Genomic DNA, 140,955 nt, shown 5'->3' with positions numbered 1-140,955 from the left:
TCTTGGTTCTTTCTTATATTTTTCCAGCCTTTAATAGAGTTATTTGACCCTATTAATCAGCTTTTAAATCCATTTCAATTATGGAAAAATGTTACTGATCGATTGACCATTCGAAACCCACAAATCGTGAAGCATAAGAGCAATTAAGGGTAACTAGTTTGTTATTTCGACATAGTTGTTGGGTAAAGTTTATGAATTGATTAGATGAAGGAATTTAATCATTAATTAGCTACTAATTTTCTAGTACATTATTGAATTAGGTGCTGACCCAAACGCCCAAAATTATCCGTAAAGGCGAAGAACGATTGTACGTACGGTTCGCATCGATATAGTGTAAGGAATCTAACTAGTTTCGATTCATAAAATAGTTATAATTGCAACGATTGGTTTAAACTCATAAGTGGGTGTTTGGGGGCTGGTTTAATGGTAAATTTATTGAATTTATACTGATTTTTGGTTTAGGTTTGTTTAACCAATTATTAAGGAAAATTGAAAGATTAGCTAGTGTGTTGCAAGCAAGCAAAAAAGATGGTATGGGTCCTAAACTCAAAATTGTTTGAAAATGTTATATATCATGTTACATTTGATAAATTAGCTTTCTTATTGGATTGACTTAATATCAAAATTATTAATTTTGTGAGTGGCCGAACCAAGTATGTTTCGAAACTTAAAAGACAGACATGTTTGCAAAATTGCAAGTTTGATAGTATGAATGTTTGATTGAGTTTGTAATTACGTATTTGAGTTATGAGATATGAGAATGTTTGACTAAATGATACAATGTGTTGAGATATTAAGCTTATGTATGATTTAAATGCATGAGATATTTGTTATATTGTGTACTGAAAAGGGTGTTATATATGCACAACGAAAATCCGCAAAGTACGTGAAATTGAACGATATTGATTAATACCAACACAATGGTAATTTGAAAGATTGGAACACTGTTTCCATTTACTGAAAGTATGTTATTATTGAGGACATGCTGAACATGTCAAATGAATTTGAAAAGTATTGAGATATGATTATGTATGAGATTGTGTGACATATTGCATATGCATTGGGTTGGCGTTTTATGGTTGACGGAGGAGTTTCATGGAGTACCAGTGGCACATTAAGTTCCCATTATTCGTAATCAGTGCACTGTACTTGGAGTACCGAGGGGAATGGCGATTTATCACATTTTCACTAGCAGCTTGTCTGTATTTTCATTGGCAGAACTTTTTGCATATTGTTATTGGTGGTTATAACCACAACGGTCTTAAACCCGTAATGTTTTGGAGTTTGGATGACGGGTTTTGAGAAACTCGTGGTGTGTAGCGGATGGTATGGGTAGGAACCTTTTTGCATTGCATCATGTGCATTACTGGAAACACAAAAATTTATGTGTTTTTACATACCCTTTTTAACTTAAAATCATGCTATTTCGGTTAAATTGTTGTCGAAAAATAATTAAATATTATAAAATAATTAGATTGTGTTAAAAAAATGAACATGATGAAATTTAATTAATTTTATAGTTAATTTTGATTAATGTTGACTATTTTCGACAGATTCGCACAAAGGGCAAAAATTGGCTCGGCAAACAATGCTTGAAGAATAAAACCGAGAAGCAATTTGAAGCATTGAGACAAATTTATCAGCCTAAAATGGTCCAAAAATGTGTGTTAATTTATAATATAATTAATTTTAATTTATTCCCAATTTAATTATGGCTAAATAAATTATTATTATTATTAATTAATTATGGAAAAAAATGGTCCAGTTGAACCGCTTTGGTTGAACCGAATCTAGTGAATCGAACCACCCACCAATTGGGCTGCCCAGAACCGTCCATATGCTAACCCAAATCAACATTTTAGCTGACTAAATAAGCTTGCAAAGAAGCCCTTGAAGAACTTTCAACCTTGCATTCAAACTTCTCCAAAAAATGTGGCTTTATGGATTTGCCCCTAGCTATTTTTAGCAAAGTTGAATCTCTCAACTTTGCCATGTGTGTGGCCAGCCAAGGGGGGTCTATTTGGCTGATGGAATTTTCTATTTTTAGCAGCCACAATCAGCTATAAAAGCCACCCTTTCTGATCATCCAACTCATCCCTCACACTCTCATTCACTCTTCTCCTCTCTCACTTTCTCTAAACTTTTCCTTCCCATTTTCTCTTTTGTTCAAGTGCCAATTTCTTCTCTTGGGAAAGAGGTCCTCATCAGCCATTGTTGAGTAGAAATTAAAGTGTTCATAAGCCACCTTGATAGCCGAGGACAATGGAGAACGAAGAACGGAGAAATCAATCAAGCCACAAAGAAACACCAGATTTGCTTCTTGTTCCCTATCTCTTTAAATTTCGTTGTTGTTTTGACAAACATGTTTATGAATATTTATGCTATTGAAATGGTTATTTTAATCAATCTAGCTTGAATTTAATCCGTGTTGGGTTGATTATATTTTGCCTGCTTAAATTATTGAAATTGTGTTTATGCTGTTATAGGCCTCGGTAAGATGCTTGATTAAGTAAAATCATGCCTAAGTTATTCTTGCAATATTAATTGTTAGATAACTAATGAATTAATTATTAAATCGTATTGAAATTGTAATTAGTCGACACAATACTTAATCAGTGGTTGTTATTCTTCTAAGGTAGCTGAAGTTAATTTAGCATTGTATTTGGTGATACATATGCCTTGCATAACTTGCAAGATTATTGTGATTAAACTGTTTCAAGGTAGAAATACTCTGTTACCTCACTTGATCTTTTGTATGCTTGTGAAGATTGATTAATCGCTTGGATTGACATTGAAAAGTGTTCAAGAGATTGATTAATTTAATAAGTATGTATGAGCAGTAGTTAGCAAATTACCGAGTTACCGTGAATTTTTTCGTAGCAGTATAAACATAATTTTACTAATTCTAAGTTAAAGGAATGTAATTAATCCAACACCATTATATCATCTTGATTAAACCTTATTTGAAATCGTGCATTAGAACCTTTTTATTTTTAAATTTTTTTACTTAGTTTTTAACCCTTAGTTTTTAATCATCTTTAAACCAAAATATTTTTCATCACCAAAGTGTTTTAGCATTAATTTCATAAATATTCTTTTTTACAGTTTCTGTGGGTACGATAACTCGACATTTACTTGTCACTTTTTTACTTGTTGCGATTGTGTAAACTTGTACATTTTCGTCGTTCCAATTACATATTCGAATGTTATTGATTTATGCTACGCATTGTATTTTGTTGTATTGAATGGTATCAAAATTAATGATTGTTACTTGAACGAATGATGACCTATGCTCATACACCATTTGACATTAATTTGATAATGGCTATGTAATGTCATGAAATTTCTATGATGGTTCTGTTATCTTTTGTTAATGTTAATATGTTTCACTGTATGTAATGTTTTTGTCGGTTTAAATAATTATTTGACTCACACTGAGTTTTTCATAAGCTCACCCCCAATAGTGTTTAACTTTTCAGTTAAATCTCAAAATTAGGACCAGACTCAGCATTTGGAGAGTCAACTTGGACCTCAAATTATTATTTAATTAAGTATTATTAAGTCTTTATTGGTTTTGGCTTGTAATTTTTAATTATTTCTGGTCTATGGCTTGATAACTTTTCTTTTGGGGATTTTTGCATGCATGAGTTACTCAAGCATAATAACCGGGTAATGCATGCTATCGGGCTTAAGTAAAATTCGATACTGTTCCCTAGTTTCCACTACATTGCAAAGGAACCATTTTTGAAAAACAAATCGATAAGGAAACTAAGTTTCCAAATGACTTGAAAAATGTTTTTTTTTGCTGTATTAGTTTAACATTGAGTTTTTTTTAAGAAGAGCAACAAGTAGACTTTTTTTTCTAAAACAACACTATTAACAATAGTATGAATCCTAAGTATACATAACCTAATGAATGAATGCTTTTAAGCTAACTCAAAATACAACTACGATTTTCTCTAAAATGAGTTTATTTAAGGTATTCAAAAGTAACATAAGTTAGCTTAGCCATTTCAGTGGCTAATGTAGCCTTCTCAATCTAGCCATAACGCCTATGCCGAGGTTGGAAGGTTACATTTAGTGGTATGAAAGCCTTGGTTCAAAACCTCAGACTGAGATTTTAAATCTACTTATGTTTGCATGCATGCATACATGAATAAGGGGAAATTTTGGAAAAACAAGCCACAGAGAATTTTGAAAATGATATTCTACAAAAAAAATCAGGTCCGAGACTCCGGTGCCGGTTGCCATAGAAAAGATATTGTTAAGTTATAGGTAAACTGATACGAGTCACAAAGGCCCAACCCAAGCCCGAACAAGAAGACAAACCATGCTTACTTGAAAATCAGGTCAAATTGTCAAAGTGACCCAATTTGTAAAGTTTTATTTTTTTAAATACTTAGTGAGGCCCAATTAAAAGCCTTTGGTCGAATTTCCATTTAAAATTAAAATAATTAGGAGTTTCTTTAGTTTTAGTTTTCTAATTAGATTAGGAAAATATTTGAAAAGCCTATATAAAGGCTTGGCCAGCCACCTTGTTAGATACTTCTCAATTATATTAAAATTTCAGATTTGTTTAAGTACAGAATTCTCCTTGAGTTTTCTCCAAGAGTTCTCTCTTGAGTTTTCTTTAGAAGTTGTTTTAACAATATTTTGATTGTGGGAGCCATTTTCAGCCTTCTTCTTGCCATTGATATTCTTTGGAGGGGAGATTAGAGCCGTTTGAAAGGAGTTGTGAGATCTTTCGGGATTTCAAGGCTTCTTAGGACTTTCCTTTTATTTGCTTGCTATCAATTTCCTTTATTTATTTCTGGTTGTGCCGAATCTTTATCTAATTTATTTGCTATTCTTATTGTGTTTCCAGCCTTTTTTCTATCTTAAAGAATCGGCCCAAAAATCCCCAATTTCTAGGGTTCTTGCTGATTCATCCATACTCTTTTGGGGTGAAATTAGTTTGCCGAAATTTGGGGAAAACTATCTTGGTATTCAATTGGACAGAATCGCAATCTTCTTTAGGGTTTCAAGAACCCTTATTAACACTTATTTCTATTCTCAATTTGATTCTTTGCTGATTTGGGGATTTTATTTCAGATCTGGAAATTCAAAGTTCTAATCTTTTAATTTTCTGTTTCGTTTCAGATCTGATTGTTTAGGGTTTTTGTAGGAGTTTCCCGTGACTTGGCAACTCAATCTTGGTCCGTTCGCATTCCTATATCATTTGGTATCAGATTTTGGGCGTTTTGGGTGTTCTTAGTTGATTTCTAAACTGATCTCAATTTTTTAAAGCACAAACATTAGTTTTACCCAGAAAAATTTTTTGTTAAAAAATCATTTGAGTGGGTAAAAATTTTCTGATTGATCTGAAATTTTACGTCCATATTTGTGGCACTGTGATTGAATATAAAAAAATTATTCCGACAAAAAAATCATCGAAAAAGTCAAAAAAATTGAAAAAGAAGAAATCCAATAAAAATTTTAAAAAATATTCAGCGGGTTGAGTTTGGTGCCCAAAATTTCCAGACCAAAAATCTAATATTGAATGACATTTCCGATTTAATTTCGTGATTTTCAGAGATTGGAAACACCTCAAACGAAGTTGTCAAGTTACTCCGCAGTTTTTCGGGTTTTCTGGTTTCAGCAATTTTTATTGATTCTTAGCTGTAGGTTTTCATTTGTTTGCTTTTTATTCTCCCTTTACAATATCTAACACCTTCTTTTTTCTTGTGTTAGTAGGATTTAAACGTGTGCACAAATCTTTCTCGGTGCAACACGAAGTCTCGTCAGTTTTTTGGCATCCTAGTGGAAATTAGGATTCTTTGGTAGTTTCGGTTCATACACTTTCTAATTGATTGATAGAGACTTTACAAAAGAACTCACAAGACTGAATTCTACCTCATTGAGAATTTGATTTTTCTTTTGAGTGATTAACGGTGAGGTTTGCTAACTTTCCCTTTTGAGTGTTGAGTGTTTATTTTGCAGATTTTTGAAAATGTCTAGGATTGGTCAAGATGATAATGACCATAATGATGTCCGTGATAAACTTAAAATGATCCAACAACAGTTAGACGAACGGGCTGCCATACTTCGAACATTAAGTGCTACTATCAATGAGATGCGGGTGGAGCAAAGAGTCCAATGAGGACAACTTAATTCAAGTGAAAGGGCAGAAATGAGAGTGCCAAGAAGACGAACATCCAACGAATATTCGAGAAGATATTCCTATTATGACTCCTATTCAACAAGGAATTCAAGACGATGCAAAGCAAGTTTCGAGAGTGAAGTTTTCCAAGGGGATCATTGTTCGTATACAAGTCATTCCGTACATACCCAACGAGAGCCTTTTCGTTCTGATTCATTTGTAACATCTCTATCTTGTAATGAAAGGAAGACACAAAAAGAAATCAAAAAAGAAAAAGAGAAGGAAAAAGAGCAAAAAGAGATTGAGAGTGGAAAGGAATGTGAAACAAACAAGAAAATTGAAAAAGAAATTGAAGAAACAAAAGAAAAAGACGAGGAAAGGGTAGTGAGGAATGTTTCCACTAACCAAGATATGATTTTTTCTTGTGTTGCTACTTTTCAGGTTCCCGAAATACCGAAAGATAACTTTCAACTTCAATACCTTTCCGATGAAAGACGCTTTCATACGATCAACATAGGCAAGGTTGAAGATGAAATCACACTACATGAGCCCGAAGGTAAGCGAGGTAAGGAAATTTTAGCCACTGAGTCCCGTACAGATTTGAAAATTATTGATAAAACTTTAGGTGACTTAGTTCTTAAAAGATCCCTTCATTTTGTTCTGATTAATTGTTACTCTTCGATTGTGGTTGATAAAGTCATTACGAAAGGAAGCATGAGTTGTTATTCTCTTAATTTGCCTTGTGTAAAATTCTTGAATTGGTGCAAATCTATTTTGGTGAATAAGGTAACGAAATTTGCCAAATTTTTTTTCAATTTATATTCGTGCCTTAAACAATTTATGTGGTTGTACATGAAGTTTGAGTTTCATTGGACAAAGGTTAACTCAACAACGGAGCTTCAACTACACTATGCCCCCGATGAGCGAAGGTTTGTTTTAAGTGGAAAACGTAAAATCGACCCTTATTCTTCTGCTAATAAAGGTAAGATGCTTGAAACTTTTGAAACACTTCTGTACTCCTCGGATAGTGACAGAGATCGTGTTGATGATTTAATTTTTGTAAAACATTTAGATCGAAATGTGCTTGACTGTCCTATTTTATTTATTGATGATCTATCTGTTTTGATGGTTGATAAAAAGATTCTTGTTTTTGATAATGCATGTGTGAGTGAATCTATAGACCGTCGATTAATGCATGGTATGATTGTGCAACTCTGTGAACCGTGTGAATCTTTTCAAATACCTGCTTGTGACGATTATGTTTACCATTTGATTTATTACTCACAATTTATTCATGGTTTGTGGAAACAATTTGAGACGATTGAATGCCTTAAAACATGTCCATCTTTGTTTCGAATATTTGACGAGGCATTGGCGAGTAAATTAGTTTGTTTGCATGGTAATCTGAATCTGTCAATTCGCATGCGTTATACTTGTTTTGTTATGCTTATGATTGGGCTACAAGTTTGTTTGCGTTGGTATTTACTAACTCATGGCTATTCTTTTCAGTGGATTCAATTGCCATTAGTCCCATTCGATCGAGGAAAGTCGAGTCCATTTGATTTTTTAGATTTGAGGACAAATCTTTTTGAGGAAGGGGGAATGATACGAGTCACAAAGGCCCAACCCAAGCCCAAACAAGAAGACAAACCATGCTTACTTGAAAATCAGGCCAAATTGTCAAAGTGACCCAATTTGTAAAGTTTTATTTTTTTAAATACTTAGTTTAAATTTTTATGTAAATATTCAGTCAAGAGGCCCAATTAAAAGCCCTTGGCCAAATTTCTATTTAAAATTAAAATAATTAGGAGTTTTTTTAGTTTTAGTTTTCTAATTAGATTAGGAAAATATTTGAAAAGCCTATATAAAGGCTTGGCCAGCCAACTTGTTAGATACTTCTCAATTATATTAAAATTTTAGATTTGTTTAAGTACAGAATTCTCCTTGAGTTTTCACCAAGAATTCTCTCTTGAGTTTTCTTTAGAAGTTGTTTTAACAATCTTTTGATTGTGGGAGCCATCTTCAGCCTTGTTCTTGCCATTGATATTCTTTGGAGGGGAGATTAGAGCTGTTTGAAGGGAGTTGTGAGATCTTTCGGGATTTCAAGGCTTCTTAGGACTTTCCTTTTATTTGCTTGCTATCAATTTCTTTTCTTTATTTCTGCTTGTGCCGAATCTTTATCTAATTTATTTGTTGTTCTTATTGTGTTTCCAGCCTTTTTTCTATCTTAAAGAATCGGCCCAAAAATCCCCAATTTCTAGAGTTCTTGCTGATTCATCCATACTCTTTTGGGGTGAAATTAGGTTGCCGAAATTTGGGGAAAACTATCTTGGTATTCAATTGGATAGAATCGCAATCTCCTTTAGGGTTTCAAGAACCCTTATTAACACTTATTTCTATTCTCAATTTGATTCTTTCCTGATTTGGGGATTTTATTTCAGATCTGGAAATTCAAAGTTCTAATCTTTTAATTTTTTGTTTCATTTCAGATCTGATTATTTAGGGTTTTCGTAGGAGTTTCTCGTGACTTGGCAACTCGATCTTGGTCCGTGCGCATTCCTATATCATAAATACTTTAGGCGTATTACTTTAGACATAGAATTGAAATAATTAGTATTTAATTTTTTCTTTGAAAATATAAGATAGGAAACTAAAAATTGATTGAAGACCTTAGGATACATAATTAACAACTATAGAATGAGGAACCATGGGGCTCAGCGTCAAGCTACCCAATTTGCGTCATTTTCTTTTCAAGAAATTGTGCCTAACCTTAAAACGAATGACATTGTGATTGCGCCTATTTGTAAAGGAGAAAACTAGGAGGTTGGGTATGATGTAGTATCCCAAGCGGTGTTGGGAGTCAGAGAAAATGTTTTCGATATTATGGTTGAGAGGACTAAGATGGAGAAAGAGACTAAACGCTTAGAGTGCAAAAGAAAGGAAAAGAATAAAGTTTGGAATAGGAAAAAAAGTCTACTTTCGCTGGTCCGAATCCGGGACTGTTAAAGTGGACCAGAGGAGACAGACCTCGACGAAAGGTTGTAGTAGTTATTATTGGAGAAAATGTTAGATCAGCTAGGGTTTTAATTTGTAGATATCGTAGTAAGCGTCATCCATTAGAGTTTTTTTTTAAAATTGGGAATTCAGATAAAGGAATTTGTTAGTAATGTTTCTATAATTAGATCTACAAGATATATATTAGGAATTTAAGGAGATGCATTGTTTGGAATTGTGTTAGAATCAAAGTTGCGCAGTGAAAGCTTGGTGGCCTGGTTTGATGGTAAAGGGGTAACAAATTTTGTAACTAAGAAAATTTCAAGGACAAAATTTCTTTAAGGAAGGGAGAATTGTAACATCCCAAAAATCGAAGGTAAGTAGAATTGGGTTTGTAAATCAAGAGAGAGTGGTCATGCCTTAATTTTTAAGATTATCTATGTGTTTTTGGGAGTAAATGAGGTATTGGTTTGTTGGTTAAGTGTTAATGAAACGTTCCTTGAAACCCAAGTTCAAATCCCTTCTCTTCTCTCTCACCATTTTTATTATTTTGCAAATTTTTCATTAAACCCTAGCATGTGACATGCCTTGTTTTCAAAATAAATATTGCAAAATTATTTCAAGAATGAGGAAAAATCCCACTGGTTAAAAGAAAAATGAGAAAGAATGGAAATTAAAGAAGGTCCCAAGTTCGAATCCCTTTCCTTGCGAAATAATTAAATTTTGCAAAAATCCCTTATTTTTTTAATGTGTGTGCCATCAATACCCTTGAACCCTTAGTATAAATATAACTTTTTTATTGTGTTTTTTAGAATTTAATTCAACTTTTACCTACCCTAGCCGTTCACCCTCTTCCGCTCCTCTTTTCTCTTCAATTTTCTTTCTTTCTCCTATTGTTGTCGTCGCCTACAGCTAGTTTTACCATCTCTTTCCTTTTTTTTTCTTTTTGCCACAAGATTTGTTAACATATTCTCCACCACAACGTTTAGCTAGCAATTTACTATCACATTTTTGAGCTTCGCAGATCTATTGTAAAAACATCAATTTAGCTTTCAACTTAGCTAAGATTGAGCAATCACTAGATAATGACAGTCGTGTATTCATCTCTCACAGACCAAACAAGGACTTCCTACTCAAATCATCAGCAAATACGTTTGCTTTTCCCGGATGATAATCAATTATCAACTCATAATCTTTCAACAGTTCGAGCCTTCACCGTTGTCTTAGATTCAGTTCTTTCTGCTACATTAGATACTTTAAACTCTTGTGATCAGTAAATATGTGACATTTTTCACCGAATAAATTATGTCGCAAAATTTTCAATGTGAACACAATAACTGCTAACTCTAAGTCATGTGTCGGATATTTCTTTTTGTGCGACTTTAACTATCTGGTAGTATAAGCTATCACTTTTCCTTCCTACATTAAAACACAACCTAAACCATTTAAGGATGCATCACTAAAAATCACGAATTCTTTACCCGATTTAGGCTAAACCGAAACTAGTGCTTCGGTCAATAGTACTTTTAACTGATTGAAATCCTGCTGACATTTTTTAGACCATTCAAACTTCACATATTTCTATAATAGTCGCGTCATTGGTGTAGTTATCATTAAGAACCCTTTGTCGAGTCTTCAATAATAACAGCTAATCCTAGAAAACTTCTAACGTTAGATACGTTCTCAGTGGTTTCCAATCAACAACTGCAGAAATTTTACTCGGATCAACTCTGATGCCTTCAACTGACACTATATGTCCCAGAAAACTGACTTCTCAGAGCCAAAAATCAAATTTTCTAAATTTAGCATACATTTGTTTATCTTACAGAGTTTGCAAAAAAAATTCTCAAATTCTCAAATGCTCAACATGTTCAGACTTGTTTCTAGAATAGACCAGAATGTCATCAATAAATACCACAACAAATCTATCTAGATACGGTCTAAAGATTTTGTTTATCAAATCCATAAATACTGTAGGTGCATTAGTTAAACCAAACGGCATCACAAGAAATTCATAGTGTCCGTACCTGGTTCTTAATGTAGTTTTCGGTATATCTTAATCTTTAACTTGTAGCTGAAAATAACAAGAAGAAGATCAATATTCGAGAATACTATGGCACCTTTCAACTAATTGAATAGATCGTCTATACGAGGCAGCGGATATTTTTTATTGATTGTAACTTTGTTGAGCTGATGGTAGTCTATACACAATCTTATCGAAACATCTTTTTTCTTAACAAACAGAACCGGTGCACCCCAAGGTGAAAAGCTGGGTTGAGCAAAACCCCTATCTGTCAACTCTTGCAATTGTGCTTTCAACTCTTTTAACTCGGTAGGAGCCATTCTATAAGGTACTATCGATATCGGTGATGTTCCCGATACAAGTTCTATAGCAAACTCAACCTCTCTGACCGGCGGTAATCCAGGTAACTCCTCTAGAAACACATCAGGATACTCACCAACCACTGACACTGATTCAAGCTTCACTTCAGACACTTTAGTATCCAGTACATAAGTGAGTAAGCATTACAACCTTTTCTCACATATTTCTGTGCCGACTTAGCTGATATAACAATAGGCAACCCACTCGAATTATCTAATTTAATACGAAGCGTCTCACCATTTTGACATTTGAATATGATAAAATTTCGTCTATAATTTACCATAGCATTAGCAGAGTTAACCAATCCATAAAATCATGTCATATTCATCAAACGGTAACAACATCAAATCATCCAGAAAACTGTAACCCCAAGATATCAAAGGATAATTCTTACAGACTTTATCAACTAGCATATACTGACCTAGGGCTTCGATACTTTAACCATGAATTCAGTGGACTCAAAAGGTAAATTTTTACTAAATACTAAATTCATACAAACATATGAATAGGTTGATCTCGGATCAATGAAAGCAGTTACATCAGCATCATAAATAGAAAAAGTACCAGTAATAACATATTGTGCAAAAGTCGCCTCACACGCGTGAATAGCATAAGCCCTAGCTGGTGCCCATGCCTCGAATCTCACAACGGAGTCTTTTGTCACACCACGGCTACCACTCACATTTCTAGGATTACGAGGTGGTCTATTTCTCGCAGTAGTATTGCTCGGCCTCGTGGTCTGAGCTTTCTCTTTCTCGAATTTTTTTGAACAATCTTTAAGATAGTGGTCTAAGGAACCACACCTGAAACACGCTCCATTCTTCACTCGACACTCACCATAATGTGGTCTATTACAGTGCTTACACTCGGGTCTGGCATATCTAACACTACCCACACTCGCTACAGATGTAGCCTGAGGTTTAGGACTAGAGCGTCAGGTACCTCTGTCTCTATTAGAATATCCCATAAAAGTAGTAGAACAGTTGCAATGTTCTTTTGATCTCTTTCCTACAGATTGATATGACTTTCCTGTCAATCTCTTTCTTGAATCTCTAGCTTCAAATTCAACATGTCTTTTCTCTTTACTTAGATCCTCGACTTTATGTGCTCGGTCAACCAGTACAACGAATTCTTTCAACTCAAGAATTCCAACCAGAAGCTTTATGTCTTTGTTTAACCCATCTTCGAATCTCTTACATAGCAGTCTCGATCGAAATACACTCCCAAGCATATTTACTCAATCTGACAAATTCTCGCTTATACTCTGATACAGTCATATGGCCCTGTTTAAGCTCTAGAAATTCTTTACATTTCTGATCTAGAAACCTCTAACTGATATATTTCTTTTGGAACTCATTTTGGAAAAATTGACAAGTGATCCGCTCTCTCGGCACAACAGAAGTCAACGTGTTCCACCACTGGTAAGCTGAATCTTTCAATAACGATACAGTGCATTTAATACACTCAGCCGGTGAACAAGATAACTCGTCAAAAACCCTAATTGTATTCTTTAACTAGAATTCAACACTCTTGGGATCATGTTCAGCAGTAGCTTAGAATTCTTCAGCCTTGTACTTACAAATGTTATTAACAAGAGGCTTACTAATTCAATTTGTTCCATACCTTGAGGAATAACGAGAACCGATTGAGCAGCAGGAGGGAGTGGAGGTTGTTAAGCAGCCGGGTTCATCCGTACAAACTCGGTGAACCACTTATTCATCATCTAGATGAAGGCTTCTTTAGCCTCTCCTCTCGGGTCCTCAGATATGATCCTCGTACAGCTCGAAGGTACTCCGTGAATGAAGGCTTGAGTATTACTCTCTATTTGATCGGAATCAACTTAGTTGGATGTCATTGCTATATGAAAACATGTTTAAAACGGTCAAGAGATATCACACTATCACTGGTTAAATAATGGCATGTATAGCTAGACTCGTACACACTATGTTCAGTCCAAGAATCGACTAAATCGTAGCTCTGATACCAATAAATGTAAAACCTTTAACCTGTATCAATCGTCGAAGCAGGGTTATAGAGGATTCCCAGAGTTTACGGATCAAACACACATAAATTTTAACATTTTAAAACATATCAATATTCATATCAAAAATCAAACAAAATCATTCATATTTGTCCCATATACGAGCCCTCGAGGCCCAAAATACGTATTAGAAACAAGTCAGGGCTAAATTAGAAAGTTAAAATTTTTTCAGAAAACATTAAAATTTTAAAAGCTGTAAGGGTCACACGGCCGTGTGGCCAGACTGTATGACTCACACAGCTAAGAGACATAACCGTGTCATAGGCCGTGTGAGCATTCAAAATAGGGACACATGACCGTGTCCCAGCCCGTGTCCATACCAGTGTAACTCACTGACTTGGGCCACACGGAAATGTAACCTCACACGTTTATGTGCCAGGCCGTTTGCTAGGCCGTCTAACAGCCTGACTTACAACCCTTTGAAAGCTACAGGGGACATACGGATGAGACACATGCCCGTATCTCTACCCGTGGGGATGAAAATCAAGCCTTAAACATGTATTATATCCACATACAACCAATATGCCCTTAGGCACTTGAAATTGACAATTAAAAAACAAGTACCAATTCACAATCATTTAAGGCTTACACAAAATGCATATTCAAACCACCATTTTATCATTGATCATTCTACCATATCAAGCCATACGTCAACCATATAAGGCAACTTATATACACATCAAAATATATCATTTCACCAACACAAAGCCAAAATGCAAACCAACCAAATGGTCATATCTACAACCAAAACACATAGGCTAATATTAGCCAAAATAACCTATATATGCCATTACAACCAAATTTAAACCAACCAAAAGTACCAAATGAGCCGATGAATAGAGTGATATAGCTCCGACAAGCTTCGAGCCCGAACAAGCTTCCGATTCACTGTAAAACATAAAAAATACACAAAGTAAGCATTTATGCTTAGTAAGTTTGTATAACATAAAATTCAACTCACCATTTATTCACATATTAGGTTAGTAAACAAAACATATCCCAACATATATTGGCCAAATGCCTAAGCACATATCCATCAACCATGTTAGTCATGTAAACACATATATAAACCAACCTATATACCATGTACTGTCATTTTCCATCTAATTCATACTTATACCTGTAATAGTTCGTATCGAACTCATGTAATATCGCATCAGAACATTGCCCGTTGAATCATTTAGAATATTGTTAGACACTCGGGATAGCTCACACATAGTGTGCTAAACTGTAATCCATCAATTCTTGTACATGTATGCTTCATACGAGCTATGAATCGATATGCTCTCACAAGCTGGAAACTGGTAGGCTCATACGAGCTAAGAATTTATAAGCTCTAACGACCTGCAAATTGGTAAGCTTATACAAGCTGTGGTGTGTCCGTAATAAATGCAGGACAACAACCAAATCGGTAACCCTAATGACATGTCATTTGTATCCTAGGAATTCCTAAGGTTCAAACGGGACTCGGTAATCATCGTATGTTGTCGGTTTTACGATTTGGTATTTATACATGGCAATTATACAAATCACATACATATAATTCAATTACCACATATAAATACTCAATTTAATTACACGAACTTACCTCGACGAGTATATGTAGACACGGAGGCAATTAATTCGAGATTTTTCCTTTACCTCGATCTAACATAATAATGGTCTAATTACCATATAAGGACTTCCACTTTAAATTTCTATATCTACTTAATACTTTTAGGTACTAGAACTCTAACCTTTGCACTTTACGCGATTTAGTCATTTTTATCAAATTAAGCATGTAAACGGTAAAATTTCTTAACAAAATTTTTATACGGTAAGACTATCATGCTGTAGACCATAAAATAATAATAAAATAAATTCTTTGACTTTGAATTTATGGTCCTAAAACCACTATTATGATTTCAGTGAAAACGGGTTGTTACAAAACTCATCTTGCATCGGACCTTTGGAATAAGTACCTTCAATACATGGAACGACGAAAATGAGCAAGTGTACACAATCGCAACATGTAATAAATTGACAAGTAAATGTCGAGTTATCATACCCACAGGGACTGTAAAAAAGAATATTTATGAAATTAATGTTAAAACACTTTGGTGATGGAAAATATTTTGGTTTAAAGATGATTAAAAACTAAGGGTTAAAAACTAAGTAAAAAAATTTAAAAATAAAAAGGTTCTAATGCACGATTTCAAATATGGTTTAATCAATATGATATAATTGTGTTGGATTCATTACATTCCTTTAACTTAGAATTAGTAAACTTATGTTTATACTGCTACGAACAAATTCACTGCAACTCGGTAATTTGCTAACTACTACTCATACATACTTATTAAATTAATCAATCTCTTGAACATTTTTCAATGTCAATCCAAGTGATTAATCAACCTTCACAAGCATATAAAAGATAAGTGAGGTAACAGAGTATTTCTACCTTGAAACAGTTTAATAACAATAATCTTGCAAGTTATGCAAGGCATATGTATCGCCAAATACAATGCTAAATTAACTTCAGCTACCTTAGAAGAATAAAATGCACTGATTAAGTATTGTGTCGATTAATTACAATTTCAATATGATTTAATAATTAATTCATTAGTTATCTAACAATTAATATTGCAAGAATAACTTAGGTATGATTTTACTTAATCAAGCATCTTACCGATGCCTAAACAGCACAAACACAATTTCAATAATTCAAGTTGGCAAAATATAATCAACCCAATACGGATTAAATTCAAGATAGATTGATTAAAATAACAATTTAAATAGCATAAATATTCATAAACATGTTTGTCAAAACAACAACGAAATTTAACGAGATAGGGAACAAGAAGCAAATCCAGTGTTTCTTCGTGGCTTGACTGATTTCTCCGTTCTTCGTTCTTCGTTGTCCTCTGCTATCGAGGTAGCTTATGCACACTTTAATTTCTATTCAACAATGGCTGATGAGGACCTCTTTCCCAAGAGAAGAAATCGGCACTTGAACAAAAGGGAAAATGGGAAGGAAAAGTTGAAAGAAAGTGAGCGACGAGAAGAGTGAATGAGAGTGTGAGGGATGATTTGAATGATTAGCAATGGGTGGCTTTATAGCTGATTGTGGCTGCTAAAAATAGAAAATTTCATCAGCCAAAGAGACCCCCCTTGGCTGGCCCCACACATGGCAAAGTTGAGAGATTCAACTTTGCTAAAAATAGCCTGGGGCAAATCCATAAAGCCACATTTTTTGGAGGGGTTTGAATTCAAGGTTGAAAGTTCTTCAAGGTATTCTTTGCAAGCTTATTTAGTCAGCTAAAATTCTAATTTGGGTCAGCATATGGACAGTTCTGGGCAGCCCAATTGGTGGCTAGTTCGGTTCACTAGATTCAGTTCAACCAATGCGGTTCAACTGGGCCTTTTTTTTCCATAATTAATTAATAATAATTTATTTAGCTCAAATTAAATTGGGAATAAATTAAAATTAATTATATTATGAATTAACACACATTTTTGGACCATCTTAGGCTGGAAATAAATTTGCCTCGATGCTTCAAATTGCTTATTGGTTTTATTCTTCGAACATTGTCTGCTGAGCCAATTTTCGCCCTTTGTGTGAATCTGTCGAAAATAGTCAAAATTAATCAAAATTAACTATAAAATTAATTAAAATTCATCATGTTTATAATTTTAACATAATTTAATTATTTTTTAATATTTAATTATTTTTCGACAAGAATTTAACCGAAATAGCATGATTTTAAGTTAAAAATGGCATGTAAAAGCACATAATTTTTTGTGTTTTCAATACACCAAATCATTTTTCTTTCACATTCTCTTTTGTACATCTAATTCTTTCGAGTACATATACGCTTTCTTTCTTCTCTTTTTTTGGAGCATATTACTATATGTACTAAAATTTTTGAGCATTTGATACTTCTTTTCAACTCCCCCAAAACTTATTTTTAGAGAATATTCATGATAGACTGAGAATTTTCAGATAATTATTAGACAAGTGATGGCTTAATATTGAAATGGTTCAAATAAAATCAGGTCAAATAATCTCAAAGTTTAGTTTCAATGGATAAATATTCGTTACGGTTGGCTTGAAAGGCTCAAATGGTCCAAACAAAAATTTTCTTAAGTCATTTTCAAAATTTCATGCTTCCTAGCTCTCCTAAGGAATTAAAAAATTTTATGGTTTGATTTTCACACTTTATTAAGAGTAACATTTATGTCATAGTTCAAATAACATAGAAATTATTAAGATAATAAAACTTTATTTATACTAGAGTTTAGCATAATTAACAAAAATTCAAATTTTTGAACAAAATATAACTTAATCATAATTATAAGAATAAAAATTTTATGGTTTGATTTACACACTTTATTAAGAGTAACATTTATGTCATAGTTCAACTAACATAGCAATTATTGAGATATTAAAACTTTATTTATACTAGAGTTTAGCATAATTAACAAAAAATCAAATTTTGAACAAAATATAACTTAATCAAAATTATAAGAATAATGTATTCTAAAAATAATAATTTCAATTTTTGGTCCCTCTACTTAAGATGAATAATGTCCCCATTATGAAAAACAATAGAGAAAACAAAAATATAGAAGTGAATAGATATTGTACACTAGGTAGGACCCTAAGAAAACGAGGTGAGTCAAGTTTGGTTGCTTAAATACCAAGCTTTTCCAAGGTAAATCTGTAACACCCCTAACCCGTATCAGTCGTCAGAATAGGGTTACGGAGCATTACCAGAGTTTACATTTCAGAACTTATTAAAAATATAAATCATTTACTTTACAACATTTATCATTCCATCAATAGCATACGCATTGTCCCTTATAAGAGCTCTCGAGGCCCTAAAAACACTTTAGAAAAAAAAGGACTAAATCCGACACATTTAGACTTTTTCAAAAAAAGATAAAAATCTTCAAATTGCAAGGGTCACATGGCCGAGAGACATGCCTGTCTCTTAGGCTGTAGGAAAATTTGAAATAGGGACACACGGCCATATCCTAGCTCGTGTCCACTGACTTGCGTCACACGACCAAGCCACACGCCCGTGTACCAGGCCATGTACCCTTCGAAATGGCCTTACACGCCCGTGTGTCAAGCAGTCTAACAACATGACTTGCAACCCTTTGAAAGCTACAAGGGACACACGACCGTGTCGCCTGACAAACGGCTGAGAGACACACCCGTGTATCTGCCCGTGTGGACGCAAAATAGGCCATTTCCAAGCCATTTTTCTCACCCAAACTCATACAACTTGCACAAGCCAATTGTACCTATAATCATGCATTTAAGACACATCTAATATATGCATATACAAGCTTATACATTATAGAAACTAACCATTCAAGTAATATGCCAATATGGCACCTCAAATTCAACAATTAAACTTGCCCACCAATCTATCAAATTCAATCATCAATCAAACGACCAATTGAACAATTTCAATATCACATTTGCCATGATGTTCATATACCACATATATATATGCACAACAAATACCATTTTGGCCATATTCACATCTATCATGCACCTTACCATTTTGAGCTAAAGCCAAACACATTCAAGCTACCAAATCTAACAATTAACCATATCATGAACTACCTCAATCCATACCAATCAACAATTCCTAATAGGCCATTTATAAACATTATTTCATTTCCATCATTTAACCACCACCACATCAAAATAACAATCACACATAATGCCATATCTTCATAATATCATACCAACTAGTTCTTCTTCCAAAATGGCATATATACAAGCTACACATAATAGCCAATTTCATCAAACAAGACACCTATACATGCCATTATAACCAACACTCAAAATTATCAAAATCTACTGATATAGCCGATGGATAGTGTGAAGATCTCCGACGAGCTTCCAACCTGATTGAGCTTCTGATAATCAGTAAAGTAGAGGAAAAAACCACTACATAAGCAATGAAAGCTGAGTAAGCTCGTATAAACCATAAGCATAAAATTACATTTCAAGAATAAAATTTATAGGTTAAATACAAGCCTCTACCAATGCTTCGAGATTTATTCAACCATAATTATCAACTCACAATTGAATAAGTTCATTAATGTCGCATAATTATTAATTATTCATAACATGATAGAATTTCATGAGACATAATATATAATCATCAACCTTTTTATAAAATTATATATCTTTTCATTTACTTTCTTTTCATTTCGTGCCCAATGCTTATCATAAGCCTAAACAACCTTATCAATTCCTGACTTAGTGTATTCATTCATAGCATAATCAATTTGCTCACATATAATACATCATTTATCACATTAAACCTTTTATAACATCATAATACACCCCAATTACGTACTTACCATTCATTTCCTTTTTCTTACCCGTTTCGTATGCATAGTACAAGCATAATCATAAACATCAATAATATCCACGAGCTTGGCATAAGCCCTAGCACATCTACAACACATGTTAGTTCATTTAAAGATGATTCATATGAATTTGACATGGATAACCATTATACTTTAGTATGATTCAATTGGATTTATCATCCATCACAACATATCATGTATTTCCATGTATCACCATCCCATTAAGTTTTATATAAACATGTCTTGGTTCTTATTGAACACTTACAATTTCATTTGCATACACATATGACATAAACAATACATTAACCATAGCCACAAGCTAGTGATTAAACACATAACTTAACAATATCATAAATTGTTAAGATATGGAACATAACATAGCATCAATTATATCATACCTTTCATAAACATAAATATTCATACTTTGATCATTGGTATAACATACCTTTCCATATTTGTCGTAGTGAAGTCAATCTAAACCTTACCAGAGCCCACACAAAATGCGCTAAATGATGGTCGTAACCGTCCCTTTTCGTATTTGATGGTTGAAACCATCCCTTTTCATTAATCGATGGTCGTCACCATCCCTTTTCATAATCAATAGCCGAAGCTATCCCTTTTCATATTCGATAGTCGAAGCTATCCCTCTTCATATTTGATAGTGGTCACCATCCCTTTTCATAATCAATATCTGAAGCTATCCCTTTTCATATTCGATACCCGAAGCTATCCCTTTTCATACTCAATGATCGCCGATACACTATTGGATTTACATCGTTTCGTAACACGATAAATTGTATGATAACTTATATATATTGATTCACTTTTAATACAAAAAAGCATATAATAACATTCAATTTAACCAACATTATACATAATACAGTTCAGACGAACTTACCTGGCTAATTTGTAGAAATGACAAAGTATAGGGGCATTTTGGTAATTTTTCATTCTCCTCGATTATCCACTCAATCTTGATCTAAATTAATAATTTTATTAAATATATTAATTTGAAAGTATAAAATGTATTTTATGCAATTTAGTCATTTTTGAAAATTTTACAAAATTAACCATAAAGTTTTACTTTTATTCAATTTAGTCCACGAGCCCAAAACATGCAAATTAATCATTTTACCAAAAATTGAGTATAGCCAAATGTTCATGGTATCCATAAAAGCCCATTTATGCAATAAGTTCACATTAAATCTTTTTTCTTTTATTAATTTTACAATTTAGTCCCTAATTAGTAAATTCATCAAAAATCACTTAACAGAATACTTTTAATTATCAATCAACATTAAAAATTCATCATTTAACATAAAAAATCACAAGATTCACCAATGAAAACATTCAAAATCTTTAAAAGTTTCAAAATTGAAAGTACGGGCTAGCTGGACCTAGTTGCATCGAGCTAAAAAACATACAAATTATTGAAAACGGGGCTAAAACGGACTTACACCCATCGTCCAAAGCTAGGCCAAAGCTTGAAGCTTCTCCATTTCTTTCTTTCCATGGCCATTCGGTGTTAAAAAAGATGATGGCTTATGTTTTAATTTTAGTAACATGTTCTTTATTCATTATTGTATCTTTATCATATAATAATAACATATAAAACATTATAATAAAAAGAAATTTAAGCATCCAACAGTCCAATTATCTTTAGGATGGATAATTTACTCAATAAGGCCACGTAATTATAATTCTTTAATCAATTAACACCTTTAAACTAATAGCGATTAACTTTTTAACTTTTATGATTTAGTCCTTTTCGCTAATTAACTATCGAAATGTTAAAATTTTTCAACGAAACTTTAATACCACCTTAATGACTCTTCTTAAATATTTATAAAAATATTTACAACTTGGTTTATAAAAAAGAGATCCCGATACCCCATTTTTTTAAAACCACTTGACTTTAAGGTCTTACCACTTGAACTTAATAAATCGGTTATAAAACAAAAATCACTATATCAAATTTCTTTTTCAAAGTCACAATTAACTCGTAAATATTAAATATAATATTTACAAACTTACTCCTCAGATTTGGTGGCCCCGAAACCACTGTTTCCGACACCACTAAAAAAATAGGTTGTTACAACTCTCCCCCTTACGAAAATTCCATCCTCGAAATTTCTCACTTGATACAAGCCATCAAGTCAAGTCTTTCTATCATTTTCTTAATAGTAATCCACATATAAACCATTTATAACTAACCCCGATCTAGAACTCGCATCAGAACTCATAATAAAACTTGATACTATATCTGAACTTAACTAACCATTTATAACTAAGTAATCGTCTGTCGAATCATAGTCGAGAAGCCCAGATTATCGAACTCTGACTGATGCTTCCAACATTTTGCATTTGTAACTTTCAACTGATATTTGTTCCCTTTTCATGGAAATCGTCAAACAATATCATTTAACACAAGCGCGAAACGATCGAGACGGCTTTAACCCATAATAACATTTCCAGATTAGAATTGATCTGATAGATATATTTTTGTATAATGTCTTTTAGAATATAAATTATTCATTCAAACTGTCCGTCTATTTACCCGTGAATGTGCAAAATTTATTCCCGAATTGAGAAATAAACTCGAATATAATAAACTTACCTAACTTTTCAAACTAATAACTCGATTCTAAATAACACAATTAAGTCGATCTATCAATCGAATAATAACATTTTAGAATAACTCTTTCTTTTTGTTGTCGAGATAATCCAGATATATCGTTTGTCATAATTCCTCAGAATACCAATCAAGTATCTCTAAAAATTGCATTAACTCAAACGAAACATAACATTTTATTTTAACTCGTTGACATAAATCGAGATTACCTGAAGAATGAGAAGTAATATACAAGTTTGAGCTCGATCACCCACTATTTACACTTTTGCTGATGTTTACTCCTTCACGAAAGCTAGAAAGGGGATATATAATAAAGCTATTTCAATTATTAACATCGAAGCTTTGAACTATACCGGAGCCACAACCATCAGATGAAATAAAACTATAGTGCTATAATAAGACCGATGTTACAATCGAACAAATATAAAAATACTTCAACATCAATAATGCATTTCGAAAGAAAAGAGAATAACCAAATATAGTTCCAGTAACAACAGTGCAAAAACACAACCTCTAAAAACCTGAGATCTGTATCACCGTGCTCCCATGATCGCACCAGGAATCATAATCGTAATAAATATAATTATCTCTGGCCAATGAATATCCTTTACAGATGAACCCTGTTTGATAGATTAAACAATAAGAATAATAAGAAAACTGAGATAATGAAATCCAAGATGTGAAGCTATACTAAATTTTTGAGAATACAACCCATATTGAATGATAAAGAGCTCGATGATTCCTCAAAGAAAATCCCGAAGAAAAACATCACTCATATGCACTGGAATAAGTTGTGACAAAGACAACATAATTTGCATATATATAAAGTACAGCAACAACCAGTAGAAACAGAATAGTAGCATCATATGAGTTTTATCATCCAATTTTCTACCAAACTTAATGGAATAGAATGCTAAAGAAAGACAAAGTAATGTCTATCAGAAATCAACCAGCCTAACAATATTTTTGTCTAACATTATGATTAGCTAACGTTCTCATACGATAAGAATCACATCAGAAAATCAACAACTACATATACCTCTGTGGACAAAAGAACATATAAAATACTCAAAAGAGATCGCCGTAAGCTACTCAACTATAACCGCTGCATTTAGATATCGTGGCAATTCAAACATTATTCCACTGGCTACTACAGTCACCAACAATCCCACATTATCCAATTCACTAAAGAAATCAATTTAGCAGAAATTTTGGTTAATACGTTCTTTAAATACCATACTTGAATAAATCGATTACTCGAGATTAACTTCTTCTTTAACAGTGACATTGCGTAATCCGAATGATCTTCGAAAAAATCTGGTATCTCTTCTAGAACTATTTTTACTTGTTAACCCATCCTCGGCTCTAACCGCATTATTATTCGTTCAACCATTGAACTCTTCTGTTCCACACTTGTGAGCTTAATCAAGATAAATCTTGTAAATTCTGTTGTATAAGACTATATAGGTAAGGGGTGAAGGTCGTAAAGCCTTTAAATTTGACTGTTATACTTACACACATATAACATAACATTTGTCATCAACATACATTATAAATCATTTATTCATACCTTTATGAGTCTCAACTCATCATAAGTAACTTTTTAATCAGATACTTGAGTATCACTTTCAGCATTAATTAGCTCGGTTGGAAAATATCTTTGTCTATATCCAAAACGAATCTCATCAGAGTTGGGAGATATCACACTATAACATGTTATATAATGGCATGTATTTCTAAACTTCACACATGCTACGTTCACTCCGAGAATTGACTAAACCATATCTCTGATACCAATAAATGTAACAACCCTAACCCGTATTCGTCATCGGAATAGAGTTACATAGCATTACGTAAGTTTACATTTTAGAACATGTCAAAAATATAAATCATTTACTTCACAACATTTATCATAGAAAATTCCATAGATAGCATACATATTGTCCCTTATAAGAGCCCTCGAGGCCCTAAAAACAAATTTGAAATGAATCGGGACTAAATCAGAAACATTTAGAATTTTTTAGAAAAATATGAAAATCTTCAAACTGTAGGGGTCACACAGCCGTGTGGCCAGGCCGTGTGACTCACACGGCCAAGAGACATGCCCATGTCTCAAGCTTAATGGACATTCAAAATAGGAACACACAACCGTGTCCCAACCCGTGTCCATACTCATGTAACTCACTGGCTTGGGTCACATCACCAAGCCACACGCCCGTGTACTAGGCCGTGTATCCTTCGAAATGGCCTCACACGCCCGTGTGTCAAGCCGTGTAATAGCCTGACTTGCAACCCTTTAAAAGCTACAGGGGATACATAGCCGTGTGTCACACATGGCTGAGACACACGCCCATGGCTCTACCCGTGTGGACGAAAAATTGGCCATTTCCAAGCTATTTTTCTCACCCAAACTCATACCACCTGCACAAGCCAATTGTACCTATAATCATGCATTTTATACACATCTAATATGTGCATATACAAGCATATACATTATAGAAACTAACCATTCAAGCAATATGCCAACATGGCACCTCAATTACAACAATTAAACTTGCTTACCAATCTATCAATTTCAATCATCAATCAAACCACCAATTGAACAATTTCAATATCACATTTTCCATGATGTTCGTATACCACATATATATATGCACAACAAATACCATTTTGGCATTTTAACATTTATCATGCACCTTACCATTTTGAGCTAAAGCCAAACACATTCAAGCTACCAAATCTAACAATTAACCATATCATGAACTACCTCAATCCATACCAATCAACAATTCATAATAGGCCATTTATAAACATCATTTCATTTCCATCATTTAACCACCACCGCATCAAAATAACAACCAAACATAATGTCATATATTCATAATATCATACCAACTAGTTCTTCTAAAATGACATATATACAAGCTACACATAATAGCCAATTTCATCAAACAAGACACCTATACATGTCATTATAACCAAGACTCAAAATTATCAATATCTACTAATATAGCCGATGGATAGTGTGAAGGATCTCTGACAAGCTTCCAACCTGATCGAGCTTCTGATAATCTGTAAAGTAGAGGAAAAAACCACTACATAAGCAATGAATGCTTAGTAAGCTCGTATAAACCATAAGCATAAATTACATTTCAATAATAAAATTTATAAGTTAAATACAAGCCTATACCAGTGCCTCAAGATTTCTCCATCCATAATTTTAAACTCAAAATTGAATAAGTTCATTAATGTCGCATAGTTATTAACTATTCATAACATGATAGGATTTTATGAGTCATAATTTATAATCATCAACCTTTTATAAAATTATATATCTTTTCATTTAGTTTATTTTAAGTTCATTCCCAATGCTTATCATAAGCCTAAACAACCTTATCAATTTGCTCACATATAATACATCATTTATCGCATTAAACCTTTAATAACATCATAATATATCACAATTATGTACTTATCATTCATTTCCTTTTCTTCCAATCCCATTGAGTTTTATATGAACATGTCTTAGTTCTTATTGAAAACTTACCATTTCATTTGCATACACATATGACATAAACAATACATTAACTATAGCCACAAGCTAGTGATTAAACATATAACTTAACAATATCATCACATGTTAAGATATGAAACATAACATAGCTTCACTAATATCATACCTTTCATAAACATCAATATTCATACTTTGATCATTGGTATAACATACCTTTCCATATTTGTCATAGTGAAGTCAATTGGAGCCTTACCGGAGCTCACACAAATTTGCTAAACGATGGTTGTAACCATCCCTTTTCATATTCGATGGTTGAAACCATCTCTTTTCATTAATCGATGGTCATCACCATCCCTTTTCATAATCGATAGTCGAAGCTATCCCTTTTTATATTCGATAGCCGAAGCTATCCCTCTTCATATTAGATGGTCGTCACCATCCCTTTTCATAATCGATAGCCGAAGCTATCCCTTTTCATATTCGATGATCACCGATAAACTGTTGGATTTACGTCGTTTCATACCACAATAAATTGTATAATAACTTAAATATATTGATTCGCTTTCAATGAAAAATCATATAATAACATTCAATTTAACCAACATTATACACAATACAGTTCATACGAACTTACCATGCTAATTTGTAGAAATGAGAAAGTATAGGGGCATTTTTGTAATTTTCTATGCTCCTCAATTATCCACTCGATCTTGACCTAAATTAATAATTTCATTACATTTATTAATTTTGACAGTATCAAAATATATTTGATGCAATTTAGTCATTTTGACATTTTTACAAAATTTCCCCAAAATTTTACTTTTATTCAATTTAGTCCCTAAGCCAAAAACATGCAAATTAACTTTTTTTTACCCAAAATTGAGTAGAGCCAAATGTTCACGATATCCATAATAGCCCATTTATGTGACAATTTCACATTAATTCTTTTTACTTTTATAAATTTTATAATTTAGTCCTTAATCAGTAAATTCATCAAAAATCACTTAACAAAATACTTTTAATTATCAATCAACATTCTAAATTCATCATTTAACATAAAAAAAAGCCACAAGGTTCCTCAATGGAAACATTCAAAATCTTTAATAGTTTCAAAATCGAAGGTACGGGCTAGCTAGAACTAATTGCAACGATCTCAAAAACATAAAAATTATTAAAAACGGGGCTAACACGGGCTTACATGCATCATCCAAAGCTAGGCCAAAGCTTGAAGCATTTCCATTTCTTTCTTTCTATGGCCATTCGGTGTTAAAGAAAATGATGGATTATGTTTTAATTTTATTAACCTTTTTTATTCATTATGTTATCTTTATCATATAACAATAACATATAAAACATTATAATAAAAAGAAATTTAGGCATCCAACCATCCCATTACCTTTAGGATGGATAATTTTCTCAACAAGGCTATCCAATTATAATTCTTTAATCAATTAACACTTTTAAACTTATAGCGATTGACTTTTTCAATTTTTACGATTTAGTCCTTTTCGCTTAATTAATTATCGAAACGTTAAAAACTTTCAATGAAACTTTAATATCACCTTAATGACACTCTATAAATATTTATAAAAATATTTACTGTTTGGTTTATAGAAACAAGGTCCCGATACCTCATTTTCTAAAACCACTTGACCTCAGGGTCTTACCACTTGAACTTAATAAATCTCTTATAAAACAAAAAACACTATGTCAAAAACCTTTTCAAAGTAACAATTAACTCGTAAATATTAAATATAATATTTACGAACTTACTCGTCAGATTTGGTGGCCCTGAAACCACTTTCTCCAACACCACTGAAAAAACGGATTGTTACAAAATCCAATCCTAGACATGTACATTTCTATTGCCACACTTCTTATTTTGCAATTTGTCCAATTTTATTGATGATTTTCACCCCTTATTTTATTATGCGAGAACTAAAATCCTAATCTTAAAAATTTTAAATATCCTAAGAAATAAAATAAAATAAAATAAAGTAAAGATCCCCCTTTTTTATTTATTTCCAGATCCCTTAGAATCCGACTTATCTTTTGCTCCATCGTCCTTGTTTCTGTTTAACTCGCCTCCTTCCCTTTTTAATATTGGACTCCATGGTTTAAATATAAAATCTGGAAACTCAAGCACAAAAATAAATGGGTCATGAAATATTTTCGTAAAAGTGTTTCTCATTTAGTCATCCCATATTTTTGAATATCTCCAGTAAGCTTGTTACTACCACTGCATATGTTGCATTAGGTCCACCAACTTTGAAAGCTCATCAAAAAGATCTAGGCAAGGAAAATGAGTTCTAAATGTTGATGTCACCATGTCAGGTTCGGTCATTAGTTCAGTTGGTTCTGCCTTATCAAGGATTTCAGCTGACTACATCGATTCGACTTATGTGTGATCTTCTTTTTCTTCTTCGGGATCCTTGCTTAATTTAACTCATTTCTGTAGAACAGAATCTCTGGCTACTCGGTAGATGTACCAATCTGTGATTGTGCCTTAGCTATAACCCATCTTCTTTACGTTTGCAAAAATTTGAGCTTTTAAGCACAAAATTATTATCATAAAGGGAAAGTATGCTGGACCAGAACGTCTAATGGCACAATTTTGAATTTTTCTCAGAATGATTTTTCCCACATCAATGGTCTTTGTTGTCATAATTGAGTATAGTAAGACCATTCGTTCTACCAAAATTGTAGTCCCATGTGAAATAGGCATAATGCTGAACCGAATGAAATAAAACAATACCTTCACTAATGGTGTCAAATATTCTTTGTGACAAGTGTGAGTTTTCTACTTTGACACAATCCACTTAGATCCCGAAACTATAAGTTCTTCAAAAATTTCTTGCAATTTTTTGGCCTCAATATTTTCTATTAAGGAAGAACATTTGGCCTCAATAGTGCTTGAATTTATTGATACCTTAATTCCTCGGACAAAAACATTTGTTAATTCGCTTGAGGTCAAATTCACATAAAGTTCACGAACTAACTCTTCATCTGCACTTGGTATTTTCTCACAAAACACTTCCCAATTTAAAGCTTCAGCAACTTGTCCAATGCTCGCCATGAAATTAGTATAATTGCTTTCTTTTTGTGTAAAACCTTTTTCTGGGCGCATTTGTTGATTGTTGAAAATGCTATCATATCTTGCTTTGGCTTCTTCACAATGGAATTTTTTTTGTGATTCTTCAACTTGCACAGAGGCACGAGTTCTTTTGCGAGGCATAATTTAACCTGATCATCATATAACATGGAAACAAGTAATATTTTCCCAAAATTTAATTAGTATAAAATATTAACAATTCAATAAATTGAATAGCCAAAATTAAATCAAATTAAAATTTCGGGAAAGATTTTCTTACCACCTTTGTATAAAAACTAAGAACTCAATAAAATAAATAATATATGAAGCTAAAGATGTCGATTTAGGGTTGGTTGGAAGGTGATTGGTTGATGCCTTAGATGCTTGTGACAAGGTGGTGGCGTGCTGGAAAGGAAACAAGTAGGAGAGCGACTTCTATTTGTGAGGGCTATAGTGCGTGCAAGGGAGCAACGGCAATAGTAATGACACACAAGGGCTAAGATGCACGATCGGTAGGGCATGAGCAAGGGCTAGTGCATGATCAGCAGGGCACACAAGGGAACAGTAGCACCAGTAGCGTGTAAGGATGGATGCGGGGTTGGTGCGCGTGCTGCGGAGCGTGCGAGCTGAGGGGGCTATGTTGGTGTACACACAATTGGGTGCTTGGCTCGTCGATTACTGGTGATGCCAGATAAAGGTTGCGTTTAGGGAGTTTGGTGGATGGGAGGTGTTGAAGCCAACAGTGGAGAAAGTGTATGGGAAGGTGGAGTTGATGGTTTGGTAGATGATGTAAAATGAGGGAGAAGGGTGGTGGCATTTAAAGTGACAAAAAGGAAAATTTAAACTCAAACTCTTAGAAGAAATAATAATAAAATACTATAACTCCTAATTGCATCTAAAGAGAATAACAATTAATATATAATATAAAGTGTATTAATATATTACTTGGTATTATCTTATTTATTAGAAAATAAAACTCTTAAATAAAATATTAAATAATTTTAAATCTATGCAAAGTTGATAACAATTAATATATATTATATGAAATATAATTATATATTAGTTGTTATCTTATTTATTAAATGTAAATTAAAAACCTTTATTTTAGTTGTTTTTAATATATTTGCAAAAAAGATGATTAATTTTAATATTTACAAAAAGAATAGTCAATTTTTATAAATCATTCAATTAAGTCCCTGGACTTAAAGATAATTTGACAATTGAGCTGCAAACTAAAATTTGGATCGAAATTGACCCTTTTATTTGACCAATTAAAAATTTATTTTGTCACTTAGGAATTTTTTTGGAAGATTATGTTAAAATCAATTCCTAAGAAAGATTGGAGGGTTCGCAAGCAATCCCGTTTAAGTTCCAGTCTCCTAGACAGAATTTATTTTAACATCTTAATCCAGAAAATATAGCCTAATTCATTTATTTAAAAGAGAAAAAAAATTAAGTATCCAATAAAACTGCTTAATTTATCCTCCCAGTAATGTTTCAAGCGTTGAGCATTAACTCAGAAATTACCTCCTTTACCATGAAGTTCAACAACTCCATATGGGAAGACTTAATGAATAGTGAATGGACCAGACCAACGTAATTTTAACTTACAAGGAAAGAACCTTAATCTAGAATTGAAATACAAGACTTGTTGACCTGCTTCGAATTTTCGAACTTGAATGTGCTTGTCATGCCATCTTTTTAATCTCTTTTTGAATAATTTGGCATTTCCATATGAGAACATTTGGAACTCTTCTAACTCGTTAAGTTGAAGCATCTGTTTCTCTTTAGCAAGCTTGAGATCCAAGTTGAACTGTTGGAGAGCCTAGTAAGTTTTATGTTCCAACTCCAAGGGCAAATGATAGGCTTTCCCAAAAACCAACCTATAGGGAGACATCCCTAAAGGTGTTTTGTATGTTGTGCTATAGGCCCATAAAGTGTCATCCAGTCTTTTGGATCAATCTCATCGGTTTGGACAAACTACCTTCTCGAGTGTACCTTTCATTTATTTTTTTACCAATTCAGCTTGCCCATTTGTCTACGGATGGTAAGTTGTGGCAACATTGTGCTTCACTCCGTGTCTATCGAGCAACCATTTCAACTATTTGTTCACAAAATGGGACCCCTCATCACTGATAATAGCCTTAGGAGTTTTGAACCTTGTGAACACATGTTTCTACAAAAACTTCATTATAACTTTGCCATCGTTCGACGGATATGCCTCAACCTCAACCCACTTAGATACGTAGTCTACTGCTATCAATATATACTTGTGACCAAAATGAGGAAGAACGGACCAAGAAAGTCAATACCCCAAACATCAAGTAATTCTACCTCAATAATATTTGTTCGGACCATATCATTTCTGTTGGTGACATTTCCAACCCTCTGGTATCGATTACAACATATTACATAGGCATACGCATCTTTGAATAAAGTTGGCCAAAAGAATTTGGCTTGCAATACTTTGGTCGTAGTATGTGAACCTCCAAAGTGTCCCCCACTGAGAGCTGTGTGACAATGATATAAAATTTCATGAGCCTCATTTTCTACCATGCATCTCCTAAGCATTTGATCTTCGCACTTTTTAAATAGGTATGGCTCTTCCAAGAAATAGTACTTTACATCATGATGAAAATTTTTCTTTTATTGATACGTCTTATCAATCAGTTTCAAACCACAAGCTAAATAGTTAGCAAAATAATCAAACTAAGGGGTGTTATGGACATGATTTACCTCAAGTATGTGCTTGTCTGGAAATGTCTCATGGATGGGCACAAGAGATGAAGTTCCTTCTTGTGGCTCTAAACTGGATAAGTGATCTACTACTTGTTTTTCTACCCCTTTTCAATCTTGAATTTCTAGATTTAACTCTTAAAGTAGAAGTACCTATAGGATCAATCTCGGCTTAGCACCTTTCTTTGCAAGTAAGTATTTAATTGTTGAATGGTCCGTATAGATAATCACTTTGGTACCTACAAGATAAGATTGAAACTTGTCAAAAGAAAACACAATAGCACGTAATTCTTTCTTTATTACTATATAATTGAGTTTAACTCCCGTCAGAGTCTGACTTGCATAGTAGATGGGGTGAAAAAATCTGTTCCTTTGCTAGCCTATCATGACTCCTACCGTGAAGTCACTTGCACTACACATTAACTCAAATGGAAAATCCTAATTCGGTGTGACAATAATTAGTGCCAAAACTAAAGATTCTTCAGACCATTAAAAGCTTTCAAACCTTTTTCCTCAAAGTTGAATGTTGTGTTCTTCTCCAATAATTTGCATAAGGGTTTACCAATTTTGGAGAAGGCTTTGATGAATCTTCGATACAAACTAACATGTGCCAAAAAACTCCTAACACTCTTTATAGATTTTGGAGGTGGGAGTTTCTCTATAACATCTACCTTTGCTTTATCTACCTTGATTATATGTCTCGTTATTCGATGCCCCAAAACAATACCTTTTTGTACCATGAAATGACAATTTTCCCAACCAAGTACAAGGTTTGTTTCTTCGCACTGCCTTAGTACCTTGGCTAAATTGACTAAGTAATAATCATAAGTGTCTCCAAACACTGAAAAATTATCTATAAAAACTTCCAAATACTTTTCAACCATGTTAGTGAAAACAGCCATCATACATCTTTGAAATGTAGCAAGTGCATTACATAAATCAAATGGCATGCGTCTAAATGCAAATGTATCATACGGGTATGTGAATGTTGTTTTGTGTTGATCTTTCAGTGCTACTGGAATCTGATTATACCCTAAGTACCCATCCAGAAAATAGTAATAGTCTTGCCCCGCAAGTCTATCCGGCATTTGATCCAAAAACAGTAAAGGAAAGTGATCTTTCCTAGTCTCATTGTTCAACTTTCGGTAATGTATGAAAAGTTTCCATACTGTAACCATTTTGGCTGGTATTAGCTCGTTATTTTCATTCTCTATGACTGTAATACCTCCTTTCTTTGGCACGCACTAGACCGGATTTACCCATGAACTATCTAAGATGAGATAAATTATACTCGCATCTAACCATTTAATGATTTTTTTCTTTACCACGTCCTTCATAATGGGCTTCAGTCTCCATTGTCCATCAATCGTCCCTTTCTTGCCACCTTCTAGGATAATTTTATGCATGCACACAGATGAACTAATATCACGAATATCAACTATGGTCCATCTGATAGCCTTCTTGAATTGTTTCAGCATTAAAATAAGTTTCTCTTCTTGCTCTTCAGTTAACTCTGCTGAAACAATCACAGGAACAGCCGAAGCGTTACCTAAATAAATAAATTTTAAGTGCAAGGGAGGTACCTTTAGTTCCAATTTAGGTGGCTCCTCGATTGACGATTTTGGTTGAACATAATATCTTCTTTCTAATTCCAAAGATTTAAAATGGTATTGCAAATTAAATCCCCTCTGGTAAGCTTCTAACAAAGCTAAGTATTCCTCCCCCTCTTCATCACTTGGAGGGTCTAACATCAAAAATTGTTGCAATGTGTCCTGAACAGAGTTGACATCCAATCTACAGCTAAATCCTCTAACTCAGATACTGCAGAACACTCATCAATTGCATCAAGAAATCGTATAGATTTAAAAACATTTAACGTTACCTAATTGTCCTATACACGTATGGTGAGCTCCCCCTTCTACACATCAATAAGGATCCTTTCAGTTGCTAGGAAATGCCTTCCTAGGATTATTGGCACCTCTTTATCTGCTTCAAAATCTAAGATAACAAAGTCAATAGGGAAAATAAATTTATCAACACATACCAATACATCCTCAATTTTTCCTTCTAGATATGCTAAGGATCGATCTGCTAACTGACTTGTGACCATAAATGGTCTAACTTCACCTATCCCTAGTATTCTAAATATGGAAATTGGAAATCAAATTTGATGCTCGCACCCAAATCACATAGTGCCTTACCACAATAAGTTGCTCCAATGTTGCAAGGTATGGTAAAACATCCAAGGTCTTTCATCTTTGGGGTAGTTTACCTTGTAGATATGCACTAAATTCCTTCGTCAGAGCTACCATCTCAAATTCTCTAAGTCTCCATTTCTTGGACAGGAAATCTTTCATAAATTTGACGTAATATGGCATATGCTCAAGTGCTTCTACCAATGACATATTGAAATGAAATTGCTTGAGTACGTCTAGGAACTTCTTAAACTGGACTTCCTGCTTCTACTTCTAAAGTCTTTGAGGGTAGGGTGGTTGAGGGTTCTTAACTTAAACTGACTGATTCATCTTTTGTGGCAATTCTGCATCTAACAAAGATGTTAGTTTATCAGAATTGATTGAGTTACAAGTTACCTTATCAAATTTTGTAGATTCTGGTTCTGGTGAAGCTGGATTTTCAACACTTGGTTGAACTTCCACTTTATCTCAAGCATTAGCTTGCTCTTCTTCAACTTCAATAATGTTGGGCCCTAACTTTTTTCCGCTCCTAAATGTCAATTCTTTACAATTCTCTTTCTTGGGATTTCTTGGATTCTCCTCATCACTAGGTAAAGCACATTGTGGTCAGTTCCTAAGTTCAGTATCAAGTTGACCCACTTGATTCTCCAAATTACTTAAAGTGTGTAACTCCCCAAAACTCAAGTCTTTAATTTTTGCATGATTTGTCACAAATTGCTTGTTTGCTTCAGTGGTTAAGTAATTTGGGTGTGTTTGGGAGTGTTTGAGGAGCCTGGGTTCAAGTCATGGCCTTGGCAGAATTTTTAGTTTTTTCCTTAAATGAATCTGGACACTGGCACATAGGCTTTATAAATTTTAGTACTTGTTTTATGACAAAAAGAGCCTAATGGTCCAGTGGTAGGTGGCGTGTGAAGTACTCTTAAGGTCTGAGGTTCGAGTCCTGTGCTGCATTGTGGAGTGTTTATTTTTATCACCTGTGCAGTGAGGTGGTAGAGTTTGACTGAAACGCTATGGAATTTGAATGGAGGAGTGAGTCATGGAGGGAATAGTGGGATTATGATTGGGTAGATGAAATCAAGGAGGGATAAAAGGAGGATTTTTAGGAGAAAATCAAGGAATTTGAGAAGGGGGAATGTGTGCCGTTTGGGGTAGTTCAACCCTTAAGATTTCGGCTAGAGGGTAAAAGTTTGCCATTTTCGTCATTTGGAAGAACTTCTTGGGGTAGCATCTGTCGAATTTAGCCTTTAGGTACTAAAGATTTTCGATTTTGGGTCAGTTTCGTGTTCTCCTGTTAGCTTTTGGTGCCAATTTTTGCTAAGTCTTGGGAAGTACCTTTCGGGTTGCTTACTTTTCTTTTCTGCTCTATTCTTCTCTCTTTCCCTCTCCTCCTGAGTCGAATCCTCTCATCTTTCTTTCTCCTTTTTTCTTTTCTCTTCTCTACTCATCTCTTTTCTTCTTCTCCTCTTCATTCTAATCCTACAAGTGATGTCGACTACCGGTAAGTGTTATACTTTGCACTTTGTTCATTTCTTTCTCTTTTCATAAAATCAAATACCTTCCTTCGTAATCTTTGATTACCAATTGTTGATGCTTTTCTCTCGATGTGCTGCTTGTTGCGGTTTTAGAGTTTTCCTCGAGGAGTGATGCAGTGTAACCGTTGTTAGTCGTCGAAACCACTCTCTCATCCCTCGATCAAGGTAAGTAGGCTAGTCATTTTTTAAGTGTAGGCTGAATGTTCCTATGGTTCTATAAATGATCATGTGTGGATTTCAACCACATGATTAAACAATACTGTTTAATGAAGTTCGTTGTATTGTAAATATCCGTCAAAAAGAGTGAAGTCAATCTTCATCGATTGTAAAAGTGGGCTAAGCCACTTTTGTCAGTCGAGGCAATTATTAGTTTAATTTTGGTTAAGGATGTAAAAAAAGGAGATTAACCCTACTGTTAGTGACTAATGGAAAACTTGTATGAATGCAGATTTTGGGTGTTCATGGATCTTAGTACGTTTTCACAAACAGGTGTGTAATCACCCACTGCAACCTTAGATCGGTGAAAAGCTGAAAAGCCATAAACACGGCGTTTGAGACCCCAAGGGCGTGCCATCGCTCGAGTGGCAAACCCAACTTGCAATTTGTGGGTAAAATGACTGAAATACCCTCGAAGGGTAAAATGATCGAAATACCCCCGAACGGTAAAATAATCGAAATACCCTCAAAGGATAAAATGATTGAAATACCCCTGAAGGGTAAAATAACCGAAATATCCCCAAAAGGTAAAATGACCAAAATACCCCTGAAGGGTAAAATGACCGAAATACCCCCGAAGGGTAAAATGATCGAAATAACCCCGAAGGGTAAAATGAATGAAATACCCTCATAGGGTAATATGACTACTATACCCTTAGGAGCTGAAATGTGTGTATGACCGACTGGCTCTATGATATATATATGACTATTACTAAGTATGACATACTACATACACGTATGATTTTTTTGACATAACATACTCCATGGGGTTGAGATTCTGATATAGGGCAAGTATCTTTGTATTAGGCTTTGCCACATATATTATTCTTGGCGACTTTTGTTGCCTTCGCTCTTGGTAGCTTTGCTCCGATATTGGTGTGTTGGCTGGGTGGGTCGATTTTATCCCTACATGGTGTGTTGGTGGTACGAAGTGGTGTGTTGGCTGGATTGGGATGGGTTGCATTACTGAATTGTACTATTTACTGTATTGGGCTAAGGCCTACACACTATTACTGTAATGGGCTAAGGCCCACACTGTACTAATACTGTATAAGGCTCAGGCCCAGACTGATTCTACATGTTGCATAGTGTTTGTTTAGAAGGGGATTATACACTGAGTTTTGTAAACTCACCCTCTCCTTTAACTGTGCAGGTAATCCTCAACCATAGGAGATTCGGTGCTGCAAAGGACTTAGAGATGGCCACACAATCATTGCTTTTCATATTTGCTTTTATTTTGATTTGATTAATAAGTTGGGTTTTATTTCCGTAATAAAGCCTTTAAGTTGGTTTAGATTTTTAAGTGGGCTTTTACTTCTATATTTTAAATTGCTAGTTTAGGAGAAAAAAAATTTTAAAATAATTACCATTTTCAAAGACACGAGTTTTAAACGATAGAATTCAAAAAGCTTTAGCAATTTTAGACTAATTGATTCAACTAATATCAGATAACAAGACAGACGTTTCGACTAATTGATTTGCTAACTAATAATAAAAGGGGGTTTATCTTCAACTTAGAAAAAGAACAAAAATTCTACGAACGAGCTTTAAATTTTCGAGTGACACATTGATGTGACACATCAGATCCGACCATAACGTCTAGGTCGGGTTTGGGGTGTTACAAAGTGGCTTCATTTTTTTGCCATATACGCCTTCAATAGATTCTCTAGGCTATTAGAATGTTCAGCTTGAGTTGATTTCTGAAATTGTTGAGTAAATACAGATGGCTAGGTTGATCTAGGTTGTGCATAAGTGTTACTAGGTCCAGTCCCTTGGTTACTCCAAGAAAAACTAGAGTGATTTCACCAAGATGGGTTATAAAAATTAAATTGTGGTCATTTCCTTCCCTAGTTTTGGTTGATCTAGGTTGTGCATAAGTGTTACATGGCCTAGCATACGACCTAGCACACGAGCATGTAAATTTAATTCGAAGGGTACATGGCCTAGTACACGGGCTTGTGGCTTGGTCGTCTGACCAAGTCAGAGAGTTACACGAGCACGGACACAGGCTGGGATACGGTCGTATGTCCCTATTTTGAATGCACACATGGCCTGGCCACACGGCCGTGTGACCCCTGCAGCTTTGAAATTTTTCAATGTTTTCTGAAAAATTCTCTGAGTTTCTGGTTTAGTCCCGACTTGTTTCTAATTCATATTTTGAGCCTCAATGGCTCGTATATGGGATAATATGAATAATTTTGATTGGTTTTTTATATGAATATTGATATGTTATGAAATGTTCAAAATTTTATTTGTTTGTAATGTAAACTCTGCTAATACTCTGTAACCCTATTTCGGCGATGGATACAGGTTAGAGGTGTTACATTTATTGGTATAAGAGCTACGGTTTAGTTGATTCTCAGACTGGACGTAGCGTGTATGAGCCTAGCGATACATGCTATTACATAAACTATGATAGTGTGATATCTCCAACCCATTTTAAAACTTGTTTTTATAGAGCAATGACATCCAACTGAGCTGATTCTGATGATTTTGAGAGCAACATTCAAGCATTCAAGCCTCCGTTCACGAAGTAGCTTCGAGCGGTATGAGGCTCGTATCTGATGGCCAGGGAGGAGAGGCTAAGGCAGCCTTCTTCCAAATGATAAATGAATAGGTCACTAAGTTCGTACGGACGAACCCGACCGCTCAACAACCTCCACCCCCTCCTATTCCCCGACCGGATCCCATTGGGATGAATTGGCTGATACTACATGCTATGTCGCAACATTGGGATGGGTTGCATTACTGAATTGTACTATTTACTGTATTGGGCTAAGGCCCACACACTATTACTGTAATGGTCTAAGGCCTACACTGTACTAATACTGTATAAGGCTCAGGCCCAGACTGATTCTCCATGTTGCATACTGTTTGTTTAGAAGGGGATTATACACTGAGTTTTGTAAACTCACCCTCTCCTTTAACTGTGTAGGTAATCCTCAGCCATAGGAGATTCGGTGCTGCGAGGGACTTAGAGATGGCCACACAATCACTGCTTTTCATATTTGCTTTTATTTTGATTTAAATAATAAGTTGGGTTTTATTTCTGTAATAAAGCCTTTAAGTTGGTTTAAATTTTTAAGTGGGCTTTTACTTCTATATTTTAAATTGCTAGTTTAGGAGGAAACAAATTTTAAAATAATTGTTGTTTTCAAATACACGAGTTTTAAACTCTAGAATTCAAAAAGCTTTAGCAATTTTAGACTAATTGATTAAACTAATATCAGATAACAAGACAGACGTTTCGACTAATTGATTTGCTAACTAATAATAAAAGGGGGTTTATCTTCAACTTAGAAAAAGAAAAAAATTCTACCAACGAGATCTAAATTTTCGTGTGACACATTGATGTGACACATCAGATCCGACCATAACGTCTAGGTCGGGTTTGGGGTGTTACAAAGTGGCTTCAGTTTTTTGCCATATACGCCTTCAATAGATTCTCTAGGCTATTAGAATGTTCAGCTTGAGTTGATTTCTGAAATTGTTGAGTAAATACAGATGGCTAGGTTGATCTAGGTTGTGCATAAGTGTTACTAGGTCCAGTCCCTTGGTTACTCCAAGAAAAACTAGAGTGATTTCACCAAGATGGGTTATAAAAATTAAATTGTGGTCATTTCCTTCCCTAGTTTTGGTTGATCTAGGTTGTGCATAAGTGTTACATGGCCTAGCATACGACCTAGCACACGAGCGTGTAAATTTAATTTGAAGGGTACATGGCCTAGTACACGGGCTTGTGGCTTGGTCGTCTGACCAAGTCAGAGAGTTATACGAGCACGAACACAGGCTGGGATACGGCCGTATGTCCCTATTTTGAATGCACACATGGCCTGGCCACACGGCCGTGTGACTCCTGCAGCTTTGAAATTTTTCATTGTTTTCTGAAAAATTCTCTGAGTTTCTGGTTTAGTCCTGACTTGTTTCTAATGCATATTTTAAGCCTCAAGGGCCCGTATATGGGACAGTATGAATGATTTTTATTGGTTTTTTATATGAATATTGATATGTTATGAAATTTTCAAAATTTTATTTGTTTGTAATGTAAACTCTGGTAATACTCTGTAACCCTATTTCGGCGATGGATACAGGTTAGAGGTGTTACATTTATTGGTATAAGAGCTACGGTTTAGTCGATTCTCAGACTGGACGTAGCATGTATGAGTCTAGCCATACATGCCATTATATAACCTATGATAGTGTGATATCCAACTAACATCCAACTGAGCTGATTCTGATGATGTTGAGAGCAACGTTCAAGCCTCCGTTCACGGAGTAGCTTCGAGCGATACGAGGCCCGTATCTGATGGCCAGAGAGGAGAGGCTAAGGAAGCCTTCTTCCAAATGATAAATGAATAGGTCACTAAGTTCGTACGGACGAACCCGACTACTCAACAACCTCCACCCCCTCCTATTCCCCCACCGAATCCCATTATTCCTCAAGGTATGGAACCAATATGAGTTAGTAAGCCACCTGTTGATAAGATTCGTAAGTACGGGGCTAAAGAATTTCGAGCTACTACTAAATATGATCCCAAGAGAGCTGAATTCTTGTTAGAGAATACAATCAGGGTTTCTGATGAGTTATCCTATTCACCAGTCGAGTGTGTTAAATGCGTGATATCATTATTGAAAAATTTGGCTTACTAATGGTGGAACATGTTGTGCCAAGAGAGCGGATCACCTGGAAATTTTTCCAAATCGAGTTCCGAACTAAATATATTTCTTAGAGGTTTTTAGATCAGAAACGTAAAGATCTAGAGCTCAAACAAGGCCTTATGACTGTGTCAGAGTTTGACCAGGAATTTGTTAAACTGAGCAAATATGCCCGAGAGTGTATTCCAACTGAGACTGCCATGTGTAAAATATTTGAAGAAGGGTTAAACGAAAACATTAAGCTTCTGGTTGGATTTCCTGAACTGAAAGAGTTCGTTGTACAAGTTGGTCGGGCACATAAGGCCAAAGAACTGAGTAAAGAGAAAAGATGTGCTGATTTTAGAGCTAGAGACTCGAAAAAGAGATCAGTTGGGAAGACATATCAGTCAGTATCAAAGAAATCAAAAGAACATCACAACCATTTTATAGCTTCTGTAGGTTATTCTAGTAGAGACAGAAGTACCCGACACTCCAGTCCAAAACCTTAGGCTACATCTGTAGCGAGTATGGGTAGTGTCAGAGATGTCAGACCCGAGTGTAAACACTGTAAGAGACCATATTATGGTGAATGTCGAGTGAAGAACAACGTGTGTTTCAGGTGTGGTTCCTTAGACCATTGTCTTAGAGATTTCCAGAGAAATATGAGAAAAAAAGTTCAAACTACGAGGCCGAGCAATATTACTGCGAAAGGTAGACCACCTCGTTATCCTAGAAATGTGAGTGGTAGTCGTGGTGTAACGAAAGATTCTACTGTAAGATCTGAGCCACGAGCACCAGCTAGGGCTTATGCTATTCGCACACGAGAGGATGTTTCTGCACCAGATGTTATTACCAGTACTTTCTCTATTTATGATACTGATATTACTGCTTTGATTGATCTGGGATCCACTCATTCATATGTGTGCACAAATTTAGTGTCTAGTAAGAATTTACCTATTGTGTCCACTGTATTCATGGTTAAAGTATCGAGCCCCCTAGGTCAGTATGTGCTAGTTGATAAAGTTTGCAACACGAGGTTATAGTTTTTCGGCTGATTTGATGTTATTACCGTTTGATGAATTCAATGTGATTTTGGGCATTGATAGACTAACTTTCCATGATGCTATTGTAAATTGTAGATGAAATCTTATCGTGTTAAAATGTCAGAATGGTGAGATGCTTTGTATTGAATAAGGTAATCCGAGTGGGTTACCTATTGTGCTATCAGCAATGTCAATGCAGAAATGTGGGAAAAGGTTACAATGCTTACCTTTCTTATGTATTGGTTACTAAAGTGTCTGAATCGAAGCTTGAATCAATTCCAGTGGTTTGTGAGTATCCCGATGTGTTTCCAGGGGAGTTACCTGGATTACTGCTGGTTAGAGAAGTTGAGTTTGCTATAGAACTTGTACTGGGAACATCACCGATATCGATATCACCTTACATAATGGCTCCTACCAAATTGAAAGAGTTAAAAGCACAGCTGCAAGAGTTGACAGATAGGGGTTTTGCTCAACCCATTTTTTCACCTTAGGGTGCACCGGTTCTGTTCGTTAAGAAAAAGGACGAATCAATGAGATTGTGTATAGACTACTGTCAACTAAACAAAGTTACAATCAAGAAGAAATATTCACTGCCTTGTATTGATGATCTATTCGATAACTTGAAATGTGCCACAGTATTCTCGAAGATTGATCTTCATTCTGGTTATTATCAACTACGAGTTAAATATTCAGATGTGCCGAAAACTGCATTTAGAACCAGGTATGGACACTACGAATTTCTTGTGATGCCGTTTGGTTTAACTATTGCACTTACATTATTTATGGATTTGATTAATAGAATCTTTAGATTGTATTTAGACAGATTTGTGGTGGTATTTATTGACGACATTCTAATCTATTCTCGAGAAGAGTTTGAGCATGCGGAACACTTGAGAATTGTTTTGCAAACCCTGCGAGATAAACAACTCTTTGCTAAATTTAGCAAATTTGAGTTTTGGCTCCAAGAAGTTGATTTTCTGGGACATATAGTATCAGCTGAAGGAATCAGAGTTGATTCGAGTAAAATTTCAGCAGTTGTTGACTAGAAACCACTGAGAAACGTATCTAAAGTTAGAAGTTTTTTGGGATTAACTGGCTATTACCGAAGATTTTTCAAAGGGTTCTCAATGATAGCTACACTGATGACGCAGTTTGAATGGTCTGATAGATGTCAGCAAAATTTTAACCAGTTGAAAGCATTGTTGACCGAAGCACCAGTCTTGGTTCAGCCAGAATCGGGTAAAGAATTTCTGATTTTCAGTGATGCATCTTTAAATGGTTTACGTTGTGTTTTGATGCAGGAAGGCAAAGTAATAGCTTATGCTTCCAGACAATTAAAGTCGCATGAAAGGAACTATCTGACACATGACTTAGAGTTGGCAGTTATTATGTTTGCATTAAAAATTTGGCTACACTATTTGTTTGGCAAAAAATGTTATATATTTATTAAGCACAAGAGTTTGAAGTATCTGATGTCGCAGAAAGATTTGAACCAGAGACAGCGTAGATGGCTCAAGCTGTTAAAAGATTATGAGTTGATCATTGATTATCATCAGGGAAAAGCGAATGTAGTTGCTGACACTCTGAGTAGAAAATCTTTATTTGCTCTGCAAGCAGTGAATACACGACTGACATTGCCTGACGATGGTTTGATCTTGGCTGAGTTGAAAGCTAGACCGATGTTTTTACAACAGATCTGTGAAGCTCAGAAATGTAATGATGATTTGTTAGTTAAACGGGCACAGTGTGACTTGACTTCTGATTCAGAATTTCAGATAGGACCTGATGATTGTTTATTGTTTAGTGGTAGAGTTTGTGTACCAAAGAATCCAGAGCTCATTTAGAGAATCTTACACGAAGCTCATAGTGGTAGCTTGACTATTCATCCAGGAAGCAATAAAATGTACAGTGATTTGAGATAGATGTACTGGTGGTCAGAAATGAAACACGAGATTTTTGATTTTGTATCAAGAAGCTTGGTATGTCAGCAAGTTAAAGTCGAACATCAGGTACCTTCAGGACTATTACAGCTAGTGATGTTAGCGGAGTGGAAATGGGATAAAGTTACTATTGATTTCACATTGGGTTTACCCTTGTCACCGAGAAAGAAAGATGTCATCTGGGTTATCGTAGATCATTTGATAAAGTCTACACGTTTTATTCCAGTATGTACAGATTTCTCCCTTGACAGATTGGCTGAGTTATATGGCTCTGAGTTTGTCAGATTACACGGAGTGTCAGTCTCCATTATTTCGGATAGAGATCTCCAGTTTACATTGAGATTCTGGAGAAAGTTATAGGAAGCTCTTGGTACACGGTTGCATGTTAGCACTGCATTTCACCCTCAGACCAATGGTCAGTCCAAACGTGTGATTCAGATTCTTGAAGATATGTTTCGTTGTTGTGTGTTAGAGTTCAAAGGAAACTCGGAGGAACATTTACTGTTAGTCGAATTTGCGTATAATAACAGTTTTCAGTCAAGTACAAAAATGACACCATATGAGGCTCTCTATGGTCATAAATGTCGAACTCCATTATACTAGACCGAGCTTAGTGAGAAAAAGATACACAGGGTTAATTTAATGTGAGGTTGAAGAAAAAGTGAAAGTAATTTGAGATAGCTTGAAAGCAGCTTACAATCATCAGAAATCGTACGCAGATCTTAAACATAAAGACATAGAGTTCCAAGTCAGCGACAGAGTATTCTTGAAAGTATCACCTTGGAAGAAAGTTCATCGATTCGATCGCAAAGAGAAGTTGAGTTCGTGATTTATCGGGTCGTATGAGATTACTAAAAGAATCAAACTTGTTGAGTATCGATTAGCTTTACCACCAAAACTAGAAAATATTCATAATGTCTTTCACGTGTCTATGTTACGAGGGTACCGATCTGGCCCTTCACATGTTATTTCCCCAACGAATATCCAGATTCAGTCTGATATGACATAAGTGAGGAACTGATCAGAATTCTGACACAAGAGGTGAAAGAATTGAGAAACAAGAACATAGCTTTAGTAAAAGTTCTCTGGCAACGACATAGAATAGAAAAAGCTACCTAGGAACCTGAGGAAGCTATGAGAAAGCAATATTCAAACCTCTTTTCTGGTAAGATTTTCGGGGATGAAAATCTTTTTACGGGGGAGAGTTGTAACTGCCTATTTTTATTGAAATTAAAAATAGTGGTTTCAAGGCCAAAAATCCAAAGTCAAAAAATTGATTTTATTATTCTTTTATCACCTACAGTATGATAGAAATGGCGTATAAAAATTTCGTTAAGAAATTTTACCATTTACATGTTCAATTTGATAAAAAGGACTAAATCGAGTAAAGTGCAAAAGTTGAGTCCTAATAGCTAAAGGTATTAAATAGCTATAGAACTTTAAAGTGGAAGTTCTTATATGGTAATTACACCGTAATTGTGATACTGGAATATGATGGCTTGGTATTTTGTGTAATTTTGATTAATTTTAAAGGTTAATTAAGTAAACAGGTGATTAAAGATAAGTTAAATAAAACCAAATAAAAGTATCATCTTTTTCTTCTTTATTCAATCAAAATTTCAAACAAAAAGAAGCCATTTTTCTTGAAGCTAGGTTCGACTATCTTTGAATGCTCAATTAGGTATGCATTTTTGTCCCGTTTTTACTGATTTATACATTTTCGGGATCGTTCAAGCTTAATCTAGGTAGCTCAAGGACTAATTTGTGAAACTGTCAAACTATTAGGGTTTACCATTGATGAACATGCTTGAATTTTGAAGTTTGATGATAGAAAATTAATGGTTGTTGTGAGATAAACAACTTTTGTAAAGGAATTTTTAGTAAAATTGTCAAATAGGGACTAAATTAAAAAATAGGAATTATTACATGGTGAAATTGTGAAGTAATTGAAGTATAGTGCATGCTAAGGACCTATTTGATATTCAGCTATAGTGGGTTGTAGTGAAATTGTGTAAATTTCCATTTTTATGAACTAATGACTAAATTGCAAACAATTAAAAGTATAGGGGCAAAATGGTAATTTTTATAAAAACATGTTTTGGATTAAATTGAATGAGAAATATATTAAATTGAATTAAATTTATCCGTATAGATCAAGACAGACCTCGTACGAAATTAGATCGAGGCAAAGAGAAAATCTTGGATTAATCACCTTCGTATCTACGTATACTCATCGACTTAAGTTCGTGTAATTAAATTGAATATTTATATGTTTTAATTGAGTTATATGTATGTGACTTGTATAATTTCCATGTATAAATACCGATCACATATCCAATGACGTACGACAATTATCGCGCCCCGTTTGAACCTTAAAAATTCAAACATTTGCATATCGTCTCTTATTCAAGCCCTCAAGGCATTAGAAATACTTTAGAAAAAATTTAGGACTAAATCAGAAACATTTTGAACCTTATGGAAAAAGATAGAAAATTTCACACTGCAGGGGTAACACGACCGTGTGGCCAAGCCATGTGACTCACACGGCTGAGACACACGCCCGTGTCTCAAGCTATGTAACATTCGAAATAGGTACACACGGACGTGTCCTAGCCCGTGCCCGTGTCAGTGCCCGTGCAACTCTCTGACTTGGGCCACATGGCCAAGCCACACGCCTGTGTGCCAGGCTGTGTAACTGTTTGACTTGCAACCCTTTGAAACCTACAGGGGACACACGACTGTGCCGCATGGCTGTGTGTCACACACGGCTGAGACACACGCCCGTGTCTTTGGCCGTGTGGACAAGAAGTAGGCCAAATTCAAGTCATTTCCTTCACTCTAATACATTATGATCCCATGAGCCATTTGCACATACATTCAAGCCTTGAAACATACCTAAAACATGCATAAAATGACTAAATCATTACACCATTTATCCATACAACCAATATGCCAAAAGGCACCTCAACCACAATTCATCAAATCAACCTAAACATAAACTTATTTGTCCATAAGTGAACCTTATACAACTACATGTTTCCATACCAAGCCATAGCACAATTGACCATATATCAAATCACATTCAAACATACCAAATTGGTCATATTTATACCAATAAACAAAGCATCAAAGTGCCACAAGCACACCAACGATAATACCATATTTACAAGCCAAACATAACAACTTAATTCATCACAAACCAAAACAATCCACAAGTGTTTACTTTCATACCATACTATTTGTACCAAAAGATATCTATTCACAAACTTAGAAAAGTACCTAACCACTTAGTTTAGTAATTTTCCATAATGTACCAAAACAACCTATATAGCCACATATACATGCCACGACCCTAGAGAGAACAAGAACTACCAACATCGATGGATAGTGTGAGTCATGGATTTGATCCATCCAAAAAGTTAGCAATAACGATCTACAAAATAATACACAAAAACGTATAAGCTTACAGAGCTTAGTAAGAACATAGTAAATCTTTTAACTTAACATCAATTCAATACAACTCTTATTTTACTCAAATGAAATTATCGAACTATAAACAGCGGCACGTATGTGCAATTAGAGGTACCGAAGTACAAAAAGGAGCACGTATTGCAATCAGGGGTACCGAAGTACAAACAGGGGCATGTATGTGCAATTAGGGGTATCGAAGTACAAATAGGGACATGTATGTGCAATCAAGGCTAATGAAGTACAAACAGGCACACATATGTGCAATCAGGGGTACCAAAGTAAAAATAGGGGCACGTATGTGCAATCAGAGGTACCGAAGTACAAACAGGGGCACATATGTGCAATCAAGGGCACCAAAGTACATACAGTGGCACATATGTGCAATCAGGGGTACCAAAGTACAAACAGGGGCACGTATGTGCAATCAGGTATAATTAACGTAAGTATTTAATTATATAGTTATAAGATGAAGATATATATATATATATATATGGAAATTCAATTATGCATCTAAATACTATGAACTTACCTTGATCACAAAAACGACGACATAGGATCGACTAATCCGATACTTTATCTTTCCCTCGATCTAGATCCATACGAGGCTTAACTTGATCTAAATAAGCAAATTCAATGCATTCAATATTCATTCTATTCAATTTAGTCCAAAATACATAGTTTTGCAAATTTATATTTTAACCCTTAATATTTTAACTTCTTTACAATTTAGTCCTTAAGCCTGTAAATTGAAATTCATGCAATTTCATCCACATACAAAGCTAACTGAATTCACTATGAACCCATGGCAACTCATACTAATCACTATTTCACAATCTCTCCATAAGTTTTACATATTTTACAAATAAATCCCTAATTGACAATTTCAACAAAAATCACTTTACAAAAGTTATTTCTTTATCAACAAAGGTTCATTTTCTTCCATCAAAAATCAAAAATCATATGACCACATTCATGGAAAAACCCTAACCCTTTAACAATTTTGCAAATAATCCCTTGGGTAGCTAGATTAAGCTATAACGATCCCAAAAACATAAAATCAATAAAAACGAGATGAAAACACACTTACATGCAAGGAAGATATAACCGAAGGTTTAAAACCCTATCAATGGCTTTCTATTCTTCAATAATCGGTGGAAGAAGACAATAACAAAGATGATATCTTTGTTTTCTTTAATTTACATTAACATATTTATTAACTTACTAATTTAACCTTATTAATTAACCTTAAAAACACTTCATTTTATGTCCATAAATTTCCACTCAAAATAAAAATGGTCTAATTACCATATAAATCCTTTAACCATTTAATTTCATAACCATTTGGTACTTTTAACTTATAGAACTCTAATTTTGAATCTTTTTGGATTTAGTTCTTTTCACCAAATTAAACATGCAAACAATAAATTTCTTAACGAAATTTTTATACGACCTTGCTAATATTTCGTAGACACTAAAATAATAATAAAATAAATATTCTCACATCGGATTTGTGGGCCCGGAACCACTGTTTTAATTTCACTGAAAGCAGGCTGTTATAACGACATACTGTCTTAGAGCTCTATTCCTATCATTAGCAATAAGGATAGGATTTTGAGCATGATTTGCTCCATTTCCTTGATTTTGATTTTCAAAGTTCATCTCTTCAGTCCTTTTTAGAACTGCATGTCTTCTTCGTTGTCGAAAAGTCATTTCAACTTCAAGGTCTACGAGGAATAAGTCGATAATTTGATCAATACTCATAAACACCTGAAACAATCACAAAAAAAATTAGAATTAAACAAAAAATAAACCAAAATTAAAAATTTCACAAATAATGTCTTTTAAAACAGTCCCTAGCAACAGCGCCAAAAACTTGAAACGATAGAAATGTGCAAGTGTACACAATCGTTATCAAGTAATAAAGAGACAAGTAAATGTCAAGTTATTGTACCCACAGGGACAGTGAAAATAATATTTATGAAATGTGAAATTAAACAATTGGTGGAGAAAACAATAGTTTATTTGACGAAGTGATCTAACAACTAAAAATTAACTAAGTAAGAAAAATAAAAGTAAAAATTCCAATGAACGATTTCAAAAGATGGGTTTTAATCAATATGACATAATTGTGTTAGATCAATTACATTCTTTAACTTAAAATTACTAAACTCATGTTCATGTTGTTAAGAATAGTTTCACGGCAACTTAGTATTTTGCTAACTAATAGACATACAAACTTACTAAACCAATTAATCTCTTGAACATATTACTATGTCAATTCAAAAATTAATCAATTTTATAAGCAAGTATAAGATTAAGTGAAGTAACAATATATTTATACATTGAAACAATTTAATCAAATAATCTTACAAGTTATGCAATGCTAATGTATTGTTTAATACCATCGCTAATTTTACCTTTAGCTACCTTAGAAGATTAAACATGCACCAATTAAATATTGTGTCAATTAATTACAATTTCAATATGATTAATAATTAATTCATTTGTTACCTTACAATTATAATGCAAGTATAACATAGGCATGATTTTATTTAATTGAACAAATTACCAAGGCCTAATAACAACACAAACACGATTATAATATTTTAAGTGGATAGAATGTAATCAATCTAACACGAATTAAATTTAATTTATTTTAATTAACAACACAAAAAATATTCATGTTCATGATCACAACATAATCATGAAAATTAAAGAGAAGGGAACAAGAAAGCAAATCTAGTATTTCTCCAAAGCCAGACTAGTGCACTCATCTCCTTCTCTTCTTGTTCTATCGATCCAAGGCCTTCACGAACACTTGAATGATGCTAATCCAAGGTGGATGGAAGCTCTTCTTCAAGAGGGAAATCGGCAAGGGAATGAACAAGAAAAATGGGGGAAACAAAGAAGGGAATGGAATAGAGAAAATAAGTGAAAGAGAGAGATGTGTAGGAATGAATGGTGTGTGAAATGAGGAAAGGAATAAGGGTACTTATATGTGGGAATGGCTACTAAAAATAGCAAATAAATTTCAGCTATTCAAGCTCCCTTGGCCGGGTCATGCATTGAGCAAGTTTGGATGTTTCAAACTTTGTTATATTTAGCTTGAGGCAAAAAGTGGAGGGGTTTGAATAGCATTTAAGGGAACCTCAAAGGATGATTTTCCAGTATGAAAATCAGTTAAAATTAGCTGATTGGATCAGCTATAGGAATGGTTTGGGGCTGTCCAATTCCTTGGTGGTTCAGTCCTCTATACTTAGCACACTAGGCCATTTTCTTCTTCAGACTTTATATTAATTTTTGACCCAACCAATGTTGCATAAAAATTAAATATAAAGTATGTATAATAATCATTATTGGACCATACTTGACTTGAAAATAATTTAGCCATGCTCTTGATTCACTTGATGCAAAAATTACCCCTAACGGTTTGAGCCTTTCGAGGTGTCTGCTGAGCCAATTTTCACCTTTTTGTGCAAAACTGTCGAAAATAAACCAAATTTGTAAAATTTTATTATAAAAATAATTAAAATTTAATATTTTAATAATTTTAGTGCAAATTAATTATTTTATAATTAAAGTATGAATTTCAACAAAATTTACTACGAAACTGCATGAATTAAAGCTTAAAAGGGCTGAAAAAGTTTATTTATTTTTGTGTTTCCAACAGAACATATGAATACCATTAAAAATCATTCGTACATAAATTACCTTCAACTTGAGCATTGATAACTCCCATGCAAAGTGTTATACTTACATCTTACTGTTCATGCAACTATTACCGATTTACTCTTTCAGAATTTAACATACAAAAAAGTAATACTTACCCAAGGATGGAATAACCACTGATTAGATTTAGATCCTTAGCTTTCAGTTTAAAGATGAAGAAATACCATTGGATCATATTAGATGAACCAGAGGATAGGACAATTAAGAAGGAGAAAACTCCCCTCTAAAACTCTTCAACAGAATATATATATTCTTAATTCACTTAATATAACTCGACAAGTGTCATACATTTCAGAACTTGCCTTCATAATGGCCTACATTTTTCGAAATAAATATAAATAAATATGAATAAATACCCTGCATTTGAAACTATCAAATTACACTGTATAGTTGCATTCTAACCATATTACATAAAACCTAATTAGCACACTATTCCAGACAAACTACGGTTACCAATCCTTTGGCGAATACTCACTCCTTACTTACCCTTTTATCGCTTAACACGAACTTCTCCTTAATAAAGAAAAATATCATGAAATCAAATTCTTAATTACTCATGTGGCAGTTGTTATATGCTCCCAATATATGCCAAAGTAATCATTTGGGTGAATTACACTTTGCCAACCAGATTGTTTACTACTATACGCCAAAACTTTAGATCCACTAGTCCCGGGTGTTACATGTTACTATAAAATATAGTCCGCGGTTTATTAATACATCAATTCACAACCATTTGTCATCAATGAACATAGTTGCAAGCATACACAACATACTCATTCACCGTTTTCATACACAATTCGTAGACTCAAGAAAACTCAGAGCAAACACAAACACGGTTCATACAAACAACACAACATCATCAATCATCAAAAGTAGATAGAAACTCACCTTAAATCCTTCGTCCCCATCAGCTTAGCTTGTCGAAACGCAAGAGGCTCCTTTGTCCTAATAGTTAAGCATGAGAACCATATATATATTGCTTAAACCAAAGGTATTCAAACATCAAAACCCAGAATTCAACATCATTCAAAGCTCATAGAGATTTCAAAAATACTTTCTCCTCCTTTTCAATCCACAATACAAAAATATATAAAGGCTTACCCGTTCCTCAGATTCTCTACTTCCTGACTTCAATCCTCACAACCGCTGCCCCATGCAGCGGTTTCCTCAATTTTCTTTCCTTCAGCGAAACCAAAGAAGACGATGGAGAATGAAAGAAAGTAAAACAAAAATGAGGAGAATTCTGCCTTCAGAAAATTCCTCCACTCACGTATATATAACCCTTCTTACGTGCGGTTTAGGGCCCAAAGTAACCATCCATCAGCAATCATTTTGTCTCCCACCAAGAAACCAGCTAATTCCAACTTAACCGAACCGGAATTATATCTTAACTAATTATGAACCTGCCACAAAATTTTTCAAGTTTTTCAGTAGAGTCTGTCAACTTACTATTTTATTCGATTAACTTCCCACCTTTCCTAATGTTCGGGTGTAACAATTATTGCTTTTTAGTCCTTAAGTTCAAAACTAACAAATTTCACTTTACAAATTAGTTTTTTTTTTTCATATCTAAGCTTCAAATCTAACAATTTAACACTAAAACTTTAAGCATTCATCAATGACATGTTTTATGAACTTTAACAATTACGGGAAATTAATACGCTAAATCAAGCTCTCATGATTTCAAAAACATAAAAATTATAAAAATAAAACTAAATTAAGCTTAACAATTTGTTGCTAAAAGATTAAATTCTAAGCCGTTTCCTCCACGTTCCTTTTCTCTTGTTTCGGTACGAGGAAAGAAATGAATTCTCTTTTCTTTCCCTTATCATCTTTGTTTTATCTATTTACATATAATAATATAAATATAATTTAGCATTGTTTTAATTAAAATTCGTACCAAATGGTCCACCAAGTTCTAAAATGGTTTATTTTCCATTTTTATTTTGGTTAAATCACTACTTTAGTCCTTTAACATTTAAAAGTCTATAACAATTAATTTTTACAACTTTTATGATTTAGTCATTATACCTTAATTAGTCACTAATTAAACGAAATTACTTATTCAAAATTCAATTCACCTATTAAATAACTACATAAATATTTAATAAAATTATTTACGAACTCATTTTTCAAAACGAAGTCTCAATACTTCATTTTCGACACCACCGACTTTAGGATCACTATACTTATACCTTAGTTAACTATCAATTTAACAAAGTTGTCAGACCAAAATTCAATAAATACTAAAATTAAATCATAAATATTAATTAATAATGTTTACAGACTCGATCATCGAAGAACGGGATTTCAAAACCACCGTTTTCAACACCACTAAAAATCGGGCTATTACAAAATTTTTGTGTTTATGGCTTAGATTTATTTGTTCTAAATATTTAACATGAGTGGAAAAATATTTTAAAAGAAAGTTTACTAGTGAAGTAGTAGAATAGCAACAAGAAAAAAGAGTGAATAGTCAAAGTGAGATACAAATCAATTTGAAAAAGGATCAAAAGAGTCAAGTTGAGTTTATTATTGAAAACCTTCCGTCTATCCAAGAATGAGAACTAAGATTACAAATTATCATCAAAATTATTGAGATAATATAAAGATATATTTTAATAACATTAACAAAGAGAATATAATTCAACAGTTTCAACACATGAGAAAGCGTTAAAAGAAAATATTATTCAAATTTATTTGATGTACCTTTTCTTTCAATTATTGTTTTAATAAATTTGTAATAATTTTACATTTAATCATATACATAGGTTTATCAATAATTAATATTATGTATTAATTTATATAATTTTAATAAACGCTTTAATTTACCCCACCATTTAAATTTTCTAACTTTATCTTGATTAACTTTGACCCAATAAATTGACTTGCATGATGAATCTTGAATGAGAAATTTTCAAATTCAAACAAGATTAATTGAACGAATTAAAAATTAAATAATAAATTTTGTTTTATTTTTATTTTTATTACATAAATATTAATTTAAAATTATTTTATTTTTATTACCTAAATATTAATAAAATTATTTTATTTTTATTTTAAAATAGTATAAGAGTACACTGGACTAATTAAGTGGCATAGGTAAGTCAAGACGAATAAATCGAATAACGGAAATTTTATATAAAATCAAAATGGGATCAGAAATCTTATGGAATTTATAAAAAATTTAATCAATTGATTTTATTGAAAGATAAAAGGTATTGTCAACTCTTACCAAAAAAGGTATTGTGAACAAGTTTTAAGGAATTAAAATGTGTTTCCACAATTTGCATATTCAACCAATTATTAATTTAAGAAATAATATATTAATTTTAAAATAGGAAACTATCTATTTATATCGATGTAAATATTTTAATAATTTAACCGTTAAATTTATCAATATATTTGTACTTTTCATGCACATAAATTTTTAATCAATATGATATTTCTATCGTATCAATCTAAAATATTCTATATTAATATATATTTAAGGGTTGAAATTTTTTACATAAAATAAATAGTTAAAATTTTTAATTTATGTCAAACTTAATAGGCATAATCTACATAAATGGAGCATCAAATATGACGGTTATTCGTCCATAATTCCAAAATAATAGAGTATATGATGAACTATTATATATTTAATTATGTTATGCTATATCCATGCAATTGCCAAAGTTTCTTCACCAAACCATATATTAAGGCTAACAAACGAGAGATGCAAAAATTTCACAACCACCAACACCTACATTATGTAAAATGGTTAAAGTGGATGATTATTGGTAAGACCATCCAACCTTAATTCGCTTAGTTGTTAGACTCAACCATTTTGATTTGGTGATATCCCACTATACTTTTTAACATTTATAAATGGATGAACCTGGTGATTCATGAACCTCCAACTTGTTCCATCAACTCTAGGCTCTAGCAAGCTAGCTCCGGTTCTTGTGTTGCGTTGTATCCCATATGGCTCTACAAAGTGGAGAGAAATTACCCATGTTTATTGGGCACATCTGGTCAAAGCAGAAGAGCAGATGGACCTTGTTGGGGCTAAGATTGCTTGCCTTTCTTGCCGCAGCAGCTGCAACTCTTGTGATGGTTCTCAACAAACAAACCAAAACTTTTGTGGTTGCAACCATTGGAACTACCCCTGTCAACCTTACTCTCACTGCCAAGTTTCACCACACGCCAGCGTTTGTGTAAGAAACCTAGCTATCTATCATATTCGGTCATTTTCCTTCATCATTATATACTATGATCAATTACTGATCTAGCTGAGCACTGTTCCATATTTTCCATGGCATGTATATGTACAGGTTCTTTGCTATAGCTAATGGACTGGTCAGCATCCACAACTTGGTGATGATAATGATGGATTTGTTGGGGAGCAAGTTCGATTACAAGGGTTTTCAGTTTCCCATGATTGCTAGTTTGGACATGGTACGTCGACGATTATTGTTTTACATACTTTAGCTTGCTTTTGTTTATATTTTATTAAATACTTTACTACATTTTTACTATTTGTAACTTCTAATTCCTGAAACATTAAAGTCATCTCATTAAAGATAAGTATGCAGAATATATTTGGTTTTGTTTAATTAATATATACTTTGTGTGATGATGGATGGGTGCATGGGACAGCTAAACCTGGCATTGGTATCTGGTGGAGCAAATGCTGCAGCGTTCATGGCGGAGCTGGGAAAAAATGGTAATTCTCATGCGAGATGGGACAAGATTTGTGATAAATTTGGAGCATATTGTGACCGTGGTGCCGGAGCTCTTATTGCTTCATTTCTTGCTCTTGCTCTCATGCTTCTCATTTCTTTCCTATCTATCCTTAACCATAAACTTGTCAACTCATCATCCCATAATTCTCACAACAATATAATCGCTCTTCCTAATTAACCCTAAACATCAACTTTACTCGAACCATTTCCATAGACTGTATTATTAATATGTCATACTTAGCATAAACTATATATGTATGCCTTATTCATCAACTATATATGTCTTATTTTTGAAATGCATGTCCTAGTATTACTTTTTAATCATTTTATTTTCATTCAACTTTGTAAATTAACATTATGGTCAATGATGTTTATAAGTCGGGGTCAGCATGGTTCAAATAGACAGTCTCAAAACTAAAACAACTATTGACCATACAAAGTTTATACTAAAGGTTTCCAACCATGATTTCACCAACGAACATCTAAAACCAATAGTAGGACAAATTATTGGCATGAAAATTGAGAAATTAATATATATATTTAGTATTAATTTGAGTCAATGTAGATTGTAGAAGGAATAGTTAAAAACAATTTAATATTAATGTTGCTCATCCTTTACTAATTATATCTAATTCTAAAACTAGTTTGTTTATGATGCAATATAAGTGTATTACTCTAGAACAAAATTCTCTACCCCATTTTGTGTTTCTATGTATGCCCCTACAACAAGTGAAGTAGATAATTTTAATTACGACCAACGTTTGATAACATTAAACTATTTAGTTCTTTTCACGGAAAAAATCATAACCAAATCAACTGAAAACTTTATCAAACAAATCTTATTAGAATCCTGTAATGGAAAAGACGATGGTGATAAATTTAAGGAAGATAGAAAGGTCAAAGTTTGATTTCATTTTCTTCAGCCAAAAGCGATCTCTCACAAAAAAATTTCGGGGTTTCATTGATTGGGTTGAATGAATCAAGAAAAAGACTGCATGTAAAGTTTGTGAGTATAGCTTGGAACCAGATCCAGTCAGTTCAGTTAGGCTTTGAGCTCTCTTAGACTCAAACCACTAGGTATAATAATTTGTTACTTTCTTTTTCTCTTTCTCTGTTCACTCTTCGAACCGTGAATAATAATTTGATCTTTAGAATCCATTTTTTTTCATAAAAATTAGGGATAATTTCTAATAAACAGGTAAATAAAAGTTATAGGGGCTGAACCTTTTTTTTTTTTTTTCTGATTACATGTCGGTCAATAGTGAGTTAGTAGGCTCATTCATGTCAAGCTTCAACTGATTCCTTTTACTCGTTTTGTTCAGAATTTCAAATTCTGACATGGATTTGGGATGTATGCCCCTTATCAAAACTATTGTTATCGCATAATTTCACATCTAGTATCATTGTGATGTTCACCTAATATAGAATTTGACATAGCCATTTCTTGAGGTTCTTTACTTTTTAATGGAATAAATTGTTTCAGACTTAAATGCAGACGAGGTTGACGTGATTTTGCTAAGATCTTCAAAATTGTACAAGAGAATCGAATACCTTCTATGCTACGTCAAAATGGCTTTACTCAGAATCTTATTTGTCTTTTCTTTACAGGAATATACTGTTATGAAACTATTTTGATATATCTACGTTACCTGGATCACTGAAATCTAATGAAACTGTACAGGAGAACAAAATATACAGTGGGTTGGTTTCCTCAAGCTTTCAACTTTAATGAATAAAAGTAAGAACTTGTTTAGGTCCACTGAACTTATAAAAAAAATTATAAAATTTTGTATGATCATTGAAATAAAAAACAGGGAAAACACATGATTCAATGTCGTTTGTACAAGTAAAAAATTAACATTAAGAATCAGTACAGAGAAAAGACATGATGAAATGTTGTGTTGTTTATTCGAAACGGTGTGGAGTGTAAGGTTCTAACTCAATCCGATTGCAAGAATGTCGTTCAATGGTTCAACAACACTTATAGGGCCCTAAAGTTTTGCTGCCTATCATTAAAGAAATTTGTAAGTTGCTCCATGTTCTGATGTTTGGTCCATCATTTTCGCTAAGAGAGAATGTAATCTAGTGGCTGAATTAGGGGTCCATAAAGTTGATAGGGTGTTGTCTATGTTTGATTTTGCTGGTTTGTTGGCTTTGGTGTCTGTCAAGTTTGGACAGAGGTTCTTGTAGGGTGTTCCAAATTGTTCTGTGTTGTTTGATCTTTCTATTTGAAATAAATAGTTGAAGATTGCCTACACTAGTTTAATAGGTTGGCTTTTGACAAGTTGATTTTTCAACTAAATTTGAAATATTAAACCAAACAATTATTTTTTTATCAATTAAGTTTTTACATTTATTTTTTATATAAATTACATAATAAATATGATATGTATTGTATAATAAACAAAGAGATTTAAATAGACTTGCTCAAGGATGCAATTATTTAAAGGTTGATCTAAAATTTAGGAGGTTTAAGCAAAATATTAAGATCAAAAATGGTATTGGACAAAAACTTAGACCTATTTAAAAATGCGAGCCGAAACAACCTAGCTCATTTTCAAGTATATAATATATTATTTTTATTTATTTGATATAATATGTAATTAATATAATATAAAAATTAAATACACCATACTATAGTGTAAAGATTAATTTAATATATTAAATTTTAGTTTTAGAGTTTAAGGTTTAGGATATTTGGTAGTAAAATATATAATTAATTAATATTAAAAAAAATATGAGTAGGTCTAAATGGACTTGGGTTAATCATTTACAAATGTAGATGAGATTAGGTAAACTTTGAGACCCTTATTTTGAGTCAAGTAGGGCTTGGGAAACCATGTATGGTATCAACATCATGCATAGGCTTGACCTATATCTAGCTTGACTTGGCACACGAATATCTCTAGTGTAACACACCCTACCCGACCCGTTCACCAAATTCAGGTACGGAGTGTCACATTTTAACTGGGTTGGAATACATATTTAGACATCTCTATTTTAAAATCGGGTTGTATTACTTATATATAAAAACTTACAACAAAATAAAAAAAATTAAAACAAAATTTACTGTCCAAAATCCGGACTCTGAGGAATCTAAGTAAATACAACATAATCTCCCCCTCGGCGAAGTTCCTAAAGGTAACCTCTATCCTATGTGCATGCACTTTCCTTTGATGTCCCTTGACTTATCACAGTCTGGCTCAGTCCCTCATCAAGTTCCTTAGTTCGCCAATCCTGCAACGACAAATCCAACTTGTGTAAGTTCGAATGAATGTAGTGACTCTCTAGTTTGCACATAATTAATTCCCTTCCAACAGAGGTTTAAATTGATAGAGCTAGTTATAATAAACTCCTTGATCACTCTAGAAAATTTCTCTTAAACCCGTTGACAGGTAGACCATTGACTGATTACCACACGACCATTCTATCGGCCTTTGATCAACCTTGACAGTTCGTCTAATTGTCTAGCTATCTCTGCAGACTCTATCCTTTCTTTTACTTCATATTATTTCTTCCACTAATTCTAAAGTGGATTCTTCCTTTCACCTTGTTCCAATAACGCAGTCTAGCAGTCTATCCTTATAACTGCTCTTGGGTATCTTTCCTTTGATGATCATTCCAAATTTGAATGGTCCAAGGAAGACTCTTACTATCACTTTAGTCCCAATGGGCTTACTGGCATCCCATCCTTTAGGGTACCTAACAGATTTACCACCACTCTGGCGAAATAATCCCCACTCGCAACAAATAGCGGTTGGATTACTTTTTTGAGTTCCACCTTGTTCGAGATGTCATGTTCATAAATGTGATATATCTGTCTATTGTGGACCGTTTTGGCCTTCAGTAATCAACCGACTATCACTAAGAGGCCTTCTAGGTTCACCGTTTCTTTTTCATTTGGTACTCCCGTCTAACAAGCCATTTGACTAATATTTCCTGATAGACATTTTTGTCATTCGGCGTGTTCTTTTTTGTCAGTGTGTTCTAGCTCACCCCTTTTTTCCTTACGGACTAATCGGCGTACATATGACAAGTAGCTAGCCTATAGGGATCCTTTGAGCGCCCTAAGCGTTCCTTAATGGTGGATCCTTATTTACGATCCTTGGTTAAACCATTTCTCGTTCGCCCATACATCTGGCACCTCTAGTGCGTCAACTTCCATGACTATTTATGTTGGGGTACCACCCATATACTTTACTAGCTTTAACAACTGCAATTCTAGCATTCTCTTTCCAATTTATAATTCCATTTTCTTGGAGGACTCCTTTTATCCGTTGACTAACTAATGCATGTCCATGCTCCTATTTTCCTTGTAACCTCTTTTCTTGTTTGTAAAAGTTCCCACTGGTGTCATTCTGATTGACCACCCATGTTTATTATCCCCGCGAACTATCTCGTGTTTAATGTCCCATCAGACAATCTTGTGTTTATTATCCCATCGAACTATCTATGATGTCGTGGCATCTTTCAGCTATGGTTTTGCACAGTATAACCCTGTGTTTACTGTCTCGGTGGATTACCAAAAGATGTCATAGCGTCTTTCAGCCATGGTCTTAGTCCTATTTAGCAGTTCTAACGTGCTTTCATATCATGTCATAACGTCTTTCAGCTATGGTCTTTCTGATTTTTATCATGATGTCATAGCTTCTTTCAACTATGGTCTTACTCATTTTTATCATGATACCATAGCATCTTTCAGCTATGGTCTTATTCATTTTTGTCACGATGCCATAGCATCTTTCAGCTATAGTCTTACTCATTTTTATCATGATGCCATAGCATCTTTCAACTATGGTCTTACTCATCTTGGCATATAACCTTCGATCGGACCCATGGTCTAGCCATGATCTTTCTTATGCACCCTTCCCATTTCATTTCTTCCATTCCTCAATTTCACCGTTTCTAACATTGATGCTCGAACACCATAGTGTCCCTTTTGTAATGCCTGGAGCTTTGCTATCACGGGTCACACAACAATATCGTATGGCGGTATTTAACAGAATCGACCCTTTTTCCCATTCTTAACTTCTTCTAACCCATGGTTAGGTTTCCTCTATATCATGCATACAGTAACCAAGCATACCATATAAAACATTGTTATGCAATGCGCCACGCTAGATAACATTTCAAAAATCATCTACTATTACAATAAACATCATGGCAATTTCGCTTAACAAAATTTAGCATCCAGAAGACAAAGTGCAAATACTCACCTAATACTTCGTAGCCTCTTCATCTTACCTTCTCCAAACGCCAGAGCTTCCATTCTCCTTGCAGCTAAGTGTGACAACCAAAATCATAAATTAGAATCGGTATTCTTAACTTAAAACCTAGTTTTTAAAAAACATACAAAACCCCTAAAATGGTTCTGAAAACCCTTAAGTTCATTTCCTTAATCTTACATAGACTGAAGGATTCAGGACCTTACCAACTTACTGAATTCTCTATATTTCCTAATAAATCTCTTGATCATCGCCCCATGCAGAGCTTCCACGGCTATTTCTCTTTTAGAGTCATTTCATAGCTATTTATAACTCTTCCTGCACAGTCTTCGACCATGTAAAAATCATTCATTGATAATCATTTTGTCTCCCACTAAGAGACTAGATGGTTCTAATTCAACCGAACCAGAATTGGTTCTCGACCCTATCCAATTTCGTTTCTAATTTTTTGTGATTTTCAAATAGAGGTCGTTAGCTTACAATATCTTCCAATTTAACCCCTAAATTGTCCTTAATTTTTGGGTTTAAAGGATTTTGGGTGTGACATCTAGATTTAAAGTAAATCTTAACATATGAATCCCTATCTTTTTCTACGTTTTTTTTTTCAATCCAATATTTTTTTTCTCAAATTCTAATAGAAAATTAAGTCGATAAAATGAATAAATTAATTTGAATGTTCAAAAAACTTGTTTGATGTTATGCTATTAGGCTTTGAGACCTATAAAATAAAAACCTACTTGAAAATATAAATTAGTACAAAGCGATAAGTAAGATCATATCCACAGAGACCGGTGAAAATTTTGTTTCCTCAATAAACAAGTAAAATAAAAATAAAAGAAGGATTTAACATTAAAACTAAAATTAAAATTATAACTAAGTAAAAAGAGATCGTAAAATAAAATTTAAGAAAACCAACGAGGAGAAACTTTAGTCAAAGCAAAATCTCTATTTAATTCAAGGATTTGATCATTGATGCAAATATGATTTCAATGCTCTTTAATAAATTGGTTATAGTTGTCGATGATCGCCTAATAATCTAATCTATTCTTACTTTCTCAATCATCAAGACAATCGTAATTAACTACTTCCCTTATTGACAAAAATAACATTAAGAACGAAATAGGCCCAATTCTAACCAACAAGGACACAATCAAGGTTTATTTAAACTAGATCAATATGTCCATATGTCACAAATAATCATGCATATGTCACAAATATTAGAACTAATCAATCCATCAAGTTTCTAATCTAAGCTATCAAATATTGGTCACATATTTAATACACCTGAAAATTGTAGTTAAATCAAAAGACATGCAATGCAAATACTAAAGAACCAAGAAAAGATTAAGAACGATTCGATCCCACAAAATTTATAGAATCAAACTTCAAATTTTACTTTGACTAGAAAAAAGTTTATAAACTCATAAAGAAAATAAAACACAAAAAATAAAACTAGGAGTGGTTATGTCTCCACCTCTCTCCATTTAGTCTTAACCTAATAATGTTTATTTATAGGGAAAAATAATATCTCGTAGAAATTACAAAAGTTCCCTTAATTAAATAATTTTAAATTTTTCTAGATTTTGTCAATTTTTGCATGAAACTTTTAGGCCATTTTTGGATATCTTATTGATGTTCTTGGCTCAAGTCGTGAAATAACTTTAGCTAAATCTTTCAATTCCCTTCGAACCAGTAAATTATGTGCCCAAAACAAAGGTTTTTAGCTCAAGTTATGACCAAAATACTGAAGTTGCACTATGTTGAAAATTCAAATCGCAAAAACTTGCTAAAAATAAACTTTAAGTTCTTTTTTCCTAATTATTCCCTAGATCAGTAATAAATAAAATATAATTATAAAAATATAATTAAGAAAATAAATGGCATAATTCAAGCAAAGAAATATCACAAATAATTGAGAAATTGCACACTTATCAAATTCCCCCACACTCGAATGACTGTCAACTCGTGTACACCGAAATATGCAAAAATATATGAGTTAAAGTGTAGTGTGTACTGCAAGTGTACATGTAAAATTGTAAATATTTGTGTTATAGTGGAGCACTAGAAGTATTACGATGACCAAACCAAAAGCAAATCGTGCGAAATAAAGCAAAGAATAAACTAGCATGCAAGAGAAAGGTTATTGAATTACTAAGGCAAAGAATTCTTATGACAGTCCAAAACAAGTGATTAATCTAAAAATTACTAAAACTAACTAAGCATAAAATTCCCAAGTAGAAGAAAATACAATAGCCAATGATGGTGATCGGTTAATTTTCATGCTAGCAATAAAATTACACTTAAGGACTCAACCGACATTTTCCTCAATCAACAAATTTTACTTCTCGATCTTAATTTAATCAAATAAAGAACTTTAATTGAATTATCCCATCGGTCTCACTCAATTAAGTCAAATTAATTTAATATTTACCCAATAGGTTCTCCTCTCAGTTTCAGCTATCCAAATTTCCGCTTAGAGTTGTCAATTCTAAGTTTTACCATTTATTCAATTTAGTCCATATTGTTCAACTGAGTATCTTAGGGACAAATTTACATCCTAGAGATCTAACTAACCAATCACCCAATGAATTTAGCACATAACAGTAATACAATTAAAAGAACAATTCAATTTCATACAATAAAAAAACAAAATATAAGGATGAAATTGCAATGGTTGAGAACTTTTTATGTAATTACAAAAATTTATTAATTCGATGGTAGAAAAATCTTCAATAAAAGAGATTGTTGAATACCCAATAGATAAATTCTTCAATTGAAAATAAAAAAGACAAAGTAATAAACAATATTTCGTAGAAATAACATTAACATAGAAATGGTTCTTGTACTAATTTAACTAAAATTTCCAACAACCCTAACTTTAAAATTATACTAACCTTTTCTAACTACCTCAATAGTTTACAATATTAACCTTATCATTAAAATCATATATGGTAAGTTTGACTAAGGAATTCTTTATATTTCCCTTTTGATTTAGCTATAATGAACTCAATGTTGCGACATTGGGAAGGTGTGGTCGCAACATTGCTTCTCAGAGGGTCTTAGGTTGTGGCACCATAAGTTCGGTGTCATGACATTGTGAGTTAGGGTCTTGATCTCCTCATTCCATTTTAGCAGTTATGTTGCAACATCACAAGCTCGATGACGTGACCTTGTAAGCCAGGTAGCTCGATGTTGCAACATTGAAGATTGGGAGTCATGACATTGAAAGTTGGCAAGATGGTCTCCTTGGTTAAGTGGAATAGGTGATGTCGCGACCTTAGGGGTCAAAGAACTCCAGGTTGTGACATCAATCTTTTGAGGTTGCAACATTGTAGCTACTTACTTGCTTACTTCCTTGATCTCTATCGGTTAAGTCCCTGAAAATGCCTTAGCCACTATTAAGCTCATATATACATGTGATTGAAGTTTTTAACCATAAAAAAAACTAAAAATTGCAATTAAAGTAAATTTTAACCTAAGTACAAAAAATGATAAAAGGGCTCAAATAATTACTCGAAAATAAGCTCTTTGTAGAGTGGAAAGAAAATTAGAATGATGGAAAATTAAAGAGATAGAAAACTAGAAGGATGGAAAACATAATTTTTCCATCCATAGGTGTTTTTGGTAGGATAGATGGAAAAAGGGAAAGAAAATTACTCTTTTTTTCTTTCCATTCATTGCTTGGTTGAGTTTAAAAATGGAAGTAAAGAAAACAAAACATTTGAAAATTGCATAATTTTGAACTAACATACAGATCTCTATTATTTTTCTTCTCTCATCATTCCAATTTGGAAGGAATGGTTTTTATATATTAGGATGGAAAATTATTATCCCTTATATTTTCTTTCCTCTCATTTTTCTTCCCTACCAAACACACTTCAAATTTATTTTCCTACCACTTTTCCCTCCCTCTAGTTTTCCACCCAACAAACCACACCCTAAGTATGTAAAGAGCTTAATTTTTCATATCAAAATATGATGGACCATTAAACCATGCTTGTTCTCAAGCATAAAACTAATATGAGTGAACATGCAAATTAAAATGCAACATAAAGAAATACTTAACTCAAATCGAATATTGAATCGTTATATACCAATAGAGCAAGCAAACATGTTTTCATGAATACATTCAAAAAGAGTTGAAAGCACACTTACAAGAATTGCTTGATCGCGATTTTATTCGACTAAGTGTGTCTCCTTGGGGTGCATCAATGTTATTCGTGAAAGAGAAATATGGATTGATGAGATTGTGCATAGATTATCAACAGTTGAATCGAGTTACGATAAAGAATAAATATTTGTTACCTCGAATCGACGACTTATTTGATCGTTAAAAGGAGATATCATGCTCTTGAAAATAAATCTACGATCTGATTATTATCATTTGTGACTTAAAGAGCCAGATGAACCAAAAACTGCATTTATAACTCATTACGACCATTACGAGTTTTAAGTAATACCGTTTGGTTTGACTAATACCCCTGCCGCATTGATGGATTAAGTAATCGGGTATTTCAGCCATACTTGGTTTATTTTTTTTGTGGTGTTTATAGATGATGTTTTGATTTACTTGTTGAACAAGTCAGATCATGTCGAGCTTTTCAAAGTGGTATTGCAGACTTTGCGTGAAAACAACTATATGCAAAATTCAATAAATGTGAATTTTGGCTTCGAGAAGTAGGATTCTTGGGTCATGTAATCTCACTGATGGCATCCGAGTAGACCCAAATAAAATTTCAGCAATTGTTGATTGAAAATTTCCAAAGAATATTTCTGAGGTATGTAACTTTTTGGGCTTAGTCGAGTATTACAAGTGATTTGTTAAAAAAATTTCGATCATAGCATCTCTGATGAAGAAGTTGTTGTAAAAAGATATTAGCTTCATTTGGTTTGATAAATGTTAAAAAAGCTTTTATTAGAAGATCAAATTCTAACTCAACTTGAGACCGAGAAAAAGTTTATCGTTTATAGTGATGCGTCCCTTTGTGGGTTGGGTTGCATTTTGATGTGGAGCAGGAAAGTAATTGTTTATACCTTATGACAATTGAAGCCTCATGAGAGGAATTACCCTACACATTATATAGATTTGGTCGCGGTTGTTTTTGCTATAAAAATTTGGCGACATTATTTATACGGTGAAAAATGTCATGTTTTCACTGATCATAAAAGTTTGAAATATTTGATGACTCAAAAAGATTTGAGTTTGTGATAGCGTAGGTGGCTTGAATTTCTAAAAGAATATGATTTAGTTATTGATTATTATCTCGGGAAAGCTAATATAGTAGCCGATGCCTTGAGCCATAAATCTCTCTTTACTTTGAGGGCTATGAATGCAGTTTTGAAGTTGGAACATGATGGTTCTATTTTGGTTGAATTGAAAGTGAAACCGAAGTTGTTAGTGAAGCAGGATCTAGTGAAAAATGGCCAGATGACTAATTTGTGTATCAGAATCAATGATTGTTTATACTTTCATGATCGATTGTGTGTACCGAGTGATTCAGGCTTGAAATGAGAATTGTTGAATGAAGCTCACGGTAGTGTTTATTCAATTCATCCTAGAAGCAATAAAATGTATAACAATATGAAACAATGTTTTTGGTGGCCGAGAGTGAAACGTGAAATATCAGAGCTAGTATCTGGATGCTTAATATGCCAGCCGATGAAAGCCAAACATCAGGTACTATCAAATTTGTTACAACTAGTGATGATTCTCGAGTGGAAATGGGAGCATGTCAATATGGATTTTGTTTCAGAGTTGTCGTTGATTCTGAAAAGAAAAGATTTGATTTGGGTTACCGTAGATAGATTGGTGAAATCAACTCATTTTATACTTGTTCGAACTAATTACTCACTTGAAAACTAGTTGAGTTACATGTTTCAAAAATTGTGAGATTGTCAATCACATCTGATCATGATCCGAGGTTTACCTCTAGATTTTGGTGTAAGTTGCACAAGGCTTTGGGCTCTAGATTGAATTTTAGTACTGCCTTTCATTCGCAAATGATGGTCATTCAGATAGGTAGTATAGATTCTGGAAGATATGTTACGGTGTTATGTTGTTGAGTTTGAAGGTAGTTGGGAAAAATATTTGTCGTTAGCCAAGTTTGCTTGTAATAACAATTATCAGTTGAGTATAAAAGTGGCTCCATACGAGGCTTTATACAAGTGTAAATGTAGAAGCTTGTTATACTAGTGTGAATTGAATGAAAGAAAAATGGTCAAATTTGATATAGTTCAGGAAACTGAAGATAAAGTTTGCCTTATCCGTGATAATTTGAAAGTTGCATCCGATTGTCAAAAATCTTATGTTGAACTAAAACATAAAGATATTGAGTTTTATGTTGGTGAGAAACTATTTCTGAAAGTCTCACCCTGGAGAAAAATGTTGCGTTTCACAGAAAAAGAAAACTCAGTTCGAGGTTCATTGGACTGTACGAAATCTTAAAAGAATTGGATCGATAGCTTATCATTTGGCATTACCTCCAGAATTTGATAGAATCTATAATGTTTTTCATGTTTCGATGCTTCGTCGCTATCGTTCTAATCCATCACATATATTATCTATGAATGAGATAGAGTTGCAGGCTGATTTGACTTATAGCGAAGAATCGATCAGATTTTTAGCTCGAGAAGCGAAAGAATTATGCAATAAACGAGTACCATTAGTTAAAGTATTATGGAACCGACGCAAAGTTGAGGAAGCTACATGGGAAACGGAAGAATCTATGAGATCGTAGTTCCTGAAATTATTTTTAGGTATAAAATTTCGAGGACAAAATTTTCTAAGGGGGAGAGTTGTAATTGCCTGTTTTCATTTGTGTCGAAAATAGTAGTTTTGGGACCACAAATTCGACCAATGAGTTCGTGATTAGTATTATTTAATTCATATGAGTCAAATGTAGTTTCATATTAAATGTTAGATTTAATAATTTTTGCTAATTGAACGACTAGTTATGTTCAAGTGATTTTTGGAAAATAAGGTATCGAGATCTCGTTTCTGCAAATATAGCCCGTTTATATTTTTATTATATATTTATGGAGCTATTATATTGGTATGTGTAGGTTCGGTTCGGGAATTTTAATGTTTGGTTAGTTAATTAAGGAAAAAGAACTAAATTGTAAAAGATGTAAAACTTAATTGCTCTTGAATTTTATTGATTAAATGGCTTCATTAACATAAGTGGAAGGACTTATAAGTCAATAATACCTTAATGTATATATAGTGGACGGTTAGTGATGTATTTTAACTAATTTTATAAGTTAATTATATGATAATAATAAAAGTAAAAGAATTATTAAAAAAGCCATTGTTTTCAACTTTCTTGTTCATGTTTTAAAATCGAAACACCATTGAAGGACACTCAAGCTTTTGGTCATCTTTTTTGTTTTGCATGGTATGTATTTTTTATTCGTTTTTAATAATTTTTATATTTTTGAGATCGTTGTAGCTTAATCTAGCTAACTCAAGGACTATTTCGTAAAATTGTTAAAGATTTTGGAACTTGCCATTAATGAATTCTAGGTGTTCTTGTGATTAAATGATGAATTTTTGAACTTGATTGTTGTTTAGGATGTGTAGTGAAAGTGTGCAAAAATCAGTAAGTACGTATGTGTTGAATTATAAAATGTAATGTTAATGTAACAGGATATGTATGTGAGAAATTGATTTTAATGCACTCATATGTGGTTGGATACGTAATGGCTCAAAAAGCATTATTGGTGCACTTTAAGTGCAATTAAATGTGAATTCAATAAGCATGTTTTGTGAACAAGTTTGTGATGTGAATTGATGATTACGAACAGAGATTATGTGCATTAAATCAGTAATTAAAATTGTGTAATTGTGGATCTTTTGGCCTTGTGTTCTCTTGAGACCGTTGGATATAGTTGGCATGCCATAGGATTGTTAGTACTCACCTATATGTGCTTTGTGATTTGGGCGTTGAGGCCTTGGGACATGTTGGAGAGATAAAGGAATATGAGCTAAGTTCTATCCAATGGGACATGTTGGTGTGTTGGAGAGTGTTAGCTTTATGCTTCACTTTTGGGATATGTTCGACTCTATGAGTCATTTGGTGTGTTGGAAATCCATGTATTTGATGTGTGGTGATAGAGCCCACTTTTGTGTTTCATAGCCTCAAGTGTCAAGTTATCTTAAAATGTATATATGTGTAATGTGATGTATTCCTAAATGAGTATATGGTTGCTATGCAAATTATAGTTTAAATGTGATATTATTTGTTGTGGTAATACGATGTGGGAGTGATCCAAGCGAGTTCTTTTCTGTTATTTCGTATGTGTTATTGTTATTTATTCATTTATTTTTTGGGGAAATAAAAGCAATGTGGTAGATTTTTTGCTAGTTTTTGCCATGGTATTTAGAATGACATTATTACTTTAAAAGCAATGTGGTGACCTTGGTATGTTGGTTATTGCTCAGACATATTTATGATGTTGTAAATTGCTACTTTGGTTATTTTGATGATCGTTTGATGAGGTATTTGATGCATGATGCATAGATGCATGTTAGGATGAATTGAATGCTTCAGGATGCTATGTTTTTACTATCTAGAGTAGAGGTATCGATATTCGTGTTTTAAAAGTGATACCTCTCTAATTTTAAAATATGCAGGAAGTCATAATAGCAATTTGGTATTGATACCATACCACGAGTATCGATACTCGAGAAAAAATTATCATTACTTTTTAGCAGGTATCGATATTTTCTCATGTTTTGATTTTAGACAAGAAATAGAATACTGATTTAGTACCGATTTTGCAAATGGTATCGATATCGTATTAGGAAAATATCGATACCCTTGTCCTAGTATTAATACCTACGTGTTTGTCTTGGAAATTTTTCTAAGTGATCCTAATGCATGTTCAATTATTACTATGAGTTTATTTAAAGTATGTTTGGCATGTTTAAATGATGGCTAATATATGTTTGACTGAAAATTCATATGATCACTTATAAAGAGGATGATTTCTTAATAGTGTAACAATTTACTATGAGTATGATGTATGACGATGGTATAACATCCTGATATTCGGGCTCAACAATCGGGCCAGATATGGGGTATTACATTTGGTGGTATCAGAGCTTTAGATTATTTAGCACTTGGATCTATGTTGTTGATGTACTGATTAGGGTTTCGTAACCCATGGATATAAAAACCCATTTGTCTAAATTTTTCTGGATAGTTGAATTGTTTGAAATAATTTGTTTGAATTGCATGAGAATTGCTTGAAATGTTTTGATTGAATTGCATGCGGGGTAGGAAAGGGAACACATTGCTTTTATTCCTAAAGTTTGCTTGCAGGAACGAGACTTGGATCAGTTCCCGCTCACACCTCTGTTTGTTATTTTTTGTATGTTTGAGTAAATTAGATTCGAGCGTCAAGATTGCAGGTATTTTTGTCTTGTAATCAATTCTTTTATACTTGTTAGAAGTATTAGGTTCTACGCCTTCGTAAATTTTGAGTGATTTAGCTAATAAGTAGAGAATCTAGATAGGGACTAGTGAATTAGGAAAAATGATTATGAGTTCCTAAGACGAAAGTGTTGTAATGAGTAAAGGAAATTGTTAGCAAAGTTATTGTAGAATAGTTCGTGGGAGTGAATAGAATCGTTAAAAAAAAGTAATACGAAGCTAGAAAGAATAGCAATCAGAGTGCGCAGCAAAAGTGTGATGGTCAGTTTAGAAGTAGAAATAGCAAATTCTGTGATTAAGCAAGTGACGTGTCAGTAGGAAATTTCAAGGAAGAAATTCTTTTTAGATGGGGAGAATTGTAACACCCCAAAATAGGGCCTAGGAGTTTTAGGGATATTTTAGGAATTTTAGCCTTAAAGTGTTCGAAATTTTGCGATAAGGTAGATCGTTAATGTTTTCGTCTATAACTCTTAGAAAATTAAATCAATTTCTGAAAATGAGTTTTAAATACCTTTAGTTTTGAAAAAAGGATTGATTTATAAAAGAGTTAAAAATTAGAGTTTTTTAAGAGGTAATTAGACCATATTTTAAAATCCAACCTAAAAACTCTTATTTATATAGTTTTATTTTCACGTTAGTCTTCTTCTCATCTCATACTTGTGCCATCCATAGTTCTCTCAACTCTCCTAATTGATTTTGATTTCCAAATCCTAATTCCTTTTTATTTCTATCATCTCTTAAGTTATAAATCTCCATAGAAGTTAAGAAAACACCCAAAAACACCATAGTTTTCTCCATTGTCAAGCTTTTCGGTTTTTTAAGTTTTCACTCAAACTCTTGGATTTTCATCAACTAAGGTGGCGATTTGATTCCTTATGAGTTTCTAATGTTATTTAGTCTTTAAAACTAAATTCTTAGCCATTAAATCGTATGTTTTGAAAACAAAAGTCAAAAATTGAGTCGTTAATGGTGGATTTCAGGATTTTGAGTAAAAAAAGTGGTTTCAAAGTGTTTTTCAATTAGTTTTGACATGATTAAGAGGTTTCTAAACTTACTTTTAAGTTTCGTTAAAGATTTCTTTAGTTTTAATGAATTTTCAAAAAATAGCCATAAACATTTCGAAAAAGTCGATACTATGAACTAAGTAGTTTAGTGTAGTTTAAAGGTTGGGAATTAGTCGTAGGTGAATTATAAGATGATTAGATTTGGTTTTAGATGAAAAGTTTGAGTATAGACTGAGATATTCGAATTTAAAGTTTGTTATGTTAAAGATTTCGTTTACATGAGAACTTAGTTTAGGCTTTTTTTATTCTTTCTGGTCAGTATTTGGCTAATTTTTTAATGTATATCATGTGGTTATTATGTGCGAATCATCAGAACCGTTGGAGCCTTCTTCGAGCAAGGCAAAAGGTAAGGTAAACCTAGTTTAAGCTTTCGGCTTTTCAACGAAAGCGTAATCGGTGAGTGTTTGGAATTGCTGCTAGTAGGCACGATTCATAGCGCTAATTGAGAGCTTAAGAATAGACTAAATCCCTATCCTAAGTTTCGAGTGTAAGCTTTCTATTTCCTTTATTTTATTTTTGGTAAATTATGTGATTATGAGAATATTTATGAATTGAGTATTATGATGTGATATTATGATATAATACATGTGAGATGACTATAGGGAATTGTATTGTGTTGTGGGCATATTAAATATGTCGAACAATAGTGATGATGTTGTGTTAGTAATATAAATGTGCAGTGAAAGTGTGCAAAAACCGGTAAGAATGTATGTGTTGAATTATGGAATGTAATGCTAATGTAATAGGTTATGTATGTGATAAACTGATTTTAATGCACTCATATGTGGTTGGATATGTGATGGCTCAATGAACATTATTGTGGCACTTTAAGTGCAATTAAATGTGAATTTGATAAGCACGCATTGTGAATAAGTTTGTGATGTGAATTGATGTCCTGTGGTAGCAGAAAGGGACTGCCTTCGGTTTCCTCTTTCCGTCTCTACTCAGTTGCTACCCTCTATTATTGCCTCTGGATTTCCACACCCTTTAGGGTTTCCTCTTGGCTTTTTATAAGTTTTTCTTTCTAGGGTAACTCCAACATCCCACGATATCTTCTCCTATTTTCTAGGTAGATTTTTCTGGTACAAGTAGAGTTAGGATGAAACTGGTATCCGTTGAGTGTTGACTCAGTCATCTTTCTAAAATTGCCATGGCATTTGTGTTGGCAAACTATCCAACCTTTTGCCATGACAAACCTTCACTCATTTATTTCTTTCTCCACATCCTGCACCTGCCAAACCACCAAACACAACCCTTCCACATGCAATTAAAAGTATCTAGCATGAAAACATAGTCCAAGCTCCTAATGCAATGATAAAAATGCTAATGAAATGTCCTAAAATGCCACTAAATGTACCTAAGTACAAGCAATTAGCTAGGTCTAAAGGCATGAAATATAACTATTTTCAAGAGTTATCTCGTAATACGTCATGTTATTAGAGTAACAATGCTAGTTGCATTGTGAGTATAATAATTAGGACCCCTTTGGTTAGGGAAACCATGTATTGTCCATATTGGATTCTTATTTATATTTGCATTTACAATTGTAGTCCATTAACGAAGATATTTTGAAAGGGTGTGACATGATTCAAGTCTCTATGGGAACATGGGTCCTATTTGTAAATAAATATTAGTTAAATGGGCTAGAGAGAGATGTTTTATCTTCTTATTTCCTTTGAAAATACTGTTGTGGCTTTCTTTGCAAGCCATCTAGGGTTTGTTACCCTTGGGTAGGAACTAAAGATTGAATCTAAAGTAGAAGATTACTTCATATTCTGGTGAGTATTTTAGTTATGCATGTGGAATTCTAAAGAGTAAGTTGTTAATTTTGGTTTAACATTAAGATTCAAGAAAAAGGGGCTTTGTATGAGGTTTTCCATGTCTAAGAAATGGTTAAAGGTATGTGAATGGGTTTTGATGATGTTTCTATGTTCTTTGAACAGTGATTTCTAGTCAGCTGGTTGGATATGGAGTTTTGAACGACAATAGTTGAGGATCGGGTGAGCTTCTACACTATCCCTTATATATATTTTGTTTGTACTAAAATATATCTATATGAATTTAATTAAACTATGAAACTAAAATCATGGATAGTATGGAAATCATACTTATACGAATAATGGGATGAAGGTATGTGTGTGGGATATGAATTTTGGAGATTTCAAATTTGTGAAAGAATGGGGATTGAGTTAAGATTAAGTTAAAGAATAAGTAGTTTGATCGAATGTGAGTTCTCTCATGACGACTCCTATAAATATTTTATATAATTCATTTATAATCTAAGTTTCAGAAGAGATGAATTAGTGCATTAATGATAATTGAAGATAACATGAAAATTTGGTAAGAACCTGTGCAGTCTAAGTATGTGATGAATTATGCATGAGTGTTGTCATATTTAACCAAGACTACGTATGTGTTCGTTTGGAATGTATACTGTGAAATGTGATCTTATTGATATGGTTGAAATATTCATTGAAGTATAGTTTCATTAAAGGATTGAGTTAGTCAAATGTGAGTCTCTACTCTGACTTTTACATAATGACTTTTACATGTAAATTATGGGTATAAATGATTAAATAATGACAAAACTTGAGTATCGACTAGACAAGTAAAGAATAAGAGAATTGTGCAAAGTAAAGTTATTATGTGTAGAATTACATGAATGAAAAGTAGAATGATGCGTATGTAGGTAAGGTCTAATAAAAAAAGGGTATAAATTAGACTTGTAATTTGATGAAAGGTTAGGTGAACCTGAGTGCATGGGTAATTGTGATGATGAATTATATCTATGAATGGATGAACATTTGTTGAGTATAATATGTGTTTCTAAAGTGAATCTAATAAGTTTCGGTATACATTAATTGTTGCTTTAATATTAAAACATTGATGTATAGTTGTAACAATATGTCTGAAATTGTATGATGTGAGATGATTGTTCTAGTTTGTTTCAGTGCATGGTGCGATTCTAGTTAGAAATGGAGCTCCAACATTTGTTGTGGACTCGAAGATACATGTGACACGGATTTAACCTAGACTACTAACCTTACATGTATGATACCCTCTAAAAAGGAATCGTAAGTGACGATTACCTAAAAAGGGTTCTTTGTGTGTCCCAAGATGATAATGGGCAGCCCTCACAAAATATGAGTCTAGACAAATTCATATCGTAAAAATGTTATGAAAGGAATGCCTTTGCTATAATATATGAAAGGAACGCATTTGTGGCAATATATGGAAGGAATGCCTCTGTGGCAATATACGAAAGGAATGCTTTAGTGGCAAACTTTGAAAGGAATACCTTCGTGGCAAACTCTGAAAGGAATGCCTTGACAGCATACTCTATATGATGGCCCGTGTGGCAAGTTCTGTGTGACAATTATGGCGCGTTCTACCGGCTTTGTGGTAAAATGTGCTTATTTGCCCTTATGGTAAGTTTTGAATAAATTATGATAGTTTTGTAATAATTATTGATTAGAGAAGGTTATGATACGTCCAAGTTCAAGGGTTGAATAAGGTCTATGATATGATTGAATAAGCCTTAAAGGGGATTTCTTGAAAAGAAATGTGTATATATGTTAAGAAGGGTGTCCGCCATTATCACACCCCAAAATTGGGCCTAGAAGTTTTGAGGGTAAAATAGGGATTTTAACTCTAGTGAGCTTGGGAATTTCGTTAGCATAGTACTCATAAATGTTTTTGTCTATGGCATTTTGGAAATTAAAACAATTTTTGAAAATAATATTCAAAGGACTTTCAATTTTGAAATAAGAACTGATTTGTAAAAAATTCTAAATTATGAATTTTTAAAAGGTAATTCAACCAAATTTTCATTTTCACCCTATTTTCCCCCTTCATCTTTATAAAACCCGTGTCAGTCTCTTCATATTTTTATTTTGTCGTTCATTACATTCCAAAGATCCTCTCATTCAATTTTGATTCCCAAACTTAATTCCTTATATTTCTATCATTCCCCAAGGCATAAATCTCCATACTATTTCTAGAAAAACATCCAAGAACACCATAGATTGGGTTTTTTGGGTTTTCGATCAAAAATTTGTTTTTTTGTCAACTAAGTTAACAATTCGATTCCTTATTTGTTTTTGATGTTATTTGTTCCTTTAAATTGAGTTTTTAGTCGTTAAATCGCATGTTTTAAATAAAAGCAAAAATTGGGTCATTAATGGTGGATTCCATGATTTTGGGTAAAAATGTGGTTTCAAAGTGTTTTTCAATTGGTTTTGATGTGATTAGAAGGTTTCTAAACTTACTTTAAATTTTTGTTGAAGGTTTCCAGCATTTTAATGAATTTTCATGAAAATGGTCATAAACATGTCAAAATTTTTGATACCATGAATTCGGTAGTTTTGCATAGTTTAAAGGTTGAGAATCGATCGTAGGTGAATAATTAGATGAATGGAATTTGTTTTAGGCAAAAAGAATGAGTATAGACCGAAATATTTAAATACCAATTTTTCTATGTCGAAGGTTTCGGTTACTTGAGAACATAGCTTAGGCTTGTGTTTTGATTGCTTAAGTTGAGTCCTTAGCTAATTTTTGAATGTGTTTTTGTGTGATTTGTTGTGTTAAAGCTTTGGATTCATTAAGACTATCTACAAGTTAAGGAAAGGCTAGTTTTGGATTTCGGCAATTAGGCGAAAGCGTGATCGGTGAGTGTTTGGAAACACTACTTGTGGACATGATTCATAATGTTAATTGGGAGCTTAGGAATAACCTAAACTTCTATCCTATGTTCCGAGTGTAAGCTTTCTATTTCCTTTGCTTTATTTTGACAATTATGTGATTATGTGAATTATTGTGGATTGATTATTATGATACGATATTATGATATGAGACATGTGTGATGACTATTGTGAATTATGTTACGTTGTGGGAATGATATACATGCCAAATGCCAATGATAATGATATGCTAATAATGTAAATATGTAGCGAAATAGAGCAGAATTACGGTAAGTATATATGTGTTGAATTGTGGAATGTAATATTATTATGACAAGTAATATGTGAGAATAATTTTATGTGATATATGATGTACTAATTTTAATGCACACATATGTGGTCAGATACGTGATGGCTCAATAAGCATTATTGTGGCACTTAAACTGCAAGTAAATGTGAGTCCGATAAGCATGCATTGTGTACAAGTTATGATGTAAATTGATGAATATGAACAGAGATGATGTGCATTAAATCAGTAATTAAAAAATGTCTAATTGTGGATGTTTTGGCCTTGTGATCTCTTGAAATCGTTGGATATAGTTGGCATGCCATAGGATTGTGAGTACTCACCTATATGAATTTTGTTTTTGGGCATTGAGGCCCTAGGACAGGTTGTAGAGATAAGGGAATGTGAGCTAAGCTCCATTCAATAGGACATGTTTGGTGTGTTGGAGAGTGTTAGCTTTATGCTTCACTTTTTGGGATATGTTTGACTCTATGAGTCAATTGGTGTGTTGGACATCTGTTTATCTGATGTGTGGTGATAGAGCCCACTTTTATGTTTCATAGCCTCTTAAGTGTCAAATTATCATTTAAATGTGATCTTATTTATTGTGATAATACGATGTGAGATGGATGCATAAACATGTAAATAATATGTTAAATGAGTGGATTTAAGTTTCATGAAAATGTTAGTATGTTCTCATAGTAAATTGCTTATTAACTGTGGTTTGGGTCGTTTTTTATTTAACTTGTGAATGCATGTGAATATATAAGCTAGACTTGTGAATTATCAAAGCATGTATGTGTTGTTTAGTCTTGATGAATTATTGTTAAATGAATTACATATATAAGCGAGTTGAATGTAATTGCATGTAGGAATATATGTTAGTTTTATGATTTAATGAAACGTGAATATGTTATTTTGACTTGGTTAGAATATGGTTGTGCAATTGTTGTGGTATGCTCTTTTTTAACCTTTGATTTTGTGTTTACTTTGTGGTTACTCCAACATTCACTGAGCTTGTTTAAGCTCACCCACTCTCTCTAACCATTGTAGATATTTAGCATTTGTGTTGTGAGCAGTACAGTGATACCAAGGAAGTGAACCACGTTAGGCTTTAGTATTTGTGTAGGTGGTATTAATTTTATTTTTCGAACTGTGAGGATAAGGCAATGTGGTTAGACTTTGATTGATTATTATTGTGGTCCTCATGATATTTTATGGGTTTAGTTTTCTAACACTTTTGATGGATGTAATAATTATTTCATTAATATTGTTTTGGTTTGAATATTTGCTATGTTGAAGTGTCGTGAACTGTATGTATGGTCAATGGACGTTGAATAATGTGGTAGAATTGTTGCATGATATTGCCATGATGTTTTGGATATTTTGTAGCTTAATTATTCCTAGGAACTATAGTTTTGGACCTTGGTATATTGATTCTTGCTCGGACATGTTTTTGATGTTTTGAACTATTATATTAGTCTTTTTTACATTGGTTTACAAAGATAAATGATGCATGATGGTTAGATATTTGTTAGAATGGATTAAATGCTTAGATGTTTTGTATTTTTGTGGTATGGAGCAGAGGTATTAATATTCGGGTTATAAAAATGATACCTCTATGATATTTCGATGTGCAGGAAGTCAGCATGGTAATTTAATATCGATACCTTACCACAAGTATCAATACTCGGGGTAAAATAATCAATACTTTAATAAAGGTACTGATAAATTCTGGAGTTTGATTTTTAGATGAGAAATAGAATGATATTTTGGTATTGATTTTTCAATCAGTATCGATACCATATAAGAGAAATATCAATACATTTGTTTTAGTATCGATACCTATGTAACTTGTTTTGGAATTTTGCTAAGTGGCTCTAATGCATTTTTAATTGATATTATAAGTTTGTTTGAAGTATGTTTGGCATGTTTTAATTATGATTAATATACGCTTGACTTAAAAGTTTGTAAGAACGTTAATAAAGAGGACAATTGCCTATTAATGTGACATTTTATAATGTGTGATGCGTGACGGTGGTGTGACATCTTGATATTCGAGCTTGACGATGGGCCGGGTATCAAGCGTTACAACCATGATAATCTACTAGTGTTGAATATGAACGTGTTTGTAACTATGTTTGACTTAAGAAGTTGTTAATACAAGTTCATCCATGTTATGTAATAGTTGAATTAGATTTACCTAGAATCTGTCATATCTAGTTGTATGATGATTTCTACTAAATTCATATGGTTATCCTAAGTATCTAGGGTCTTGAAATAGAGTGATGTGAAATTTATCTAAAGGATCCATGTAGCACAATACCAAAATAGGTTTGTGTGGTATTGAACCAAGGCATGAATTTATCAGTTGTTGACGGTATTATTTCTGCGTAAGTATTCGCCAACATGTATGAGTATCCACCCGCGATAACTATCAGTGAGAAATCGTTTGAAATAGGAATATGAGTTAAGACATGGAAAGTTGGAAGGGTTTTCTGAAGGAATGTTTTGTTAAGAAAGTATTATGGGACGAAAGATTTATGAAACAATGGAAGGGATTTCCTCAGTTTACTAAATATCAAAGATTAAGCATAGTAAGGGTTGGATGACTGGCATATATAAGAGTGAAAAAACTGTAATTGTATCAACTAAAGTAAATTATGCGAAGTATGTAACATCCTGATTTTTGGCCTAGTCGGAACAGTGGTTTCAGGACCACAAATCCGATGAGGAAAAAAATTTATTTTATTATATTTTTATGGTCTACGATTTCACAAAATGATTTCGTGGAAATTTCGTTCGAATATTTCAACATTTGGGCACTCAATTTAGTCAAAAGGACTAAATTGTTGCAAAAGTTGAGTTCTACATGTTAGAGGTGTCCAATTGTTATGAAATTTTAAATTGGAGGTCCTTATATGGTAATTAGGCCATTGGTTAAGTTGGTAGACAAAAATGGACATGGTTAGGCATGTTTCCAAAGTTTTTCATTAATGGCATTTTGGTCATTTGGTTATTAAAATGAATTAAAAACAAAATTAAAAGCCAATTTTTGTCCATCTTCAACCCCATGGCCGAATTTCACAATGGGAAACCATGGCTAGGGTTTTTCAAGCTTTCAAGCTCGATTGTAAGTCTGTTCTAGCCCCGTTTTTAATGTTCTTTATGTTTTTGGAGTCTCGGTAACTTCATTTAGCTTATTCTAGCAATAATTTAACCTAGGGTTCATATTTGGAAAAATATCCATAGCTGAAATGTGTTTATTTTGATGTTTTATGGTAGAATATGAAGCTTGAAATTATGTTAAACAACTTTTGCTAAGTGATTTTAAGTGAAAACGAGTAAAACGACATAATCGGTAAAAATACCTAATGTTCATAAGTAAGTGTTAGAGTGGGAATTTGATGTTGCCATAGAAGGGGAAAATGTTCAGCATGTCATAAAACATAAGAATAAGGGATGAAGGTTAATTTCCAAGCTTTGGGACAAAAGTGTAAATATGCAAAAGTTTAGGGGCAAAAATGTAATTTTGTCAAAGTTCGAGTTAAGGACTGTTTTGATGGATGTGAGTATTAAATAAGCTAAATTTTCTATTATAGATCAAGAAGAACAAAATTCGGAGTTAGACCGTGGAAAGAAAAAGGTTGGGGACTAAAGTGCTAGATTTGATCATATTTTGTACCGAGGTAAGTTTACGGTAAATAAATACAATATTTTAATAATTATTATTAATATTTTTATTTTCCAAAAATTATGCATTTATTTTATGAATTTATTTAATGTTGACTCAAGTATGAGATGACAGAGAATCGGTGTTAAAAAGCCCCGTTGAAACATGAGGAATGTATCGGATACAAATGTTATGACATTTGGGTAAAAAGGTCCCATGTAAGACCATGTCTGGGACATGGCGTTGACACCGAGATGAGAGGTCTCATGTAAGACCATGTGTAGGACATGGCGTTGGCACCAAGATGAGAGGTCCCATGTAAGACCATGTCTAGGACATGGCGTTGGCACCAAGATGAGAGGTCCCCCGTAAGACCATGTCTGGGACATGGCATGGGCACCTATATGAGAACTCTCATGTAAGACCATATTTGAGATATGGCATTGGCAGTACAAGAAACATCCCATGTAAGACTATGTCTGGGACATAGCTTTGGCACGTTATATTCAAACAGGAGACCTAAGTATCTTTAGTATTCCAAGTGATTCAACGGGCTAATAAATAGACGATGTTACATGAAAGTTCAGGTAAAAGCCTAATAGACAAGTTCAGGTGAGTTAATAAGATTAAGAGTATCTCAGTTATCAGTTGAGAAAAGAAATTTCAGCAACGAAGGAGTAAGTTAAGCAAGCAAGTAAGTAAACGAGTAAGAGAGTAAGTAAAGATCTTAATGCTTAATAAAAATTTATGAATATAATTGTTTATGATAAATGTTGTTATTTATTTACTTGTAAACTTACTAAGCTTTATGCTTATTTCTTTTATTTCTTTTTCTTTCATATAGTATTATCAAGCATAGTCGGGGTCTTGAAGACGTCGGAGAGCGTTCACACTATCAACCACCACAACTCGGTATTTTAAGACGATAAATGTTTTGAGCTCACTACACCAAAATAGGTCTTTAACGGCGTTTATTTACGCCTTTAGCGGCGCTTTTTAACGCCACTAAAGCGCCACAAAAAAGGCCGCTAACGAAAACGTCGCAAACGTTTGCAGCGTTTACAAACAAAAATGCCGCTAAAGACCATGTTCTTTAGAGGCGCTTAGAGAAAAACGCCGCTAAAGATCATGTTCTTTAGTGGCGTTTTTCTTAGCTACCGCTTAAAGAACATAGTCTTCATGACATTTTTTCTAAGCGCCTCTAAAGAGGATGGTCTTTAGCGGCGTTTTTTTCTAAGCGCCGCTAAAGAACATGGTCTTTAGCGGCGTTTCTTTCTAAGCGCCGCTAAAGAACATGTTCTTTAACGGCGCTTTTATACAAAAACGCCATTATTTTTGGGATTTTTTTAATATTAAAATTTTCATTTTTTCAGCCCTCCTGGAGCAACAAATCAAAAGCAACCAGATCTAAACCAGCCAAAAGCAATAAATTTATATAATATTTCAAATTAAATGAATAAAATAAAATTAATATCAATAAATAAAAGTGAATTCATATTATTTTTGAAAAAATGTTAAATGTTAAAATGATTAAAATATTTATGCAATACACTATGATGGCGGAAGTTCTGATTGAAACATCTTCATCATAGTCTGAAGTTCTTCTTTGGAGTTCGTCGTACTTTTGCTCTACTCGCTTCTCTCTCGCTGACCTCTGCTTCCCTCATTGCAGCCTACTTCCCTCATTGCCTCTCTGCTTTAAGTTGTAGTTGGAGTTCTTCATATTTCCTTTGAACTTCAACGTGGTCGCTACATCCGAGCCATCTGGTCTTTTAACCTCTGAACTTCAGCTTGGGCCTGACTCCCCGAAGCCATGTATTGTTGCGAGCTGGATCCAAAATATTGGGTTGGGCTAACAAAAGATCCTTGAAATCGAACCCGACCATACCTTTCAGGACCCAAAACTTAAGTAATAATCCGGTTATCAATGTCTTCAAGATGAACAGAACTATCACTAGAAACAATCGCTTCGTACTTCGCCTTTTTATCCTTTAGTTTTCCTAATAAATAAATCACATAGTTAGGAAGCATAATATATATTAAAAACATATGCAACATAACAATAGTCGCATTACAAGCAATGAATTAAACCATTAGAAAATAAACACTATAAATAACTAAAACAAGTCAAATCGTATTAAGTAAACGTACCATTATTTCACCAGCTTCAGGAGTCATGGGAGATCCATCTTTCTTCCTATGTGTAATTTCAAAAAGTTGAAGGCGTCCAACTTTTTGACTAGATGACAGTTCCTACAATATAGTAGTAAAAATATTATTTAATGGAAAGTTATACATATTTTACAATATTAAAAATTAAAATACCTCGCCTCACTACACATGCAAAACTTCTCGACGGTTTGTGTGAGTGAATTTTGTTTCACCGCTACTTTTTCCAACTTGTTCACGATCCTACGTTATGAAATTTTTAGTACGTAAATAGTAAATACTATAAACCAAAATAATTACAATAGTTTGGAAGTACGTCATACCTTGCCTTTCTTCGAATGCCAAAATTTAATCGCATCTTCCCATTGGTACCTCAATATACCCGGCGGGACATTTTGCAATTTCTCATCGAGGGTTGTTTTTGTCTTATAATAATTTTTCTTCAAAGTACTTTTATTGCCTCTCCATATTTTTCCCAATGCCTTCTTTACATAAGCATCCGAGACCTCTAAACCAAACCTCGCTTACAAAAAACACAAGTTAATAAAGTAAATATAAATGAAACTATTTCCCAAGCATTACAGATGACATTAAGTAGCGCGTTACCTTAATATTATCGAGGGCTTGGTTTTTGTTGCTATCGGGCATTTGATGCCATGACCCGTAGTTGATAGGCAACATATTCGCATTTCGTGCTAAAATGCCCAATAGGATGACCAAAACTGTTTCGTCCAAGTTTGGCACGCTCGACTGGATCTAACTCGTATAACTCTCTAAGTAGCGTACGTCCTCGACCTCTGCGCGTCCCACCATTTTCAACTACAAATGGTATATTATAATATAAGAATTTGAAAAATAAATCAATTATAAGTCAACACGCATGTAAATTAAATGTAAAATTACTTTGAACTTCTGTAGGATCCTCAGGTGTAATCGGAACATTCAAAGATCCCAATGTTGTCTGTTGTTCAGTACTATTTGTTTCTGTCGAGTTTGGATCATTTTGAACAATGCTTCCCCTTAGAATTTTTCTTCTAGGCATTTTATCTGCAATACACATAAAATAGTTGAAAACTTAATAACTAATTACAACAACAACAGCACATATAAAATAGTTGAAATATATAATAAGACCAAGATTTAAATTATGATATTACATATAATTAAACAATCATAAAATCTTACTACATCATTATTCGTAAATATCTTCATCCGTATCCTGACGAACCCATTGAAATTGTGCACTAGTACTAGGGATATTATCGTTTAAGTTTTGTTCTGGAAAGGGCAAAGTTTCTGATCTGTTGTCGATGTTATCTCTACTTCCACTACCCATGTCAAACAAGTCTCTAGGGATGTTACGGAGTACAACGTACCAACCCTCATCAGTTGGATCTTTTGAGTAAAAAACTTGTTTGACTTGAGATGAGAATACATACGGCTCATCCCTTCCATGATCGTGAATATTAAATGCTTCCCGTAACATCCCTTCCATGTCATCCCCTCTAACAGACTGATGGTAAGTAGTATTGTCATAAGATACATCCATCCTTGAAGAGGAAGTACTAGGCAGGCATTCTCCATGAAAAAGCCATTGTTTATAACCCCGGACAAACCCATCAACAATTAGATGCTCGTATACAACTTCACGATAATGCCAGTTTATGTTGACACACTTCTTACACGGGCAAAGAATCATGTTCTCCTGGCTTGCATATTGAAATGCAAAATTTAGAAAAGTCTGTACTCTATTTCGATAACCGTCGCTTACCCTTGACAAATTCATCCAAGATCGGTCCATTTCTTATTTCTTGACTTCTGATTTTCACCAGAATTTACAAGGGTAAGTTGTTCAGTGGCAAGTATAAATGAGTTATGTAAGTATATCATGAAGATAAAACTAAAAATGTAGAATCAATGCTTTGATGAATTGCAGAAGTTAGGGTTTTAACTTGGACCAAAGAAATATTTATATCAGTTATTTGAATTGTAAAATTTTAATTTGGACTTGAAATTAAAATTTGAATTACAAGTTAACTCGAAAAATTAAATAATTTGATTCGATTAACTTAAAATTTAATTTTAAATTTTTTAAATCGAATCAAATTTTACTCAAATAATTTTCCATTTTTCCATACATGTTGAAATTAATTTCTTGTTTAATAAATTTATTTAAAAGTGGAGTGTCCATATAAATATTAATAAGTTATGTAAGTTATTATAAGTAAGTTATGTAAGTTATTATAAGTAAGTTATGAAAGTTATATATAAGTCATGTATAAGTTATGTAAGTTATTATGTAAGTTATGTGTTGTGTAAGTTTATATATAAATTTTATTTAAGTTATGTATGTAAATTATATATAAGTTTATATATAAGTTATGTAAGTTATTATGTAAGTTATCATTGTGTAAGTTTATATATAAATTTTATTTAAGCTATGTATGTAAGTTATATATAAGTTTATATATAAGTTATGTAAGTTATTATGTAAGTTATGTGTTGTGTAAGTTTATATATAAATTTTATTTATGTATGTAAATTATGATATGATTGATAAATTTTTCAAATATATATAAAATTTTAATATATATATATATTAAAATGTATATAAATATATATATCAAAGATGTTTGAAAATATAACTTTTCACGAATCTATTAAAATGTATATAAATATATATTAGGGCAACTATGGATTTTTGCACGAATGTAGTAAACCATATTCAAAGTCAACAAAAAAGAAGAAGCGAGATAATAAAAGAAACATCTTGGAATATGCATTATTCGATTAAAACTTAATTAATTGATCGAATTAATTAGTTCGATTAATTGGTTGGTCATTAAAATTAATTAATTCTTGATATGGCATACACATGGATATCACATAAACAAAGTTAACAGACATTAACTTTTCCATCCAATTTAAAATAATTTGACAAAAATACAAATTTAAGGAATAATTATTTTTTGTCATTCCTTGAAACTTCATTGAAATAAAAACTAAGAAAAAGAACATTATCATTATATTTTCAATTAACCGACTGGAAATTAAGTCATTGAAAAAAAAATTCTATCCGATAATGGTTAAGAAATCTGAAATTTCAATTAATTGTAGTTTAGTTCGAGTAAGCACTCCTAGAAATATGATTATGGCTGCGATTTCTTCCTATGATCATATCGTAATTAGTAAGCAGCAGCCCAGAAAATAATCATGATAAGTGACCATCAAAAATCAATGAATTGCCCTAATAAATAATGATGATGACGAAGAATTACTGAAATCTAAGGCAAGGTAACCAAATCACAATCAAAGGCAGCAATTCAGTCAACAAACTCGAAATTACTCCAACCTAAAACCAATCCGATTATAAACATGTAATAACTTGAATTTAATAATTGAACTCGTAACAATCTGAAAAACTCCAAATCCACCCAATAGATACCTTTAAACATCTAAAAATCTAGAATCCCAGATTGGTTTAAAGCTCTAAAAGCATCTATAAGTTTAAAGGAGCTAATCAAAGGTACCCATAGCTTGTGAATGGGAAGGCCATAAGCTATAAATGAACAACTTTGAAACAAACCTGGTATAGTTTGTTAAAAGCATCCCAATCCTACTTTTTTTTACTTCCCTAATGGAGCCTTATTCCACAAAGTCCAGGGAGCACACTAAACATCTGGGATAATTTATCATCACATTTTTTCTGTCATTGCATGTTCAAATGAATCAAAGCAAACAACACTTGCACTAGGATGTAAGGTAGTCAGAATCAAGCACGTAATTTGGCAATAAATTAATGATAGAAGATTTTGCTGCCCTGAAAACCAGAGGGCGCTAGTATTTTCTATTTTGGATTAGTTCTAGTTCAATAAAATAGCATGTCTAAAAGGTCTGTTGAGTTAGAATGAAAAAAAGGACACCAGATGCAGGCATGACCCTGAAATTGTTACAGTTGATATACATATCAGGCTATGCTCCATATTCATACATATAATTTTTCATTCGTACATGGACTAAACATATTCAACATTCAAAGGTCTTTTTAGTCGTGTTATCAAAATCATCGATTTTAGTAAAGTATATATTCCAGCAAGTGGAATATATTCTAGCAAGTATATATTTGGCCATATATTCCAGCAAGTATATTCCAGCAACTGGAATATATTCCAGCAAGTATATATTCCAAAGTTATAAGTAATTATTTTGATCCCTTTGCAGTGTTTAACAATGATATTTAATATTTAGTTTAATCTACTAATTGGGGCAGGAAGAAGAAGAAGCAAGTACAGACAGATATTGTTGCAGCAGAGGATATCACGAAAACTTACCGATTGTTGCGGTAGAGGAGACCGACGGATGGAGACGGTGATGTGACAGAGGAAACGGCAACGTTGCAAGAGGTCGGGTTTAGGGAAATCTGGATTAGGTGAAATTTTAGGGATTTGGGGGAGAATGGGATTTTGGGGGATAAGTCACGATAGTTGGGGATTTTGGGGAGAATGGGAATTTTGGGATAAGTTTCGGTAATATCTATGGGAAAAAAACGACGACGTTTTTTTATGAAAATGAAATCATTTGTGGCGCTTATAAATAAGCGCCACTAATATCAGTACAAACGCAGCCGTTTTACACACATTAAGCTAAAACTTGTGGCGCTTTGAGCAAAAACGCCACAAATACCATGGACAAAACGACACCGTTATTAGATAACCATAAACATTTTTACAGCATTTTATCAAAAGCGCCACTAATAAAAATAGGAAACGGCGTCGTTACCTCAACCACTAATAAATATTTGTGGCGCTTGCAGTAAAAACGCCACTAATAACATGGACAAAACGGCACCGTTATCAGATAACCTTAAACATTTTTGCGGCGCTTTAGCTGAAGCACCACTAATAAAAGTAGGAAACGGTGCCGTTTCCTCAACTCGTAGTAAATATTTGCGGCGTTTTTAAAATCCGCCACTAAAAGAAAACAAAAAACGGCACCGCCTTTGTTACACTTAAAGGAAATTTGTGGCGTTTCTTCATTAAACACCGGTAATACATCACCTTTCGCGGTGTTTTTGCTAAAGCACCGCTAATGCCTTCCTCCAAGATTGAAGTCAAATTGATCCAAAATTAAAACAAAATTTATAAAATGAAATTATTAATTAATAAAAAATGGGAGAATAATGCATTTTTAAAAATTAATTTCATGTTCTATAAAAAAATTTACATCAATATATTTTTATATTGAATAAATATAAATATTTATGTATGCAATATATAAATGAAAATTGATGTTAATTATATCAATAATTGTGTTAATATTTTACAAGATTTAGATCAAATTAAAGTTCATGTATACAATTGAACATTAAACTGTTGTTCATGTACGCTTTTGGGATTTAACCCTAAACCTTAAACCCCTAAACCCTAAAATCCTAAGCCGTTAAACCTTTAAACCCTAAACCTTAAATCTTAAAACCAATAACCAAACCCTAAAATTTGACCACCAATATACCATAAACCTTAAATCATAATTCTTAAACCCCAAACCTAAAACTCTAAACTCTAAACCGTAAACCCCAAACCGTAATCCTAACGCCGCTAATATTAAGGTTTTTATATATTTTATACATTGTTCTAGACAATATTTTTAATTGATACATTAAAATTATGAAATTATTAATATTATTAATAATAATTAAAAAACAATACGTATTTGTCATTTTTTTGAAATTGGTACCAAAAAAGTCATTAAACCCTAAATTGCCCAAACCTCAAAACCATGCATTGTAAACCTTAAATTATAAACTGTAAACCGTTAAGCACAAGCATCAAGCCTAAAACACTAATTAACCTCTTAACATGACTAAAGCGGCCTAAACCCCAAACACCAAACCTTAAACCCCAAACTCCTAACCCCTAAATCCAAAACACTAAAACCTACATCATAAACCCTAAACTCAAAACTCTAATATTCACAAAATAATAAACATTATATAATGATTAACCCTAAAACCCTAAACTATATACGATAAACTTTTTAACTTATAATAATCACTGAACCTTAATCACCAAACTCTTAAACCCTAAACCGAAAACACTAAACCTATATCGTAAACCCTAAACCCTAAACTGTAATCCAAAAATACTAAACATTATATAATGAACCCTAATACCCTAAACCTAAACCAAATATGATAAACTAAATATATAATAACCTACATTATATAATGCATGGTTAAGACCAAAACTCTGTTAAGATATTTTGCGGCGCTTTAAAAAAGCGCCGCTAACAATATGCTTTCGCGGCGGTTTCCCGTAAGCGCCACAAATTTTAGTATACATCAAGACCAAAACGCTGCGTTTTGGTTAAGGTATTTTACGGCGCTAGCCACAAATCGCCGCTAATACTATGCTTTAGCGGCGTTTCATCGTAAGCACCAATAATTCAAGTATACATCCAAACCAAAACGTTGCGTTTTGGTTCAGATATTTTGCGGCGCATCCAAAAAGCGCCGCTAATACTATCCTTTAGCGGCGTTTTCCAATAAGCGCCACTAATGCTAACATACCTCAAGACCAAAACTTTGCGTTTTGGTTAAGATATTTTGTGGCGCTATTACCAAAGCGCCGCTAATACTATCCTTTAATGGCGTTTTACTGTAAGCGCCACTAATTCTAGTATACATCAAGACCAAAACGCTGTGTTTTGGTTAAGATATTTTGCGGCGCCAGCCACTACTCGCCGCTAATACTATGCTATAGCGGCGTTTTCGGTAAACGCCACTAATTCTAGTATAAGCAAGACCAAAACGATGCGTTTTGGTTTAGATATTTTGCGGCGCTTTCAAAAAGTGCCGCTAATACTATCTGTTTGCAGCGTTTTCCTATAAGCGCCACTAATTCTAGCATACCTCAAGACCAAACTCTGCATTTGGTAAAGATATTTTACGGCGCTTTTGGCAAAGCGCAGCTAATACTATGCCTTAACGGCGTTTTCCCTTAAGCACCACTAATTCTAGGATACATCAAGACCAAAACTATGCGTTTCGGTTAAGATATTTTCGTGGCGCATTTCGCAAAACGCCGCTAATACGCTTTAGCGGTGTTTTCTCATAATCGCCACTAATTCTAGTATACGTCAAGATGAAAACGCTGTGTTTTGGTTAAGATATTTTGTGGCGCTTTGTGGTAAACGCCGCTAATTATGTTCTTGTACGGCGTTTATTTTGAAAACGCCACTGTTTGTCTGACTTTTGGCGGCGTTTTTTGAGAAGCCCCGCTATTGCTAGATCTTTAGCGGTGTTTAGTTCTTTACGCCGCTAATGCTCGATTTTTAGCGGCGTTTGTAGTCCAAGCGCCACAAAATATGCCGCTAAAAGCCTGTTTTGGTGTAATGGCTATGGCATGTATAGGGACTTGGTCATTTCGATTGTATATTCTTAAGATATGACCAAAAGATTATATGTAAATATTTGATGATGAATAGTTATTAAAATGGCTAAGTATGAAGGTGTTTGTTGTTATAAAAGTCTAGGTGATAAATTATGCATAGAAATCATGAAAAAGTAAAAATTGGTAGTGAATTAGTTTTGAGACAGTAGTAGTGAAGTGATTTTGAAAAATCACCAAGGATAGTAGAAAATGAATTAGAGGGTGGATGAGATATAGAATTAAATCTTATTGAGTATATTTTCATAGAAAAATAACGGTGTAGACAAAAGAATTATGTATTCTGAGATATTTGCATTTTAGTTAGATAAGGTCAAAGTGGTTTTCGGAATCCCCTATTCTGACTTTGGAAAATCATTAAAAATTTTAAAAAAATATTTATGAGTTGTAATTTATATTTCTAGATTTCTTATTGAGTCTGATTTCTGTAGAAACAAGTTAGAACACCATATGAAGTCTGTATAATGAGATAATTGAATTTTAGTGACGAGAGGTCAGGACAGTAAATCAGTGAAACAGTGGAGAATTTAACTAATAAACTGTACTAATTGGCTAAACCAAAAATTCTAAAAAATTAATGGTAAAAATATATATAAGTCTAGTTTCAGGGAAAATTTACGGATCTAAATTTTGAGTTCTGTAGCTCGAGTTATAATTGATTTAGTTACTGTTGTGCAGGTGGACAGCCTTATTATGAACAGTGAAATAACTTTTAAAAGTAAATTTTTATGCCCCGAACTTTTAAGTTAAGTCAAGTAATTCCTCATGATCGACTCCGGAAATGGTCTCGGGTAAGGGGTGTTACAAAGTAATAGTCGACTGATAGAGATTCATGAAAGTTTTGCAAACTATTATTCAAAGGTATGACTATAGAGCTCACTAAGTACTCTTGTACTTACAAGGTTTGTTATTTCATTTCAAGTTATTGAGGAAAGTCTGTGCATAGAGGGACAATGCTAGGAGTCGATTTGTATATAGTGGAAATTTTGGCGTAGTCTAGGAATACACCCCTTTTAGTCTATTTTTGTTAAACTTCTTTTCGTAAATATTTGTATCTAGATCCACATGATAAACTATTGTAGGGTATTTTCTTTGCCTTCATATATTAAGCATTTCAATTGGAATGCCAGAGGAAATGTTTTAAAGAAGAAAGAAATTAACTGATTTTGTTAAACCATTAATTTTTTTTGTGGTAACACCCGAAATCTAGATCCGATGAATCAGGTCGGGTTGAGGCTGTTACATAATAACTCATATTTAAAACTATTTAAAATAGTTCTCATAGTATTTTAGGAGTAAATTCTAGCTTTTAGGCTAGTTTTTATTAGATTTTATAAGTTTTCAAATTAATTATGTTTTTATTTATTTTTGCTTGCTTTTCATCATTTTTAGAGTTAGTTTAGATTTGTTTGTTATTTTCCTTTTTCCATTAGGTATAAAATGAAGAATGGAAGAGTTGGAAAATAAATCCAGAAATGACGGAAAGAAGTCTTTTGCTACAACAAACCAAATTAAAGATGGAGTATGTTTATAAATTTGAAAATTTGGCAACAACAGTTTGCTCCACCTTAATTATTTGATCAATGGAGCATCACGATAAAAGTCTAATGTTTAAGGGTTTCAGGATTCACAGTTTTTGGTTGAAAGGAAATAAAAGAACTCGATTTGGGCTCCTCAATGCAAATTCTTCATCTATTTTGTTGAAAGGAAATAAAAGAAAACTTCAAGCTTAAAAGGAAAAAAAAAACAAAGGAGATTTGGGCACCTCAATGCAAATTCTTCATCTATTTTCTCTCCAGATTATTTACTTTTACTTTTTATTGATGCGAAATTGTTTTGAATATCTTTTTGTCATGTTTTTTCAACATAAGATTAACTAAACTACTTTTTTCCTTGAAACATTGATAGATCTTGTAACTTAATTAATTGATTATTTTCTCTTCAATTGTTTTGAACTATGCTATTATTTATGCATTCCTACGCTTATTTAATTTTTCTTGTCTAGTCAACAAGTTACATTAATTTGATAACCATAAATTGTCTTGGAAAAGAAAGTTAGAGTTAAGATTTAAACTGAATAGATTATGATTAACCCTAGTAGCACTTGTGATTGAGTTAATATACAACTATGATAGAAATGCATCAAATGACATAATCAACCTAATGATCTCCGTTTAATAATTTAATCTAACTTGCCCGGTAAAGGAATATAGCTATTGGGAAAAGGAAATGGACTTAACTAGATTCGAAAAGTGTAATAATGTCATTGAAATGGGGATGATGATTAACTAGATTAACTAGATTAGGTAAAGTTATAGTTCCTAGTTCAAAATTGATTTGAAAACTCAAAAGTTTTCATTGCCTTTAGTTTAGTAAAATACTTGTAATTAGCTTCTTCTTTATTTTAATTTTAGTAGAAATTATAATTTAGTTTATTAGTTTAAATTAGATTAAATTGAATTATTAGCATTTAGTAACTTAAAAATTAGTCCTTGAAGAAATTATATCATCTTATCATGGTATTACTTCATCCAAACGTGCACTTACATCTATAAATTTCAATCATCAAAATCTCTATATATTATTCTACAAGTGAGGCAATCATGAATCTCTTGTGCTCCCATATATGAATATGAGGTAAGAAAGAGTTGTGCCAACATTTCTTCATTTTATCTTAGAAGGAAACTGTCATGTTGACCCGATTTGATAATAAGAGATTTGACGAGTCATGATATAACACTTATCTCTTTCCACTTTCAATCCAGCTAAGCCCTGGGAACTTTTTTTGGGTTATATATTCTCTTAACCTCCATACATCATCCCACCTCCCATTAACAGCATATATGTTAGAAAGCATAACTCTGTAAGCACTTTTATTGGGTTCATTTTCCAACAGTTGCAGGGATATGGCTTCTGCCAACTCAGAATTTCCATGAGCTTCACAGCACGAAAGCAATGCACCCAAGATACCTGAGTCAACTGGATTGGGCAAGCACAAGATTAAATTATATGCCTCTTCCATTTCTCCAGCCATACCGAGAAGCTTTACCATGTGAACATAATGCTCAGTTTTGGGTTGGATGGAAAACTCAGAAATCATCCTCCTCAAAACTTCCCAACCATCATCCAAGAGACCAGCATGGCAACAAGCAGAAAGGAGGGAAGAGAAGGTGGAATCATCTGGTTTCAAGTTGGCCTCTAGCATTTCATCAAACATCTTGAATGCCTGGGAAGCAAGTCCATTCAACCCCAGACCTGAAATAAGAGAATTGTAAGATATTACACTCCTTTCCGGCATAATCTCAAAAACTCGGATCCCCAGGCTCACAAATCCACACTTAGAATACATGTCTATGAGAGCAGAGGAAACCACAACATTCGATTCAAGTCCATGTCGAAGAACATAACCGTGTATCTCAACACCAAACCTTGCATTTGCTGATTCAGCAGTAGCTGCCAGTACAGCAGAGATCAAAATGGAATCTACCGTTCTACCCTTCTCCATGTTCAGTTTCCTGAAGTAGAAGAACACCTTATCGTAAACCCCACATTGAGAATACCCAGTTATCAAAGAAGACCAAGCAACTAAATCTGGTTGAACCAAACTACTAAACACGGTATTTGCCCAATCCAAGCACTTGAACCTCGAATACAAGCTTACAAGTGCGCTTCCCACATGAACAGTACAATCAAAACCAGTTTTCAAACAAAAACCATGGATTCCTTGACCCACACTTAACAGGCGGGAATCCATTAACCCAGATGTCAGCGCAACCAAAGTATACCCATCTGGCTGCTGATCCATATGTCTCATCCAACTAAACAACTCTAACCCTTTGTTTAAAAGGCCACGATTCCCGTATCCCAAAACCATTGCATTCCACAAAACCAAATCCTTCTCAGGTATCCTATAGAAAACCTTGCTTGCCTCATCAACAAGACACAGCTTTGAATACCCGGTAACAAGTGCACTACCACAGATGGAATCCAAACCCAACCCCGAGAGTATCACTCTTGTATGAACAATCCTCATCCTTTCCAAATCAAAGTTCTCGTAGCAGGCACGTGTTACGCTGGCGTAAGTGAAATTATCGGGTTTTGTTTCCGATGCAAGCATCTGGTTAAACAATGATAAGGAGTGATTGAAGTGGTGGGCTTGAGCATAAGCTCGAATAATGGAATTCCAAAGGAAAACGCTTCTTTGAGGTGCTTTGTCGAACAAGTTGCGGGCTGAGCAGAGGTCATGGTTGATGGCGTAGAACCGGAGGAGTTTTGTTGCGAAGAATGGATCAAGGGAGAGGTGGGTTTTGGAGATTAGAGCGTGGAGCTGTTTGGTCTTAAGAATTGTTTGATGGTGCTTTGAAAGCTCTGATAGAAGTGAATGGATTTGAAAGACCATCTTTCCTCCTTTTACAGGCTCTCGGGGGGGGGGTTTACAAAATTATTATAAAAAAAATAAAAAATAACTAAAATATTATAATTTTTTATTTACCAAAATATTATAATTTTTTTTATTTACCAAAATATATAAAAAACAAAAAACAAAAAAAAAAACTGACAACAGACCAATCACATTGGCGACACCAAAGAGATTGGCGGCACCAATGGTGCCAAAGGACTAAAATGTAACTTTTTGTAGTTTTAAGGACCTGACATGCAAATTTACCATTTTGAATTTTGTGCCCACTAAAATTGAAATGTGGTTAATTGCCTTCTAAGCCCTCCTTATTTATTATTTTCTTTTTATTCCCCTTCAACTCACTTTTTTATTTAATAAACAAGCCCTCAACCTATTTTTGTAGTTAAATAAGCTCTTAATCTATAATTTTTACTCATAAAAGCCCTTTATTTTATTATTAAAGTAAATATATTTTACCTAAAGTAAAGCTATTTAAAAAGTATAAACCAATTCGCATTTTATGTATTATTTTGGTAATTTGATGAGAATAGTTTATTTAAAAATTTACTAAATTTGATGAGAATAGTTTATAATTATAATTTATTTTTTCTATTTGGGTTACATTTATGGGTGATCGGTTTATTATTACTTCGGTTTTTCAATAAGGCATGCTTGGTATTTCTATTAATTTTTTAATTAAATCTAATATTAGTTAAGTAATAATTAAGATACTTAGAATTCTAATTAAGTAATAACTCTATTTTAATTTAATAAAATATTCTCATTTAATAACTCTATTTTAATTTAATAAACTATTCTCATTTAATAACTCTATTTTAATTTAAAAATTAAGTAAACTATTTTAATTTAATTTTTAAATTAAAATAGAGTTATTAAATGAGAGAATTCTAATTAAGTAATAACTCTATTTTAATTTAATAAACTATTCTCATTTAATAACTCTATTTTAATTTAAAAAATTAAGTAAACTATTTTAATTTAATTTTTTAAAATTAAAATAGAGTTATTAAATGAGAGAATTCTAATTAAGTAATGACTCTATTTAAGAGCTTATTTAACTACAAAAATAGGTTGAGGGCTTGTTTATTAAATAAAAAAGTGAGTTGAAGGGGAATAAAAAGAAAATAATAAATAAGGAGGGCTTATAAGGCAATTACCCATATTTCAATTTTAGAGCGCACAGCAGCGGCAATTTAATTTCAAAATTCAAAATGGTAAATTTTCATGTCAGGTCCTTAAAACTGCAGAAAGTTACATTTTAATCCTTTGGCACCAATGGTGCCGCCAATCTCTTTGGCACCTTTGGTGCCGCCAATGTGATTGGCCTAATCAGGCTGTTGTCAGGTTTTTTTCTGTTTTTTGTTTTTTTAGTATATTTTGATAAATAAAAAAATTTATAATATTTTGATAAATAAAAAAAAAGTTATAATATTTTAGTTATTTTTTATTTTTTTTTATAATAATTTTGTAAAAAACCCGGCTCTCGGGCTTGTGTATTTTTTCATTCGGATAAGTTTCCTCCTGCACTACGGTCAGTAAACCAAAAACAAATATCTTTTCGGCTAAATTAGCCTTAAAGTACAATTTTTTTTTATTTAGGTTTTTAGGACGATTTTTCTTTAATTTAAAGAAATTGACTTTTTTTTTTTGAGAGATTACGTTAAAGCGCGCTCAATTGGTGTATTTTTATAGTTGAATATTAATAGTTTTGCTTTTAAGTTTTAAGTTGATTTTTTTATTCACATTATTTTTAATTAATATTTTCAACATATCAAATTTTTTAGTTAAATGGATAAATGATAATAATTTTATCTTTGAGACTCAAGTTCAATTCTCCTTTTTAAACATATTTGTAATTTTTTATTTTATGGTGTTTCAAGCTTTTTATTTTTATTAATAAATATATTGTTTTCAATTTTTTTATTTTAATTCATCCTTTTAAATATTTTTAATTAATATCTCTAGTATTCATAAAATTAAATAATAAATATGTAATTATATAATAAAATATATATTACATATATTATTATGTTAAAAATATTTGAAATTAATAACTCATTTATCTATAATATAAACATCAACTAATTTTTTATATATAATATCTGTATGTCAAATATTTATTTTCTCCATGTATATTGTGGGTATAGTGATTTGTAATATTATAAAATGAAACAATTATTTCAAATATAATTATTATTTTTATATGTAAAATATTTCAATTAGTTATTTCAATATCATTATGTTTATATGTGAAATATTTTAAATACACATACAAAAATATATAATACTAAAATTTACTACACGCATAATATGGACTGAAAAATAAATATCACACATATAAAAATTATATAAATTATATTTACTAAAAATAATCATAATTGTAATAATTATTTGATTTTATGAATAAAATCATATATGTAAATCATATATTTTATTATATAATTACATATTTATTATTTGATTTTATGAATAATAGAGTTATTAATTAAAAGATTTAAAAGGATGAATTAAAATATTTTTTAAAACAATATATTTATTAATTAAAATAAAAAGCTTGAAACAATATAAAATAAAAATTACATATATATTTAGAAAAAGGAATTAAATTTAGATATGAAATTATTATATTTAACCATTTAACTAAAAAAATTGATATGTTAAAATATTAATTACAAATAATAATAATAAAACTTAAAATAATATGAAATAAAAAATATTAATGTGTGAAAGAGGAATCGAACTTACTAATTATATTAAAAAAAGGTTAAAATTACAATTTAAAGGGTACCAAATGATACCTGAATTTAACATGAAATTTAATTTAATACTTATATTCCTTTTCCAATTAGATACTTATTTTTGTTTCTATTAAATAAATTAGTACCTTTAACACAAGTTTAAAAGTATTACCCAATCATCACTTCACAACTGCTTTTCAACTTTTTTGATTGTGTTAACTTTAATATATTTTTGTATTGGTTTTGTTATATATACTATTACAGTATGTTTGGTTGGCGGAATAGGAATGCATTCCCCCCAATTCGGTAGGCCCACCACCAAACGTTAATTTGGTTGGCTGTAATGGCATTACAGCTTGAATCCATTCAGTCCCTATTACACCCATTGGATGTAATAGCCATTCATTGCCTTCAACGCTGATTAGGGTCCATGTAGCACAATACCAAAATAGGTGTGTGTGGTATTGAATCAAGGCATGAATTTATCAGTTGTTGACGGTATTATTTCTGCGTAAGTGTTCGCCAACATGTATGAGTATCCACCCGCGATAACTATCAGTGAACAATTGTTTGAAATAGGAATGAGTTAAGGCATGGAAAGTTGGAAGGGTTTTCTAAAGGAATGTTTTGTTAAGAAAGCATTATGGGACGAAAGATTTATGAAACAATGGAAGGGATTTCCTCAGTTTACTAAATATGAAAGATTAAGCATTGTAAGGGTTGGATGACTGGCATATATAAGAGTGAAAAAACTGTAATGGTATCAACTAAAGTAAATTATGCAAAGTAATAGTCGACTGATAGAGATTCATGAAAGTTTTGCAAACTATTATTCAAAGGTATGGTTATAGAGCTCACTAAGTACTCTTGTACTTACAAGGCTTGTTATTTCATTTCAAGTTATTAAGGAAAGTCTGTGCCTAGAGGGACAATGCTAGGAGTTCGCCAAGATAGTGGCGAAATGAGCTATTATGCATACAGTGGAAATTTTGGTGTAGTCTAGGAATACACCCCTTTTAGTCTGTTTTTGTTAAACTTCTTTTTGTAAAGATTTGTATCTAGATCCACATGATAAACTATTGTAGGGTATTTTCTTTGCCTTGATATATTAAGCATTTCAATTGGAATGCCAGAGGAAATGTTTTAAAGAAGAAAGAAATTAACTGATTTTGTTAAATCGTTAAGTTTTTTTGTGGTAACACCCGAAATCTAGATCCGATGAATCGGGTTGGGTTGAAGCTGTTACATAATAACTCATATTTAAAATTATTTAAAATAGTTCTCATAGTATTTTAGGAGTAAATTCTAGCTTTTAGGCTAGTTTTTATTAGATTTTATAAGTTTTCAAATTAATAATGTTTTTATTTATTTATTCTTGTTTTCATCATTTTTAGAGTTAGTTCAGATTTGTTTATTATTTTCCTTTTTCCATTAGGTATAAAATGAAAAATGGAAGAGTTGGAAAATAAATTCAGAAATGATGGAAAGAAGTCTTTTGCTACAACAAACCAAATTAAAGATGGAGTATGTTTATAAATTTGAAAATTTGGCAACAACAGTCTGCTCCACCTTAATTATTTGATCAATGGAGCATCACGATAAAAGTCTAATGTTTAAGGGTTTCATGATTCACAGTTTTTGGATGAAAGGAAATAAAAGAACTCGATTTGGGCTCCTCAATGCAAATTATTCATCTATTTTGTTGAAAGGAAATAAAAGAAAACTTCAAGCTTAAAAGGAAAAAAAAAAACAAAGGAGATTTGGGCACCTCAATGCAAATTCTTCATCTATGTGAATAATAGGATAAAGTTTAGTGATGGTAAGACTTTGTTTTATACTGTTAATGGGTTGACATGATCAGGATGTAAAAGAATAGGTGAAAGGATTAAGTATATCAGATAAAATACATCTATTACAAGGAACAAAATTAATCTATATCTGATAATCTTTAATTCTTTAACCTATCCTTCTACATCCTCATAATGTATACCCATTACTAGTATAAATAGAATAGTCTTGTCACATGTTGACATATTATGTCTAGGTAGCTCCAGAGAGTCTTTGCTGTGAAATGCTATTCTCTAGTATACTTTAACAATAGTGTGAAAAGAGTGTATTTAAGTTTGCAAATGAAAATACAAGTTTCCGTAGAAATTGGGTTATACAGATCTAAGAATGGGCAAAAAGTCTCATTTCAAAAAGACTCTTTGATAATTTAATTCCATTTTCATTTGGTTGTTCTCACATGTTTCTATTTTCTATGTTTTCTAGATTGAGTCAGCCTTTTATGCGTTATGCTATTATTGTGATTTCAGTTTTGAGTTTTGACTTATTTTTAGTCATACTTAAATGCAGTGAGGTTTGTACATTAGCATCTGGCATCATATTAGATCTACATTACTCCATTGAATATGATTATCTCCTTTTTTTTTTTTAATGAATGCTTAATTTGTGTAATTACAGGCTTGTTGTGTTTTTGCAAGAGAAATTTTATCATTTGGAGCTTTAATATTTTAACACAAGTGATGTCAATTTCTTATCTTGATAACATCTTTATTATTTACGGATGCAAGTGGACAGATAAGTATCAGGTAACGGACATAAACAAATATCTCCACTACAATGATGATATCATTACTGTTTTCTAGTAATACGGGGAAGACAATATATACATGTTAAACTACATTTACATTTCAGATTTGATCTTTTACTTTAAACAAGAATATTTTGGTTATATTTAATTTTCGATATGTTTTTATTTTTGATATGTTTCATTTAAAATTATTTTAATCTTTTAATATATTATCAAACTATTTTTATTTTTGATATCTTTAATTTATGTTATATTTAATTTTGGTCTTCAAACAATGTTTTATATTACTTATATTGTCCGATTAAAATTATAATTAAACAATGTTTTATATTACTTATATTGTTTGATTAAAAGTTATCTCAACAAACGAAACAAAAAAAAGTAAGTAAAATGCTACAAACAAATCATGTTTTTTTTAAAAAAGGAATATATTTAACACACTATATTTAATCAAATGGGTATTTTAAAAAATTTATTAAATGTCAGTTATCAATTAATCAAATCCACAAAAACACATTCTTTTCTTTTCTTTGAATCATGTAACCTTTTGTTAATATATGAATATTATGTTTATGCTTTATCAAAAAAAAAAAAGAATATTATGTTTATGCAAAATATAATTTTCAAGTTATTTATTACTTCTAATATTTTTTATTGTAGAATAATTAAATTATTTGTTTCATATTTTAGCACATTAAATATGTATTATGGTTTAAAAATAATAAAGTAGATTATATATTATTTTTATAGTATTTTATATTATGATTTTAGTAAATTCATATAAGAATAATTATATTAAGAATTTTATTAAATTATATATTTTTATTAAATTATATATTTTTATTAAATTATATTTATTAATAATTATGTTAAAATATGATTAAATTATTTATTATTTATATTAATAATCTTATTAAAATTTAATAACAATAACAAAAATCATCTACCTACAAAAATATCTGCTAAGGGTATTCTAGTCATTTTAGTTTTTTTCCTTATACTATTACAACCTCGTTCCATTCAACCAAACACAAGAATACTATTACAATTATATTCCATTCCATTCAACTAAACAATTGAATTACTATTACAGTTCTATTCCATTACAGCTCTATTCTAGTACAGCGAACCAAACGTGCCCTTAGATTTTTTACGCTACGATGCATAAGTTATTCATGTGTATTTATTTAAATATGTTTTATTTATTTCTTTCTTGCAATAATTTTCAATATATTTTATAAGTATTTTATAATTATAAAGAATTAGTAATTTGGATAAAATTAAGTTAAATATGAAAACAACAATTGTTAACTTTGTTTAATTAATGCTTAAAGCAATGAAAAAAAAGAGAGAAAGTTATCCTAATTTAATTTTAAATCATTTTAAAATGAAAGTTATTCCAATTTATTTTTAAATTATTTTAAAAATAAAATGATCTCAATTTATTTTTAAAATGATTTGTTTTATATGATTGAAAGTTCATGTGTCAATATTATGGAAATGACCCGATTCTAGTTAGTATCAAGAATTGTGATTTTAGAACCCAAATTTGTAAACCGATTTGTAAGATTATAATAGTTTACTTAAATTAGTATAAAAATATATTAAAGAACGACTAAGAAATCTAGTTGATAAAATAATTTATTAAAATTCAAAATTAAATTGAAAAAGTTCAATCGTTATTGAATTTTAAATTGAAAAATATTTGGGACGTAATTGACAATTAACTAAAGCGACCTAATGGTTATTTAACCATTATTATTATGAGATAGTGGGAGATGATGATAATATCCCTTAGTTTGCATATTATAATTAAAATGTGTGTATATATATGACTTAAATTAATAAGTTAATCATGCTCAATTCTATTAATTAGATCACTAATTATAGTATATATAGAAAATTAAGTGGAAAGAAAATAAAAGCATCATCCTTTTTTCTCTTTTGGTGTGGTTCAAGCATTCGAGAGGAGAAGGTAAACCCTTTTCTTAACGATTTACATTCAGTCCTTCATTTGAATAAAGTAAATGAAATTTTTAAAGATATTTTTACGAAATCTTAATCAACTATGTAACACTTGATACCTGATTCAATTGCCAAATTTGAATTGCAAAATGTTATATTCGTTGTTGGAATAACTAAAATAAAATTACATTCGATTTATATAATTGATGATTTCAACCAAAACATATATACTATAATTAGTGAACTTTAAAATGTTATATGGTTTAAGGCTATAAAACTTACTTATTCTTATTCTTTTGGCATTTGCTATTGATTGTTTAAGGCTTTTGAACATATCCCAACTCTTTTTATATATTATTTAGCATCCTCGTCACACTTTTTTGGGCTTAATAAGGCCCGAATATTGGCTTGCTGCTTTGGTTTTGTCAAGTTTGTTTATGTAGCCCGATTGAATAATAGAGCTATGGGACTTTGTTAGGAAAAGGGTAGAATACATCGGTTGTTTTTGAATTTTGATTATGATTACATTTTGGGTATTTTAAAATTTATATAATAGTCATTAATGTTATCGAATTATTATATTTTTATCACTTATCTGTTATCCTTCATTAAAATGATGGTGTGATACGTTAATTTAAAGGGTTAATAACTAATTTGGGCCTAAAATATAAATAAAATATTATTTTGATATTTTTAATTACTTAATAATTATTCTAATTTTTAAAATTTATTAAAATAAATTAAAATTTCTGAAATATAATTTTTTATAATAATATATCAATTTAATTTTATATTAGATAAATATAATTTTTATGTATGTAATATATAAATATAAAATGATGTTATAATACATTTTATGTTTTCAGAAATTTTAATTTATTTTAATATTTAAAAAATTAAAATAATAATTAAGAAAATAACTAAAAATATCATAAAAATATTTTATTTATATTGAGATAAATCTCATGAACTTTAGTTTAATGTATAATTATATACATAAACTTTAATTTAATGTAATTATACATGTGAAACTCTAATTGTGGTTCAAATATATACTTAAAATAATTTACAAAAATTGATTTAAATCAAAATTATATATATAAAATTATATAAAATCAAAATTTATCTATACACTTACAAATTAAATCACACTTCATATATAATTTTGACATTTATCTTAAAAAATTAATGTGCTACAGTATCATAATCTTAACTAAAATTCAGAGGAAATGAAAGGAAACTAAAAAGGTGGAGTCCCATAAAAGAAACGAAAAGAAAAGAAGTAGGTTTTGACTGTTTGAAAGTGAAGATTTGGTAGGTAGGGTAGGTAGGGGTAGTACTGCGACTGGTAAGGTTAGCTGTAAGCATAAGCAAGCGAATAAATGGAATATGAGGGAATGAGCATTGGAATTGGAAAATGGCGTTACAATTGCGATGCGGCGGCGTCTTTCTCTCACAATTGTCAGATAGCAATAATAAAAATGGGCGGTTGGTAATTGGGGGTGTGGGCTGGGGGAGAGAGCCATTCCTTGGTCGTCTCCGTTGCAGCAGCAATAATAATAACAGCAACTGCGATGCGAAAAAGGGTGTCCCTGATTCAAACTACGTAGTGCCCCTGGAGAAATCTTTTTCGCCTTCCAACTCCTCCTGCATCACTCGCCCTCTTATTGAAATCCTGCGCGACCTCAATAAGCGTATCCCGCATAACATCATCAAGTCTCCGCCTAATTCTTCCACTTTCCTCCCCTGGTACTTCTGCTAGCTTTTGTTTTGTTTTCAATCTCTCAACCTCATCCAATTCATCTGATCTAATTTCATCGCCCCAGGTACCATGCCAATCGCATGTTGAGCTTCTACGCCCCTGGTTTGCCTTTGCCTTTTTTGTTTTCACTTTAATTTCTTTTTAAATATCTACCTTCGAATCAATTTGTGAATTCAACACAGGGTGGTGTGGAGAAGTACGTGATGTTATATTCGCCAACAATGGAACCATTACTGTTGTGTATCGACTCACCATTCGAGGTTCTGACGGAGAGGTCGGTTAACTTCTTTCTCCCTATCTTTGCTTCTCCATATTACTACGGTTTTCTATCAAATTATTATTACAATTTGGTGTCATTTTTAAGTTATTTGAGAAATGAAAACAGAAAAATACTGTGCAACTACTGTTTCCCCTTCAATATTTATGTCATATTAGTTCCATGGTTTCAGACTTCCTGTTAGATAATGTATGTGGATTACTTCGTGGTATACTATGTTGCAGAACTCTGTGCCGCTGTGGAACTTAGGGTTAGTTACATATTCTTTTTTGTCTGAAACTAGTATTGATACGAAAGATTCACTGGTCAGATATGGGGCCATGGAACTTGTTGCGGGTTCTTGTAGGGTCATTTCTATACTGGAGTGCAGCAAGACTGATACATGAAGCAAAAGATCATGGATTATGATAGTAATAGTATGATTATGGATTTCTCAAGAAAATAGGAAATTTTGATTAAAGAGAAAGAAAAACAAAAAGCAAAAGATCCGGAAGTTTCAAACCTGGAGTTATGCAATTGCATCATACAATGGTGAATAAAGGGGACATAAGCATCAGTTGGAAACCTAGAATTCCTTAACTGCATCTGCATGCATCACAGTCATTGAAGAAAGAAAATCTAGGTTTCACGCAATCACAATAGCAATGATGCAATATATATATATATCATAGTTTGTCTTTAGAAGAAAGGTCACTTTGATGTTTATATAGATTAAAAAGAACTAGAACTACTATTCTAGATGGGACTTTAGAGACAATACTTAAACTCATAACACAAACCTAATGAACTTGACTTAAAAAGCAGAACTTAATAGTATAAGGAAAGTACAATGAGATACTAAATTCAAGTGTAATGTTTAAAATACTAAGTGTAAGCTTTGTTCAATTAAATATTACTATTATGCCCCAAAAATACTGCAAGAGTAACAAAATAAAATCTCAATTAAGCTAATCTCTCTATCACCTTATTGGCAATCGGTAGCAAAGAAAAGATTTATGCTGCAATATAGGGCAAGTAGGTCTTGGAAGTATGCTGACTAGTAACTTCTGGTCTTTGACTAAATTTAGAATTATAAGATACCGAGAATGTATTGGAGAAATTTGTCTCTAAATGCTCTTAGTTATTCAGAGCTCAAACCATTTATCATTTATGCTCCTTCTTTACTCTTTCCACCAGTACGGAACAGTTTTGTCAGTTGCCTTAAAAGCATAGTAGTCAAATCTTTTCCAGTACTGATTTTATGCCCTGTTAAACTGGAAAACCAAACTAGACTTTTGTTTTGGTGAAAATTCTGACTTGTATTGGTCATATTGGTACGTTTCACCCCATTCCGTCCCTATTGGCTGGGAATAACGTGCACCTGTTACAAAACCTGTGAATACATAAAAAAATACATTATTTTAATTGAATTTGGGCTGGCTTGATTTCATGCAAGTTAAATGACTATTTTGATAAAAGTACATTAATATAATTAAATTCAATTATAATATATATAAATATTAATATAAGAAACTAATATCTTGTTACTTCTTAATTAGTAAAATGAATTCCAAGAATAATTTATAGGATGGTTTTTTTGTCCTTTTTATTTTTTATTTGTTGAATGATGAATTCATTGCATTATAACTGTGAAGTTTCTTAATGAGTATATATTTGGAACTTATTTAATCTCATTTATGTAATATTTTTATATACTAAATATATATTTTTAGAAAATATCGACAAATCCAAAATGGTAATATAGAAACATGCCGGTACAGGTACATCTGACTATTTTGCTTAAAAGCCTCTAGCTGATTCTATGAGGTTTGTACCTGTTCATGTATCGTAGTGAGACGTGTTCCTTCAATCAGATCCTTTTGTTTTTGATGCTTTCCCAGCTTTTATGGCTGAAGAAGATAGGAAGAAGAATTCTGATATTCCATTCGTGCCTTCTTACAAACACAGTGCTTATGTATAGCACTTCCATAGAAAATATTCAACTAATGGTTGAACATAAACCAAATAGAATTGTTGCAACCAAAATGTAATCTATGAGTTAAATCTCTGCCGGCTCAGCAGGTTATTGTGCCCGACTCTTTCTTCCTTCAGCTCCTTTCTAGCATATACCTCTGAATGTCTGCTGGTGCAAACTGTTTTCTGTCTGGCTGTGTATTTTCCTATCCCCCAGTTCATTTCGGTTGTCATTGCCTGCTGATATTTTCATAACAAATTCATAACCCAAAGTCCTTGGAAATAGCTTTGCTCAAATATATGGTCACAAGCCTGTAAACCTCAACCTATTCTCAAAAATCCCAAATTATCCCTAGTGGAAAGGACAAATACTAATATCACCCTTGAGATATTTTTCCTTAGGGCGATCTTTTAGTGAAACTGCCGTATTTCTTTTATTCCCAACTAATGAAGGCTCATATGGCATTGATTTTGTGAGGGAATTGTTCAGAAATCTGTCATAACCGTGGAGAAGTGTTTTGAAACGGCAGAATCTTTTACCATACATTTATTGTAATCCTACCGTCCTAGTTGGGCAAACACTAACAATTTTTCTGCATTATACTAAAGAAAATTCAAAATGTCATCAAAAGCCTGTGGACCTGTCAATTAAGCCATCATAATCAGCCTCCAAAAATTCCAGTAGTTGATGTCTCGCACAAATTTTAGCAACTACCAAAATTTGAGTTTTTGCTATGTTAGCCCAATCCAAATCCTATTTTCCATCCAGAACATAATATAATAAACTGAATTTCTGTTCATTGTTGTCATTAGCTAGGTTGCGACTCATCATTTTACTTGAAGGTGACATATATCAAATGGATATGGTTATTGGTGTTTTATCCTCATATATGGAAACTTGGGAAAAATTAAATTACTTGAGTCACATAACTTAGTGACTTTCATTCAATTCTTATGAATATTTTTGGATGTTTGTGACTTATGTTGTTTGACTCTTCATATTCATTGAAGTATCTGTTTTTAACACCCACATCTGCATTTTCCAACATAGATATGGGGATATTATCCTCCAATAACCCTTCAAATATATGAAAAAACTTGGAAAGAATTGAACCTATCTATATTGGACAGATATACACTCACACCGAGGTTCAATAACATACTTTGTAACATCTTGTGGGTAAAAGCACCAACTTGCCAGCCTCATTTTTGTTGGTCGGACACAATACAGAGATACCCTTTCCAATTCCTAAAAGAAGTATTACCCTCTGTGAAAGGCTGCTGCCTCCATCAACCTGACTTGCAAGCATGTGCATTTTATGCATATTTTTACTTTTTGGTTCATTTGGGATGAGAGTTGATGACAGCTGGTCTCTCTACCTTAAAACTATATATGTGCTTTTGACTTGGTTCTTTGGTATATTCCTTTTACCTGCTCTTTCTCTGAAGGGGTTCTTAGGCTTGTGCCAGTTTATATACAAACAAAGTTGTTTTAGTTGCTCGTCTTTTACATCAAAACTATAAAAGCATGTCTGGTAATAATACATGTATGGTCGGAAGTGGATTATGACTGCTTTTCCTTTTATCTTCAACTTGAAGTCCATATGAAGATTACTATTTTATGTGACCATTGATTTCATTTTTCTTTCTAAAGAATCAAATACAAATAATTTTCATCAATTCAAGTCGAAAATAGAGAATTTATTATAGCTAAGGGAGAATTTTAAATAGGTAGGTCTTACTAAGTGGATATTCAACTGATGAAACAGCATCGGTCAATGCTACTTGACTAAATGGTTAAGATTGTGAAAGTTATCAACAATCACTGCATGAAAATTCATGACAAACATGTTGCTTCATTATAACAAATGCAAATGCTCTTACACAGGTACATCGTGAATCAACTGGCACGGTATCATCCAGCAAAATTAACATGGTAGATCCTGTTAGTGCAGCAGAGGAAATAGCTTTCTGCAGGGCATGTGCTCGTTTTGGTCTTGGCTTGTATCTGTATCATGAAGAATAGATGTTATAGAGAGGATGGAGGCTGGCTAACCTTTCAAATCAAACGTGTCTTTAGCTCTTGTATGAAAACTTGGGTTGTACTTAAATTCTGCCTTTCCCTGTTTAGTATGATATGATATATAATCAAATTTCCTAATGTTTTTGTAGAATATAATCAAATTTTTAATTAATGCCAATGGGTGAGAATTTTAAAATGATTAGGTTCCATTTTGTTTCATAGACTTTCAGAAAATGTTTTTTTTTTTTTTTAAATATGAAAAGTTTTGGAGAAGTAGAGATATTTGAATGATTAAATGAAAAGTGTTTTTTAAATATATATATATTTTAAATAAAATCTAGTAATAAATATTTACTTATTAATTATGAAATATTTACTGATATTTATTATTAAAAAGTAAAATTTTAATATTCTTATTTCAAATAGTAATATTTTAATAATAATATTTAATACTAAAATATTATATTAATACTTAAAATAATTGTCTTTGTTTTATAAAAATTAAGAGAATTATAGTAAAAATAAGAGAGAAGAGTAGATAAAAATAAAAGATAATTCAATTTTAATTGGAATATAAAAGTTTATAATACCCTCTATTTAATGGATTATAAACACCATAGGTTACTGAAAACATAAATAAGAGAATTAAGGTTACAAAACATAAATAAGAGAATTAAGGTTACAAAAACATAAATAAGAGAATTAAGGTATCTTATAACTTTTTTATGGGGTTATAAAAGCATAAATTTTTGGACGAGTTTTGGGAGTTATATTAACATTTATTTATCAATAGGTTTACAACATTCTTCCTTACATGTCCATCAATGAAAATGTGGCGCCTCAAACCTGGTCGGAATGGACCAACTTGAATTCGGAATGGACCATTAGCCACTTACGTGACTCTTTTTACCGGTCAACCAACACACCACAAACCAATCTTCACACTAATCTAAAGCATGCTTAAATAAGTGATTTTTAAATAAAAAATCCTAAAACATGCTTCGTTCATCATAATATAACGAAAAAGGACTAGGGGTAAAATCATCATTTTACACATCGTAAACATTAAATACGTAAGTCATAAATTTGGACTAACCAGTGTCCTGGGCATTTTATTTTAAAGCCTTTGAGAAAAATTCAATCCAAAACGATAATTAAAAACTTAATTCCAAAACAAAGTATAGGGACTAAATCATAATTTTTCCAAAATATCCAGAAAAACCACTTTAAGAAATTAAAACTACTATACTGAAATTCAGGGAATGAAACTGAGAGATGAAAAATTCTAAAACATGTTTTTCTAATCATGTCAACAAAAATCAATTCACACTAGAAAAAAGAAGTAAACACATAGACACCTGTGAACCTCTAGTTCGCAAACTCTAAGATCGACGAACACTTGTACCCGGCGAACCCTTATGACTGGAAAACCACCATCATTGGCGAACACCTATCACCAACGAACCCTTATGACTGCCAAACCCTTATGATTGGCGAATTCACATTTGGCGAACCCCTAAAGTGAACACTCATTATGGTATGCATACCCTATCACATAATGTATGTGAGCCCTTACATTGAGCGAGCCCTATATTATATGCAAGCCTATTTTGTGTGCAAGCCTATATGTATGCGAGGCTTATGATGTGCGGACCCTATGTGCTATGTGAACCCTATATGTCATGAGAGCTACGTATTATACGAACCTATGATTAAGTGCGTACCAATGTAACATGCGAGCTATACCTTGTGAACTATGCTATGTGAACTCTCTTGTGCGAACCCCTATCGCGAACTGCCTTTGTGAACTCCTATCGTTGAACTACCTATGTGAACTCTCCTATGTGAACCTCGTTATGTGAACTGCCTTAATACCTTTGACAGTTTATCGGCCTATCCACAACTACTGCATTCTTCAAGCATAATTCAAGCAGTCTAAACACACACAAAAAAATGTATAAAAATCCTTAAATAGTCCATAGAAAGTCCAATAAAAAATCCAAAACAAAATTAAAATCTAGTCTTTCGATTTTGCACCCACATTGCCATCTTTATGAACCAAAAATCCTTTCACATACACAACTAAGGTGCCTTTGCCTTTGGATCACCAACTTGCTCACTTCACCTCTTCACTCCAACTATGTCACTGCAAAAATAATAACAAAAGAGTGTGAGCTTAACCAAGCTCAATAAGTACTCAAGATACCATAATAAACCACAAACACAAGAGTTAAAAATAAGCATGCTAAACACATTTAACACATAACATCACTAATATTATATCATAATGATACATTGGCAACTTATGAGGATGAAAATACATATTAAAAATACTCGTTGGAAACATGGATCTCCATCACTCCACACTTGACTCATAGAGTCTATATCTGACCCGTAAAGTGTAGCATGAAGCTAACACCCTCCAATACACCAACATGCTACATGAATAGAGCAATGCTTTACATCCCCTTATTCCACAACATGTCCCCATAACAAACACATATATGTGCAACATCCCGAAATAGGGCTTAAACGGAACAATGGTTGTGAAACCATGAATTTGAGATAGAAAATTTTATTTTGATTAATTTTTATGATTTACCGATTGATTGGATGCATGTGTCAGAATACCGATAAGAAATTTTAGCAATTGCATGTCTAAATTGCATATTAGGGTTTAATTGCAAAAGTGGGTAAATATGAGCTTTAGATGATAAAGGATTTAATAAAAGTGCATAATTGAAGTAGAGGTCCTTAAATGGTAATTAGACAATTAGATTTTCATGGAAAAAAATGGGCATGCATAGATAAAAATAACTAAAGTTTTAATGAAGGGCTTTTTAGTCATTTGGTAATAAAAAGAATTAAAAGGGAAAAAGATGGCAAAATGTGCTCATCTTCTCCATAAGGGCTGAAACTTCAAGGGACTCCATAGCTAGGGTTTCTTCACTTTTTTAAGCTCATAGTAAGTGCATCCATGCCCATTTTTTAATTTTTTTTAACGTTTTTGGAGTCCTCGTAGCTCGATTTAGCTTATTTGGAAAAATACCCATAGGTGAAATGTGTTTATTTTGATCTTTTATGGTAGAATATGAAGCTTGAAATTATGTTAAACAACTTTTGCTACGCGATTTTAAGTGAAAACAAGTAAAACGACATAATCGGTAAAAATACCTAATGTTCAAAAGTAAATGTTAGAGTGGGAATTTGATGTTGCCATAGAAGGGAAAGATGTTCAGCATGTCATAAAACATAAGAATACGGGATGAATTTTAATTTCTGAGCTTTGGGGAAAAAGTGTAAATATGCAAAAGTTTAGGGGCAAAATTGTAATTTTGCAAAAGTTCGAGTCAAGGACTGTTTTGATGAATGTGAGTATTAAATGAGCTAAATTTGCTATTATAGATCAAGAGGAACAAAATCCAGAGTTAGACGAGGGAAAGAAAAAGGTTGAGGACTAAGTTGCTAGATTTGATCGTATTTTGTACCGAGGTAAGTTTAGGGTAAACAAATGCAATATTTCAATAATTATTATTAATGTTGTTATTTTATAGAAATTATGTACTTATTTCATGAAATTATTTAATGTTGAATGAAGTATGAGATGATAGAGAATCAGTGTTAAAAAGTCCCGTTGAAACATTAGGAATGTATCGGATACAAATGTCATGACATTAAGAGAATGAGATCCCATGTAAGACCATGTTTGGGACACGGCATTGGCATTATTGAGGTTATGAGAGGTCCCACGTAAGACCATGTCTGGGACATGGTGTTGGCACCGAGATGAGATGTCCCCCGTAAGACCATGTTTGGGACATGACATGGGCACCGATAGGAGAACTCTCACATAAGACCATATCTGGGATATGGCATGTAACACCCCAAACCCGACCTAGAATTTAGGCCCAAATATGGCTTGTCACATTGAAGTGTTTTCAAAAACCATGTTTTCATTAAAAACCCTTCTTGAAATTTCAACTTCTTGCCATTTAAAACTTGTATATAACCTCATTTTGCATTTGTTTATTTCCAATCATGGTTTATTAAAAAGTTATTACCTTCAAAACCTTACACTATGTTTGGTTGGAATGGGTGGGCCCCACCTAATCCCTCTTTATTCCGTCGTTTGGTTCAATGTGTTTCTAATACTCGTGTAATACAATACAGATCTAATCGGTGAAAACCACCGATTTGTAATACAACCCTTTTGCTCAGATTAGGTGCTGCATCATTTACCCTCCCTGTTTTACCCTCCCGATTGGCTTCCCCATTCCGTTGCCTCTTCCTTCGTTCTACCTTCTGTCGATTTGCTCAAGTTTCGACCGATATTAGGGTCCTCTGTCTCTCAACCTTTTCTTTTCTTTTTTTTTTACAACCATTCACTCTTTCGATTTGCCTTCTCAACCAGTCGACTTTTTCTTTTCTTTTTCTCTGTGTCACTCTTTCGATTGCTCTCAATTGGTGGGTTTCGTGTTATCGCCATCGAAAGGTAAAGGTTTCTAACTCTCTTTGCTCTCAATTATCCTGTAATTGTTCTAACTCTTCTTCTCTCTGTCTTGAGTTTTAATGGTCGTCTTGTTAGTGTCTTCTTCATTGCACTTTCGTATTCGATCTGCTTTCTTCTTTCTCGCTTGATGTGCAACTTTACATAAACAAGCCTGAGCCGCCCATTGTTTTACCTTTTTTCTTTCTATGTTAGGGCACAAGACATTGGCATGCAATCTGATGCAAAATACATTTTCGCCTAAACTTCCTAGCATGTTTCAATCCGTGTTTGTCATTAATCGTGATTATGTAATTTGGAACTTAGGTTGAGCATCTCCATAAATGGCGTCTCCCTTTGTTCTCTTTTCCTCTTGTTTTCTTTTTCGACCTTCTAGTTAGCCACCTAAGTAAGATACTTCCATATTAAAATTTCATGTAAAAACGCTTGAGTTTATTCATGTTTTATTCTTTGTAGTCTCACTCTCTACATTAATTTGTGCAGTTTTTGGTTTACTCCATCTATTTTGACTGGTTAATGTTTCTTTGAATCTTCTAAGCTGAGGTGATTAACTTAAAATTCCATATTTCAATCAGCTGATCTTTTTCTCAACTTTTAGGTGTTAAAGGAATTTACTCTTCAAAAACAATTGAGGGTGCTACTCATTTTTTGCATCACTATTCAAGCTACTTGGATGCAAGGTATGAATTATAGGTCTGATTTTATTTAATTAATTAATTAGTTTTTTAATATTGTAGAATGCAACTTGTAGAAAACTGTAATTGATGTTGTCTTTGACATGCATATTAGTTGGGAATAAAAAATGAGTATTAGTTGTTCGTTCGAATCTTATTGGTGAGCTTTGCTACTTAAACCCAATTGAGACTTTTTCCTTTATGCTGGACATTGTTGCCAATACTCAAAGATAATGAATGAAATGTAAAGACGCCTAATGTTATGCAATCATTTTATCTTTTAGGACATATCTTAGATACGTGGTAGTTGAAGAAACTATTTTTCTTTGAACTCCATATTGCAGCCTTCTAAGAATGCTTTCTTAAATTTTATTATTATTATGTTTTATGTATATAAACTCTAAATAGTTGTCTGTCTCTGTTATCATTGAATCCCTTTATTATTTTCTTGATCATTTAGCACAGGAAGATACAGTGCCGGGATTATTTTTTAATTTCATCGATTTTTTGCTTATTCCTGATTAAATCTTGTAAATATGATAAATAGCGATAGATAAAGAAAGAGGCGATTAGACTTTAATGGAATTTTAGCATATATGGTTTTTGGTGTAGGGAGGGGTAGATATACATGCATTGCATGGATGTTTCTGCGAAGCAGTGGACAAAATGGATCTAATCTTTGATCCCTTAGCTTAGATGTCAAAATTTGTTGCCTTGAGTTCAAAGTTTTATTTATATTTTATATGTAAAATCCCCACTATTTCTCCACTCCTTTTTCAAACCATATCTATTTAAAGGTGTAAGAAAATTTGGTATAGAAAAGATTGCAGTGATGTAAGGGACTGTCATTCCTTTAGAGGCAGTGGTGATAATGGTAGGCTTTGCTGAAATATGCCCAAAATTGACTCAACCTCATAACATGGTAGGCTTTGCTGCAACAAAAGAGTCATAGTTTAGAACAATATTTTCCAATGGAACATGATAATTGTGCAGAATTATGCATAGATACCGTTGGTAATCATCCTTTATCCGAATCGTTTAATCCAACAAATTTTGATAGGTAGAGGATTACCGATCACATCAGCAATTACAGATTAGAATTACATTATATTCAACTAAGCAAAGACACCACTTGTTTTATAAGATTACTAGCATCTCCTTAGAAGAATCATCGAGCACCTGCAGCCCCTCTTTCTTATTCAAGACCATTTTAGTTATATGGTCAACAGTTGGTTATCCTCCCTTGAAATGTTATTGATTTGTATTGATTTGTTAGTGAGTAGAAGATGAAACTGGAAATTGTTGCAATTTGTTTTGATATTGTTATTGATTTGTTCTGGAAATTGTTTTGATTGTCTGCTGGAAATTGTTCTTGATTTGTTAGTCAGTACAATGTGAAACTGGAACTTGATTTGTTCTTGATTTGTTAGTCATTGATGGCAAAAAAATGAATAAATAAGGATAAATTTCAATGACAAAAATAAGAGCATAAGCATAGAGAAGCTATCATGAACTCAAAACAGCATTACTCTTCAACCTTACAACAGTTCAGGGTAGAAAAACATTGTCAACTTGACACAAATAAAATCAATTCAGTGAACGCACTATTGCACATAAAAACCCTACCTTCTTCTATCTATACTTAACCAGTACATAACCCTCCTGGTTTCCCATAAAAGGCTAAGCAAGTCTAGCAGTTGGTTCAATTATATATAGGTATATAATATTAGAGGGACCAAAGTTGAAATTTAACCATTTTGTAAAATGAAGAAGAAGAAGAAGAAGATGGTGAGAGAGCCACGTGTGAGCAGTAGGAAAGTCATTTGGACATTTCTTTTATATATAGGTATATAGATTTTATTTTTGATCAACTATACCCCTTCCCTTGTGTATATATTGAATGCCTTCTCAAAATTGATTCTGTTACTTCTTTGTTGTCGTGGTTCTCATCACAAAGTCCTCATGCTGTAAAAATATATTTCTCATACGTATACTCTTTCTTGCTTTAACTCTTCCTTCAACATGTCTACAACTATACTCTTTCTTGCTTTAACTCTTCCTTCAACATGTCTACAACTATACTCTTTCTTGCTTTAACTCACCCTAAAAATCGTTCCCAATAATATGAATATATGTTAACATTTGTATAAAATGAATTATTAATATGTAAATTTAATATACATTTACAATATTATGAAAAAAATGAATATAAACATGTAATTTAATTTAAACCAGATCATTATATCATTCTTCAAAAAATCATTATATTAAATAATGTAAAAATATAAATAATTGAGACATAATATTAACACAAAATTTTCTCAAAATTGAATCACAAAGATAAGTGACGTAAATATAGAACAAAATTAGTATTAAAATAAATATAATATAAAAATTAATTTAAATACAACATAAAAAATAAAACCAGAAAGTAATGTAAAACACACACACACACACACACACAAATTGCATAGTTAGAAGAAAGATATGTATCTCAATAAATTGCTATTACGTGTTAAATAAATAAAATAATTTATGCCCCTATAACAATTTTCAAATTTGTTGATGTTATATTCTTCGTAGTTGTTATTTTAATCACTATAAATTTGTCCTATAATGCTTTATATTGCCATAATTTTAATAAATTTGGAACATGATTTGGATAGGTTATGACTAAAATGTTATTTCTCCAATTTGGAGCTTTTTGAGCAATAACATAGGTATATAAATTGGTAACAAAGTTGGCTTTTGCCAATAACACAAAATCCAAAAATGATAAAACCAAAAAATACAAACGTTGACACCTTATGTTAGACTTTTTCCAATACAATAAAGGCAATTATGTCAATTAAAATGCATAACATTAATTACAATTATTTTATATGACAAGTCACACACTATAAATAAGATGAATAGGAGAAATTTAAAGAAAATTTCTTTTTCCTTTACGAAAAATACTAACCACATTGTATGATTGATACAATCAACTAATTTCGTAAAGTACTATTTTAAAGGTTTGGAGGAGACTGAAATTGCAAAATAAACTAATAAATTATTTTTAAATAAAAATATAAAATATAAATAAATATGTATGATTGATACAATCAACTAATTTTGTAAAGTACTATTAAGCGAAAGCATGTTTATAAATAAAATTGGTTCTACTTTCTTTGATAGCAGTGGCACTAATAATGGTTTAGTTTGTTTTCAAGTGTCGATGTTTTATTGATTGTGTCTTCTAATTTTAATATGTTGCAGTAATGGCCCATCTGCCTTTAATTGCACAACGTGAGAGGCGTAAAAGAATTGGTATTGCATTGACACTATGGTTGGAAATCTGTAGAATTGCGATTTGGTTCTTTTTTAGAATGTGTATTCTTCATTTGATGAGGCTGCCACTTTGTTGGCTGAAAACATCAAGGCCGTTGGCGATCAAATTAGTAGGAGTATTGCCTCCGAGGTGATAGTTCAGCAGAAGTCAGAAGAACATCAAAAGATGGAAGAGAAAGCTTCAAATTTATATTCAGCCTTATGGTCAATTGAAGGTTTAACCGACGATCAGCGGTATGATGCTTTGAGTAAAATTCCCGATCATCCAACTCAAATGATCGTTTTCTTTAGTTTACCTTCTGTTGCTCGATTGGAATGGGTCAGAAGATTTCTTTCTCACCATTAAATATCAATGTTCAAACTTTTTGATGTTGTAAAACTATATAACATATGGATTATGATGTACAATTTCATTTTCATCTAACCTTTTCTTAATATAAGTTAATTATGTTTATGCGAATATAATTCTCAAGTTATATATTGATTTTAGTAAATTCATATAAGAACATTTTATTATTAAGAATTTTATGAAATTATATATCACTATTAAATTATATTTAATATTAATTATTTTAAATTGTATAAATTCATATAAGAAAATTTATTATCAAGAATTTTATGAAATTATATATTATTATTAAATTATATGTAATAATTATTATTTTAAATTATACAAATTCATAAAATATAATTTATTAGTTATAATTATTTTAAATTTTATTAAATCATATATTTAATATTAATTATTTCATATTTTCTTTTATAGTATCATATATTATGATTTGAGTAAATTCATATAAGAATATTAATTATTAAGAATTTTATTAAATTATATATTTTAATTATAATATATTTAATAATAATTATGTTAATTTTATTTTACAAGATCATATATTATGATTTGAGTAAATTCATATAATAATATTAATTATTAAGAATTTTATTAAATTATATATTTTAATTATAATATATTTAATAATAGTTATGTTTAAATATGATTAAATTATTTATTATTGATATTAATAATCTTATTAAAATTTAAATAACAATAACAATAATAATTTACCAAAACAAATTTCGCTAATTATTAAGAATTTTATTAAATTATATATTTTAATTAAAATATATTTAATAATAATTATGTTTAAATATGATTAAATTATTTATTATTGATAATAATAATCTTATTAAAATTTAAATAACAATAACAATAATCATTTACCAAAACAAATTTATGCTAAGGGTATTCTAGTCATTTTAGTTTTTTCCATTATGCTATTACACCTCTATTCCATTCAACCAAACACAAGATTACTATTACGCCTCTATTCCATTACATTCAACCAAACAGTTGATTTGCTATTACACCTCTATTCCATTACACCTCTAATCCAATACAGCGAACCAAACGTGCCCTTATTGTTAAAGAAAGCTTAATTTAAAGCAAATGATCTACGAGAATGTGATATTTAAAAATTCAGGTACGGAAACGTAATGTTAGAAAATAGTTATTATTTTGGAAAATCGTGTTCTACTTCTAGCAGTTATAAATCACAATCACATCAAATCCCAAATTTAAAATCCAGAAATTATAAAGGCCTTATTACAACCCGAATTAAAATCAAATTGCTTAAGTAAATGAGCAAAACATAATAAAACAAGTGCAGTTGTGTGGTCCTTTTCGAGTCCATCGCAGCTCCGAACCGTCTAACGCTAGGGATTACCTGAAAGGTTAAAAATAGGGTGAGTTTACGAAAACTCAGTGTGTAATCCCCTTATCAAAGAAATGAATCGCCTAGGCCCGAGCCCTTAATAAGAGTAAAGATCGGTGTGGCCTTAACCCATTACGGTAACGGTGGCAAATGACCTTAGCCCCCATCAGCCTCGGTTGGGCCTGAGCCCATATCAAATAGCACATATCACATATATTTGGGCCTAAGCCCATCTAAATATTAGAATCAGTATATGCAATGCATTAATACCCATACCAACCTTGCACTCCATCTCTTATCCACCCCTACACTCCTATAGGGATTAAATCGACCCACCCATCCCTACACTCCTTATGTAGCACCGGTTCCGGCGCTAACCAATATTGTAGTAGAGCTGCCAATCACATAATCGGCTAAAAGCCATCAATGGGTCCATAGTCGTCTCATGTGGCTCGTGCGACCCTTACATATCAATCACTTCCTCCAATACAAGATCCCAACCCCATGTAGTATGTTGTGTATGCAGTATGCCATGCTCAGAATCAGTCATACAATTCATAGACAAAACAGTCATTTAAATCACGGACAAATCAATCATTTAACCTTGAGGGGTAAAATAGTCATTTACCCTCTACGACAATACGATCATTTTACCTTACAGGGGTAGCTCGATCATTTTACCCTTCAGGGGTATCTCAGTCATTTTACACGGACACTATGAATTTCTTGTGATGCTGTTTGGTTTAACTAATACACCTGCTGTATTTATGGATTTTATGAATTTTATCTTTAGACTGTATTTAGAAAGTTTTGTTGTGGTATTTATTGATGATATTCTGATATATTCCCGAGACAAGACTGAACATGCCGATCATCTAAGAATTGTTTTACAAACCCTGGGAGATAAACAACTGTTTACTAAATTCAGAAAATGTGAGTTTTGGCTCCAAGAAGTTGGGTTTTTGGGACACATAGTATTAGCTGAAGGCATCAAAGTTGATCCGAGTAAAATTTCAGCGGTTGTTGACTAAAAACCACCGAGAAACATATCTGAAGTTAGAAGTTTTCTAGGATTAGCTTGTTATTACCAGAGATTTGTAAAAGGGTTCTCGATGATAGCTACACCAATGACACGACTATTACAGAAAGATGTGAAGTTTGAATGATCTGATAAATGTCAGTAAAGTTTTAACCAGTTGAAAGCACTGTTGACCGAAGCACCAGTTCTGGTTTAGCATAAATCGGGTAAAGAATTTGTGATATTCAGTGATGCGTCATTGAACGGTTTAGGCTATGTTTGATGCAAGAAGGCAAAGTTATAACTTATGCCTCCAGACAGTTAAAGCCACACAAGTAAAACTATCCAACACATGACTTAGAGTTGGCAGCTATTGTGTTCGCGTTGAAAATTTGGCGACACCATATGTTCCGTGGAAAATGTCACATATTTACCAATCACAAGAGTTTAAAGTATCTGATGTCGCAGAAAGATCTGAATCTGAGACAACATGGATGGCTCGAACTGTTGAAAGATTATGAGTTAGTTATTAATTATCACCCAGGTAAAGCAAACGTAGTTACTAATGCTTTGATTAGAAAGTCCTTGTTTGTTCTGTGAGTGATGAATACCCGATTGTCATTATCTGATGATGGCTTAGTCATAGCCGAGTTAAAAGCTAAATCGACATTTTTACAATAGATCTGCGAAGCTCAAAAAACTGATAGTGAGATGTTAGCTAAACGGGTACAGTGTGAATCGACTTCTGATTCAAAATTTCAGATAGGACTAAATGATTATTTATTATTTAGAGGTACATTTTGTGTACCTAAGAATCTAGAGCTTATACAAAAATGTTTGCACGAAGCTCATAGTGGTAGCTTGTCTGTTCATCCTAGGAGCAATAAAATGTACAGTGATTTGAGATAGATGTATTGGTGGCCAGGAATGTAACTCAAGATTTTTGAATTTGTATCCATATGTTTGATATGTCAGCAAGTTAAAGCTAAACATCAGGTGTCTTCAGGGTTGTTACAGCCAGTGATGATACCAGAGTGGAAATGGGATAGAGTTACTATGGATTTCATATCTAGGTTACCCCTATCTTTGAAAAAGAAAGATGCTATCTGGGTTATTGTTGATCATTTGACGAAGTCTGCACATTTTATTCTGGTACGTACAGATTTCTCACTTGAGAGATTAGCTGAGTTATATGTTTTGGAGATTGTCAGATTACATGGAGTGCCAGTCTCCATTATTTCGGGTAGAGATCCGCGGTTTACATCACAATTCAGGAGAATGTTACATGAAGCTCTAGGTATGTAGTTCCATTTTAACACTGTATTTCACCCTTAGACCGATGGTTAGCTGGAGAGAGTGATTCAGATTCTCGAAAATATGCTTCGTTGCTGTGTTTTAGAGTTCGAAGGCAACTGAGAGAAATATTTACCGTTGGTTGAATTCGTGTATAATAATAGTTTTCAGTCGAGCATACAGATGACACCGTATGAGGCTCTGTATGGTCATAAATGTCGAACTCTGTTATACTGGACTAATCTAAGTGAGAGAAAGATACACAAGGTTGATTTGATTCGCGAGACTGAGGAAAAATTGAAAGTGATCCGAGATAGTTTGATAGCAGCTTCAGATCGTCAGAAATCCTATGCAGATCTTAAACATAAAGATATAGGGTTTCAAGTCAGTGATAGAGCATTTTTGAAAGTTTCACCTTGAAAGAAAGTTCTTCGATTCAGTTGTAAAGGAAAACTGAGTCTGCGATTTATCGGGCCGTATGAGATTATTGAAAGAATCAGACTTGTTGTGTACATTTTCGCTTTACCGTTAGAACTTGAAAGAATTCGTATTGTCTTTCACGTGTATATGTTACGACAATACCGATTTGACCCTTCACATGTTATCTCCCTCAAGGATGTCAAAATTTAGCCTGATATGACATACAGTGAAGAACTGATCAGAATCCTCGCACGAGAGATTAAAGAATTGAGAAATAAAAACATTACTTTAGTAAAAGTTTTCTGGTAGTGACATGGAATAGAAGAAGCTACCTGGGAACCCGAGGAAGCTATGAGAAAGTAATATTTGAACCTCTTTTTTGGTAAGACTTTCGGGGACGAAAATCCCTTTAGGGGGAGAGTTGTAATAACCCATTTTTAGTGAAATCAGAACAGTGGTTTTGGAACCACAAATTCGAAGTGGGAAAATTCATTTTATTATTATTTTATTGTCTATAGCATGATAGAAATATCTGACAGACCTCGTACGGAGTTAGATCGTGACAAAGAGAAAATCTTAGATTATTCGCCTCTGTATCTACGTACATTCGTCGAGGTAAGTTTGTTTAATTAAATTGTATATTTATATGTTTTAAATTGAATTATATGTTTGTGAAATGTGTAATCATCATATATGAATACTGATCACATATCCGATGATGTAAATTGATTACCGAGCCTCGTTTGGACCTTAAACATTCGTAGGATACAAATGACAGGCCATTAGGGTTACCAATTTCAGCTCGTATGAGTTTACTGATACTTAGCTTGCATGAGCTTACTGTTATTCATCTCGGAGGAGCTTACCATTTACAGCTCGTAAGAGCATATCGATTTAGAGCTCGTATGAGCGTACATGTACAGGACTTGACAGATTATAGCTCAGTACACCTCGTGTGTACTACCCGCGTATCCAACGATATTCTAAATGGTTCAATTGGCACTGTTCTATTGCCTGATTACATGAGTTCAATACGAACTACTACAGGTATTTACATGAGATATATGAAAATGATTTGTACATGATATATAGTTATATGAAGTGGAAATTCTATGTTCATGGAAGTTTGATTATTGTTGAATTCATTCATGTTTCTTGATATTATATGAAATACATGACTAACATGGTTGTTGAGGATATGTGTTTAGGATTTTGGCCAAATTGAGTTTGGATATGCTTTGTATGCTTACCTTAAATGTGATTAATTGGTAAGTTAATTTCTTTATTATACAAACTTACTAAGCTTAAAGGCTTACTCTGTGTATTTTTCGTGTTTTATAGTGATTTGGAAGCTTGTTCGAGTTGGAAGCTTGTCGGAGCTATATCACACTATTTATCGGCTCTTTTGGTACTTTCAGTTGTTTTTGTTTGATTATAATGGCATGTATAGGTTATTTTGACTAATGTTGGCTTATGTGTGATGTTGTGGTTATCGCCATATGCTTTGGCTTGTGGCTGGGTATATTTTGCTATGTATATATATAAATGGTCTGATCATGTTTGATGTGTGGTTTGGCATAGGTAAGATGTGAGTTGATTTATGTTTGATGGATGAAAATTTAAATGGTATTTGAATATGCATTTGGATGTGTATTATAATTTGGAGTGATTTAGTGTTTATTATGGAAAGCACATATGTATAATGAGGTTAGTTTTTGAATGGTTTGTGTTGGTTTTTTTAGTGCGTTTTTGAATGGTTTGTGTTGGTTTTTTTTAGTGCACAAATTACAAGTGACTTACATGACGATTTGATGCTAGAGATCAAGTACATAACTGGTATGTTTTGATTAATGATCCACATGGTAAGTTTTGGTGCAAATATGCATATGAGTTAGTTAAACAATTAAATACATTGAATGTTTAGATTTACATGCTATAAGTTGTTATTTGAGGTGCCTAAGGGCATATTGGTTGTATGTGATGATTTTACATGTTTAAGGCTTGAATTTTGTCTTGTTTTGGATGCCTATTTATGACTTGTGTATATACAAAATGTTGAGTGTAGGTGGATGCCAAATTGGGTGAGAAATGTGGCTTGTAAAATGACCTTTTTTCGTCCACACAGGCAGAGACACGTGCATGTGTCTCAACCATGTGTGACACACGGCCAAGTGACACGGCCGTGTGTCCCATGTAGCTTTTAAAGAGTGCAAGTTATTATGCTCACACGGCCTAGCACACAGGCGTATGGCTTGGCCATATGGCAGAAGTCAGTGAGTTACACAGGCACGGACACGGGCAGGGACATGGCCGTGTGTCCCTATTTCGAATGCCCACACGGCCTAAGATACGGGCATGTTTCTTGGCTGTGTGAGTCACACGGACGTATGACCCCTGCAGCTTTGAATATATTAAATGTTTCTGAAATAATTTTCGAGTTTCCGATTTGGTCCCAATTTGTTTCTAATGCGTAATTTGGGTTTTGAGGGTTCGTATGAGGGACAACATGTATGAATTTGATTGGTTTTTGAAATGAATACTATATGATATGGAATATTCTTATTTTCTATCTGTTTGAATTGTAATCTTCGGTAATGCTCCGTAATCTATTCTGGCGACGAATTCAGGTTAGGGGTATTATAGAGATTATCTTCTTTTTATCCTCTTTGATATCATATATTTAAAAAGGAAAACTAGGATTATTCCCTTATTAATAGAGAAGACAAATGAAAATTTAGAAAAATGAATTATATTCTTTCCAAAAGAATATTAATTTCTCTGTCTTTTACATTTTGACCTAAGTTAATTAATATAACTGCTTATAGTAAGAAATTTCGTAAAATATATACAATTAATATTTTGTATGAATCAATTCATATATTAATTATATTCTTTCAAAAGAATATTAATTTCCATGTCTTTTATATTTTGACGGAAATTAATTAATATAACTATTTATATTAATAAATTCGTAAAATATATACAATTAATATTGTTTATGAATAAAATTGATATATTAATTATATTATTTCCAAAAGAATATTATTTTCCATGCCTTTTATATTTTGACCGAATTTAAAATCACAAAATCGGTAAAATATATACAATTAATATTTTGTATAAATCAAATTCATATATTAATTTTATCTATGTTCTCTATTTGTGTACAACAAGTTTGTACATATACTATGTTTAATATTTAACTATCAAATTAAATTAATCCAATAATTAATTTAATTCATGTGACAACTAAATACAATACCAAATGTATTTGGATTTTATTCGTTTCAACTATAGGGTGTGACCTAGTAGGCTCTTGTAACATTGGTAGTAATACTAGAACATTTCTAACATTACAAGCAATGAGTGGCATCTAAAAATGCATCGTTGTCACCCAAGTTAAAAGAAGTCGTGAGACGGCATAAGCTTTCTATGATAATCTTTTCATGTATTATATTATTTTATCCTTAATACCTAGATTGGATACAAGTCATGGAATAGTCACACTTGCATAGTCCAATATCATATTTCTTGATTTTCTAAGCAGACTACAATAAACAAATAACTGTGATATCTCATATCAACTTATTCAAGCATGACCATGTGTTTTTAGTCTCGCTCCATCAAGAGGCGTAAGATATTGCTCCCATTATGTAGGAGGGATAAATCCTATCTTGATCAACCATATCCCACTACATGGATTATGGTATATCCAACATCAGTCTTTATAGTACAACATGTTACAGTAGACATTTTGACTGTATTAAAATATATGACTCACGATGTTAGGAAAATGATGATCTAAAGTTTGAGGATCATATACATAGTTATCACTATGAGTAATATAGTTACTATTACATAATAATCTAATAAACAAACTCATAGCGTGTTAGTCCAATATGTTGTTCTCTAACATATACTCATGTATTGATTTTGTCATCTCTATGTCAATGACAACTCTTTGTCATCAATCAAATACATATTAGTCTCAATGCATTATTGTTGTCCAAACCCGTAATAATACTTGAATAAGGACCTTTAAGAATAACCATATTTTCTTAAGACTCTATTACAATTCAGTTTATTTATATACATAGAAAAAGAAACCTGAAATAATAATAACAATGCCATATATTAATAAACAAGGTAAAACATGTAATTACAATAATCTCATGATGGGTATTTGGGCATATTATAGCACACAATTATAAGATTTTTCAGATCCAAACTAGTTAGGTTTCTTACACTGATTTGATGTGAATCGTACGTGTGAATGTCTAAAGGCTTCATTGTTGATTTGAGGCGTCTAAGTCGGCACCTAACACATTCAAATACTAAAAAATCAGTAGCTAATCCATGACAAAAATATTTAATTTTATCAATTAACAATTTTCCCAACATCTAAACCGAAACTACACACTAGTCCATAATCAACCACACGTACGCTACCCAAATTGTCAAATCTGAGTCGTCGATTGATCAAGATTGATCTTTTCCTAATTACACATGATAAAAGGATGATTAGGAAGGTTTCAAGAACCCAAGATGTTTCTGGAAATAAATGGAAAATAATAAAGACACAACAACCCCTTTTCTTGAGCCTTTAGGCATCGCACCACCAGCAATGGTGGCCAATTTGGGGCTAATTTAAAAGCACATTTAAAAAAACTTGGAAGGCTAAAAAAATACCCTTTAAATATGTAAAAATCACCCAAATTATAGATCTAGAATTTTGGGTATTTAACTTACAATATTCATCATGAAATTGAAAGAAAACAATAACTTACACAAGCTAGATGAAATGGGTGATAATGGCTCTTCTTGGCAATAATGGGGATCTTTCTTGGAGGTTCAAGATTTTAGATTTGGGTCTGGAAAATTAAGGGAAAAATGGAAGATAGATTGAGGGGAGGATGGTGCAAGACCTTGTGGCAAAAGAAAAGAAAAAGAGATGGTGATTCAAGGGGTTTGGGCGGCGGCAACAAGGGAGAAAGACAGAAAAATGAAAAGAAATGAGGAGAGGAGAAGGGAGGGACGACTAGGGTAAAGAAAATGAGACTAACGGCTGATCAAATTTGTTAAAAATAATATTTATACCTAGGTTTAATTAGGCATGGGTGGCACATACTTAAAAAAGAAGAAGGATTTTGTAAAATTTAATTATTTAGCAAGGGAAGGGATTCGAACTTGGAACCTTAATCTACTTCCCATGCTTTTCCATTTATCAATTAACCATTAATTTATTTCCTTATTTTTGAAATAACTTTCATTCTCATTAATTTAAAATTTTGGATATTATAGTTGTGATCGTTATACTATCCAATTTACTTATGGTGATTAAAGACAATTAAAGATCAAGATTAGGTTGTGGTTTATGTTGTCCTAAATAGGAAAAATTAATTGTGTTGTGGTTTAATGAATGCCCTACATGGTTATCAGAACTGAAAAATATATAGGATTTTTCCTATATAATTTATTACCTTTTACTTAAATTTGTTGTTAAAACCAAGTACTTGTTTAATAAATTAATGAAATATGCAAAATATGAAATTAGGATATAGAAATTATTAAAATGTGATTTTATACTTTATTATATAGTTTTCATGCATAAAAGGACTTATTTTATATTAATTTGAGAATATTATATTTTTAAGCTATACAATGGGCCATGCATGATTAAATTAAATAATAAAATATAAAGTTGTATTTAATAATTAATTTTAAATATTTCATTAATAAATTGGGTTTTAATTAATTGATTAATTAAAGTGGTTAAATTATATTATTTGGTCCTCTAAACTATCTACTATTTTTGGATAGGTCTGAGAATTTTCTTTTAACAGCAAAATCGTCCAAATTAGGGACCAAGCCAACCCAAAATTCGGCTGCACATGAATGTCATAAACCATTTTTTGGTTTAATTATTCAATGTCCCTGAAGAGTTAAAGAAATTAGAGATTTTCCCGAAGATTTGCTATTGACCGAGTCTTAGTCCTGAGTTGTTGTGGCACTCAAATTGACCAAAAATCAAGGAAAAATCAGCCACCTTTCCTCAATTCATGGCCGGCCACCCTTGGAAGAAATTTCAAAAGATGGACACTCCTATTTTTAGCAAACTAGCTCCCTTTCCTCACCTATAAATAAGAGCTTATTTCTCACTTTTTTAATCATCCCTCATCCCATCATCTCTCACTCATTCATCATTCTCTCAACTCTTTTAGCTATCTTTCCCCTTCATCATCATTGCATAAGGATTTTAGCAATTAAGCCTCGTAAAGAACCCTTGGTCAGCCACCTTGGAGAGCCATCAGCAAATGAGCAATGCATAGAAGCGAAGGAGCCTCGTCAGTCAGAGTCTTGGGTGACAGCCACTCTAAATTGGGTTTAATCTTTCTTTTCTTTAAATTTAATTTAAAGATGTTTGCTATGTGTTCTTTGTTCTTGTTTACAACAATGATAGCTTAAAGTTATTTAAGCTAGGATGATTATTTTGATTAAATAATATTTATTTGATTCATGCTTATAATGTTTGTGCCTCAATCGATCATGTTTTCAATTAAAATCAAGTCCGTATTTCATTCATACGTGATTGAAATGCACTTGAATTAGCTGAGTGATCCTAACCAGACGACGGCAAATGGATGCATAATTGAAATGTGCATGCTCAATTTAGATCTTAACCCGATTGAATTGTAGGCTGCATAACAATTCTATCCAAGCTCTGTTATCTGCATAGTTTTTAGATTTGTGTGATTAAATATTTTCAAACCTAACACGTCCCTGTTACCTCACACGAATGCTAAGAAACTCTTAGTAAATAAAGATCAGTAAAATGCGTATTTACTAAGTAAAGTGATACGAGTCACAAAGGCCCAGTTCAAGCTTAGGAACGTGATGGGCTCAAATTACCACAAGGCCCAATAACGAGGTCAAAGGCCAGACAAATGCGTTCAAAACTAAATGGAACCATTCAAGAATTTGTTAGCAAGGCCTTAGATCCATACACGAAGGAAAAATAAAATCAAGATTCACTTTCTTGTTTTCAAGAAAATCAAGAAACTGAATCTTGGTCCAATTTTGCTGTTTGGAGCGATTTCAAGAATCAAGAAAATCAAGATTTCAAATCTTGGAAGTCTTGGTCCAAGAAACTGAATCTTGCAGCTAAGGCGTATTGGATCTCCGTTACGAGCATCAATGAACCAATTTCGGTAGGAAATGGACTACAAGCCCAAGTTCTTGAAGGCAAGGCCCAATAAGATGTTCCAAGCCCAATCTAGAAAGTTAAATGAGACTTAGTTGAAAATCAGGCCAAATTGTCAAAGTGGCCCAATTTGTAAAATTTTAATTCTTTAAATACTTAGTTTCAATTTTAGACTTTATAAATTAATTACTATGTAAATATTCAGTCCAAGAGGACCAATTAAAAGCCCTTGGCCGAATTTCCCTTTAAATCAAATAATTAGGAGTTTTTTTAGTTTTAGTTTTCTAATAGGGTTAGGACAATAATAGAGGCCTATATAGATGTAAGGCTTGGCCGACCATACACACAAAAATACACTTGAAATCAGATTTTGATTGCTTGCAAATTCTCTTGAGTTTTCTCCAAGAATTTTCTCTTGAGTTTTCTTTAGAAGTAGTTTTAACAATCTTTTAGATTGTGGGAGCCATCTTCAGCCTTCTTCTTGCTATTGTTCTTCATTGGAGGGGAGATTAGAGCCGTTTGAAGGGAGTTGTGAAATCTTTATCGATTTCAAGGCTTCTTAGGACTTTATCTTTATTTTCTTACTGTTCAATATCTTTTTAATTTCTTCTTGTGTCGATTTCATTATCTAACTTGTTTAAGTTCTCTTATTGCGCTTCCAACCCTGTTCAACCTTCAAGAATCTGATCGGCACCACCCTTGGACATCAAGAAACGTTTTGATTCTCCAAACCCATCTTTCTTACCGTCTAAACCCCTCTTTTATTGTTTTGATTATTTTAATTTCAAATCTAATTGATTCTACATTGGTCTTGCTGTTTCGTTTCAGATTTTATTGTTCTTGTTCGTTTCGACCATTCCCAAAGTTCAAGATCTATCTTTGCACCACATTTGACATCAAGAACCATTCGTTAATCATATTTTTTTTCAGATTTCTTGCCGCCCAAGTACTCTATTTCCTATTCTGATTTGGTTTCTTAATCACTTGAGTTTAACCTGCTGTTTCATTTTCTCCAAGTCAGATTCGGCTTAGAGAGTCATTCTTGCTATTTAGATCTCATTTCTTGCCCTCCAAGGAACCATATTAATTCGTGTTCTGATTATTAGCTAATTATCCATGGTTTTAGGGTTTTCGTTTCAGATCTGGTACTGATAAGTTTGATTTCTTTGTTTCATTTCAGATCCGATTGTCTAAAGCCTTCTTAGGAATTTTCTCGTGACTTGGCAACTCGATCTTGGTCCGCGCACAACCTTCTATCATAAAGGATTCTGAAAGGACCTAATGTGATTTCCAAACTCATGAAAGATCGAGTTGCCATGGAATGTTTTTCCAAATATTATTAAGCATGTTGATAATAAATTGAGTTTAATTAAAGTAGTTGTCCTAGTTTATTTATGTTATAATTGTTGTAAATTGTGTTTAATTTTAATAAAATCTATTTCATTCATATAGTTTGCATACTTAGCATAATTTACATTAGGGATCATTGCATTTAGTTTAATATATTTTAATCACCACTTCTCAAATATATTGTGTTTTTATTTACCAAATTGTTAATATAATTTTACAAATTAGGTGACTTAGCACAAATACAATACCTGTGGAGATGATAACTAGATACTTACTTATTACTTGATAATAACTGTGTACACTTACACAAACCTATGCGTAACAAGTTTTTGGCACCGTTGCCGGGGATTGTCAACTGTTTCCATAGTCATTCTTTTGTAAAATTATTTATTTTCAGTTTGATTTGTTTCTAACATTATTAACTTATTCGTTTTAATTTTTGTGATGTTTTTTCAGGTGTTTATAAGCATAGATTGAATTATCAATTTACTCCCTATAGACCCTGAAATTGAGCAAACTTTCAAACAAAAAAGACGTGAACGAACAGCTCAAAGACAAGTCGAGATGGACCTTGGAAATCAGAATCAAGACCAAGGTAATGATGCCAGTTATGTACGAAATCCTATCCTTATTGCCGATGATAGGGATCGAAACATCAGATAATATGTTGTGCCACATTTCAGTGAGTTAAACCCAGGAATTAGAAGGCCAGAGATTGAGGTAACCCAGTTTGAATTGAAACCAGTGATGTTTCAAATGCTACAAATGGTGGGCCAATTTAGTGGTATGCCCACGGAAGATCCACATCTCCACCTTCGATTGTTTATGGAGGTGAGTGATTCATTCAAGATAGCCAGTGTGACTGAAGATGCATTAAGGTTGAAGTTGTTTTCGTACTCGTTGCGAGATCGAGCATGAGCATGGCTCAATTCATTGCCACCAAGTTTCATATCTACATGGCAAGAATTAGCAGAGAGATTTTTGGTTAAGTATTTCCCACCTAGCAAAAATGCTAAGTTTAGGAATGAGATCACAAATTTCCAGCAACTAGATGATGAGCCTTTGTATGAGGCTTGTGAGCGATTCAAGGAGTTACTTCGTAAGTGCCCTCATCATGGGATTCTTCATTGTATCCAGTTGGAGACATTCTATAATGGTATCAATGCACATACAAGATTGATGGTAGATGTTTCCGCGAATGGTACAATTTTGTCTATGTCTTATAATGAGGCTTATGAGATCATCGAGAGGATTGCAAGTAATAACTATCAATGGCCAACAAATCGAACAACTTTAGGAAGATGAGTAGCCACAGTCCATGAAGTTGACTCTCTCACTTCGTTATCAGCTCAGGTATCGTCTATTTCCTCTATGTTAAAACAGTTAACCGCTAATAGTACTAATAATTTTGCAGCTCAGCCACCAAGTCCGTTTGAAGTAGTTTCCTGTGTGTACTGTGAGGAAGGTCATTCTTTTGAGAATTGTCCATCAAATCTCAAGTCAGTGTACTATGTGGAGAACCAATATCAAAATAGGAGTGGACAAAGACCCCAGTCCAACTTCTACAATCCTTCATGGCGTAATCATCCTAAATTTTCTTAGAGCAACCAAGGAAATGGACCAAACAACAACTCATTGCAGCAAAGACCCAACCGGTCTCAAGGGTTTAATCAGCAAGCTCCAAAACCACCTCAAGCTGAGGCATCAAATATTTTGGAGAACTTGTTGAAAGTGTACATGGTAAAGAATGACGCTGTGATCCAAAGCCAAGCAGCAACACTGAAAAATTTGGAAAACCAAATGGGTCAGTTAGCTACGGAGCTTCGTAATAGACCAGAAGGAACCTTGCCGAGTGATACTGAGAATCTAAGAAATTTGAGTAAAGAACATATCAAGGCAGTGGCATTGCGAAGTGGAGAGACTCTGGAACCCCGATTGATTGATGCTGAAGATGAGCATGTTGAAAAGGAGGAAAGTCAATAGCGTTTGAAGTTCCTACACCAAAGGAATCAGAATCTGCAAAGTCTAACAAGGTAAACCCTGACCTAGTGAATTCAAATATTTTAACAACTTCTTTGGATGCAGATTTACCTACTCAGAAAAGATATTCGGTTGAACCGAAAGTTCAATCACCTTCATATTAGCAAAGATTGCAGTAACACAAGTAGAAATATGAGGTACAATTCAAGAAGTTTTTGGATGTTTTGAAGCACTTACACATCAATATTCCATTGGTAGAGGCTTTAGAACAAATACTGGATTATGTGAAGCCTATGAAGGATATACTGTCCAAGAAGAAACGACTGAGTGAGTATGAGACTGTTGCCTTGACAAAGGAGTGCAGTGCATTCTTGCAGAACAAATTGCCACTGAAATTGAAAGACCCAGGAAGCTTTACAATACCCTATAACATTGGTGAATCTTACTGTGGTAAAGCTTTGTGTGACTTAGGAGTGAGTATCAACTTGATACCTAAGTCCATTTTCAAGATGTTAGGGATAGGTGAAGTAAGACCTACAACTATGACGCTTCAGCTAGCAGATCGATTGTTAGCATATCCCGAAGGAAAGATCAAGGATGTTTTGGTAAGAGTCGATAAATTTATTTTTCCTGGTGATTTCATTATTTTAGATTTTGAAGTAGATAAGGAAGTGTCAATTATCCTTGGGAAACCTTTCCTAGCCACAGGGAGAATTTTAATTGATGTGTAGAAAAGTGAACTCACCATGCGAGTTCAAAATGACCAAGTAACTTTTAACATTCTTAAAGCGATGAAATTTCCCGATCCGACAAATGAGTGTTCAGTTATGGAAGAGATAGAAACCTTGGTTTCTATGGAAAACAATTTTGAGGAAAATCCATTGGAGAAAGCCTTAGAGTTTGACCCTTTGGAGGATGAAGAAGGTGAAGAAAACATGGCTTTGATGGAAGCCAATCCAAGAAATTTTATTCAATCCACACAGTTTGAACTGTTGGAGTTAGAAGTTAGAGAATTTGTGCAACCCAAGTTGTCAATTGAAGACCCACCTAAACTCGAAGTAAAGGTACTTCCTTCCCATTTGAAATATGTTTATTTAGGTGACTATTCTACTTTTCCCGTGATTATTTCAGCAGAACTAATGAAAGATCAGGAGGAGCAACTAATTGCTGTTCTAAAGAAATTTAAGAAAGCAATTGGTTAGACCATAGCTGATATTTGAGGTATAAACCCTTCTTTTTGCATGCGTAAAATCATTTTAGAAGAAGGTGAAAGAGCTCGAATTGATGGGTAAAGGAGGTTCAATCTTATTATGAAAGAAGTTGTGAGAAAGGAAGTGATCAAATGGTTAGATGTAGGAATCATCTATCCTATTTCAAATAATTCGTGGGTAAGTCCGGTGCAATGTGTGCCAAAGAAAGGAGGAATCACGATTGTTGAAAATGAGCGTAACGAGTTAATTCCAACAAGAACTGTTACAATTTTGAGAATCTGTATTGATTACAGAAAGCTGAATAAAGCCACTCGGAATGACCATTTTCTATTACCTTTTATGGATCAGATGTTAGATCGATTGGCAAGTAATGAATTCTATTGTTTTTTAGATGACTATTCGGGATATAACCAAATAGTTGTAGCCCCGGAGGACCAACATAAGACAACCTTTACTTGTCCATATGGTATGTTTGCTTTTAGGCAAATTCCTTTTGGTTTAAGCAATGCACCTGCAACTTTTCAACGATGCATGATGGCAATATTTACTGATATGGTTGAAAATTTTGTTGAGGTTTTCATGGATGATTTTTTTGTTTTTGGTAATACTTATGATATCTATTTCAGTAATTCGGCTAAGGTACTGAAGAGATGCGAAGAGACAAATCTTGTCTTAATTGGGAGAATTACCATTTTATGGTTAAGGAAGGGATTGTCTTAGGCCATAGAATTTCAAAGAAAGGAATTGAAGTCGACAAAGCAAAGGCATATAATTTCAAAGAAAGGAATTGAAGTTGACAAAGCAAATGTAGATATAATTGAAAGATTACCGGCCCCAATTAATGTGAAAGGAGTCAGAAGTTTCTTAGGCCATGCCAATTTTTACGAAAGGTTTATCAAAGATTTCTCAAAAATTTCTAAGATGCTGTGTTTGTTGTTAGAGAAAGATACAATGTTTGATTTCAACAAAGCATGTTTAGAAGCTTTTGAAGAGTTGAAAAAATGGTTAATCTCAGCCCAGTAATCATTACACCCGATTGGAGCACACCTTTTGAGTTGATGTACGATGCAAATGATTATGCTGTTGGAGCTGTGATGGGTCAAAGAAAAAATAAAGTGTTCCACCCCATTTACTATGCAAGTAGAACCTTGAAAGGAGCCCAACTCAATTATACGGTAACTGAAAAGGAACTATTTGCTATAGTTTTTGCTTTTGAAAAATTCCGCTCATATCTTATAGGTACCAAAGTTACAGCATTTACTAACCATGCGGCCATTAAATACTTGCTCACGAAGAAAGATGCGAAACCGAGTTTGATTCGTTGGATACTTTTACTCCAAGAATTTGACCCTGAGATCCAAGACAGAAAAGGTGCTGAAAATCAAGTAGCTGATTATCTGTCGAGGTTAGAGTAAGATGAGGTAACTCTATCACGTGTGCCTATCAACGAGAATTTCCCAGATGAGCACTTATTTGAGGTGAGTCAAATTCATGGAACACCTTGGTTTGCTGATTTTGCTAATTATCTTGCATGTGGAATAATTCCTCGAGAAATGACATACCAACAAAGAAAAAAAATTCCTTCATGACAGTCGATATTATTTTTGGGAGGATCCGTTTTTGTTTAAACAGTGTGCAGATAATATAATCCAAAAGTGTGTAGCTAAAAGTGAGATTGTTGAGATCTTATATCATAGCCATTCATCTCTAAGTGGGGGACAGTTTGGTGGTTCATGTACTACAGAAAAGATTTTGAAAGTAGGTTTCTTTTGTCCTACATTATTTAAAGATGCTTACGCTTATGTAAAGAACTGCGATAAGTGCCAAAGAACCAGAAATATATGAAGGACGAATGAGATGCCCTTAACAAATATTTTGGAGATTGAATTATTCAACGTATGGGGCATTGACTTTTTAGGTCCGTTTCCTTCTTCGTATGAGAACAAAAATACATCTTAGTTGTTGTGGACTATGTATCCAAGTGGGTTGAAGCTGAAACATACCCTACAAATGATGCTAAGGTAGTCATGCAATTTCTACATAAGCATGTGTTTACAGGATTTGGGACACCAAGAGTTATTATTAGTGATGAAGGTTCTCACTTTGTGAACAAATGGCTTAAGTGGTTGCTTGAAAAATATGATGTGAAGCACAACATTGCTACTACCTATCACCCCCAGTCCAATGGGCAAGTTGAAAGAGTGAACCATGAAATCAAAGGTATCCTTGAAAAGGTAGTATACCCTAGCAGAAAAGATTGGTCTTGAAGGCTCGATGATGCATTATGGGCCTATCGAATAGCCATTAAGACTCTGTTAGGAATGACTCCTTATCGGTTAGTCTTTGGTAAGGCATGTCATTTGCCATTAGAATTGGAGAACAAAGCTCACTAGGCTTTGAAGGAGTTAAATTTTGATCTTAAGCAAGCCGGTAAGATAAGGATGTTACAACTGGATGAGTTGGAAGTGCTGAGGTTGTTTTCCTATGAGAATGCCAAAATGTGTAAAGAAAGATCAAAGAGATGACATGATACTCATATACAACTTTGCAAGTTTAAAGAAGGTTAGAAGGTGTTGTTGTTTAATACAAGGCTGAATTTATTTCCTGGGAAGCTAAAATCCCGATGGAAAAGACTCTATACCATCTACCGAGTTTATCCTTATGGAGCTATTGAATTAAATGACAATTATGGAGGTACGTTTAAAAAACACTACTGGGATGGTGAATATGAGCGAATTGAATCCTAACTCATCTTAACAGACCCTTAATTTTTCATGAACTCATTGTGTAAATAAATAAATAATTAGAACTTATTTTCTTAATTTATTACCTTTAATTAATTCTTTCTAAGGAGATTGGAACTTAAGCGGGACCGCTCTGACCCCTCAAACCTTTCCTTGGAATTAATTTAATGTAATTTGTTAAGAAAAAAATTTCTAATTAAAAATTTTTAAGTTTCATTTTGTTCAGTTTAAATTTTAAATTTTTATGTTAATAAAGGGGGTCAAATTTGGCCCAAGTACTAATCAGTTTTTTTAATATACAGTCTAAGTTTGAGGCCCAAGACAACAAAAAGGAGGGAAAAATCTATGCCTTGTCGTCACACCCATTACTTGTAGCCATATTTTTGCTACATGTTGCCCTAATTTTCCCCTATATAAACCCCTCTTCATTCTACTAATTTTCATATCCCTCAAAGCAATTTGCTTACACCCTAAAAATCCTTAAAAATCCCTAAATCTCCCTTTTGTGCCGTCAACCTCAAATCTCGAAAGAAACCCTAGTCCTTTTCTTTCTTTTTGTCGAAATTCCCTATTGCAACCACAAAGAGGTTGCCGCTGCACCATCCTTGCTGTCGCAAGATTTTTACCGTAGCAAGTTATACCAACTTTGTTGATTTCTCTTTTCTCTCTTGTGTAGAAACTCTACTGAATTTTTTGGAAAATACCATGTCTCGCAAAAGAACTAGATCGTCAAAAACTACTCCTAGAAACCTAATTGTGGTTGATGAAGAAGTGAAAGAGTGATTTGATTCAATTTTCAAGCATCAACCTAAGATGCCGGAAAAAGGTTTTAACCTGAAGAGCAATAATGTGATGGTTGTTCCTGTGCCAATTAGAAAGATAATCAATGCTCTCAAATGGGAACGATTCTGTGATGCTCGGTCACTTCTCGATGATGAACTAGTTCAAGAATTCTATGCTAGTTTGACTACGCAAGATGCTATTGAAGTCATTGTTCGAAAGAAAAAGGTACCTCTTACTTCTAAGTCCATCAATGATTTTTTTAATTTACCTGATGTTGAAGAAGATGAGTACTATCCTATGATGAGCAATATCAATTGGGATTTTCTTCAACAAGTGCTTGATGTTGTGACAAATCCGGGATCCCAATTGATTATAAGAAAGTATGAGAGCCATCTTGTTGAAAAGAATACTTGAAACCAGTAGCAAAGGTATGGTTTTATTTTGTTCGCTACAGTTTTATACCTATCTCACTTAGTTCCACCATCTCGATGGAACGGATGCTCTTGTTATATGCAATTTTGACAGAAAAATCCATTAATATTGGAAAAATTATCCTTAAGGAGATTCATGATTGTGATAAAAAGAAGGCAGGAAGTGCTTATTTCCTATCATTAATCACTTCACTTTGTTTAAGGGCCCGTGTGGAAACACAAGCAAATCTAAAGGGCAGTATGTCCAAGGGTGTATTACAAGTCATGATCTTGAAAGGTTGGTAGAAATTGAACCAAGGCGAACAAGAAGAACCAACTGAACCAGAAATCGAAGACTCAATAAATAAAACTGAAATTGAAGCTGATTCAGTTACAGACACTGAAGAAGAAGAATCTGATAAGGAACCAAATAGTCGTCAACCAGTTGAAGGAGCTGAAAACCCTGAACCTAGGGTTGAGCCAGAAGAAGAAGTAGTCAAGCTAAGTGTTAAACCTGAATATACAACTCCTATGCCGACTTCTGCAAGTACTTCAAAGAAATCAGAGTAGTCAATTTTGATGGATATGTGCAAGTTCATGCACAATCAGCAACAGACTTACTGGAAATATGCAAAAATTAGGGATGATTCAATTCGAAATACTTTTAAGAATATCTCTAATACTTTTGTTCCTGACTTCCCACATGTTATCTTTGAGACATGGATGAAAGAGACTGACGATGCAAGCGAAGATGAAGCTAAAGACGACAAAGGGAATAAGTTAGAAAAATAAAAGGGGGGATTCTTCTCTTGTTATTTATTTAATTTTCTTTAGGTCTTTAGGAATTTATTTCTTTAGTAATTAGGATTTAATTTTTGTAAAATAAAACATAGCAAGCATGAATAAGTACTTCTTTAGAAAGAAAAAGACTAAGTGATGTGGCAATGGGAATGAACATGTCTAGGATTGGGTTATTAGGGAAGACTTGGTATTTAAGCAGTCTTAATGACTCACCTCTCTTTCTTTACAACCTTACCTGGTGTTCAGTTTTCATTCATTACTTTTTTCTTGCAATGAGGGCATTGCTTCTTTTTAAAGAGGAGGTAAGACAAAGAATTGCTCAAATTTTTTAAAGTTTTCAAGTATGTTTCAAAATATTTTCTTTCATAAGTATGTTTTAATAAATGAATGTTTAGAGAAATTATTTTCAATAAGATAGCTTGTATGCAAGCATGAATGATGATTTTATCTGAGTGATTGTATGTTATCATGGAAAATGGAATGTTTTTATGATCTTAGTCTTAGGTAATGTTTTCCACGAAAACTTAGTTTCTCTTGAGATTAGACATGCATGAAGGTTTATATCTTTAGAATTGACTTAGTAACTTTCTTGAGGTGAAATCCTAGGAGACATAAAAATTTAAATTCATATAGGCACCATTTTTCTTTAGATTGTTTGAGCCTTTTGAAGCCAACCTGATGAGATTAGACCCTTGAAACTGTAATTTTGAGTTTTAAGGCCTATTTACAAGCCAGTGACCATCTTTTTGTTAATTGTCCTAATTTTGTGCACCTATCTTAACCAAGGTTGTCTTGGGAATCAAAATTTGAGGAAATTTTCATAAAGATGTATGTGCTCATGCTTAAAAAAAACAACAACAACAAAGACAAAGAAATAGCGAAGAAAAGTTTACTTAGTCTCCGAAAAGGAAAAATATGTATGAGCTTGAGTTCAAAATAAGTTTCGGGGTGTTCCAAAGGTTCACTTAAAGAAAAAGGTTGTATTATGAGAAAAACAAGACAAAGTTAAAGGTTAAGATTTTGAAACCGTAATGTCCCATCTCTTAAAATCCCCACCTTTAACCGAGCCCCATTACAACCTTATAAAAGACCTATTTATTTGATGATTATGACACCTATATTAGTGGAGAGGAAATATTAAGTTCAACATATGAAGATCATAAATAAGTCTTATGATTGTTTTGCTTGATTGATGAGAAATTGTGTTGAATGAAGAATATTATCTATGGTTGTGACATACATGCAAACTATGATCCATGTTGATATATCTTGAAAATTAGAATAAAATTTTCAAAATGTTTGTATATGAGTTACTTGTTAATAAAAAAATATTTATGAGTATGAATTTATTGATGCATGATTATGAGACAAAGATTGATGCTACTTACACTCTTAGCAAATTTGCTATAGCAAGACTTTGTGCGTGCATGAACATTACTCGGGACGAGCAATGATTTAAGTTTGGGGGTGTGTAAACTAAAAAATTTATAGGATTTTTCCTATATAATTCATCACCTTTTTACTTAAATTTGTTGTAAAACCAAGTAATTGTTTAATAAATTAATGAAATATGCGAAAATATGAAATTAGGACATATAAATTATTAAAATGTGTTTTATACTTTATTATATAGTTTTCATGCATAAAATGGCTTATTTTATATTAATTTGAGCATATTATATTTTCAAGCTATAAAGTGGTATTGATGATTAAATTAAATAATAAAATATAAAATTGTATTTAATAATTCATTTTAAAATTTCATTAATAAATTGGGTTTTAATTAATTGATTAATTAAAGTGGTTAAATTATATTATTTGGTCTTCTAAACTATCTACTATTTTTGGACAGGTCTGAGAATTTTCTTCTAACTGCAAAACCGTCCAAATTGGGACCAAGTCAACCCAAAATTTGGCTGCACATGGATGTCATAAACCATTTTTGGTTTAATTACACAAAGTTCTTGAAGAGTTAAAGAAATCAGAGATTTTCCCGAAGATTTGCTGGTGACCGAGTCTTAGTCCTGAGTTGTTGTGGCACTCAAATTGACCAAAAATCAAGGAAAAATCAGGCACCTTTCCGCAATTCATACCTGGCCACCCTTGGAAGAAATTTCAAAAGATGGACACTCCTATTTGTTGCAAACTAGCTCCCTTGCCTCACCTATAGATAAGAGTTCATTTCTCACTTTTTCAATCATCCCTCATCCCATCATTTCTCACTCATTCATCATTCTCTCAACTCTTTTAGCTATCTTTCCACTTCATCATCCTTGCATAAGCATTTTAGCAATTAAGCCTCTTAAAGAGCCCTTGGTCGGCCACCTTGGAGAGCCACCAGCAAAGGAGCAATGCAAAGAAGCGAATGAGCCTCAGCAGTCAGAGTCTTGGGTGACAACCACTCTGAATTGGGTTTAATCTTTCATTTCTTTAAATTTAATTTAAAGATGTTTGCTATGTGTTCTTTGTTCTTATTTACAACAATGATAGCTTAATGTTATTTAAGCTAGGATGATTATTTTGATTAAATAATATTTATTTGATTCATGCTTATAATGTTTGTGCCTCAATCGATCATGTTTTCAATTAAAACCAAGTCTGTATTTCATTCATACGTGATTGAAATGCACCTGAATTAGCTGAGTGATCCTAACCCGATTGAATTGTAGGCTGTATAACAATTCTATCCAAGCTCTGTTATCTGCATAGTTTTTAGATTTGTGTGATTAAATTGTTTCTAACCTAACACGTCCTTGTTACCTCACACGAATGCTAAGAAACCCTTAGTAAATATGGATCAGTAAAATGCGTATTTACTAAGTAAAGGATTCTGAAAGGACCTAATGTGGTTTCCAAACTCATGAAAGATCGAGTTGCCATAGAATGTTTTTTTCCAATATTATTAAGCATGTTGATAATAAATTTAGTTTAATTAAAGTAATCTTCCTAGTTTATTTGTGTTATAATTGTTGCAAATTGTGTTTAATTTTACTAAAATCTATTTCATTCATATAGTTTTCATACTTAGCATAATTTGCCTTAGGGATCATTGCATTTAGTTTAATATATTTTAATCACCACTTCTCAACTATATTGTGTTTTTATTTGCGAAATTGTTAATATAATTTTACAAATTAAGTGACTTAGCACAAATACAATTCCTGTGGAGATGATAACTCAATACTTACTCATTACTTGATAACGACTGTGTACACTTGCACAAACCTAAGCGTTACAGTTACATGTGATTAAAGATGTAAAAAAATTATTTTAATATGTTAAATGATGTTTAATTTTTAGTCATATTGAAGGTGGGGCTATAGGTTGAACTTCAATGTTTCTTTGTCATATTTAATGCTATCCATTTTGGACAAGCTATATGTGAAATTGCACGATTAATTTTCATGATTAATTCCTTCGGTAAGGCATGTAAATGCATATCGAGGTGTGGTGAAAACTTTGGCTTTGTTGAGGTTCGGTGGATGTGAATGGGATTTAGTATTGAATGTCATTAAGTAAATCATGGCGTTATGGAGGTGTGGATGAGAATAGGGTTTTAGTATTGAATATTGTTAAGTAAATCATGGCTTTACGAAGGTTCAAGGGATAAGAATGGGGTTTTAGTATCAAATACCATTAAGTAAATTATTTCTTTGCGATGGTTTGGTGGATGAGAATAGGGTTTCAATATAGAAAGACCAAAAATTGTTTTGCAGAGGAAATTTTGTTGCGACCTACTGCATATCTCTTGGAATTAAGTTTTATTTCGTATCTTGTTTGGTTTCTTACAAGTTGGTTTCTTTATTACCGATAGGATTACAATAAATTTGATCTAAAATGAAACTTATGATGCTGCTTGTTTGAAGCAAAAATCATGTTATATGTAGAAATATGCCTTGCATTCGACCAAAATAGTGAGTGACGTCATAACTAGGTAAGAATCCTCATCCCGATGAGTAGATAACATTACGACTAGAAGAAGACTTTCGTCCGACGACTTGGTCGTTCTTCATCTTGGCGAAGAAATGCTATGTGATGACATGGCAGCGTGTTCTACAAGTTTCTCGATTTTGTTCTCTCAGTTAAACTTTGTTTTAGTTTTCCACTTAAACTTTGATTAACATAGGGATATTTTAGTCATAAAAGCTACAAATTTTAGCCTATAAATAGGCCTTAGCTACCTTAGGTTTATACAACAGAAAATATACAGATTGAGAGAATTCTTTGTTTTGAGTTTGAAGGGTTTTTTTTGGGCTTCGGGTTTTTCTTTTGATTCTCTCCATCTTTTGTACTCATTTTATATATTAGTGAAATTTCTTTTTACCCGTGGTTTTTTATCCTCTTTTGAGGACTCATTCCACGCAACATTTGTGTTTTTGATCTTTTTAATTTCTTCATTTATTTTACTTTTTCATTGTT

General features: G+C 32.7%; 3 protein-coding genes and 1 non-coding gene across 4 annotated transcripts; 2 read left to right on the top strand and 2 right to left on the bottom strand.

Annotated features, from left to right (window-relative positions):
- Nucleotides 1-54,553: 54,553 nt before the first annotated feature.
- Nucleotides 54,554-55,689, top strand: LOC105771538 (CASP-like protein 1B2). Its single transcript, XM_012592984.2, has 3 exons — nucleotides 54,554-54,865; nucleotides 54,983-55,106; nucleotides 55,308-55,689. The coding sequence occupies exons 1-3, from the start codon at nucleotides 54,633-54,635 to the stop codon at nucleotides 55,569-55,571; spliced, it is 621 nt and encodes a 206-aa protein (XP_012448438.1). The 5' UTR covers nucleotides 54,554-54,632; the 3' UTR covers nucleotides 55,572-55,689.
- A 36,203-nt stretch (nucleotides 55,690-91,892) lies between these two features.
- On the bottom strand, nucleotides 91,893-93,788 carry LOC105774875 (putative pentatricopeptide repeat-containing protein At1g64310). The gene has a single exon (XM_012597442.2). It carries the CDS (start codon nucleotides 93,768-93,770, stop codon nucleotides 92,112-92,114), a length of 1,659 nt encoding a protein of 552 aa, XP_012452896.1. The 5' UTR covers nucleotides 93,771-93,788; the 3' UTR covers nucleotides 91,893-92,111.
- Nucleotides 93,789-102,444: 8,656 nt separating this feature from the next.
- On the top strand, nucleotides 102,445-107,298 carry LOC105773376 (DNA repair RAD52-like protein 2, chloroplastic). The gene is made up of 4 exons (XM_012595191.2): nucleotides 102,445-102,836; nucleotides 102,914-102,951; nucleotides 103,032-103,123; nucleotides 106,968-107,298. Exons 1-4 carry the CDS (start codon nucleotides 102,505-102,507, stop codon nucleotides 107,103-107,105), a joined length of 600 nt encoding a protein of 199 aa, XP_012450645.1. The 5' UTR covers nucleotides 102,445-102,504; the 3' UTR covers nucleotides 107,106-107,298.
- A 22,323-nt stretch (nucleotides 107,299-129,621) lies between these two features.
- LOC128042043 (small nucleolar RNA R71) lies at nucleotides 129,622-129,728 on the bottom strand. The gene has a single exon (XR_008197251.1). It is a non-coding gene; the product is annotated as a small nucleolar RNA R71 (small nucleolar RNA).
- Between the last annotated feature and the right edge of the window lie 11,227 nt (nucleotides 129,729-140,955).

Source organism: Gossypium raimondii, chromosome 6 (genome assembly GCF_025698545.1).
Source record: "Gossypium raimondii isolate GPD5lz chromosome 6, ASM2569854v1, whole genome shotgun sequence".
Lineage (NCBI taxonomy): Eukaryota > Viridiplantae > Streptophyta > Magnoliopsida > Malvales > Malvaceae > Gossypium > Gossypium raimondii.
The sequence above is the reverse complement of the archived record's forward strand: the minus strand, read 5'-3'. Positions and strand labels throughout refer to the sequence as shown.

Bases quoted from the DNA above. Each gene is read 5' to 3' on its own strand.
- LOC105773376 (XM_012595191.2), top strand. From the start codon at position 102,505: ATGGCGTTACAATTGCGATGCGGCGGCGTCTTTCTCTCACAATTGTCA. The intron at 102,837-102,913 runs GTACTTCTGCTA...TCATCGCCCCAG, and splicing joins TCTTCCACTTTCCTCCCCTG to GTACCATGCCAATCGCATGT. The intron at 102,952-103,031 runs GTTTGCCTTTGC...AATTCAACACAG, and splicing joins GTTGAGCTTCTACGCCCCTG to GGTGGTGTGGAGAAGTACGT.
- LOC105771538 (XM_012592984.2), top strand. From the start codon at position 54,633: ATGGCTCTACAAAGTGGAGAGAAATTACCCATGTTTATTGGGCACATC. The intron at 54,866-54,982 runs GTAAGAAACCTA...GTATATGTACAG, and splicing joins CACCACACGCCAGCGTTTGT to GTTCTTTGCTATAGCTAATG. The intron at 55,107-55,307 runs GTACGTCGACGA...TGCATGGGACAG, and splicing joins TGATTGCTAGTTTGGACATG to CTAAACCTGGCATTGGTATC.
- LOC105774875 (XM_012597442.2), bottom strand. From the start codon at position 93,770: ATGGTCTTTCAAATCCATTCACTTCTATCAGAGCTTTCAAAGCACCAT.